Raw genomic sequence first — 140,768 nt, forward strand, 5'->3', positions numbered from 1 at the left:
CTGCTTGTGATCTCTGTCTGTCAAATAAAATCTTTAAATAATAAAGACATCAGAGGCATCTCATTTAAAAAAAAAGAATGAAACAAGCAAAAAAAAAAAAAAATCCTAATTATACTATAGTTAAAAAAAAAGAAAAACCAGTAACCCCCAAATCTCATTGACATCAAAGCCACAAAAGCTTCCCACCCTGTTACATGTCCACTACTGGTCGGTAGGGGGCACTGCTCACCCAGTTTCTAGGGCTCCACAGAGCCCAGCCGTCACAGCAAAGGGCTGGTAAGACTGCAGAGGGAGAGCTCAGGCAGCTTGGCCCAGTCTCTCCATGGGATGACGGAAATGTTCCATTAGACACACTGTCTGACATGGTGCCACAGCCACACGCAGGTGTCAGAGCCATGAAATGTGGCTATTGAGACTGAGGAACTCACTTTATTAAATGTAGGTAGTTAGATGTGGCTACCGGCTTGGACAGCTCAGCATCTGAAGGGTCTCGCATTAGCAGTTGTAGGCCCAAGGGCAGATGTGCCATCACTTCCCATAGTCACCGCCAGAACTTGGCACACTGCTCCACAAAATAAATCATAAGGGTCAGAAAAAGCTATTCTCCACTGTCCAGAAGGACAGCTAGAAATGTTAGCCATGAACATCAAAACTCTCACAACAGGGAAGGACTTTATAAGCCTAAAAGCAGTGGGAGAAATCCTAAAGATTATGCTTAAAATGTCTTCATGTCCAAAGAACTCACGCCCAAAATTTAAAGGCCAACAAACTGAGAAATTGCTCTCATTAGAGTTCCTTAAAATCAACTTTAAGAAAAGGCCCATGTACGGGGGGAAAAAAAAATGGGCAAAGGACATGAATGGCTAATCCACAGAAAGGAAACACTGTACAATTGCTAATTACTATACAATGAAAAGTTTATAGCAAAAAAAAAATTGCCAATAGAAATAGTGAAATATTTTCATCTGTCAAATCAGCAAGATATCTAATACTTGGTGCTGGTCAGGAGAGAAGTGTGATGGACTCGCCTGTGTGCTTGACCTCACCTTTCTTTACCAGTAGCCTTAAAAACATCCACATTGTTTGCCCCAGTAACCCTGTATCTGGGAATCTAGCCAGGAGAAACAAGTAATCAGAGTGCTAAGACTTCCATCAAAGTATTATTTATAAGACCAGAACACCTGGACACAGCCAAAATGTTGGCTTAATTATCTACGTTCATCCAGCACTTTCTGAAAGCTGACAGGGCCTCATTATGCACCCTTTTAAAATGGGCTTAAAGGGGGGCGCCTGGGTGGCTCAGTGGGTTAAGCCGCTGCCTTCGGCTCAGGTCATGATCTCAGGGTCCTGGGATCGAGTCCCACATCGGGCTCTCTGCTCAGCAAGAAGCCTGCTTCCTCCTCTCTCTCTCTCTCTGCCTGCCTCTCCGTCTACTTGTGATCTCTCTCTGTCAAATAAATAAATAAAATCTTTAAAAAAAAATAAAAAATAAAATGGGCTTAAAGGGAGACAGCTGAGCCTCCATCACTTGATTTTGGCTTCAGTCATGATCTTGGGGGTCCTGGGATCAAGCCTCTCCATGCTCAATGGAAACTCCACTTGGGAATTCTCTTTCTCTGCCCCTCCCCCTGCTCGTGCTCTCACTCTCTCTCTCACCCAATTAAATCTTTTTAAAAAATGGGTTTAAAGGGACGCCTGGGTGGCTCAGTGGCTTAAAGCTTCTGCCTTCAGCTCAGGTCATGATCCCAGGGTCCTGGGATGGAGCCCCACCTCGGGCTCCCTGCTCAGCGGGGAGCCTGCTTCTCCCTCAGCCTGCTGCTCCCTGTTTGTGCTCGCTCTCTCTGACCAAAAAAAAAAAAAAAATTAAATTTGAAGGAGAACTTCCAATAGACTCAAGAGTTTAAAAACCACGTATGAGGGCTGATCCCAAATTACATTTATATATGTATACATATATATTGATACATATAGTTTATACAAAGATGTCTAGAAAAGCAATGCTTCTTCTAAGGCGTGCTCTTACCTCCCCTGAACAGCAGGGGGCGCAGGAGAATCGGGTCTCTCTCCTGGGAGGCAGCCTGATCGAGTCCTGGGAGTCCTCTCGCTCCTTTGCTGTTTCGCTCCTTGGGCTGCTCCTGCTGAAGGCCAGGCTCCCTGCTGGAGCCCCCTTTAAACATGGCCTGGCTGGCTCAGTCGGTAGAGCATGTGACTCTTGATCTCAGTGTCGTGAGTATGAGCCCCACGTTGGGCATAGAGCTTACTTGAAAAAACCCACTGCACCTCAGTTGGTTCCCAAGAGGCCTCTGGAAGCCTCCACCCCAAGGTGACCTTCCTGTGCCTCTCGTGCAGTGTCACTGCCCGTGGGGTTCCCAGCAGGAAACCTGACCTGCCTCAGCCTTCGTGTCCCTAAGTCTCAGTGATCCTGGCTTGTCCAGTCCAGCTCCCAGCCCTCATTCCCCTCCCAGAGGTGTACTCCGCAAGATGGGGACACCTTAGATTTCTGTTTTCTTCGGTTTTCAAGCTTCTGGGGTAGGGGTGCTGGGTCCGTAGCCGGGGCTTTAGCCCAACGCCTGAGATTCTGCATCAGTCCCTCCAGGCTCACCTGCCCCAGCTCCTGCCCCAACACTTCCGTGTGGGAAGGAATGCCAATGGGGACCAAGAGGCCACCTAGGCCATGGTCCCATGTCTGTCACCAAGAAGCTTTGTGATCTTGGGCACTTACTTTTCCTCTTGAGACTTTGGGTTTCCCAAAAGTCAAGGAGTGAGTTTGCATCAAAGGGATTAGCAGGCAGGTGTCCCCCATCCTGACAGTCTCTGGCTCTCCAATCACCAGGCCTTTGGGATAACCAGGATCCCTCCTCCTGGGGCAGTCAGGCTGGGCCTAGTCACCCTTCAGTAACAAATGGTCCTATCTTACCCACATCTCATCTTTATTCCATGACGCAGGCTGACAAGCAGCGTCCATCTGGGACATCGCCAATCCCATGGCAGGGGACAAGAGGCATGGAGAACCATGGTTGGTCTCCTAAGCTTATCCGTAAGCAATACTTCCTCCACATTTCGCTAGCCAAAGCGCATCACACATGGCTATGTTTGAATTCCGTGAGGCAGAGTATATAATCCCCTGGGCTCCACGGGAGCGGGGGGAGGCTAAGAATCAGCACAGTGACACTGCCTGCCATTTACCCATTTATTGAGCCCTTGTTAATATCCCAGGCACCTTGTGGGGCACGTGGGTGGTGCAGTCAGTTGGGCACCTGACTCTTGGCTTCGGCTCAGGTCATGATCTCAGGGTCTTGGGATCGAGCCCCGTGTCCGGCTGAGCCCTCAGTGAGCAGTCTGTTTGGGACTCTCTCTCTGTCTCCCTCTGCCCCTCCCCCCTCAAATACATAAATCTTAAAAAAAAAAACAAAAAACATATTCCAGGCACCTTGGGACACGAGTCTCCACTCCAACATGATGATTAGCTAGAGAGCTGAACAACAGCACTGTGTGCACCAAACATTACTCTGTTTACACCAGTATTTTGTGACAATACTGAGGTGGGTAGGTACACACGCTCTTATTTTGTCTTTACAATTCTGTGAGGTAGACAGGATTATCCCCATTTTAGAGATAAGGGGGCACCTGAGTGGCTCAGTGGGTGAAGCCCATTTTAGAGATAAGAACACTGAGGTTAAGTCACTTGGCCAAGGTCACATGGCTTATAAGTGGCCAAGACAGGATGTAGACCCCAAGCCCTGAGTCTGAAACACCGTACCTTTTTTTTTTTTTTAAAGATTTTTTATTTATTTGAGAGAGAGAACATGAGGGGGTCTGGGGGAAGAGCAGAAGGAGAAGCAGACTCCCCACAGAGCAGGGTGCCTGTTGTAGGACTCAAACCCAGGACCCTGGGAGATGATCTGAGTCACCCAGTTGCCCCAGAAACCTGTACCCAGGGCCTTCCTGTCACATACCTCCCATGAAAAGCAGCAGGAGTCCAAGATGGGCCTGCCAGACTCCCAACAGTGTGGAGTATTTGCCCACATGCTGGGAGTAAGAGGATGTCAGCAGGTGGCATCCACGGGTGTCAGCACCCGTCACAGCACCAGGCTGTGATATCGGGCCTGGCAGTTCTGTGTGTTCTGAGACCTGCAGGACAAACAAAGGCCCTTGGGATACATTCGCTCTCGGTCTGACTCCCCAGCCAAAACACTTGGAGGCTCTGAGCACACCTTGTGGGGGTGGGGGGGGGGAGGGTTTCCGCTCGATGAAGACAGAGAGACTTGGGTGCTATCAGGGGGTAAAAGTAGAGGAGAGGAAGCAGGCCTCACTGCTTAGAGTCAAGCCCTGCTCCCACAGGTACCAGCTCTGTGACCTTGAGCAGTTTACCTCAACCCCACCCCCCAGCCCCCCCACCTCCCCAACCCCCCCCCTCATTTCCCTCACCTGAAGATAGAGTTAATAACAAAGCGCCCTCCGGGAGCCACTGGAGAAAGCAGAGCTGGTTCATAGAGAGCCCTCGGTTCTTGCCAGCGCCTGGCAGGAAGTAGGCCTCAGGAAGGGTTAGCTGGTGTTGCTTCAGAGGCCGGAGGAAGGGTCTTCCCAAAAGAAGAAAGGAGATCCAAAGGTACCCCCGTCTAGCGAGGTCACCAGGGCTGTGTACCTGTATTTTAACAGTACATACATGTAAGTGTGTGCCCACACACACACATCAGACACACGAGTGAATGTGCACACAATCACACCAGAGTCCGCGGATGAGGGTGTGGCCCTGACATTGGCGTCAGCTCTCCCTTCTTGGTCTTGGAATGATTCCTTTGTCCTTAATGTCCCGAAGAGCAGAGACGCGGAGGGCCTTGCGCCCTGGCCAGGGGAAGGTCAGCACATGGGCGGGGCTTCACGGAGCATCATGAAAACACTCCAGGGGAGACTGCATGGAGTTCTGTAACAACAGAAGGGTGAGGGCAGCTCACCCAGGGAAGACTTCTTGGAGGAGGTGGCCTCTGTGGGACGGCTGCGGAGAGAAGAGGAAGGACATTCCAGGCAGAGGGAACGGTATGCTTAAGACGAGCCAGGCATTTCATCGATCGACTCTGTGTTGCGTCAGTGTCTTGCAGTCGAGGCTCATGCTCCAGAAATGGACCGACAGTATGGTAGAGGGCCTTACTGCCCTCCAGAACAGAGGGCCCAGCTGGGGTCCAACGTTCAAGGAAGGGTGTTTGCGGATTCCCGCGGCGGTCCTGGGAGTTCTTCTCTCCTGCAGTAGGGGGCAGCAGAGAGCGCTGGAACCCGGGCAATGAGCTGATCCGCGGGGAGCGGACTTCCGGTAGGTGAGACCTGCTGCTGGAAGCCGCCTCCCGACCCCAGAGGAATTCGGACCTGATGCCCCCCGGCCGAAAGCCACTGTTAGGAGGCATTTCCGCCGCAGGTGACAGGATTTGGAACACACTTGGGAAGAATAAGTAAGGTTTGGGCGCTCTTCTTAGGATCTTGGAAGGAAGGTTAGCAATAGGTTGGGCCTGCTCCCTTGCGAGGGTCGGGGAAGGTTCTGCGTGGGCACCCCACAGTGAGGGAGAACACCAGCTTCCTGGGCACCCCTCCAGACAAGGGAGGACAAGTTCTGTAGATGCCCTGCTCTCCTGGGCGCCTCCCGCCCCTGCCCTTGGCACCCCCATCCAGTGCCGGCTGCTTCAGCAGGTTCTCTACTGACCAAGCATATTTTAGGCCAGGTGAAAAAAGCAAGTGAGTTCACACCACCTTCCTCCTTTCCAGAGCGCTAATTATTCATGGTTAAAAAACAAAAAAACAAAAAACAACAGCAGGTTGAGAGCAAGAAGAAACCGGATCCTGTCCTATTTCCACACTTCATGGATGAAGAAGTCAAGGCCCTTACCCGAAAATCAGAAATGCCTCCCCCTTTCTGACTGGTTCTAGACCTCTCCACAGTGGACCCCAAACAGCGGCCACGTGCGTTTTCTCATTACAAACCTGCAAGACCTCTGCGAGGTAGGAACTCCTGTCCCCACTCTACAGACAGGAACACCGAGGCTCCGCGAAGGGAAGTCATGCAGAATTAGGGGGCGAAGAGAGCAGAACTTGGATTTCAGCCCAGCTGTGTGGGATTCCCCCACTATGGTGACACACTGCCACACGCCAGGGGGCTTAAAACAACAGAAATGTATTCTGTGACTGTTCCCATGGCCAGAAAATCAAGGGCCGCATTCGCTCTGAAGGCTCTAGGGAAGATTCTTTGCCTTCCCTCTTCAGCTTCTGGTGGCTGCCAGATTCTTTGGCTTACGACTGCATCACTGATCTCTGGTCCATGTTATCACATTGCCTTCTCTCCTGTTTGTGTCACATCTCCCTCTGCCTCTTTTTTTTTTTTTTTTTTTTAAGATTTTTAAAATTTATTCACTTGAGAGAAAGAGCACACAACCTGAGCCAAAATCAAGAGTCACATGCCCAAGCAACTGAGCCATCCAGGTGCCCCGGCCTCTTTCTTATAGGAGGTGTGACTGTGTTTAGAACCCAGCTCGATAACCCAGGATAATCTCCCTATCTCCAGATCCTTAACTTAATCTTGTCTGCAAAGACTCTTTTTCCGGTAGGGGGACCATTTATAGGTCCTGGGGATGAGGACGTGACTACCTGCAGGGGGTATTTTCCAGCCTACCACACCGCAATTGCCCATTCCTTCCTTAGTTTATTCCTATGCAGACCTTAATTGTGTGTTAGGCATGGTGCTAGGAGCTAGAAAATGGAGAAATGACACAGTCCCCGCCTTCAGGGACCTTTCATAGCCATTCCCAAGTGCTCTCTTGATAAGTAGCGGGAGAAAGAGACACAAGGATAGTCACAATAGCTAGCACCTACTACCTGGAGACTGACATTTACATAGATTAACCCTTCCCACAGCCTTATTCCCATCTGTAGGGTGTCTCCTCGGTCTGTATCTGTACAGAATGCTCCAGGAGCAGAGGGGTGAGGTAGTCAAGGTGAGGGAAGGTGGTCAGGGAAGGCTTCCTGCAGGAGGTGCCATGCCACTTCCAGGGAATCTGGAAGGACGGGAGTGGGTCTGAGGAAGTGGTTGGGGGAGGAGGTAGGAGTGAGGAGTGCCCCAGGCAGAAGGAGGCAGGAGGGAACTGGGATGCTCTAGGGACAGGGATGAGGAGAGACAGGAGAAGCTGAAGCCTGTTGAGGCTTCTCCCTAGAGAATGGGCTGGAATCCCCACTGCTCCTTCCATGTGTATTTCCCAGATGGGCCTGCTGAGGCAGCTGTTGGAAATCACCTGGGGAGTCGGGTCACCTGGAGAAAGAGGAGGAGAGGAGAGAGGCCCTGGGTCTTCTTGCTCACTGCTCCCCCAAAGTGGCCTCTTGCTGCCCTGGGGCAAGGCCCTCCACCTAAGGTTCCAGCTCTGGCGTGCTACTCTTTCTGATGCCACAGGGGCCTGGCCTACTGAACAACAAGGCAGAGCGGGGAGAGGAGGCAGGCCAGATCCTGCTGGGCCCCCAGGTGGGGCTGGGGTCAGCAAGTCCTTCCCCAGCAGCGACCTGACTCCAGAAGCGCTGTTAGGGACAGCTGTGTGGTCCAAAGCCTGGAGAGGCAGCACACAGGTTAGGAGGATGGAGTAGTCGAGGTGCACCCTGGTCTGGTCTGGGTATCAGTCCTAGCCCTGCCTCTCACAAGCTGTGTGGCCTACGGTAAGTAGTTCAACCTCTCTGGGTTCATCCGCTTCCTCCCGGATGAATGTAACTAACAACTGGATGCTCACGTAGGAAACACCAAACACCTCCAGAGCGCTCAGGCCCGCTAGGCACCCACCCGGGGCGCGGGGATGGGAGGGTGGGGGCGCAGAGGCAGAGAAGAGAGACCGCGGGACCCGGGCCTCACCTCTGCATTCTTCCAGGAGGGCGGGGCCTTCGGGCAGCTGGGAGTTACCGGGCACCGGGCCGCGCGCCCCCCTCCGGTTTTGGGGGACAGAGGGAAACCGAGTCGGCGGGGCAGAGGTGGCCTGCCCCGGGAAAGCGCGGCTCCTTTTGTCTGCAGCCTCCGCGCCGCGCCGCCGCCGCCCCTCCCCGCCCGCCCGGAGCGCGGGGCTGTGGCGCCGCCGCCGCTGACACTGCTCGGCCGCCGGCGGGCGGAGGCTGCGCGTCGCAGAGGCGCGCGGGCGGGCGGGCGGGCGGCCCGGGGCGCGCGGCGGCGGCGATGGCGGCGGCGCGAGGCGGGCTGCGGCGGCCCGCGGCGGGCGGCGCGGCGCTTGGGCTAGCCGCGGGGTCGGCCGGATGGCGGGCGGCGCGGGCTGGGCGGGCGCCCCCGCGGCTCTGCTGCGCTCCGTGCGCCGCCTGCGCGAGGTGTTCGAGGTGTGCGGCCGCGACCCCGACGGCTTCCTGCGCGTGGAGCGCGTCGCGGCGCTGGGGCTGCGCTTCGGCCAAGGCGAAGAGGTAAGGGCGCCGCGCCGCGTCCCCGGGCCCCGCCAGCGTCCCTGCCCTCAGCCTGCCCAGGACGGGCCCCGCTGGCGGCAGCCCCTAACCCCGCCCGAGTGGGCGCCCCGTCCCCCCGGGACCCCCCGATCCCCGGCCCTGGTGGGACCCCCGCTCTCCCCCACAGCCCAGGGTGGCCTCCCTGCCCACCTTCCCTCCCCCGCAGTGCGGGTCCCTCTGATGGGTGTGAGAACCCACCCCATGTTTGGGGGGGCAGGAGCTGTCAGAACCCGGCCTCCGGGCCGCCCCGGGTCTGTGGGAACGGAATTCCAGGACGCGGGGTGGGGGCTGGTGCGTGCGCCCCGCTGGGCCTCAGCCAGTGGGTGGAGGGGCCAACTAGGGGCGCTCTGCTGCCTGACGGCACCAACCCCGCCCAGGGAAGGATGACGACCCCGGTGACCCTCGTTCGGGCTAGGATGGGCAGGCATGGTGGGCACCTGGCGGTGTTCGCTGCCGCAGGCCCGCTGGAGCCAAGCTTGCAGAGTGTCTCCGTGGTAGGTCGCGTCTATCTGGGAAAAGCAAGAGTTCTGTTGGTTGTTATCAGGGCAAGAATCAGAGGGTGGGTGTTGGCAGAGGGGGTGGGCAAAGGGATATGAATAAATGCCCCCATCGGCTAGTGTCTTCTTGTGCCATGGGCACCGGGACTGGTGGCTCTGTCTGGGAGGCAGGGCAGGGCACCCACCCTCCTGTCACTGCCCACTCCCACATACTCCGGTTTTCTCCTGGGAACAGAAGCCCTGCCTAGTGAGTTTCCAAGGCCACTTAAGGCCTCAGGCTCTGCATGGGGAGTATGGGGGCCCAGGGTCTCAGGCGGGCCACTGACTGGTATTCGTTCCTGGAGCACCTCGGGCCTAGTCCACAGGAGAAGCCAGGATGAGGTTAGATCGGACCCATGCCTCTCTGTCACCCAGTGGAGGGGAGATGAGAGATAATCATCTCTCCATAGCCCCCTTCTATGACCAGGGTTTGGGAGCAGTAGGTGAAAGACGATGAGGCAGGTATCAAGTTTGAGAACCAGGTACCCTGTCCCAGGAAGCTCAGTGCTGTGGTTCCTGTTGGAGCCCACATTTCCTGCAGCAGTCGTGATCCTTCCCCTTCCCCAAAGGCAAACCCTCACAGCGGCGCCCTCTGAGGCCACCTGAGTCCCCAGCAGGCACCACCACCTTATCCCCGAGCTGGACCACTACTGTTGTTGGAAATTTCTCCCTCCTGCATTCTTAGAGCCAAACCCACTTGTCACAGTCATTACCGTTCGGCACGGGGCCGCACATGGGTCTCTCTTCTATGGGGCAGCCTTTAAATATCTGAAAAGAGCTCTCCTGCCCCCTTCACTCCTTCCCATCCACTCCTTCCCATTTTTGCTCCTCCAGGTCGAATACCCCCGTTCCTGAAGCGCCAGCCATTTCCATATGACCAGCAGGGGCCAGATCTGTGGCTTATGGTCCTGGAGCTGCCATCTACTAATTGTGTGACTCAGTTTTCATAGTAATAGCACAGAGGGCCTGGGTCAGGAAAACTGCAGGACCGCTCTCATTCCAGCACCTAACACAACTGCAGGTGTTCAAGGTGAGGCTGCCTTTTTGCCTGGTGGACCACACTTTCCATTCATATTGTCTTTCTGGCACCCATAACCCCCAAGATCTTTTTTAGAAACTTCTGCCACACCAGGATTCCCCTCAATCCTGGAGAAGGGTCACAATTTCCTTCTTTTTATAGCATAATCTTATATTATTACAGAAGTGGTTTATATGCACAGTAGGAAATTAGAAATATGAGCAAGCAAACATAAAAGTATTATGTTCCCATCTCCCAGGCAGCTCTGCTGTGACACCTTGGTCACATCCTTCCAGCCCTGCTTCTATGCCTGTATGTAGATTTCCCTCATAAAATGAGATCATGCTGTGCATACTGTTTTGTAACCTGATTTTTTTTTTCCAGTAAATGATCAGCACTTTCTACTTCAGTAAATTTTCATCTCATTTAACATGCAGACCTTATTCACATTTCTCTGTTTGGCCCCAAAATGTCAATTTTTGCTGTTTTGTTTAAGCCAGTTTCCTTTCTCTTGAGCTGTGCGATGCCTCAGTTGTTGGGCCCCTTAGGCCTCTCCACTCTACTGCAATTCCTTTTCTAAAAAAGGAATTATCTTTTTTTTTTTTAAGATTTTATTTATTTGACAGAGAGAGATCACAAGTAGAGAAAGAGAGGAGGAGGCAGGCTCCCTGCCTAGCAGAGAGCCCAATGTGGGACTTGATCCCAGAACCCTGAGATCAGGACCTGAGCTGAAGGTAGAGGCTTAACCCACTGAGCCACCCAGGCAGCTCCAGGAATTATCTTTTTAATAATCCTGACTTGTAGAAGAGATCAGGCCTCTTGTCTGTGTCAGTGATTTCTTGAATTGAAACCTGTTACTTGGCCCTTATTCCTATTAAACTTCATCTTGTTCATTTCATCCCATTGAATTAGACAATAGAATTTAAATTCCTACCTCTGACACTCTCAAATGCTATGCTGCCTGCTGGTTGGAGAAGCAGGTGCTTTATGTCTGAGTCCGCAGGCTGATTGTAAACACAGGGCAGGACCACGGACAGGGCCTAGTAGGGGCCGTTCTCCTCACCCTGTATTGTTGATTGAGACCCACAGACAAACATTTTGCTGCCCTACTGATGACAGGGAGGAAAGTCATTTCTCCACAGGTAGGGATCCCTTCAAAATTCTATGTGCTTGAGCAGTTTCTATTTCATTTGTTCAAAAATTAGGTGGAGACCCTGATTCCCCAACCCACTGGTGTTCAACGGTGGAAAACTGTTGTTTGTTAGATATGGGGGTTCAGTGAACCTCTCAGAGTTGGTCACCCACATTTTACCAACTACCCCCCAGAACACCAGGGATGCCAGAATCCTTTGCACACATCAAAATATACTAGGTTGCGAAGTATTAAAAAACAACAACCGTGAGGCCATACTAATATAAGTAAATGGTTGAATGAATGAATAAATAAATACTAGGTGACTTTCCCATACAAAAGAAATCATTTATATAAATAATTCCCTATCAAGGAGGTAGCGTGTAAGTCCCCACCCTGTAAGTGAAGTGTCAGATGTGCAAGTGACCCCCTTCTAAAGAGCACAGTATGGAAAGGGGGGAGGAGTAACTTGCCAGCAGAGAAGCCTGAGAAGCACTACCTCAGCCACACAATCAAGGTCAACATCAACAGTGATAAGTTATGTAGACAGGGTGTACCCCTGATGTGATGTCATAAGTGGCTCTTTACCTCTGCGGTCTTCCTTCCAAAACCCATAACCCCCATCTAGTCCCGAGAAAGATGTCAGACAAACCCCAACTGAGGGATATTCTGCAAAACACCTGATCAGTATTCCTCAAATTTGTCAAGGTCATCAAAACCAAGGAAAGTCTGAGAAACTGTCACAGCCACACAGAGCCTAGGGAGACATAACTAAATGTAACGTAAGTGGGATCCTGGAATAAGGGTAGGATATTAGATAAAAACTAAGGAAGTCTGGAAAAAGTACACACTTGAATTAGTAATGGTATTATGTATATAGGAGGTTGGCCTCTGGCATCCCCCTGATTTATTGGCTTAGGAATCATAGTAGAAAAGAGAAGAAAAGAAAATTGGATAAAAACATGAGTACCTGAAATTGAGACACAAAGGTTGACCTTTTAAAGAATGCAAAGATGAGGGGAAACACCACTGTTCAAATCCTGAAAGTTCCTAATGTGTGGGAGCAGACAGATTATGACAAGTACGTAGAACTATGGTCTGAAACCATGTTGGCTTCTTTTTTTTTTTTTTTAAGATTTTATTTATTTATTTGACAGACAGTGATTACAAGTAGGCAGAGAGAGAGAGAGAGGAGGAAGCAGGCTCCCTGCTCAGCAGAGAGCCTAATGCGGGGCTCGACCCCAGGACCCTGGGACCATGACCTGAGCCGAAGGTAGAGGCTTTAACCCACTGAGCCACCCAGGCACTCCCATGTTGGCTTCTTATGTCTTGCTTTTTTATCTTCCCTAACCTTTCTCGGCCTCTGTTTACTCATCCGTAAAGTGGGGATGATAATAGTCCCCGTTCCACTGGGTTATGGTGGAACTTGGACCAGCGCCCGTGGATGTGCTTAGTCCAGGGTCTGTGGATAGGCACATGGTCAGGACTGCTGCTGCTCTTGTTTTGATTGTCTTCAAAACACCTGCAGGCGCCTTCGCGAGGCTGTTCTGGGCCCGGGGTTCTCTGCGATTGAGGTCAAGGTCTGGGACTAGTCTGTGGTGCTCTCAGCACACCCTCCTTGTTTGGCTCGGATTGGCCAGCTCCTCTTGCAAACCGTCCAGCATTCTGAGGACAGAGGACCTTGAAAGCAACCAGAGATGGACTCCACTCCCTGCCATACATTCTTGTCCTTTTTCCAGTTCGAAGACCCTCCTTCTTGCTAGAAAGATTGGAAGCGAAAGTAGTTGAGTGGTATCTCTGCCCTCTGTTAACACAGCACCAGCTCCTCTGAACCATGGGCTTGTCCTTCCTGCTAGGAATGGGGGCCAGTGTCCAAAAGGGTGCTGTTCATTGTCTCGGGGGGGTAAGTCAGCTTTAGCCAACCAGGACTACTCTATAATTTCCCCCTTCTTTGTTGCTGCCCTGGCTATGGCCAGAGGCCACTGGGACATGGGGCTCCTCGTTCATATTGGGCAGGAGATGAAATAAGGGTCCTGATGGGGCTCCCTCAGTCCCCAGGTAAACCCCACACTCACGACACCACGAGAGACATGCTGGTGCTGCCTGGATCTCTGAGCTGGCAGAGGAGTTGGAGGGCTGGGGTAGGACAAGACTCCTTGGGAGCCAGCCCTGGGTGGTGTTCAGGGGACCCACCCCAGATTTGTGGGCTGCCAGGGGCAGGGGATTCCTGAATTAAAACTGAGTTCTGCCCAGGAGAGGGGATTGGCTGCTGGGGAAGAAGCAGCCCTGTCTGCCGTATCTGTGGCTGGAGCTTGGGAGGTAGGGAAGGGATAGGAAGAGAGGAGCGAGGTCAGGAAAGGCTCAGCCATTCTCAGCGGACAGTGGGAGATGCCGGGCAGCATGATCAGTTGTGTGCCTGAGAACAGAGGCTGGCTCTAGCAGAAGACTGTGACATACGCTCAGAGAGGAAGAGGGTCTGGACTTGGGCAGGAGTGGCAGACAGAGTTGGCAGAGGTCCCCCAGTCACTCCTGTGGGGAATGATTCAAGGCTTTATTGGTGAATAGGCCCCCTTTATGTGCCTCGCCCTAATGGGGACATGCTTCAGATGGCAGAGCCGACAGACCAGAAGGAAGACCTAGGTCCTCTGAGCTTCAAAGAACAGGTGGGGCATCTGCGGCCCATGATGGGGGAGCAGAACAGGAGTGGGCCAGAGAGACCTTCTCTTTTCCTGTGCTTCTGCTCCTGCTGGGTGCTCCATCGAGAATGTGGTCCCTCAGGCATGAGGGGCGAGTGCAAGGGACCGAGCTCTAGGAATGGGGGAAGGAGGACAAGCCCTAGCTGGGGTGTGGCACCCTCAGGCCTCTGACCTGCCGGCACCATGGTCTGGCTTGCTGGGTGGAGGGGCGTGTGAAGACAGCCCACGGGGCTGGTCCATCTCGTCAGACATCCTTGAAGTGGCCGCGTCCATGGGGCGCACCTCTGTGGGTTCGAGCTTCCTTCCCCAGATACTGGGTTCCAGAGAAGAAGAAAGCTCCAGGTAGCGGAGGACTTGCTTGTGGGCAGATGTGGTCGGCTGCCCAACAGGGGCTAGACTCGGGCCTCCCGAACAGCAAGCTGTGCCATCAGTGTAGTTCCAGCAGCTGGAGAGTCCGAGCTCCCCGTGGGTGCTGGGCCTTCACCTTGGGAAGTGGGACTTACCCCTTTCCCACGTGGTTGCTGTAGGGCCCCGAATTACCAGCCTGGGCAGGCAGGATGACGGTCAGACCTGGCCCCAACTCTGAGGCCCAGGAATGTTTCTCGGCTCCAGGGAGAGAACCAAAGAAGCAAAGAAAGAGAAAGGAGGGCGGGGCGTGGAAACAGGGCCCTAGGGAGCAGTGCTTCACCTGTGGTCGAGGGTCCCCACATGCCTCCCCGGGATGGTGGGGTGAGAGGGGGACCCCGGGATCCTGGTGGGTAGGGGGGCGGATGGCTGAGAAATCCCTCCTCCTCCACTGCCACCTGCACGGGTCAGCAGCCCGGCCTTGAAGGACAGTGCAGATTTGGGGCTGGTGACCGACCCTGTGCAACTTGGTGCCAGCTGGAGCACCCGCGTTCCTGGGTCCATTTCACAGACTTGGCAGGCGAGGTTCCTGCCAGACCCCTCAGTAAGTGTACGAAGGAAGGGGGATCCTCTTCCTCCTGCTCCCATGGGCCCTGTGGGCCCACCCTGCCAGCAGTGAGCTCCACCCCAGGCCCCGAGCAGTCCCACTGGCACAGAACGGGAGGCTGACGGCCAGCCTGGAATGACAGCTAGAGCTGGGCCAGTGGGGCTAAGGAGGGATGGGGGAAGTGCCTGCTGACCTGGAAACAGAACGAGCGTCACGAGTGCGTTAACCGCTGTCTCCTCCACGCGCGCATGCAGTTTGGGTGAAAGCCTTGAAATTTTGATAGCGTTGTCTTAATGGAAATACCTTTTGGATGTGGAGGTTGTCTTAATATATGTTTCCAGGATTTAAAAAAAATTTTTTTCTCTCCATTAACATCTTGCGTGCCTACTATATGCCAAAACTCTTCCAGGCACTGGGAAACCAGGGTGGCCTGGAGCCAGAGAGACAGGCAAGGACGTAAAAATGGCCATCAGGTGGTGTGAGGTACAAGGAAGAAACAAAGTACAGAGACAAAACCAAAGGAGGATTTTTTTTAAAGATTTATTTGAGAGAGAGAGAAAGAGCAAGTGAGCAAGAGAGAAAGAGAGCACAGCATGAGGAGAGGCAGAGGGAGAGGGACAAGCAGGCTCCCCACTGAGCAGGGAGCCCGAGGTGGGACTTGACCTGAGCCAAAGGCAGCCGCTTAACTGACGGAGCCACCCAGGCGCCACCCCAAAGGAAGATTTTTACCCCTAGAATGACTGCGGGAATCCTCTTCTGTCACAGGGGGACATGGAGGTGGAACATGGCATGATGTGGGGGACCGGCTGCCCCCGCAGATGTCCGCAGGTGGCTGACCCAGGCAGAGGCAGGAGCAGACCTGGGGGTTAGAGATGCAGCAGGCAAAAGGAGCGAAGGGAGCCGGGCTGGGCAAGAGATGCTGGAGGCACAGAGCAGGGCAGCAGCAGCAGGAGAGAAGCAGCTGGATTTGGAGACAAGAGCCCGCGCGGGAAGTCGGGTGTGAGAGACGGAGAGAATTTTGAGAATGTGCTGGCTGGGGAAGAAGAAAGCGGGAGGCAGGCTGGGTGAGGAGTCAGGAGATGTGCCCGGCCGGCCAGTGCCGGGCAGATGAGTCCAAGAAATGCGCCTCAGGCTTGCTCCTGCTGGCCAGCCCCTGCCTCCCTCCCTCCCCCCCTCCCCTTCACCCCCCACACCTTCTGTCCCACTGCCCACAGCAGACAAGTTTTCTGAGGGAAGAACCTGCTTCAGCTGTGGTTCAGTCCCCCTTTAGAGGACAGACACAGGCTGGGGCCCCAGGGCCTCTGCTGGGCTAGCTTGGACATCTTATCTTCTCGTCTCACCATCTTCTGTCTGGGAGGCCGACTGCTCATCGGCCCGCTGATCCATCTGAGGGCTCCTCCCTGCCTCCTCCCTGCACAGGGTAGGAGCTGACCAGTGCCATAGCTCATTGCTTGAACGTGCTGTCGACATGACTGCCGGCCCCCTCCAGTGGACCCTGCCTGGAGCCATCCCCTAATGAGACTTGGGGCTCTATGCTGTTCCCCCACCCCCTGCATCTTCTGATCCTTAGGGGCCCACCCCAGAGACATACCTTAGGACCACCACTCCACCACCCCGGGGGTCACTCAAGGGAGATGCCCAGCTTCCTCCAGAAGCAGGCAGATTGATTGCCCATCAGCCTCTGGTGGCCGCTGTCCCCAGGAAGATCCCAATCTAAGTCCAGTACACACCTGGGCAAGGTAGACAAGTAAATCAGAGGACCGATTTATACCAAAACAAAAACCAAAAGCGGGGAGTTTGGGGCACATTCAGTGCCCACGTGGCTAGAACAGCTCCTCCAAGAGTGGGGGCCTCACTGCCTCCCTAGGCAAGCCCGTTCTGTCCTGACAAGGCTCTGGCTGAGTCCTCTCTCACACAGTGAGCTGAGGTTTGTCTCCCGGAGCTCCAGTCTTTTGCTCATCCCTCCCTCTCCCCATCCATTGAACACCCACCTGCACCTTTGACAGGGCACCCACGTCAACATGCAGGCTGGGGACCTGCTCATCCAACCATCCAAACATCTGCCTTGCCATCGACCCATCCACTCACCCATTTGTCACACGGCCTTCCGTTTGTCCGTCCATCTGTTCACCCACCTTTCCACCAGCCTCCCCTGCCTGTCCATTCACCGTCCAACCAGCATTTCCAAGTGTCCGCCACGCCAGGGCTGGGGACTGGCATTTTTAGGGAGTGACATGTGGCCGTATGGGGAAAAGGCTCGGCCAGGACAGGGAGGGTGAGGGCTGGGGCCAGCTGGTGACCTTACGGAGTTGTGGATGGGCAGCGACACCTTCCCCCTCCCGACCCGCTTTGGAGCTAGCTGGTTTTGATTTCTCACTTCCTGCATTGGGCACTGGGTCTGCAGAGGGCTGAGGCCTTACTGTAAGATGTGAAAACCTAGGTTATTGCAAAGGTGCTTATTATGATGGATAGACCTGTCTCCTTATCTGTGAAAGGGGGGTCATATTCTGAGAACTGGAGATAAGGAGGAAAGACCAGCATGGTGCCTCTTGGCATTCTTTCTCCAGGCCACCTACTCCATGACCCTTGTTGGCATCCCTCCTGCTCTCCATCCTAGCGCGCACCTCTGACCCCTTTCCTCTGCCTGGTACTTTTCCAGGCATGGGCCTCCCTGCCAGACGTTCTCCTGCAGCCACTAGTGACTTCTCTGTGGTTGGAAGGGAGGGAGAGATGATCTGTGCAGTCTGCCTTCATAGCTCTCGTTCTCTTTCATCCTGGAATACAGCCCTAAGAACCGGAGAGGCAAAGGGAGTTGCCCAGGGTCCCAGAGTAAGTGGAGGGGCTGGCACAGGAACCCAGGTCTGTCGGGCTCTCACATGGCCTCCTTAGCGCCTCCACGGTCTTCCACGGTCAGGGTCTGGGGAGAACGATCCGACTGGAGTTTCAGAAATTTGACATTGGAGAAACCTCAAATCCAAGGCTTTGTCTGGCTTTCTAAATTGGGGGTGGCCTCGGTTCAGGGGCTGGAGCAGCACCTGGCCGGAGCCATAATTAGAAGCAGGTCTATAATCTGCAGGGAGGCGAGGGCTGCTGTGGGGAGCCCCGAGTGGGCCCTGCAGGCCGGGCTGCCCTGGCTGTGATGGGAGGGCAGGTGGCAGCTGGAGCTGAGGTTTTAGGGCAGAGAGAGGGTGGCAAATCGCGCATCTCCACTCCTTCACGTGGGTTTCCTGCCAGGTGCCCCTCCGCCATCCTCTGCAGCCCCCCAGGGGCATAGGGCAGGGGCCCGGGCCGGGCTCCCAAACAGGACACCCACCTGTGCCCTGTGCCTGTTCTCCAGGCTCCTTCGTCTTCTCGGCCACCAAAGCCCTGTGGCCCCAGCCAGCCTTGACCTCCTTTTGCTCCCCGTGCATCCATGTCCCTCCAGCATCTCCATTCAGGCCAGGCCACTGTCACATTCAGTGAGGACGCAGACTTCGGGCGCTGGTCTACTTTCCAGCTTTGTGAATTAAAGTTACCCAACCTCCCGCTGGCTCAGCCTCACCCATAAGGCAGGGATGATATTAGCGAGCTCTTAACCCCATGACACAGAGTAGATGTCGTAAGTATTCGTTCATATCACTGTTACCACTAAGTCAGTTTTCGGGGTGGGCTGTCCATTTTCATTCTTTCAGGGATCGTTTTGGGCACCTGCTCTAGGCCGGTTGGGGGCTAGAGCGCATACCGGTGATTAGGATAGGGTTCCTTCCCTGAGGGACTCCGCCCTGGGTGTGGGTGTCAGGGGGGCATTCTCTGAGGGAAGTCGGGGCTCCCCTTACCACCCCAGGCAGAGCTGGAGACTCGTCCCGCAGGGCTTGCCTGTGAAGACAGGAGACTCACTCTGCCTGGGGACAGGAAAGCGTCCCGGGGGTGACAGTGGGGTGAATCCAGATGGGAAGGATGGCTGTGCCAGGAGAGACACCTGCCGGGTGGGATGGATGGCCTGAGGGAGAGGGACTGAGCTGCCAGGCAGTGGGGGCCAGATGGGGAGGGAGGCAGGGGAGGAAATATTGAAGAGGGGGGCACAGAGGGATAAGGTAGCTCTGCTGTGTTTCAGACAAACCCGTCTGTGGTAGCCTGAGCTGAACGAAAGGCGGCCAACGTGGAAGCTACTGCCTCCATGCAGGCGCGGGAAGGAAGGGGGTGAGGAGATGGAGAGAAGGGGAGGGTCCGAGGGTGGCTCCCGGGCTGTCCCCTGGACTTCACAGTGCTGTGCTCGATGAACGGGAGAGAGTGTCATCTCACGTGTGTCCTGTGCCCCCCTCTTAGGTGGCTGGGGGATGGGGTCTGAGCGCAGCTCGAGGATGTTCGCACACCTGCACGGCTCACGTGGCCTGTGAGGCCTGCCTTCACCCTCAGGGGTCCCTCCTAGGACAGCTGCTGTTTATCTCAAAAACAAAAAATCTCCAAATATTGTCAACTTTATAGGACAAGAAGGGTCACCAGCACCAAACTGTATTTTTTTTACCTTACTGTTCACGTTGTGCCCTTGGCAGTGACCCAGATGTGGCTGTGACCCGTGTGTAGGAGCTGTTTGGCCCCTTTCCCCCTAATGCTATTTCCTGGGCCAGAGTCCCCAAGGAAACCATGTCACCTGTCTGCTTAAGCCTGGCCCTAGGGTTGGTCCACCCACCAGCCACTCTCAGTGTTTCCACAGACTTGCATCCACTCTGCACAGCTCACTGAGCCTGGCCCCCCTGGAGAGGTACCTGGGCTGGCCGGCCATCCCCTGGCCCCCGAGCTGGTAGGGGGAGGGTGGAGCCCAAAGGGAGCTTTGCTCGCAGGTGATGCCCCAAGAGAGTGGACGGTGTGGGGGTGCCAGAGAGAAGAGTCCTGGGGCCTCCCCCTAAGCTTGGCACCTGCACCCCACACTGAGCTGGCCTCCCTCAGTAACACCAACTGTCCCCAGGGTCCCAGCCTGTCTGGACTCCGTTCCTAGCCTGGTGCCTGGCTGCCAGCCAGAGGACTGGCCTCTGCCGTGGGCTTCTCGAAACACGACTCTGAGTGGGTAAGGCCAGAAGACATCTGCTACCATGTCCCAGACACTGAGTGAGTGGGTGGAGTCAAGAGCCCATTTGCCCACTTGTCTGGGCAGAGGCCTTTGGGCTCATGGTCCCCCTTTCTGGGGCCGTCCAATGGTCTGGTCATCAGTTTCTCCCTGTCTGTCCCCTTCCCTGCCCTCCTCTGCCTCGGATATGATTTGCATGAGGGTGCCTACTTCTCCCTATCAACAACAACACTGAGTATTGTTTTAAATCCATTTCCACCGGTTTAATGGATATGTAATAGCATTTCAAACTCGTATATGTGTTCATTTTTTATCACTAAGGAGAGTTTGCCATTTGTCCATGTTGCTTTTGGTTCTTGGTCTTTCCTTCTGCATAAACTGTTGTGTCCATCTCAATGACAGTTTGATGTTGTTTAATCAAGAGGAACTTTTGTTTTGATCTTTTTTTTTTAAGATTTTATTTATTTGACAGAGAGAGAGAGAGATCACAAGTAGGCAGAGAGACAGGTGGGGGCAGGGGAAAGCAGGCTCCCCGCTGAGCAGAGAGCCCGATGCGGGATTCTATCCCAGGACCCTGAGATCGTGACTTGAGCTGAAGGCAGAGGCTTAACCCACTGAGCCACCCAGGTGCCCCGCCCCGATCTTTATATTTTTTAATTGTTTTTTTACATTTTTTCAGAACTGTTTGTCATTTTTTTTTCTTACCGTTGCTTTCCTTTTGTAATTTATTGACCACATTTTATTATTTGAAAATTTCCCTACATTTGAATATTTCTTTTTTTGATTATATCCTATCTGCTTTATTTCTAATGATACTTGTCATTTTCTTAGTAGTGTAGGGGCCAAGGGCAGGCTGCCCCAAGATGGGCCACTTTGGCATGAAGATTATTTAGAGTTAAAAGACAATCAGAGCCCAGCAGATTCAGGAAAAGCTCTTTACCTCCCCCTGATTGCCTAAAAAGAATTTGGATAGAGGATCTTGTCCCCCTATCACCACAGTTAACTACATTATGATACAAACTGAGTATGGTAGACAGGGAGGAACCTGACAAGGCCTTTTTGATCAAAGTCCTCACAGTCTCATTGTTTCTGAGTGGCCCAAACATTTGTTTACCAAACATTTACTCTTTTTCATCTTCTTATGAGATTCATTCCCTCCCTCTGAAGCCCCAGACCCTTACCCCCCTCTCCTCAGTTCAGGATGACTATACACCTCATTTTGCCTGACTGTGTGTGGAATTTCCATGTCTGTGTGGGTTCCCCATAAGTACAAAATGAAATTTGATTTTCTCCTGTTAATCTGTCTCATGTCAATTTGATTTTTAGTCCAGCCAGAAGGATCTTGAAGGGCAGAGGAAATTCTTCCTCCCCCACAGTGTTAGGAACTTACTTCCCATTGCTAGCAAGAATAAATAAGCTGCCTTCTTTCCAAACCTCCCAATTTGTACAACTATTTAACCCACTTGGGATTTTTATTTATTTATTTATTTATTTTTCTTAAGATTTTATTTATTTATCTGACAGGCAGAGATCACAAGTAGGCAGAGAGGCAGGCAGAGAGAGAGGGGAAGCAGGTTCCCTGCAGAGCAGCGAGCCCAATGCGGGGCTCGATCCCAGGACCCTGGGATCATGACCTGAGCCGAAGGCAGAGGCTCTAACCCACTGAGCCACTCAGGCGCCCTGGGATATTTTTCTTTTTAAGATTTTACTTATTTGGGAGAGCACGAGCAGGGGGAGGGGCAGAGGGAGAAGCAAACTCCCCGCTGAGCAGGGAGCCCAGTGTGGGGCTTGATCCCAGGACCCTAAGATTATGACCTGAGCTGAAGCAGATGTGTAACAGACTGAGCCACCCAGGCGCCCCCCACCCAACTTGGAATTTTTATGAAGTTCATCCAACATTCAGTTCTATTAATATGTTAAATTTATTTCTAAACTAGAACTGAATTCGATTTGTTTATCCTTTCCTGGTTTTTCTTCTCACCTTTTATGTTCAAAAGGAAGAGTTAAAGAATCTGATGAGCCCCCAGATAGACCCTTCCTAGATTCAGCAACTGGTCACATTTTGCCACATAGGCTTTTCCATTGACTCTGTCAGTGATTATCTGTTTATCTGTAACTTACTTCAGTGCTACTTAGTTTCACAGAAGCATTTTAAGTAAGCGATGACGTCTTGGACGTCTTGACCGTCTTGACCGTTCCCCCAGAAACACTCGAGTGTCAGAACAAGGACAGTCTCCTCCCTAAGCAAGTGTCACGGTCCTGCTTAAGATCTATTATCAGTTCAACAGCATCATCTAAGACTCAGTCTGCATTCAGATCTCCTCATTTGTTCTCAGACTGTCTCTGCTTTCTCTTTTGATCCAGGATCCAATCAGGGATCACATTTCCATCTGCTTTGTCATGCACCTCTTTCATCTCCTTGAAATTAGAGCTATCTCTGATTTGGGGGGCGGGGCTTTCATAGCCTCCCTGTATTCCTTGAAGTGCAAGCCAGTTGTCCTACAGGCTGTCCCATAATCTGATATGTCCGATTGTTTCCCTGCATTTTTGTCAAGGGGAGGTGACAGCGTGGACTTCTCAGAGCATCACATAAGACACATGAAACCAGTTTGTCTCCTTATTGAGCTTAATCACTTGGTTAAGGCCCTGCCTGCCCGATCCCTTCAGTATAATGTACCTTTTCCCCTTTATAATTAACGAGCAATCTGGGGGACGGTGCTTGGAGACAGTGTAAATATATGGTTCCCTGACAGCTTTTCACACAATGGCTTTAGCATCCTGCATAAATTACATTGCTAGTTACAAAATGGTGATTTTTCCCGATTTTGTCGTTTCTTCTAGACATGGAATATCATTCAGTAAAGATCTTTTCTGAGTACCACTAGGGACTCATGGATTCTCTTCTTTCCAGTGTATTATAATCCATTACCACCATTCTTATTTTTGATGCTCAGAGAGATCTTTGTTTTGTTTTTGAATGCAACATAAAATTTAGATCAGCAGTTGGCGTAAAATTTTTTTTGGCATAAAGTATTTTAAAATCGAGACACCAATCATTGTTACGTTTAAAAAATGCTCTCTGATATTCTTCACCATTTATGGATTTTTTAAGTGTATGACACATTTTCAAGGTCTTTATTTGGTATTGCTTTAAATTTATTAAATTGGCCATCTTTACTATATATTTAATTCTCCCAATTGGAGGAAAATATTAACATTAAAGATAAATGTCTTACAATTAAGCTAAATTAATGTTTAACATTGAATGTGTCTTGTTCCTACTGAGGATGAAATACTTTTTTCCCATTGATTTTTTTTTTCCCAGCTGCATGTCACTCGCACATAGAATGCAACTGATTTTTGTAAATTTATCTCATAACTCACCACTGGTATATACTCATTTATTACTTCTAATAATTTTCTGGTTGATTTCTTTGGATTTTCTAGGTAAGCAATCGTGTCATCTTCAGAAAGCAATTATTTTAGTATGTCTTCTTTTCTTGTATTTATGACTCCAATTACTTATGCTTCTTAGAGGGGAGTCACAAGCATTTCTAGAAACTGGTTGGGACGGGGGTGGGCATAGGACATTGCTCTAACTCAGGAGGGCTTCGGAGTGAGGCATGCTGGGCTGGTGACCACGTGGCCCAGCCGCAAGTTAAGAAAAACAGGCCACTGTTGCTGCGGGAGGCGATCTAACTTGGAGGAAAAGGGCTGGCAGGAGGTCAGGCATCTTGGCTGTGGATCGGTGGGGGACTCCAGCCTTCAGAGGCAGGCAAGCTGGGGGAGATGCAGCAGAGCCTGGGGCTGGACAGGTTGAAGCTAACCGACTGTCCGCAGAGCAGAGCAGAGCAGGCCAGGGGCCAGAGGTGGCCGGGAGTCCCGGCTGGGGCTGAGCTTGTTCCCTGTGTCCTCGCTCTGGTCTGGGACCAGTTGGTGGAGCCCGTGAGTATAAGGGTTGGTGGGGCTGGCAGAGGCAAGGGCCCACTATCCTTTTCTTACTACTCTTTTAAATGGACTGACTGTCCATCACTGCCATTAAGTAAGATGTTAGCACCTGGGTTTTAGGTGTATAATCCTTAGCATGTTAATAAAGACCACCCTCTCCCTGTCCTATTTTCCTTTCTCTGTTAAATGCGTTCGTGATGTTTGCTCTTTTTCCAATTGATGGAAGGGGGACCTGATGGGCCAGGCCTGATCAGGAGCCCATCCCCAGAGGCTGGCCCCAAGCTCCCTGGAGTGGGAGGGTGTAGTTCCCCAAAGGAAAGTCAAGGCATGCCTGTGGGGTGAGGGGCAAGTAACCCTGGGCAGTGAGAGATGACAGACTGCAGGGCAACCCAGGCTCTTAGTGCACCCGTACTCTCCATCCCTAGCCTGCCCAGCAGGAGCAGGACGGGCGTTTGGTTCTGTGTTTCCCCAGGGGAAACAGACCATAGGACAGCAGCTGGGTTCATGCACTGCTCTGCCCCCAGCACCCAGCCTGGCACATAGCAAGGGTGTAGCAAGTGTTACTTCAACATCTGAGTGAGTGAATAAATGTTAGTGCAAAGGGACCAGCCCAGACCCTGGGCACTAGCTCCTACTGAACTCCGCCCTGAAGTCTTCCCTTGGTAAGCAAATCCCTCTCTGCCTCTGGGGGCTGCCTGATGAAGGTTTGGGGGCCGAGGGCTTTGTGGTCAAGGACTCAGGCTCTGGGGGCTGGATGAGTCAGAAGTCAAGGCCCAGTGACTTGCTGGCTCTGTGACCTGGGCCGAGTCTCTGTACATCTTTGAGCCTCACCTGTGAAATGGGGACATGATAATGCCGATCTCCTTGACAGTGGACTGAGAGAATGAGGCAAAGCCCACAGTACGGTAAGCACTGGTGCACGCTAAGCCCTTTATGTGGGGGAGCTGTTTTTCTGAATCCTCTGTGGCTGAAGGGACATATACAAGAGGATGTAGGGCACTGGTTATAGCCTGACACCTGTGCATCTGCTGCCCCACCCCACCCACCCCTGTGTGTGGTGGGGGCACTGGGTTGTCAATGACCATGATAGTGGAGAAACATGTGAGCACAGCTCTGGGACGGGCACTGTGCTGGCCACGGCCACCAGGGATATGAGAGGGAACTGAAGAGGCGGTACCACCCAGCAGGAGGGAACACAGGCTCCCTCCCTTCCCAGCAAGTCCTTACTCTCTGTGCCTCAGTGGCCCCAACTATAAAATGGGGCCAGTAATAGAGAGACTCCTTTATCAGTTTGTGATGCATAGATAGCTTACTGCACGTACGCCTGGCTCACACTAACCACTCATGTCTCTGTCCCCTTGTCACATTATCTCGTTGTCACCATTGCTACTGGGTGTTATTCAGCAAGCTCTCAGCCTGGCCAGGGAGCCAGCCAGGACCCATCACAGCCCTGGAGAGGTTGTGACCACCGTGATCAGAGTCTGCCCTGGCTTTGCTACCACTCCCACTTCCACTGCTGCTGGACTACTACCCCCATGGCTCCCCAAGCCCCTCTTACCAGCCTCAGAGGGCATATGCCTCAAAGCTGAAAGCCTGCAGGCCTGCTGTCCCTGGCTGTGTGACGCTACTGCCCATTCAATCAGGATTTCCCTCCCAGGTGTCTTTATCAGACACTCCGGGGAGGCCTTTGAAAATGCAGGTGCAAGACGCTGGCCACCAGACTCAGCCCACCTGGGTTGGGAGTGTCCCCCATGCTTCTGCACGTGCGGGCTCCAGATCCAAATGCTGGCATCCTCTCCCTGTCCCCGTGCTCCGGAACCTTTTCCTGGTCTACTAAAGGAGCCAGGAACTCTCCCTTCAAGGGCCCATGTGAGGGGAAGTGAGGTGCCTCAGGGGCTCCCAGAATGGTGGTAGGACCCATCCAAAATCAGCTCTCCTCCTTCCAGCCCAGGGCTCCAATCCACTTAGTTTGGGGGAGAGGTATACATTATTATTTCTTTTTTAGATGTTATTTATTTGAGAGAGAGAGAGCATGCATGTGTGAGCAGGGGGAGGGGCAGAGGGAATCTTCTAAGCTGACTCCCCACTGAGCCAGAGCCCCATGCAGGGCTCGATCCCACAACCCATGAGATCATGACCTGAGCCAGAACCAGGAGTCGGACGCTTAACTGACCAATCCGCCCAGGCACCCTGAGAGGTGTATGTAATGAGCAAGGGTGCAAATCACGGGTGAGCCCTCCTGTCTCTGCTTTATTCTGCTGTGCTGCCCAGAAAAGAAATGTACCCCAGCAAAGAGCTCCGTCAGAACAATGGCTTCAGCCTGCTGGCCCCAAGGAACTTTCCTGGTGCTCTGCATGGGGCCAGCTCCTGGGAATGTAGGGCCTCCCCAGATGAGAAGAGATGGATGCAGCAGCGAGGACGTGGGGTCCAGAAAGCCCAGATGTGGGCAGCCCCTGTGCCCATGATGCCCCCAGTGCCCAGGTTCGGGGCCCCAGCACTTCTCCTCCCCCTGGGAAAAGCTGCTTGGTTCCCGCAGGCATCCCACCAGCTTGCCTCCCTCCCCAGGTTGGTGCAGGTGGCAGTGGGAGCTGAACCCCAAGAACCCCCTGGCCATGGGGATCAGGGCAAGTGGACTGAGGTCTCCTTCTCTGGCGGTGACGGCACGTGTCACCTGCCCTCCTCTCTCCCAGATTCCATTTTGCTGGGGAAACAGCCCATTGAACATTCTGTGCAAAAAACAAGAAGCCCGTGGCAGTGCCCAGAGCAGGGTTCCTACCCTGAGTGAGGAATCCTGGCCCTGCAAAGACAGGGTAGGAGGTCAAACAAGTTTGGAAAGGCGCCTACATTGCCCTCACCTTAGTCCAGCAGAGGCTCTAGTTAAAAGTTTAGACCTGGGGCCAGCGTGTCCCCAACTTCCTGACCTCAGAACCCCCTTCTCATGGGACACTTTGGTACTAAGAAGTATCTTCCTATGACCTTGTGCAAAGTCTCAGCCTCTCGAGGTCCGTTTGCTTCCTTTGTGAGCCTGGGACCCCAGCCCCCATCCTGCCCACCTCACAGGGACAAGGGACAGGAAGAGCCGGGCCACATTAGTCCCTGCTGTCCTCACTGGCACAGCAACCAGACCACTATTGGTCCTCTTGGGGAGAGATAGGGGGTCATGGGCTCACAGTCTCATAGCTCTGAGGTCACGGAGTCTGGCTATGGACCTGAGCTTGACCTGAGCTGTCTTAACCATCACCTCTGAGATCCTTGCGGGGTTTCTGCAAGGGGACCTCCTGGGAGGCAGGACATCACCCTTCCCCTGCACCCACCACAGGTGTCTGCCTGACCTCTTCCGGCAGCAGAAAGGGGGCCTGAGTCATACAGGAGAGTGGGACCGGCGGGATGTCATTGGAGAGGCCTGCTTGGCCTGGCATGCGTTCAAATCCATCATCTTTGGTCCTTAGAGGAAATGGTATGAGGTGGGTAGGTTGCCAGGCCCATTTCACAGATGGAAACACTGAGGCTCAGAGAGTGTGGGGTTTGCCCATGGTCTCATGGTACATTTACGGTGAGGCTTTCTTCTCTCCCTCATTTAGGAATTCCCTAATGAGGTTTCCAAAGCTAGTGCTCCCTCTCATGAGCCACCGTCTGTTGTGTTGACAGCAACAACACTGGAATTTCTGACTGGCACCGCTCTTTTTTGCTTTGTTTCCAGGAGCTAAACCTCAGCTCAGGGGAAGGCCCTGAGATAACTGAGTTAACTCCACTTTCCGGGTAATGGAGGCTGGTGGGAAGGCATTTCTGTTTGAGTTTATTTGAAGTGTCTGGGGGAGGGCAGACTGGGGCCGAGGCCTGGCGCAGGGGTGGGGTGGTTAGAACCAGGAGTTGGGGCAGTTGGGAAGGGCAAGTGCGGTGGGATGGAAGGGAGAGGCGGGACCACAGCCTGGGAGGGAGCACTGGTGAGGGGCAGTGTTCCCAACTCCAGCAGGCCCACACTCTCTTCAGTAAGCAAATACTCCCATTTGACATGAAATAATGGGCCCCACACTGACCAGAGCCCTCAAGGGAGCAGCACCTATCGGCCTACCCTGAGGATCAGAGATGCCAACAAAGGGCCTGACACGGTGAAGGTCAGGGCGGTGGTGGATGCAAGACACCCCCTCCCACAGTGCCTACTTTGAGCCCCATGCCTCCCTCCAGCCTCAAAGCAGGGCCCCCCAACAGATGCCCCTCCTCTTGCCTTCAGGGCCCAGAAACCTCCCCCAGGGGTGGTGACCACCAGGGCCTCAGCACCCACCTATGGTAGGGACAGCCCACCCACCCACCCTCCATTTCCCTTCCTACCCTTGTACCCTGGCGTTCCAAGGGTGTACACAAACTGAACTTCCCCTTCTAAATCTTAGACGGGTCCTTACAGGTTACCTAGAACATCAGAACTCCAGAGAGGGCCAGGGACCACGCAGGCCTGATGCATCAGAGTCTGCCCATCAGCAAGATGCCCCAGTGTTTCATAGGCTCACTGAGGTGGGGGTGCTCGGGTCCGGCCCAGGGACCGTCCATCCCACAGAGTAAATGGGGCTGTGTTTTTCCTTCATTTCTTCACAGTGCAGCTGGTACCTGGACCTGGCCAGGCAGGCGGGCACTGGGGCCCTGGGCTGGCTGGGCGACCCAGAGACGGTGCCCCTGGGGGACGTGGTCACGCCTGTGGCCTCCTCGAAGTCCTGGTCACTGAAGCCCTCAGGCCACCAGCTTCTCGCGCTCAGCCAGGTGGCTGCTCCTGTCCCTCGGGCCCAGAGGAGCTCCCTGCAGTGGCCACCACAGGGAGGAGGCAGAGCGGCCCCCGCCGTCCTTGGAGACAAGTTGGTGTCATGAGTTAGAACAAATGGAAGGGAAACTTTCTTGGCAGCCACCAGGCCTGGCCCAGGAGGCACCTGTGTCTGAGGGCCCTAGGGACCTGAACGGGTGGTCAGGAAAGACCCCGAATCTCATCCCCATCCAACCCGCATCCCCCCATGTCCCTCAGGCTCCTCGCCCAGAGCTCATCCCCTGACTCCCTCACCTTGCACTCCCCTCCTCCTGGGCGTCTGCCCAGGGACGACCCCCATTGCCCACCCCCTCAGCTTCACGTCCTTGCCTGCGCCTCACCCCCACCTCAAATCAAGGCCCCCGCCACAGGCCTTTAAGCTCTTCCCTGGCCCTGCTTTTCCTGTCCCCTCGAAGGCCCGGGTCCCCGCAGCCGTCTCCTCTGGACCGTCTCCCGTCTCCCTCTACCATGCACTGTGGGCTCAGACAATTCCCAGACCTCCTTCATGGGGCCCCTCCTAAAACCCCCATCCACCAGAGGGGAAGGTCCACTGGGTCTCCCCCACCCGTTGCTCCCCCACATTTAGCGTCCCTGCCCTCCAGCCGTACAGAGCAGCTGGTGGTTCCCAAGCCCTTTAGGCTTCCCCCCCGGACCCAGCCTTAGCGGGGCCTTGGCTACACCATCCCTCCCTCTGCCCCGTGCCCCCACTGCAGCATTCGTCCCATGAGCCTGTGGAGTCCCACACGGCCGCCGCCCCTCTAAAGGGCCCCGTGGCAGCCCCCACATCCCCTGGGCTCCCTCCCTCTGCAGGTTCGGGTAGCACCTTCTAGGAGGCTGTATTCTGGTAGAATCCTAACTACCCGATAAGATTCGCATCTTATCTACCCTCACAATCCTGGGAATAATTTTTTTAAAGAATACCAAGTTTTTTTGGTTCCCCCCCCCCCGCCTCCACTGATTTAAAAGTGATCCAACCCACTCTTTAAATCTACCCAATTAGAAAATGTAAAAAGCGGAGGTAAAAGGACCAGCCGGGCGGGCACGTGGAGGCTTCCAGGCTCCATTTGCCTACAAAAACGCTCACCTCTCTAGAGTTTGCTCCGGGGCCAGGTTCCAGCCTAAGTTTCCATGCTTTTCCCTTTAAATCCTTACCCTCCCCGAGACAGGGGCAACTGATCAGAGAAGGTGAGTACCCTTATCCTTAGTCACACAGCTGGTAAATGGAGGTAGTGGGATGCAAGCCCAGCTCCGTCCACTCACAGCACCTGGGAGGGACGTCAGACGGCTCCCTGGGCATGTGGCCGTGTTGACAGTCATCTCCACCCTTTTATGCACTTTCCTAAGCTATTTTTACTTCACTCAAAAATACACCAAGACATCTGTCCCCTCCCTACGAGCTTCCTGGGAACCTGCCCGTGTCCCCACAGGGCAGAGTCTGGCCACGGAGCTCAGGAGACGTTTCCTGCAGGAATGGACAGATGGAGAAATGGGTGGAGAGGCCAGCCTACCTCACAGACCACCCAGGCTTCTGTCCATTTCATTCCCATTCAGACATCACACAAAGGCCCTCTTGGGTGGCCTAAGGGATTCTGGTCAGCAGCGGTGCAGGCTGTGAATGAGGGGACTGCTGGGTGACACTGGGACATGCTGGGGGTCTCTCACTGAGGAAGCAGTGGCCTGGGTACAGTGTGACTGGACCTTCCTGATGCGTAGCCACCACGGCCAGAGATGGCCCGATGGGCACAGCCTCTCTCTGTTGCGCACTGAGCACCTTCTCTCCCAAGGCTATCCTCCCACTACCAGCCTTTCACCTGCAGCCCCTTGAGGAGGCTTTGAGATCAGGCACCGATGCAAAATGGCCTAAATGTATTCTTTCTCCTGACGCGCCAGCCCAAGGTAGGGCAGCTCCAAGGCTGTTTCCCACTGGGGCTCAGAGGCATCCTACAGGACCCAGCCTCCTTGCATTCAGCGCCCCCACGTCAACCCAAGACGGCATCTGCTTTCCGGGAGGGCGAGAAGTGCTGGGAGCAGGTCCGAGGACAGTGCCCCCATCCCCATCCTATCGCCTGGAAAACCTCTCCTGGAAGCCCCTTGCGGATGTTTCCTCATGTCTCCTTGGCCAGAGCTGTGTAACATGCTTTCGCCTAAGCCAATCACTGGCAAGGGAAATGTCACCTGACTGCTTGGTCCAATCAGGGCTCATGCTCTGGGGTTGCCCCGTCCCCGGGCACCTGCTCCAGCAGGAGGTGGGCATCTCAGCGACCTCAGAGTTGCCCCACACAGGAGGAGGAGAGGGCAGGGGCAGCAGGGCGGCAACCTCCGGGATCTGCTTTGGTCCTTGTCATTTTTCCTTGACTTTATAAAGAGAGCGAGTAAAAGGCTCAGAGAGGCCGAGTCGTTCACCAGGGCCACCATCCAGGGTCCCCAAGCCATGTATTTACTGGGTCCTTGGTGAAGCTGGGTTGGATGGCGACACTTGCCTCCCAGTCTCTACTCGCATCTATCGCTCTGTCTGGTTTTCTTCTCTCCTTCCTCCAATCCCAGGCTCACCCAGACATCCCTGGGGAAACCAGAGCTGGAAGGGACCTTCAATATGGTCATGTCACACCTTTGTTTTCCAGTTGTAGAAACTGAGAGGGGATGGTCTCTCCGGGACCCCTGAGGGAGGTCACTGATGGTGGAGCCGAGACTGGACTGAGCGCCAGGGAAGCAGAGCGTCCCTGAGACTCACAAAGGGGCTGGGAGCCCACCCCACTTTATCACCCCAGTCCCTGCTGTCTTCCCTGCCGGCTGCGAGGCTCGTCCTTACCTTTCTCTTTACGCACCTTCTGCACGGAACCCTTCAGAGCACCCTACAATTTACCGGGTCCTTTCCTCAGCCACGGCCTCATTTGATTGTCACAACAGTCCTGTGAGCTAGCCCCCGGAGTGCATTATGATGGGGAAACTGAGGCCCGGAGAAGTAGCATGACTGGGTCAGGGTCACACCGTGAGTGCCGCGGAAGTCACACAGCCTTAGATGCTCTGTGGTCACCGTCTTGAAATTGGGAATAATTTTTGAACAGGGGCTCCAGCATTTCCGTTTTGCCCTGGGCGCCCCAAATGTGGAGGCTGACCCGGAGTCCCCGGCTCCTGACTCTAGAACACGCCCCTTTCTGTGCACCTGTAGCTAGGCTCACAGATGCCATGGGACTGCTCTTCACAGGTCACAGGTGGACCGGGGTGCAGGGACTGGCAGGACCCACTCTGGAACCCTGCCTGAGTCACACTCATCTCCAGCTGGTTCTGCAGAAGCTCCTGCCTGGCTTCCCTCCCCTCTCCTCTCGACAATTAATGGAGAAGACCAGTGGCTGCCATCCCCTCCACCTCTGTGCCCTTTGTCCCTTGGGGCTGGGGGGCAGGGACTCCAGAATACAGGGCTGCATTGTGTGCCCTGACGTCAGGCAGCTGGGCTGCCTGGGAAAGTGGATAAACAAGCAGCTCCGGAGCCACCCGTTGCCCTGAGGCCCCAGGGGAGGGCAGGAGTCCCCTAGGGTGGCAGAGGAGCCAAGGGCAGATGGATTCTACCCTCACCTGCTGCGGGCCTCTGGATCTTCTGCTGGCAGATGGATGGGACTGCTCTTTCCCGGTGCCCCTGGGAAGATGGGGAGGAGTGGGACTGTGCCGCACCGGGCAGAGCACCTGACACCTAGTCAGTGCTCAGCTGTGAGTTCTACTTGCTGCTGGTACTGCCCCCTTTACTGCCCTCACACCTGCCATCCCAGCCTCAGGATCAAGTGCATGTTAAAACAATTTTCCATATGGTAAAATGAACCTTCTAAAGCATCTGCCCAACTCCTATAAGCACCGCCACATCAGGGGACAGAAGAGCACAGCCCCCAAATTCCCGCAGGACGCCTCTGTGTGCACGCTCTTCCCCCCTTCCCTCGGTAACGGCAGGTCTGTTCCCTGTGCCAGAGCTTTGCCTTTTCCACCTCCGTGGAATCATAGCTTGTGACCTTGGGATACCACCTTCTTTCACGCAGCATCATGTGTTCATGTGGGCATAGCAACAGTTCTTTTTGTTATAGAAGAGTTTGCTTATCCATCCACCTGCCGGGGGATATGTGGGATGTCCCCAGGTTTGGGCAATTCTGTACAAGGCTGTCCCAGACATTTGTGTACAGAGTCTTCGTGTGAATATGCTTCCATTTCCCTAGAATACGGAAGGATAAGGAAGTTCTCTTCTATTTTGATCTCCTGGGCATTTTTAATATGAATGGATGTTCAATTTTGTCAGTTGCTTTGTATCTATTGAAATGATTATGTGGGGAGGGGTTCTTTTTTTTTTTTTTCTTTCTTGAAATATCATTGATGAACCATGTAACATTCATTTCAGGTGCACAACACAGTGGTTCCACAACTCTACACATTGTGCTATGCTCCCGGGTGTGGCTCCCCTCCATCACCATACAACGCTATTACACCACCACTGACTATTCCGTGTGCTGTGCCTTTTGTCCCCGTGGGTGATTCATCCCATAACCAGCAGCCCGGACCTCCCACTCCCCTTCACCCATTTTGCCCACACCCTATCCCCATGCCCTCTGGAAACTATTAGTGTATTCTCTGAATTTATGGGTCTATTTCTGCTTTATGTTTGTTTGTTTTGTGTTTTAGATTCAACATACAAGCGAAATCATACAATCTCTGCCTTTCCCTGTCTGATTTCACTGAGCATAACACCCTCTGGGGCTCTCTGTGTTGCCACAAATGGCGAGATCTCGTTCTTTTTGATGACTGACATCCTGTCGTGTGTATATATATCCCATCTTCTTTGTCCATTCATCTATCGATGGACTTCCATTGCTTCCATACCTTGGAAGCACTTCCATTGCTTCCATACCTTGGCCACTGTAAATATCGCCTCAACAAACAGAGCATGCATATATCTTCTCAAATTAGTGTTTTTGTTTTCTTTGGGTAAATACGCAGTAGTGGAATTACTGGATAGTATGATAATCCTATTTTTTTTTTTTTTTGAGGAACCTCCATACTGTTTTCCACAGTGGCTGCACCAATTGACATTCCTGCAGTACACAAGGGTTCCTTTTTCTCCATGTCTTCACCAGCACTTGTTATTTCCTGTCTTTTTTATTTTAGCCAGAATGGCTCACACCTGTCAAGGTGTCACCACAATGAGGTGACATCTCATTGTGGTACTGATTTGCATTTTCCTGCTAATGAGAGATCTTGAGCGTCTCTTCAAGTGTCTGTTGGCCACCTGTCTTTTGGAGGATAATGTTCAGGTTCTTTGCCCATTTTAATCAGATTATATGGTTTTGGGGTGTTGCCTTGCATGCGTTCTTCAGATATTTTGGATAGTGACCCCTTATCAGATATATCACTTATGAATACCTTCTCCCAACCAGTAGGTTGCCTTATCATTTTGTTTATGGTTTCCTTTGCTGTACAGAAGCTTCTTATTTTGATGTGGCCCCAAGTTAATTTTTGCTTTTGTTTCCTTTGCCTCAGGAAATACATTTACAAAAACATTGCTAAGGCTGATGTCAGAGCAATTACTGCCTGTGTTTTCCCTTAGGAGTTTTGTGGTGTCAGGTCTCACATGTAGGTATTTAGTCCATTTGGAGTTTATTTTTGTGCATGGTGTAAGGAGGTGGTTCAGTTTCATTATTTTGTATATGGCTGTCCAGTTTTCCCAACATGTATTGAAGAAGCTCTCTTTTGTCATGGATTAATTATCCATATAAGCATGGGTTTATTTCTGGGCTCTCTATTCTTTTTCTGTTCTTTTTTTTTTTTTTAGATTATTTATTTATTTGACAGAGAAAGAGAGAGATAGCGAGAGAGGGAATATAAGCGGGGAGAGGGTGGGAGAGGGAGAAGCAGGCTTCCCACTGAGCAGGGAGCCTGATGCGGGGCTCCATCCCAGGACCCTGGGATCATGACCCTAGCCGAAGGCAGACACCTAACCGACTGAGCCACCCAGGCGCCCCTGGGCTCTTTATTCTGTTCCATTGATCTATGGGTCTTTTTGTGCCAGTACCATACTGTTTTGACGACTACAGTTTTGGGGGCACCTGGGTGGCTCAGTCGGTTGGGTGTCTGACTCTTGGTTTCAGCTCAGGTCATGATCCCAGGGTCCTGGGATGGAGCCCCTGGCAGCCTCCAGGCTCAGCAGGGAGTCTGTCTGAGATTCTCTCTCTCTCCTTCTCCCTCTGCCTCTCCCCCTGCTCACACGCACTCTCTCTCTCAAATAAATAAATAAATCTTTAAAAAGAGAGAGAGAAAAGGCAAAAAGTGAAAATCCTGTTCAGTTCGTGTTGCAGGGAACAGTTCCCAAGGCAGTGTGCACCCCGGGCTGCAAGAGTACCCCCCCAACCCCCTGCCGAGCTCCATTCCTAGGATTCATACTCAGCGTCTCAGCCCCAGCTGCCAGGCTTTGAACTGTGTCTTTGGGCACCTATTCTTTATCTTGATTTACTTGTGCATTTTTTAGCAAGATGCATCCCAAGGTATCAGGAAAGTCAAAGAGAGGGGTTTTTTTTAGGTCTGTGAATGCTCAAAAAATTTTCGGTATAAATTAACAGTAATTGCTGCTTCTTTACCGCATTTCAGCTTATCACAGGAATGCTCTACTTTCGGAAGGTGGGGAGAAACCTGTCCTGCTTTTGTCTGCCTTTAGGATCAGGGCGATGCTGCCCTCATTAAATGAGAAGTGCTCCCTCCTCTTCTGTTTTCTGGAAGAGACTGTGTAGAATTTATGACTATTGTTCTTAAACGTTTGGTGAAATTATTTTCTTTTCTGGAACTGTCTAGGAAATTAATTTATTTGGTCATGATGGCATTATTCAGATAATCTCATTTGTCTTATGTGAATTTTGATAGCTTATATCTTTCAAAGCATTGAGCCATTTCATCAGAGTTGTAGAAATTACATGTACAGTGATGTTTGTAGTGTTCCCTTAGTAACCTTTTATGAAGAACTTTTTTTTTAAGATTTATTTATTTATTTGTCCGAAAGAGAGAGCGTACACAAGCAGGAGGAACGTCAGGCAGAGGGATAAGCAGGCTTCCACGCTGAGCAGGGAGCCGGATGCAGGGCTCAATCCCAGGACCTTAAGATCATGACCTGAGCCAAAGGCTGATGCTTACCAGACTGAGCCACCCAGGCATCCCGAAAAGACCTCCTTTTATTTTTTTTTAAATATTTTATTTATTTGCTTGACAGACAGAGATCACAAGTAGGCAGAGAGGCAGGCAGAGAGTGGGGGAGGAAGCAGGCTCCCGACTGAGCAGAGAGCCAGATCCGGGGCTCGATCCAGGGCTTGATCTGGGGCTCGATCCGGGGCTTGATCCGAGGCTCGATCTGAGGACCCTGGGATCATGACCTGAGCTGAAGGCAGAGGCTTTAACCCACTGAACCACGCAGGCGCCCCAAAAGACCTCCTTTTAAAGCACCTTTAAGTTTAAAGCAGAACTGTGAAGGAAGTACAGGATTTCTGATACACTCCCTGCCCCCACATATGTGTAGCCTCCCCTGTCCCCAAGTTCACTCACTAGAATGGTGCTTGTTTTTTGTTTGTTTGTTTGTTTGTTTGTTTTTTAAACCAAGAATAAATCTACATTGATACATCCTAATCAGCCAGTGGCCATAGTTTTACCTTAGGCTTCACTCTTGGTGTCGGACGTTCTGTGGGCTTGCACGAATATATAGACATATGTCCTTCATTATAATACCATACACAGTATTTTCACTGCCCTAAAAATCCTCCATATATATTAACCTTTTAACGCTGGAGGACTAGCAATACCTGCTTTCATTTCTGATATTTGTGGTTTGTATCTTTTCTCCTTTTTAAAAAAATTTCTTTGGATCAGTTTGACTAGAGAGAGATCAATTTAATCTTTCCAAAGAACCAGATTTTGGTTTCACTGATTTTTCTCTGATGTTTTTCTGTTTTCAGTTTTTAAATTTCCGCTCTTCGTAATTGCTTTACTTCTTCTTGCTTTGCGTTTAAATTTCATGTTGTCTTTCTATTTCATTTGGTTTCAAATATTTTTAATTTCCTTTGAGACTTCCTCTTTGACTCGTGGATTATTCAACATGTCGTTGAATTTCCAAGCATTCGGGAAGTTTTCAGACTTCTTTCTGTTACTGATTTTTAGTTTAATTCCATTATGGCCAGAACACATACTTTGTATGATTCCAGTTCTTCTAAATTTGTTCAGTTTCGTTGAAGGGGTATAATCTGTCCTGGGATATAATCCATCTTGGTGAATGTTCTGTGCACACATGAAAGAATGTGTGTTCTTCTATTACTGAGTGTGAATTCTATAAATGTCAGTTTATAGGTTAAGTTGATTAACAGTGCTATCCAAGTCTTTCATACCCTTGTTGTTTTCCCATCTAACTAGTTCTATCAATCACTGAAGAAAAGTGTGAAGGTCTCCAGTGATAATTGTCAATTTGTCTGTTTCCCTTTTCTGTTCTATTAGCTTTTGCTTCATGTGTTTTTAAGTCTGCTGTTAGGTGTGCCCACCTTTAAGATTGTTATATCTTCTTTTTTTGTTGTTGTTTTTAAAGATTTTTATTTATTTGACAGGGAGAGACACAGCGAGAGAGGGAACACAAGCAGGGGGTGTGGGAGAGGGAGAAGCAGGCTTCCTGCCGAGCAGGGAGCCCGAAATGGGTCTCGATCCCAGGCGCCCCAGATTGCTGTGTCTTCTTAGTGAGTCGGATCTTTTGTGCAGTGTTTCTCTTAATCTTTGGTCACTTTCCTTGTTCAGATTAGATCATTTCATTTCTATCATTCCATCTTCAAGGTCACTAACCTTTTTTTTCCATCATCTCCATTCTGCGATCGATCCCATCCAGTGAATTTGTAATACTTCAGTCATCAAATTTCCACTGAGTTCTTTTTTATAGCTTCTACCCTTCTGCTGAGACTTTCTATATTTCCGTTTGTTCAAGAGTGCTCGCCTTTCCTTCATGGAACATGGTTAACTGCTTTAAAGTCTTTGTCTTCTGGGGCGCCTAGGTGGCTCAGGAGGTTGAGCCTCCAATTCTTTATTTCAGCTCAGGTCATGATCTCGGGGTTGGGGGATCGGGCCTGGATAGGGCTCTGCACTCAGAGTGGAGTTTGCTTGTGATCTGGGATTCCCTCGCTCCCTCTGCCCCTCCCCCCCTTGCACGAGTTCTCTCTCTCTCAAATCAATCAATCAATCAATATTTTTAAAGTAGTCTCTAAAATAAATAAATAAATAGTAGTCTTTGTCCTCTAATGATAGTATCTGGGTCGTCTCGGGGCTGATACTTATTGACCGCCTTTCCCCTTGTGCATTATCGGGCTTTTCCTGTTTTGTTTTGTTTTCGCATGTCAAGTAATTTTGCCTTGTGTCCTGGATGTTTTGAATAGCATGTGCTGAGACTCTGAGTCCTGTTAAAATCCTCCAAAGCATATCGATATGGGGGTTTTTTGTTTGTTTAAATCAGGAAACCAACCCAGTTCGGTTGAAATCTCTGATCCCAACCTGCCTTCTGTTCCAATGGCGGTTCAGTTTTCAAAGCTTTTGAGATGCTATTTGGATCCACTTCAAGTGTGTGTTCTCCTGGGGTCAGTCTGTTCACTGTCTGCACTGGAGCTCAGTTCTCAAAGCCTTTGGTATGCTCTTCGTCAGTATGACTTTATCGGATTCTATCCCTGAGCTCCTTCCTTTCTGTGACCGCACCCTCTCCAGCTCTTAGGGTCCCCTTTCTTGGCCCTTAGGTTAGAAATCTGAGGCTTAGGGCTCCCTCTACAGTTTCAGCCCTCCCATGCCTGGTCTACTTCCAGGATGAAATGGTGAGAAGAAAAAAAAGAGAAGTGACTAACAGGAATTTCCCACACACACTTTGACCCCTTTTCCTTGATTAGCATTCCATAGAGAAAGACTTTTCTACTCCTGGGGTTTTAGGTGTTTGCCCGGCTGCTGGTACTGCTGTGAGCACCACCTTTGAGACTGGGGCTTGCCTCGGGGTAGGGCTGGGAGAGGGATTTTTAAAAAAAGAAAAAAAAAAACCCACATCATTTCTTCTTCTCTCTCTGGCCCCAAAGGACCCCCTTCCTTGGCCTCTCATCAAAAAGGGAGAGTTTCTTCTGAAGCTTTTTCTGTTCACACCTGCTGTGCAATTCTGGGGGTTGGCCTCCCTGAGTCTAGGCTGGAAAACATGCAAGGGAAAAATAAACCAGGAAACTTACTACCATATTAATCTTCAAGCCGTTTGTTTGTTTGGTTGGTTTTTGCTGTTGTTTTTAATTCAAATTTTAATTTTCCTCCCAATTGCCTGCTAGAATTTACTCTTCAAAGTCCGCACATAGTTGCTTTATGTATTCTGTCCATCGTCTTTAGTTATAATCAGAGGAAGAGAGAGAGTGTAGGGGACTGACTCCATCTTAACGGAAACCAGAAGTCTTCCTTGGTTTCTAATCTTGGCATTGAATTTTAAAAATTCAAGTGTGTCTCCAAGCTGCATCTGGGATACTGGTTGGAGATGCACTTTCGCAACACATTTAAAAGAACGCTTTTCCCTTTAAATATTCAAATTCTTAAGTGAAGGTTGCCTGCACCCCTGCCAGTTTTTCTAGGTGAAAGGAGAGCAGAAGACAAGTTTATTCACTCTCTGGTCAGAGCAAGCCCCCAAACTTGTGATAATAATAATAATAATAATAGCAATTTGATTAGCAGAAATGATAATAACGATTGGTAAAGACCATGATCTTTGGAACCAAGTTGCCTATGTTCAGATCCCAACCCTGCCTCTCGCTAGCTGTGGGACCATTACCCTGAGTGACTTCAGTTTTCTCATCTGGACAATGGGAACAATAATAATATCTGCTTCTGAACTGGTCATGAGGATTCAATAAATTCATGTGAACAGAGGGCTCCGAAAGGGCCTGACACAAAGGAGAGTCACCAAGCATTTGCCGGATTGGGAACAGTAATTGTCCCCATCTATTAGGCACCCACCTGCCAACTGGGGCTCATTTCCCTTGTTCAGATGAGGCAGTTGAGGTCTCTGAGAGGCAAATGGCTCGCTTGAGCCTGTGTGGCTGGCAGATCTGGAAATGAGGGAGGCGTGGGTGTCTGGGCACCGGCTCAGGGAGCATCTGGCTGGTGATCCATCAGACAGCGGCGGTGGGGAGGCTCTTAACACTGCCTGGTCTGTGCTCGGAGAGATGGGATGCAGGGGGAACGAGCAGGGGCGGGGAAGAATCAGCCCAGAGAGAAAGGCAACAGAAATAGCAGGGGAAGCCTGGTCATTGAGTGGCCCCAAAATGGAAAGCTCAATATTTTACTGCTGGGGAAATGACCTGTTTCCCTGGCAGCCGGCCCCACAGCCCGGCCGTGGGTGTTTCAGTGACAGCACAGCTCCTGCAGGGTCCTGACAGGCCCCGGGATGCCCTTCTCCTCCCGAAGAGAGCCCAGCGGAGGCCCCCAGGCAGCCCAGCCACGGGTGATGGGTGCAGCACGTTGGGAGGCACGTTGGGTGGCCTGCGGCTTCACTGTGAAGACCACATGTGGGGGCCTATTTGTTGTACTTGCTGTGGGATCTTGAGCAAGTCCTTGCCCTGTCTGGGACCTGGCTTCCCTGTCTGGGACCTGGCTTCCCTGGATGTAGGATGAAGGCCGGGGGGCATTGGCAAAATGTCATCTGGTGTCCAGGAAGGTTGAGACGCTTGGCCATCAGGGTGAGGGGTCCCCAGCCACAGCAGGTAAAGATGCTCTAATACGTGGAGGGTGGGGGAATGAGACAACACCCCAGCAGGAAACCCTGGGAGAGCAGTAGACTAAGAAGCAGGTCCTCTGGGGCCAGTGGGACCTGGGCTCAAGGAAGAGTCAACTCCGCCGTGACTGTCTAAACGTCCAGCCTCTGTGAGCCTCAGTCTCCCCAGCTGTAGAATGGGAGACTGTGACTGTAGCTACCGATCCTGTTGGGAGGACTAGGTGCTGTAGATTCTGCCAAGCCCTCCATGAACCCAGCAGGAGTTAGGAAGCTCCATGGAAGCTCTGTTCTTATTTATTCAGGGACTTCTGGAACCTACAGCGACCGTGTTTATTCATATAATTGCTATTTTTGTTAGGGCAATATTACAGTGGTCCCCTGTGCCTTCTAAAGGACCGTGCGGCTGTTCACATGGCCTGTCCCGCACACTCTGAGTCCCGTGGCGGGGTCGGGGTTGGGGGTTGGTTCAGGGACTTTGCAGCGGCCCTCAGGACCTCCTCTATCTGCCTGTCACCAAACACCCCTGCACCTGTGCTCCAGGTCTTCCCTGGAGATGGGGGGGGGGGGTGCTGGACGGCCTGACCCCACCAGTGTCTTCCACCCCAAGGGGTGACAGACACCCAGCCTACCTGCCGCCCCTCCGGTGGACCTGAGGCTGGGGCGCCACATGGGCCACTCAACTGGGTGACGACACCACCCTTGACTGTCTCAGAGATAATCAAGGCATAGCCCCCGACCTTGGAGAGGACTGTAGGGGGGAGGGTGCCAGGAGGCTGGGAGGTACCGTGCACGTGTTCACGCAGTCCCCACGGTGCTGGTGGCAAGAGGACAGGGGTAGAGGGGGTGGGACTCCGGCTGGGCGTAGGGGAGAGGGCGGGCCTCAGGTGGCGCCTGCGCATTGCTCTTCGGAGAAGCCGCTTTCAGGCTGTGTTGACGGTAGGGGACGGGGGCAGCTGCAGTGCCCAGGAGGCTCTGGCCGAGGTGGGAGCTGGCAGAAAGCCACCCTCTTTCTTCCCTGGAATTCCAAGGTCCCAGTGGGTACCAGGTTCAGGGGGTCACAGAGAGCCGGGGTATAGGCTCTGCCCACCTGTCATCCCTAGACTCACACCCGCGTGGAAGGGGCAGGGTCAGTGGGAATAAAGGTCCAAGTGCAGGGCCACCAAGCTCAAGGAGGGGGTAGAGACGCTTGTGCAGAGTCCCTTCTTGCTCGCTGCTCACCTTCCAGAGCCAGCTGGGCACATGCCCATCATGCCAGGCCACTGGCGGTGACCAGGGCTTCAGACCCCGGCTGCAGCTGCCACCACTGGAAACATGTCCTGTGGGCATGCGGGAGACACGGTTCTTAACGAGTGGATGAGACCCCAGCATGGCCTGGGCTTTGGAGCCTGTGGTGGGTAGGGTGGGCGCGAGGGCATCTGCCAGGGCAGTGTTAACAATACGGACGGGAAGAGTAAACTGCAGACGGCACCCTAGTTTCCACGGTGCCCCAACATCCTCCATCTGCAACCCATCCCCAAAGGGGTCTGAGAAAGAGCTCGTCCTTGCCCTGCGATGCTTTACACATTGCTGGGGGTTCCTGGGAGGAGAGGGAAGGTGCCTGACGACAAGCGTACAACCGTGCGCGCACATGCGCACCTGTGTGCCTGTGTGACCACGGGTGCAGTCAGCCATCAGCCCCCAACAGAGTGCCCCGCATACAGGAGGCGTCCACTGAAGGAACGAATGCTTGTGTGTGTGCTATGAGGGGCGGGGGCGGCGAGGAAGATTGCCACTAAGTTACAGGGTAATTCTGGAAGAAAGATCGAGAAGCTGACTTTCAGGTGCTGGGCTGTGGGCGCAGGGAGCAGAAGGGGACCAGTTCCTTAGGAAAGATAGTTCTTAAGAAATTGGCCATTGCCAAAAATTAGGAAAACATACCCAGAGCTCCTGAGTTTGAAGTCAGTGGCTCTGGTTGAAGACTAAATTAAGACATCTTTACAGAGAACAATTTGGCAACTGTTATCAAAAGCCTTTAAAATTTAGAGGATTTGTAGAACCATTCATATTCAGTTTTTCAACAAATACTTGTAAAGCTTCTACTATGTGCCAGTCATGGTGGGTGCTACCATGTACACAGTGGTGATCAAAACAGACATCCTTGGGGGCCTGGGTGGCTCAGTCGGCTAAGTGGCTGCCTTCAACTCAGGTCATGATCCCAGGGTCCTGGGATGGAGCCCCGAGCGTCAGGGTCCCTGCTCAGTGGGGAGTCTGCTTCCTCTGCCTCTGCCCCTCCCCCAACTCCTGCTCTCCCTCACTTGCTCTCTCTCAAATAAAAAAAAAATCTTAAAAAGAAAAAAAAAACCCAGATATATAATCCTTGCCCTCAGGGAGCTTACTTTCTAGGGGGAAGATACAAATTAATATAATTATCACATCAAGTATAATTACAAATTGCAGCAAATGGTTTGAAGGAAAAGTATAGGGTGCTACAAGACAGGGTAAGAACAGGGTGCACCCTAATTAGATGGGAGTGGCAAGGACAGACTTGTCTCAGGGAGAAATATTTAATACAGGTACAAACAGTGACCTGAAGGATGAATCAAGGTCAGGTGATGAATGGGGATGGGGAGAGGACGAGTATTTGAGATCACATATAGTGTGTCCAAAGGCCCTAAGGCAGAACAGAGATTGTTTTGCTTGAGGAGTTGACTAAAGGCTGGTGTGGCTAGAATACAGTGAGGGACAGAAAGAGGAGATGGGGCTGGAGGGGCCAGATCATATAGGGTCTTGTAGGCCACATTACCGAGTTTTGATTTTACCCTAAGGGTAGTGGATAGTCATTGGAAGGTTCTAAACAGAGGAAGCGATGACATGATCCACTTGGAGCGGAGAATGAGTCGGAGGGGCTGAAAAGTGGAAGAGGGCAGATGAATCGGGAGACCTCAGCAGCCAGGAAGGGAGATGTTGATGTCGGTGACCAGCAGGATCCCAGGGACGATGTGGGAAAGAAGGTGACTCGAGGACGTGGTGTTTGAGTACGGATTGGATGTGCATGAGAGGGAATGGTCCAGGTGATGCCAAAGAACTACATGGCAGGCAGGAAAGGGAGGAGTGGGCCATTTCAGTGAGTGGTCATGGAAGAGGGGCGAGTCCTTGGGGTGGGTAGGGGAGAAAGTAATGAGAAAGTCAAGGATCTGAGAAGCCAGAGGGGCGACCGGTCATCCACACGGCTGTAGAAGCCCCCAAAATCAATTATAACGACAAGAGGGAAAACAAAAATTGCCCAACTATTCAGGGTGGTTAGGTAAATGAGGGTTTATCCACTGGGCAGCGGATCTGACAACCGCTAAAAATACGGGTGGTACCTTGGGGCAGTATGGAAAGGTGTCTGATAAATGTTGAGTGGGAGAGAACATTCCAGATATCAAGAATGGCTGACTCCTTTGGGCTAAAAAGCCTTACTACAAACTTTAATTTTTTTAACATTTAATTGAACAAAGAACAGAAAAGTGCACCAGCCACAAGCAGAAGGCTCTGTGGGTTTCAATGTGTGGCCAGCACCCAGATCGATCGATAGAAACACCCTTGGTATCCCCCCCACCGCCCTCTACAAACTTCCACCAATGTAGCCACAGTCTGGACCATAATTGGTTTTGCCTTCAATCTTATTTGATTTGTCATTTAAAATTTTTAAAGAATGTATACAAATGTGACATAATTATTTCCTCCTTGTAGATAGAGGGGAATTTGACCAAGGGTCTCTCAGAACTACCAAAAAAAAAAAAAAAGTGGTTAAATCTATGTGTTTTAAAGCAAAGGAAAGGGGGAAACAGCGGGGTTTGATTCATTCTCTTTTCTGGAGTTTCCACAGGAGCTTGTACTATTTTCGTAGGAAAGAAACCACTAAGTGGGAAACAGCAGGGTTTGATTCCTTTCTCCAGAGTCTCTTCGATGAGCGTGTACTATTTTTGTAGGACAGAAACCACTAGGTTAAAAAATATCAGAGCACTGACTTTCCATGAGCCCAGCTCTGTCGGGAGGCTCCCCGTGCTATCTGTGGACCTCAGCAGAATCAAGTGACCCCGCCGCTGTCTGGGGCTTGGTACTGACCCCAGCATGCAGGTGGGGGCCTAGAAGAGGACCTCTGGTGTCCCTCCCAACCAGCCTCCCCAGTCAGCCTCACCCCAGCTCCATGAGCATCTCAGGGTCGGGGGAACCTCACACTTGTCCCTCCTTCCCTCTCACAGGTGGAAAAACTTGTGAAATACCTGGATCCCAACGACCTGGGGAGAATCAACTTCAAGGACTTTTGCCGAGGGGTGTTCGCCATGAAAGGTGAGAGCTTCATGGGAGGGAGTCTCTCAGGCTCCTGTCCAGCTGCAGAGGCTGGCCTGACTGCGGTTTCAGCTGGGGCTCCTCCCAGCAGTGCTGAGGAGAAGGATCCGGGGCTCCTGCAGCTGCCGCAGCCATGCAGGGGCCGTGGGAGGGTCTCTGAACCAGTGGGACGGTCACTTCCACCCTTCCCGTCGTCTGTCCCACAGAGAAAGGCTCCCGATTGCTTTCCTTCCTCCTTGCACCCTCCTCCAGGTCACCTCCCTCCAGGATGACCAAACCGTGGGCAGAGCCAGACACCCATTTTCTCTTCTTTTTCCTTTGTTTCCTCCCCTCTCTTCCCCCCCCCCCGCCCCAGTCCCTTCCTACCTCCCAGCTCTCCCCCTTGAAGGGGCAATATACCATCCCTCTCTTTTCCCCAGTTCAGAGGCAGTTGTGAGAGAACCCCAGGCATCAGAGGCCACTCATGGCCACTCTTACCACTAAACTGCTTGTCTGGAGAAAGTGGCTGAGGTCGCCAGACAGGTGGGCTGTGTCCTCTTTGGAGCTTTCCTGCCACCTGGGAAGGAAGCCATGTTTTCCTGTCAGAATGATCCATTCTCTGTGGGGGAAGCTAGGGTTCTTGGAGGGTAGGAAGGAGGCAGGAATGACTTCCTTGAAAGTGGGGTGTGATGCGAAGGGAGCTGAGAGGTTGGGAGGGGCTGCACACGGCCCCCTTAAGGTCTTCTGAATAGAACTGGCTGGAGGACCACCACCAACCCCACCAGTGTGTGTATACACCAGTCGCTTTGCAGGTTTGACTGCCTTTATCTGAAAAGATACTGGGGCATTTGCTCAGAAACAGTGGAGGGACGCCACCTGTGTAACCGAGTCAGCAGGAGGTAGTGTCATCCTGAGGGTGACCCTCTCCTAGATGTCCTGGAGTTGGCAGGGCCGTTGAGGGCCCCAGGCTCAGGGGAATGTGTGCCTTTGGCATTTCTGTGAGCCAGGCAGGGAGTATTGCCTTATAGCCCTTCCTCCAGGAAGGCCTCCTTGATTCTCTTTGCACCTGACCTGCCTTCTGCATTTGGGACTCTCTCTTTCATGTGTTCTCTGTTGGGGTTAATCCCTGTGGGAGAATGCCTGGAGGGAGGGACCTGTCTCTGTCCCCCCCCCCCCCCCCCCGCCCCGTGGAGTCCTGGCCCAGCTCCTCCATGGCCCAGTGTTCCATCTCTGCCTTGGAAGGATCAGCCGGTCTCTTGGAGGCTTGGGCCCTGTGCCTCCCCGACAGCCCTTCTTTCCCAAGGCCCAGGAACCAGAAGCAGAGCTGCTGAGGCCCTGAGCCTGCGCTGTCTGTCTATCCACAGGGTGTGAGGAACTGCTGAAGGATGTGTTGTCGGTGGAGAGCGCGGGGTCGCTGCCCTGCACGCCGGAGATCTCAGACTGTGTGGAGCAGGTAAGGGGGCGGAGGCCCAGGGGAGGAAAGGGGAGGAGGAGCCTCCGGAGGGCCCGTCTTGCCCTTTCTGATCTTCCTGCCTTTGCTCTACTTTGTTGTGTCTCGAAGACTGTTTAAGTTCAAAGTCAAGAAGTAGCTTTCGGAACCTGAGAAATGAAGCCCCTTGGGAAGCCACAGCAAAGAGGGTAGGGACCAGGAGTCCTCCCAGAGCACCTTTATTCCCCACCCTTGGGTTCCAAGGGGAAACTGAGTCCCAAACAGGGAAAGTGACAGACTTGAGGTCAATGGCAGACGGGACAACAATTTTTCTCTTTTCCCCTGTGTCGCAACCCACAGAGACAACTGACCCCTGAGTGGTTTTCCCCCAGACAGACTGCCAGTTCTCAAGCACTAGCCAGGGGCCTAGCAGTTCCTTCCGCTGAGTACCAGAGTTAGGGCAGACCCCGGGCTGAAGGACGCAGCCCCACAGGATCGCCCCATGGAGGGGCAGCCACAGATGGGGGTCCCAGGCTCTCCGCACCTGCACTGGCTGAGCACAAATGTGGGGATTCCCACAAAGCCCCTCAGGTTCCGGAACTCACTGGAACAGCTCCCAGAACTCAGGAGCACACTGTGTTTGGGATAATTAGTTGATTATAAAGGACACGACCCAGGAACAGCCAACTGGGAAAGACACGAAGGGCAAAGCATGGGGGTGGGCGGTGCAGAGACCCCATGCCCTCCCCACCCCCGCCGCCTTCCCAGCACACCAGCACACTCAACAACCAGGAGCCTTCCAAACTTCAATAACCCCATAGGCGGCCCCTCTTGCCTCCCAAGGTGGGGTTGTGGGTGAGCTGGACGTTTCCACCTTCTAGTCTTTCTGGTGACCAGACCCATCTTGAAGCTCTCTAGGGGCCCCACTGGTTCACCTCTTTAGTATGAACTCAGGTGCGTTGGGGAAGGGCTCCTCATGCATGACAAAAGACACTCCCATCACTCAGGAAGTTTCGGGAGCTTTAGGAACTCTGTGCTAGGAAGTGGGACAAACACCACTGTCTCCGGGGCTCTTTTTCCTTTATCTTCACCTAATGGTTATTCTTTTTACTATAAAACTTTGAATTCTTTTTCCAAACACACGTGGCTACATCCTACAGATGGACACAGGTTAGGGTGATCGTGTTGACAGTCACCAAGGACCCTCTGGGCAGGACACCCTGGAGCTGGAGGAGGATTATCTTGGTTTCCCATCCGGGTCAGCTCAAAAAACCTTTTCTCTGCCTCCTGTTGGTGTCTTGTCTGGACCCTCCAAACATAAGTATTTTCTGCGGAGGAAGGAGGTCCAGGACCCCAGAGGTCACTTTGGCTGGGTGGTGGGGTCGGGGTTGGCACTGGATCAGTGGGAGTCCTCACAGAGGACCACAATGCTGGTGGGGGGGTTGGGCAGCAAAATGGTGTTGGAGAAGCCCAGGCTCAAAGGCAGCAGAGGCCAGAGCCAGGCCCCAAGTCCTGGGGACAGGACCTCCCACACAGAGACCAGGCGCCTGGCCCCCAGGGACGAGTGATGAGAGCTAGACTCCAGGCCTGCCTCACAGGCCAGTGGATGTGAGGTGAATATGCATTTGGGCCCAACTAATGGGACGGCGGCCAGGATCAGGGCAGAAGGCTCTCCACATGGGACAAACACTGAGCATCCCCAGTTTTTCAAGTGGGCCCTTGTGGACTGCTGAGCAGGAAGGCCGTGGGGTCACTCAGGGCTGGGTCCATACCCCACTGGGGCCCCTGACTAGGTATGCAAACCAGACACACTGCCTCTGGCACTCCTTTGGGCCTCAGTTTCCTTAGCTGTAAAATGGGGCTGGCCATGCCTCTCTAGGGGGCCTGTGGAAATCAGTGAGAAAATACTAATTTTCTAATCAGCTAATACATGAGGCCTCCCTTCCTCCCCGTGCTGTGTCGTAGTGGTTAGAATGAGAGTGCTGTGCTCATTCTACTTTACCCTTGGATACCGGCATTTCATAAGTCTGTCAAAAAAGAGGGCTGCCCACGAGGAGCTGGAGGGCAGAGTAGAGCGGGCCAGCCCCCGCCCCGTCCCCCGTGCCAGTGTTGCCCGAGCAGGTCCTGTTCCTGCAGCACGAGGCTGCTCTCTTGGCCCCCATGTGTGGCCGTCCATGCTTCTGCAAGAAACGGTAAAAATAGACCCAGAAGCCTTGGGCTCCAGGATGCTGCTTTGCTTTTGGCTCAATGCTGTTTTCCAAAATACAAAATCTGGAGGTTTGAGGAAGCAGGAAGAACATGCCAGTTGAACCTCAGCCCCCACCCCCCGGTGTCCCTTGTTTTCTCTCTTGGGACCTTCCTGCAGATGTGTCTTCATTTCCCTTTGTTGCAGCCCCTCTGGGGTGAGCGCATCATGCCATCCATGTAGGTTACTTTGAGGTGTCTCCGTTGGCTGGAGCCTGGGGAGGGGGCAACTGATCGCTGGATGCACTAGGCAGCCTTGTTCTGGGGCATTCCAACCAGGCAGCTCAGTGGACCTGGGCTCTGTTCCTTATGATGGGCTCCCTAGTGATGGGAGCTGGGAGGAGCAGGGGTTAGGGAGGAGGACAGGTCAAAAGCCAGCCGGCAGGGCCTGTGGGCTCCTGCAGGACCCCAGGCCTCCGTGATGGCAATGAATCCCCTTCCTGGCTCAGCCTTCTGGAATGTGCAGCTCTGGGCTCCATTGGGCTGACCACCCACAGCTCCTCAGGTTGGGGGAGATGAGGGGGCCAGCCTGGGCAGGTCTTAACCCTAAAGACTGGGTCCTCAGCACCCTGCGGTGTCCCATCTGTCCCCTAGGGGTCAGCTTGAGACCGACCAGAACCTGGATCACTCAGGCTTCCAAAGTGCTAACCAGAGACAAAAATAAATGCCGGGGTGGTTTGGGAACCCTATGGGGAGGACACAATGATGGGACAGCAGGAGCTCCCCCTCCTCTCCTCAGAGTGTAGGGGTCTGGATGGGGGAAAGGGTGTAGGCAGGTGGAGAGCACCTCCCACCCAACAGGGTGGTGAAATGAAAGCAGAGCCCACAGACGCTGTAAGAGCCTGGGCCCTTGGTCATTCTCCCTCGTGGGCTGATTAATAGGGAACCCCATAAAATGAATGGGACATCCAGCTGCCTGCTCCTCCTATGAAACTGCCGCGTCAGTGAATGATGTCACCAGCCAGTCCGTCCCCAAGCGAGGAAGTCATTCTTGACGCCCCCACAGCCAGCTAGCCTCGAATCCCCTGAGGCCCATTCACCCCCTTTTCCTTCTTCCACTGCTGCCTACAGCTCGCCTCGCTGCCCCCAGCCTTCTCCTCTCCAGACCCTTAGCCCGGTGCCTCAGCATCTTCCTAAGGAACTGCTCCGTCTCTCCCTTCTGTGACCCCTCATCACCAGTGGGATAAACTCAGTTTGCACCTGCTTCTCCAGCCTCATCTCTCAGCACCCCGAGATTGGTGACACCCAGCTGTTCCTTATTTTATGTAAAGGCCAAGTTCTCTCTTGCCTCCCAGACGTTGCACAAGTTTTGTCTTTCTCCTCGGATATCCTCCCACGCACTATCCCTGGGCTAACTTCTACTCATTGCTAAGACTCACACCTCCTCTAGGAGGCCTCCCCTGGTTCGCTCTGCCCCAGCCTGTCTCCCCTCTCCCCAGCCTGGAGGAGAACCTGCACTGAGCCTCCTTGAGGCCCTGGGCCTTAACCTCAGCCTCCACGATGGTTCCAAGTCCCCTCCCCAGGGACACCGTTTTCACCCTGTGGTGGCAGGGCTCGCTTGAACTGACCTTGTCTCTACATCGAACACATCCTTATTCATGGTGCATAGAGCGTTTCTCTAAGTATTTCCAGGATTAGAAATCTGAAAATGCTGATTCAAAGGGTATGCAGGCTTTTTTTTTTTTTAATAGATGTGTCCAAATTTTTCTTCTAAAAAGGTGATACCGATGTATCGCCCAACAGCATGTGGGCCTGCCCATCACCAAGCCTTAGCTTTCTCCTTTGGGGAGTTACCGGTTCATAGTCTCTGCTCATTTTCCTTTAGGTGGTTTGTCTTTTCCTTATTGATTTATAAGACATTTATATATATTCTGAATGTTAATCCTTATGTATTTTGCTTGTATTTTAGTCTTGTTTTTGGCGTCTTTTATGGTATAGAATTTTAAAATTCTTAAGTAATCATTACCCATCCTTTCATACCATTTTCATTTGATGCTTCTCTATCTCAAGGCTATAAACATATCCCCCTATATGGTTTATTTTTTTCCCCCAGTACTTTTAGACAAAAGATGTTATTCTTAGCTCTTTGGTCCCCTGTGGCATATTTTTGGTTTTGCTGAGGATGAGCATTTGATGAGGATCTGGTATTATTTTCCAAATGTTGCCAGGGGTTTAAGCCCCTCCTGTCAGATAATCCCACTTTCCCCACTCACTTGGGATTTCACCCCCTTCTCGTATGCTAAATTTCCTTATAAACATGGTTTCTTTCTGGACTGTGATCTGTTCCATCAGTCTATCTTTCTGTTTATTTCTGAGCCCAAACTAGTCTCAGCTACCATTCATTGCTTCATAGTTTGATATCTGCTAGAGACAATCTCCTTCAACCTTCTTCACTTAAAAACGATTTTTGTTTTTATGCTTACACATTTTCTCTTCCAGAATACCTTTTTTGTTTTATTTATTTATTTTAAAATTTTATTTATTCATTTACTTGACAGAGAGAGACACAATGAGAGAGGGAACACAAGCAGGGGGAGTGGGAGAAGGAGAAGCAGGCTTCCTGCAGGCCAGGGAGCTCGATGTGGGGCTCGATCGCAGGACCCTGGGATTGTGACCTGAGCCGAAGGCAGACGCTCAACAACTGAGCCACCCAGGTGCCCCCTTTTTTTGTTTTAAAAAAAGATTTTACTTATTTATTTGTCAGAGAGAGGGAGATCATAAGCAGGCAGAGAGGCAGGCATAGGGAGAGGGAGAAGGAGGCTTCCCGTCAAGGAGGGAGCCCAACACGGGACTCGATCCCAGGACCCCGGGATCATGACCTGAGCTGAAGGCAGACGCTTAACCAGCTGAGCCACCCAGGCATGCCCAGAACACTCTTTCTTGTCAAAATCTGTTAAAAACCCTGCTAGAGAATTTGTTTGAAATGTGGTCATCGACTGAAGAGAATTGGCTTCTTTATAATATGGAATTCTCTCTTCCAGGGACTTTAGTATATCTATGTTTAGTCTGGCTTTCTTTTGTGCCCTTCAGAAAAATATTACGATCTTCTCAAATAGGTTCTGCACCTTTCTGCGTAGGTGACTATATTTTAGAGTCTACTGCTGTTGTTACTGCTGTAGACTCTTTGTGCCCATGACAGTTCCCCATTGGCTATGGCTAGTGTGTAGGACACCTTTTGATTTTTGGTGTTGATCATGTCATAACAACCTTACTAAATCCCCTCATTAGTTCTAATAGCTCACTTACATACTCTTTCTCAACCTTACGCTATCTAATAAAATAGCTATAGTACTTTTCTGCGTAAGTTTAAATAGCTACGTAATATTTCATCACATGAAGACAACCAAATTTATCAGTTCCTTATTGTTGGGCATATATATATACACACCTATATTAACCTAACTGGGGGGATTAACAAAGGCAGTGTCATCTTCATTCTGGTAGCTAAACAGTTCCCCATAGGAGCAAACACTGCTTTAGAGTAAGTCTGAGGTTGGCAGACTACAGTTCCTGTGGGCCCAATCTAGCAGGCTGTTTTTGTAAATAAAGTTTTATTAGAACACATTCATCCCCATTTGCTCACCTCTTGTCTGGGGTTCTTTGACATTACAGTGGCAGAGTTTAGTGGCTGCCACAGAACTGTATGGCCCACAAAACCTAAAATATTTAGTATCTGCCCTCTACTGAAAAAGTCTGCCAGCCTTTGGGATAAAATCTGGTAAGTGAAACTATTTTTTTTTTAAGATTTATTTATTTATTTGAGAGAGAGAGAGGCACACACGTGAGCACACGAGCCAGGGGAGGCGCAGAGGGAGAAAGAGAGAGAATTGCCGGCAGACTTCCCGCTGCTGGAGCCCAGTGCAGGGCTTGATCCCATGACCCCAAGATCATGACCTGAGCCGAGATCAAGAGTTGGACACTTAAGAGACTGTGCCACCCAGGTGCCCCAGAGTGGAAACTATTTTATCAAAAGGGTGCTAATCTTAAAATTTCCAATACTTCGGCTGAATTCCTTTCCAGAAGAGTTGTTTCCTTTACCCTCCCATCAGGATTGTGGCAGAGTCCAACTACCCTCTTGAAACAGGATATTAACTGTTTTCTCAAATCTTTCTAATTTGAGAGGCTAAAAAGATTAGGATTGCTCTTTTGAATTAAAATACCCTTAAGGGGTGCCTGGGTGGCTCAGTGGGTTAAGCCTCTGCCTTCGACTGGGGGTCATGATCTCAGGGTCCTGGGATCAAGCCCCACATCGGGCTCTCTGCTCATTAGGGAGCCTGCTTCCTCCTCTCTCTCTCTGCCTGCCTCTCTGCCTTCTTGTGATCTCTCTCTGTCAAATAAATAAATAAAATCTTAATAAAATAAAATACACTTGAACTTGGGGCATCTGGCTGGCTCAGTTGGTATAGCATGTGACTTCTGATCTTGGGTTTGTGAGTACAAGCCCCACATTGGGTGTAGAGATTACTTAAAAATGATAGCTAAATAAACAAACAAACAAATAAAATGCAGTTGAACTTCTTCAGTTACATTTATTGGAGTTCTTTGTAAATTAATTTCTTGCCCACATTCTCCACCGTACTTTCTATATATGTACTCATTTTTTTTAAAGATTTTATTTATTTATTTGACAGACAGAAACTACAAGTAGGCAGAGAGGCAGGCAGAGGGAGAGGAGGAAGCAGGCTCCCTGCTGAGCAGGGAGCCCGATGTGGGACTCGATCCCAGGACTCCGGGATCATGACCTGAGCTGAAGGCAGAGGCTTTAACCCACTGAGCCATCCAGGCGCCCCTATATGTACTCATTTTCATTGATTTATAAAAACTAGAAATGTTACATTTTTGGATATACATTACAAATATTCTTTCAGCTTGTCGTTTGTTTTTAACTTTGTTTATGACAACGGATTTGCACTTCTTTTATAGCTAACTCATCCGTCTTTTCCATTATAGCTTTGGCTTCTTGTGTGATGCTTAGAAAGGCTTTCCTACCCAAGATCGTGGAACTATTCTATTTTAAATATTTTATTTATCTATTTATTTATTTATTTATTTATTAGAGAGAGGTGTGAGGTGGCAAGGGAGAGGGAGAGGGAGAGAGAAAATCTCTAGCGGACTCTCTGCTTAGCGTGGAGCCTGACTTGGGGCTCAATCTCATGACCCTGAGATCATGACCTGAGCTGAAATCAAGAGTTGGATGCCTTACCAACTGAGCCACCCAGGGGTCCCTATTCTATTTTATTTTTACTTCATGTGTTTGTTTTTTTGTTTTGTTTTGTTTTTGTTTTTGTTTTAGAGAGAGCTTTTTTTTTTTAAGATTTTATTTATTTATTTGTCAGAGAGGGAGAGAGAGCGAGCGAGCGAGCTCAGGCAGACAGAGTGGCCGGCAGAGGCAGAGGGAGAAGCAGGCTCCCTTGCCGAGCAAGGAGCCCGATGTCGGACTCGATCCCAGGCCGCTGGGATCATGACCTGAGCCGAAGGCAGCCGCTTAACCAACTGAGCCACCCAGGCGTCCCGAGTATTTGGTCTTTATATTTAAAATTTTGATCCATGGAATTAACTCTGATGCCTGGAGTGAGGTAGGGATCCTGCTCTCCTTGCTTCCCGTCAGCCCCTTACCCTCCCTCCCACGCCCACCTCACCTCACGGGAACCGGAAGCTCTTTGCAAGGTGATGCTGCATTGGTCCCCGGGTGGCAAAACAAAGGGGGTTTACTGGGCCCCCAGACTGTCAGCCCCGGCCCAAGCTGGCCCTTCTGCTCATCCTCGGAAGGAGCTTTGCCAAGCCTCCGTCTTGCCAGGACAACTGTTAGAAATCTGCCCTGGGCTTCTCTCTAGGCCCGGCCCCGGGGAGCTTAAGCCCTAAAGGTCCACGGGTATCCTTGCTTAACTTCATCCATCCTGAAGCAAATGTTTCTAAAACTCTTGTGACAATGGCACTCTTAAATTCTAAAAATATTTGTTCTGAGAAACAGCACTCTGATTCAGCTGTGCCGGTGCGGGTGTGGGTGGTGGCAGCGTGCTGGCACTGATGTGGTGAGGGGGGAAGGGGGTTCAATGGCTCAGTGTGGGGGGGGTGATGTGATTTTTTTTTTTTTTTTAAAGATTTTATTTATTTATTTGAGAGAGAATGAGAGAGAGAGCATGAGAGGGGAGAAGTCAGAGGGAGAAGCAGACTCCTTGCTAGGCAGGGAGCCTGATGCAGGACTCGATCTTGTGACTCCAGGATCATGACCAGAGCTGAAGGCAGCTGCTTAACCAACTGAACCACACAGAGGTCCCTCGATGCGATTGATCCTTTCTGCTTAATATGGCCACAGTGTTTTTCCTATGTTCCAATAGCCCCCTCCTCTTAAAGGAAAGACTAATTTGCTTATCCCAAGCCCACAGGTTCTGTAAAAATAAAAGATCCTTGAGTCATATCTCGGGGAAACATCTGAACTCTGGCTAGAACAGAAGTGGCTGGGACAGAAGCTGAGGAGATGCTGAAGGCCCTTTTGTTTGTCCCCTCACCCTGGTCTGTCCCCGGCCTTCTGCCGCCAGCCATCCCTGCCCTAGGAAGGTTGGCCTGAGCCAGCCCAGAGCACTGGCTTCCAGGACGCTCCTGGGTTCCTCCTCCTGCCTCACCCCGCCTCGCTGCTCAAGTTCCCACTTCCCTTTAGAACCTAGACTCACAGCACCTGAGCAAACACGGGAGAGAGGCCGCTTCCTTCCCCTCTCGAGAAGGCTTGGTTGGATTCTTACCCTGGAGGAGATAAACCAGTTTTGCATTGGACTTTGTGACTCAGTTTCAGCATTATTTCTGTCACTGGCAGCTGTGGATCTCTCCCATTCTCCTTTGAAGCAGCTGTCCCAGCCTTCTGCTCCCTCATTGATGAGTTAAGTGGGTTTTTGACACAGGTAACTGTGGGAAGACACACACACACACACACACACACACACACACACACGGACAGATGTTAGTACTCAGAAGCAGCTGAGTCTAAGCCGGTGGTTCTCAACCCTGGCTGCACCCTGGATTCGTGGAGGGGGCTTTCCAAAGATACTGATGCCGACCCCACCTGCCACAGGTCCTGATGTCATCAGCCCGGGGAGGGCTCCACTCGTCTATGCTTACAAGCTCCCCTAGTAATTCTAATGCACACCCAAATTTGAAGACCGAGTGTCCAAACTAGGAGATCTCAAACTTTTCTGCAAATTATAATTTCCTGGAAGTTTTTACGATTCTGGATGCCCAAGATGCCCCTCAGACCGGTCAACACAGAACCTCAAGGACGTTGCCTTTTCAAAAGCTCCTCATGCAATTCCGGGAACCCGGATCCTGTAACGTCCGGGCTCCAGGCCTGCTCACACCCGCACGTCCCTCCGCAAGGACAGAGTGCGGAGGTGGAGTTGGGGGGAAGAGTGTTTCGACTGTGACAGCGGACAGTGGGGCAGCACGTGGGCTCAACAAATGCCTGCCGCCCTTTCCCAGGCGGCCACCTCTGGGGAGACTGATTCGGGATTGCGGGGCCCTGCTCTGAGGCGTCTGTCTGTCCTCCCCAGAACCAGGCTGCCTGGGTGCTCAGGCATGGGGACGGAGCATTCTTGAAGTCCAGTGAGGCATGACTTTGCTTTTCCAGAGAGAGGCCCTGCCTGCAAGCGCCTGCAGGGGCCTCTGGGTCAGCGGGGCCTGGGGTGGGGGTGGGGGTGGTCTACCATGTGCCAGAGCCTAACTAGGAATCTCAGTAGAGATTTCCTCATCGGCCGCCCCGCAGAGAAAACTGAGAGCTCAGACTTCTGCCGCAGAAGGTACGAGAACAGAGACTAGATTACTTTAACAAAGACCTAGCAAATTTGCTTTTCCTCCAACTTTTTATCTCGAAAAGTTTTCAACTTCAGGAAAGACGTTAAGAGTCGTGCCACTGAATCCTGATCTCTCCTGCTCCTTAGATTTCGCCAGTTGTTACGATGTTGCGAACATTTGCACTCCCCGCTCCTGGTAACTGTATGTACTTTATTCATGTATTGCTGGGTCCTTTCAAAGTTAGCTATGAAAGTACCTGGGTGGTGCATTTGGTTAAGCTTCTGCCTTTAGCTCAGGTCACGATCTCAGAGTCCTGGGATCAAGTCCTGTGTCAGGCTCCCTGCTCAGTGGGGAGCCTGCTTCTCCTTTTGCCGCTCCCCCTGCTTGTGTTCCCTTTCTCTCTCTGCCAAATAAATAAAATCTTTAAAAAAAAAAAAAAAAAGAGTTAGCTGCAGACATTGTTAAATTTCATCCTTAAATACTTGACTGTTCCTAAGAGCAAGAATGACCTTGACATAACCACAGTGCTGGTTTCCTCCCCTGTGGGAAATTTCACAGGGATGTCATATGTTATCTAATATAAATTTCATATTCAAATTGTCCTGATATTTTTGTAGCTTTTCTTTTTTGATCTCGTGTGTAATCCAGGATCATGCGTTACATATGGCTGTCCTGTTTTTTCAGTCTCTGTTAATCTAGTATAGTTTACCAGCCTTTATTTTCTTCCCATCTAAGTACTCCCCGGACCTGACCCCGTGTAGCTTCCGAGATCAGATGAGATCAGGCACATTCAGGGTGGTATGGCCGTAAATAGCCCTCTTTTTTTTTTTTTTTTTGGATCTTTGACATTTGACATTTGACATTTTTGATGAAGTCAAGCCAGTTGTCCCAGAGAATGCACTCAATTTGCATTTGCCCATATTGGTTATTGAGCCCTGTGGGGCAGTGCGATTTAAATCTTAATTGAAACGGGATGAAGGGAGGGGAGTTCTACTGGGTGTCCGCTCTATATGCATTTAAAGTGTCTATCCTTGGTGCCCGCTCAACGGGCCTCAGTATTCCCAGTTGTAAAGCAGCCAGCCAGTGGGGTGTAGAGAAGATGGGGGGGGTACTATGGAGGCACAAGTGTTTGTCTGCGGGGCAGAGTGTCTGCCCCTTGGCACCTGTCCCCAGAATCGGGAGGCGGTAGCAGTCCTGGGTGCTGTGGGGGTGTGCCGTGGGCCTCATAGTCACCTCCACAGTACACCATGAACCTGGGCCCTGGGTGCAGCGTGAGGAGACAGGGGTCCCTGTAGTGCTGCCAGCCACATCTCCATCCTCTCTGGGCTGCTTTCCCCCATGGTGAGATGAGGCCCTCAGAGTGGGCATTGTTTTCTCCCAGAGAGCCAGGCTCAAGAGAAAATTGTAAAATGGGGCTGATGAGAGAAACTCCTGGGTCCTTCCGGGGATTCTCTGAGCCAACGTGGGAAAGAGGTGTGAGCCCCTAGGACACTGTGCATGGCATTTCCCAAGGCTCCCATGCCTGGGGGGTCTCAGCCATGCTCCAGACCCCGGGGGGCATCTTCGGGGAAAACCTTGTCAAACTCCCGAACAGGCTCTGTACATCATCACATACATTTCCAGGATAAGAAGGAAGACTTCTGAAATAGTGTTACTTTGCAGGTTGCTTGTTTGAGTCCTGCTCCTCTAACAGGCTCCTTCATGTCCACTTTCCTCTGCCATGTGGCCACTTTACATAGGATATTACTATGACTGTTGTTTTATTCTTTGTAAAGATTTTATTTACTTATTTGAGAGAGAGAGCAAATGAGAAAGTGGGGGAGGGGGGTAACAGGGGGCTGGAGGAGTAGGGGGAGGGAGAAGCAGGCTCCCTGCTGTCTTGGGGCTGGATCCCAGGATCCTGGGATAATGACCTGGGATGAAGGCAGATGCTTTAACGGACTGAGCCACCCAGGTGTCCCTTATTGCTACTTTACTATAATAAAATATAAGCAACGTCCATTTTAATAATAAACCTGGTCTTGGCTGAGGACAGAGAGAAGCAGGGAAATTTGAAGCCAGGGAGGGGCTTCGAGGGATAACGTGATTTTGCCTCTTCTCACGGCTGGCGTCAAGGAGGCTTGGTTCAAGCCCCCTTTGTCTGGGGGCTGCCCTAACTTGCAAGGACCCCTTTTGGCCAGATCCTCCAGGCACTGTTAATCGTCACTCAGGATTCTCTGAACCCCGGGACAAGCTTAGGTTTGAGTCAGTCGGGCTGAATGTGAACTCTACACGCCCACTTTGTCTTTGTGTCATTGGGCAAGTCACTTCACTTCTCTGAGCCTTCTTCACTTCCATCTTGTAACCTCGGGGAAGTGATGCCTCACTTCGGGGTATGGTGAGAATGACTTGAAATAATGTTTCTAAAGGGTCCTGAAGAGAACAGGGCCCCCAGTAAGTGGGAGGTTTTCTTTCTTTCTTCTTCTTTTTTTTTTTTTTTTTTTTTTTTTTTAAGATTTTACTTATCCATTTGAGAGAGGGAGAGAGAACAAGCACGAGTGGGGGGAGGAGCAGAAGGAGAGGGAGAAGCAGACACCCCACTGAGCAGGGAGCCTGACACGGGACTCCATCCTAGAACCCTGAGAGCATGCTCTGGGCCAAAGGCAGATGCTTAACTGACTGAGCCACCCAGGCACCCGTAGGTGGTAGTTTTCTCAGTATGGCTCTGCATTCTGAGGAGGGATCCTTGAAAACACAGGTGACACAGAGAATTTCCTTTCCTTCCCTTCTCTCTCCCAAAGCCACCACTTGCCTCCAGCTGCACCCACACACGGTGCCCTCTTGGGATGGCAGATGACGTGACCCTGCTCTGACAAAGGCCACATCTGTGCCTGAGCCCTGGGTCCCAGGACCTCTCGCCCGCTCCAGGACAAGCCCCCATGCCTGTAGCACGAGGGCTGCGCCCCCTCCCAGATTGTTTCCACTCGCATGTAGCTGATGTAATAAATAATGCCCTTGGAGGGCGGGGCGGGTGGGCAGAGCCCCACCTGACTCTATGTTCCTTCCCTCAAGGGCCCTCTCTGCACCCACTTTCTTGTCTCGCTTTTTCTCCTGTCCCTCCCAGCCGTCTTGGCCCTTCCTTTCAGGGTCACCAGGGACTTCTGTCTGGCCAAAACCAACAGTCAGGTCTCATGCTGATTTTACTGGAAGTCTCAGCCGGCCAACGTGGCACAGCTGACCTCCCCTTCTCAAGACCTATCCTTCCCTCCATTCCACTGGTTTCCCTCCTCCCCGTCAGGCTGTTCTGCCTCACTGACCCTGGCTGGCTTCATGTCCCCATGGCTCCGCAGAAGTGGGGGTGGGCCTCAGGTCTGAGTCCTCGGTCCTCTGCCCTAGCTTGTCTACATCCACACCAGGTCCTGGAGCTCTAAGTGCACTGTTACCCACGGGCTTCTGACAGTGTCTTCCCATTGAGTTGGCCTTTGGATCCAGACTCCTGGATGTGGACGTGTCTGACACTGAACGCTTTGTCTTCCCGGTCCTCTCCTGTCAGCTGTCAGAAAGGCTCCCCCAGCAGGAAATGGCACCACCGTCCACCTGGCTGCTCCGTCCAAGGACTGGTTAATTTCTCACCGCCTGTCATCTTAGCATAAAATCCCAAATCCTGACGTTCCCTGTGGCCTACCAGCTGTCACCGCTGCCCAGATCTTTCGCTTTGTCCCTCCCACACTTCCCTTGATCCTTGCTGTTCCGGCCACGCTGGCTGCTTTTGGTCCTCAAACACCCTAAGCCCGACTCTTTCTACCTTTGCCTTGCTGTTCCTTCTACCCAGGATCTTCGACCCTCAAGTCTTGGTACAGCTGCCCTCCCATCCTGTAAGTTGCAGCAAAAAATCACCTCCTCAGAGAAGCCTTCCCTGACTGGTCATCACAGGGAGGCCCCTCCATACCCCTGTCCCCATCACTGTCCTAACATCCCGTTCATTTCCTTCAGAGCGTGCACCACTGTTTGCCACAGCCTTCATTGTCTGTGTGTGTCTAGTCTGTGCTCCCCTCTGCCCCCGCCCCCACCCCAGGCTGTGTCTTCATTGGGGCTTAGACGGGAGTTGAAAGGGAGGTGACCAGTTGCTGTCTCTACTGTGAGTAGGAATCACTTGGGGGCTTCACAAAATGCAGCCTCTGACTCAGGAGGTCTGGGCTTGACCTGATTCTGCATTTCCTTCCAGCAACCAGGTTGTTGGTGACACTGCTGGTCGGGGATCACACCAGCGGTGCCTTTGGTAACTCGTGGGTCCTTCTCCCCTTACCCCCCAGCCTTCCCCTTAAATGCCCCAGAAATATGAGGAAAGAGTCCCTGCATTGCCTACCCTCCCTTCCCTGCACCCTCCACCAGCAGCCCTTCTTGCTAGCCAGCACTATCACTTGTCACCTCTGCAGGCGCTGAGGCCCCCTGGCTTTCTGTCTCCGCATTTCTGCTATGGTGACAGACAAGACAGGAGTCTCTGCCAGGAACTGTGCTGTCGTTGGTTTCTGTCATGGTTCTGTTTTCTCTCTGCATCTTCTCCTTAAGGTAGATGCCTTGGGAATGCTGAGTCTGCCAGAGGTCCCCAGCCCGGGACGGGACAGCTGACCTGGCTGGGAATTAAGGAGGCATTGCGGAGTGCTCTCTGAGCCCTGGTTTGGGGAACAGGCAGGTCGCGGCATATCTGACCAGCCCTGGAGGCCAACGTTAATTTAAACTTGGGGAGAACATGGGCTTTGGGGTCTGAGGTCCTGGATTTGAATCCTGACCCTGTCATTTCCACCTCCACCACTGGTAACTGGTGTCTTCTTCATAGGCTTATTGTTAAAATGAGAAATGAGAATCTTTGGAGAATAATAGTTCAGTGTCTAGAAAATGCTAGAATCTCTCAATTCACAGTGCATAGATTATGAGTCATGCATCATAGATTGAATACCTTTCACCCCAGGATTGCTGAGAGGTCGCAGACAAGCAATGTCAATGTCCCAGGCATCCTTCACACCTGCATCCCATAACCAGGCTTCTACACAACTAGCCAATTTAGCCCCTTGGGGCGTCGTCCCCAAGAATTGGGCCCACCCTGTGTCAGATCCTTGTGCCAAGGCAGGGTGGGCCTGCTGCCATTAAATGCATCCCTGCTGAGCCCAAGGGTAAATGCTCAAACACAGTATAGGAGAGAGAAATCGCCATTCCCATCCTTATCATTGCTACACTCCGTTTCCTGACCAGGACAAAGAAAATGAGTGAAATTAATATGACCCATCATCAAGTGTGATTCTTGAGATGGAAAGGCTCTGTGGGCTCTGTGGATGCATTGGGAATCTCAGGCTAGTTGACAGTTCTCCCCAAGCCTCTTGGATGATCAGCACAGGATGGATGGGTAGGAGGAGCACTGAACAAGCTCCTGCTTTGCACACACTTTCTGTATCTAGTTGGCCAGAGGGGGCTCCTTTGACTATAGGGCCTGGGAAGTTAAGCATCTTCTCAATTCTGTGACTTTACATCCAGAACCCATTTTAGAGCAGCTGCCTTTACCAAACCCAGCCTGGTCTTCTTCTGGGGCTGTGACAGAGTATTCTTGCTCTTCTCAAGGGAACTTATAATCCAGGCTGAAAGGATCCCTGGAGATGGGCAGGAGGGCTGACACCCAGGCGGGCGATGTAAGGACCTTTATCCGCGGCAGCAAACATCACCTGATGCTCAGCAGGTGACCGTCCCTCCCTCTGGGGACAGTGATCTCCGGGCTCAGCTAGGTGATACGGGAGAAAGGCATCCTGAGGACATACCAATCCCCATTCCTTTAGATGTTCCCTCTGTGGAGTGGAATTCCCCGTCAGAAAGCACTGTTGCATCTTACCTTCTTGGAAAAACCTCTTCACGGACATAGAGTTTGTTTTTACTCCCTTGGCTCAGTGTAAGTCCACCCTAAGCAGGAGATCGCTTCAACTTCGATCCAGTTGGGTTAGGAAGCTTCCCCGATTCGCCATCTCCTTGTACCTTTAATCCAAAGCGTTCTTTTTAGGATTTTGCACCAGAAAAAAGTCTGATGAAATTATTTTTTCTGGTTTCATCATATGATAAGAGTTGTAATATGATCCCTGGCTTTCCCTTTTTTGTCTTGGTTGTTAGAAAGTTTAGAGCTGATGGTGAATCAGTAACTTCCAGTTTAATGACTTACCTCCTTTTTCTGTATGATTTATTTTTATTTGATTAGTTTGATTGGAATGCCTCATAAATAATTTCATAGGCGTCAAAAAAAAATTCAGATTTAGTAAGAAGTGCCTTTTCTGTCCTGCCCCATTGCTCCTTCACAATGTATTCCATAAACTTCTATCCCTTTTTTAAAAAATATTTTTATTTATTTATTTGACAGACAGATCACAAGTAGGCAGAGGCAGGCAGAGAGAGAGAAAGGGAAGCAGGCTCCCTGCTGAGCAGAGAGCCCGATGTGGGGCTCGATCCCAGGACCCTGGGATTATGACCTGAGCCGAAGGCAGAGGCTTTAACCCACTGAGCCACTCAGGCACCCCTAAACTTCTATCTCTTAAAAGAAAAAAAAGGTGTCATGGTGGGGGGCACTTTGGCTCCGTTGATTAAATTTTCCAACCCCATTTCTAGTCAGGTCAGGACCACAGGGTCATGAGATCCAGCCCCACATGTGGCTTGCCCTGGGCATGAAGAAGACTGTTTAAGATTCTCTCTCTCCCTCTGTCCCTCACCCCTACCAGTACCCTCTCTTTCTCTTTAAAAAAAAAAAAAAAAAAAAAAAAAGTAAGGAGCAACTTACTCCTTAAAAAAAAAACAAAACAAAAACTAAGGAGCAATGATTGAAACAATTATTCTAAGGAGGGGGAAGGAACTATTGAAACAGAAGAAGCCCCCCCCCCCCCACTAGGGAGAAATCTGCAAACATCTTAAGGGTTGGGGAGAAGGGGTTTTCTTTACAGGAAGGGGAGTAAACCAAGCCAAAAAGAACCAGGTATGAGGCTGTGTGACCCTGAGGCTACTAGAGTAGATCCAGGAAGGATTCAGCCTGAGGCCAGCTATGCTAGGGAGGGCTGTTAAGAAGGGACTGCACAAGAGCTCAGGCAAGGATGGGCCAGAGTTTCACAGACCTGGGGGGAGGAAGAGAAACCTGATCTAGATTTAATGAACAAGTACTTTGCTCTGATGGATGGTAGAGACGAGCAGTTCACCACAATGAACCATGCTGGTTCCCAGGTTTTCCTAAGTCTAGACCATGCTGTCCCCAGGGGCAGGGACCGGCCACATTGATTGTTCTGTCCCGCCCAGTTCTGGGCCTGATTAAGTTACTTGATTGTGTTTGTTGACTGGCTGAATGAGGCCCTCCTGGAATCAGGAGCTCACGTCTTTGGGAAATGCAGGGCAAGTAGGCCATGCTCCCACTGCTACTGGAGGGTTCCCCAGCCCTGAGCCAGAACCCTCACCCCTTCCCTGAGGAGCTCCTAGCTCCCCCTTCTCCTGCCTGTCCTGCCCCCACCCCAGTCCCTTTGCCAGGTGGTAAGGTGGAGGAGGGACCATCCTGCAGTCCTCAGTGCCTACCGCAGACCCAGAAGGAACATGAAGGCAGCAGCCCTGGGGTGGGAGTTGGGCAGGGCAGGGCCCCTGTCTGCCTGTTCCAGAGCCTGGCCTCCCCACAGGGGACCACACTCCACCGGCTGCCTGGGCCCTCTTGCCTTGTCTTTTTCTATTTCTATGCCCGGACCCTCCCTGTTCCCTCTGTTTCTCTATATGTGTGTCTCTTTCGACTGTCCCTCTGTCTCCCTTTGTGTCTGTTTCTGACTCTATCTCTGCCCCTTTGTATCCAGTCTCCCTCTCCTTCTCTCCCCATCCCCCTGACTCTTGTCTCTCCATCCCCACTCTCCCGGCCTTCTGCTATCTCCAGTCCAGCCCAGGAGGCCGTCCAGTTGGACCCAGCTCCCAGCAGGAGCCCAGCGCAAGGGCTGGGTTGGGGAGGGACAGATGGAGTGTCACCCAAATACAGGCACTTGACCCCTCTCATCTCTAATCACCACCCCACCCTGATCTGCCCACTTAGACCACCCCGGCCAGGTAGGTACTCTTATACCCATTTTACTGATGAGGAAGCTGAGGCTCACGCAACAGTGAAGCTGCTTGTCCAGGGGCTCAGGCCACCAGTGTCCAGAGACAGGGTTTTAATCTGTACCTGGCAGATCTCAGAGAGCAAGCTCTTGGTCCACTTTTCCAGAGGCTTCTCAGTTCTTTCAGGTCTCTTCCCTCTGCCCCACCCCCAGGCTGGGGGAAAGGACCAGAAGGACTCATTTGCCCTGAGGGGTTTACATGGTTTCAGAGGCAACTTACTGGGAACACCTGCATGACTTTTATCCAAAAGAATAAAACTCAGTATTCTCAGAGCAGGAGTGAGGCCAGGTCCCAAGAGAGGAGGTGGGAGAATTACCCAGCCCATTCCTCCCAGCTTTTGGAGGCTGAGCATGGCCTCTGAACTGGGTATAGGGGGGTGGGTGCAGGAGGCAGGTGTCACAGAGTCTCCCATTGTGGGGCTGTGCCTGGGGGTGTTCCAAGGTGTTCCTCAGAAAGGGGCTGTGCTGCAAGGGAGTCTGGGAAATGCTTCCAGGAAGATGAACCAGCTTCTTGGCTGCAGGACTTCTGGAAGCCTTTAAAATGTTCCTGTGTGCCTCTATGAGCCCCAGCAGGGAGATACAGGCAGTTTGCCAAACTTCTTTGCTCTTGGAACCCTTCGTGCACCAACATCTCTGTTACAGAAATGTGGAACTGACTGGTTCTGTGGGTAGCCCAGGGTGTGGTGTGAAACATCATCGTGGAGTAGCTGCCACTTCTCCACCTCCCCCCCACCCGGAGGAACAAGAATGTGGCTATGTGATAACAGTGTCGGGTTTGGTTGGCAACTATTACACAGGGACCAAAAAGCTTGTGACCACATACGTAGGCATGTGTGAGTTTGGTCCCTCTATCTACTAGCTGGGGTCATTGTGCTACACAATCTTGAGGGGAACTATTCTCACCATAGTCCATTAGAATGGCAATCTGGGAGTTGTGCAGTGTACAACCTGTGAAGCTGAACATAACAGTCCTAATCCTATCTTCCAGCATGATTGTCTGACAGTTGCAACAGCCTCTTTGTTAACTTCCCGTTTCCTATCTGCCACCTCTGATATCTCCTGCATCCTTCCTCTGTGTCACTTCTCCAGTCCTACCCTCCTCCAGGTCCCTTTTCCTCTCAGCCACATACCAGCAGTAGTACCCTCCACCCGTGCAGGGGCCCTAGAAGTGGAACCCTACCTCTGAGAAGAATGAGCCTTATCATCCCAGGCAAATCACTTAACCTCTCTGGGCCAACATCCCCGATTGCAAAATGAGACTAAAATACTTCCCTGTGAGTTATTATTTTCTTTATCACTAGATTCCGAGCTTTAGGAGGCCAGGAGCTATGTCTCACTCACCTCTGACCCCAGTGTCTGGCATGTACTAGTCCTGGGAATGTTTGCTGACTAGTGAATGCAGATCACTTTGACCAAGACCTTTCTGCAGCTTCTCCTCTCATGTTTGATTGGGTCACCCAGGATTTCCTGAACACGGCCTGCCCTTCCTTGTTCTAGACCTCCGCCTCTACTGCTCCCTCCTCTTGAACCCCCGTCTGCTCTAGCTGTAACTAACCATTTCAGAGACAGCTCTGCTGCTACCTGGGCCCTGTCCCCCAACTGGAAACAGCCACCCTTCCACATCAGCCCCTCCCCCATGGCCCTTACAGTCACCTCTGCCTGACAGGGGGCTTTTTTATGTCACAGTAGGCCTCTTCCGTTGTCCTACGCAGAGGAGAGGTGGGCACTTCCCTGGACGCTCTTGGGGTTCCCAGAGCCCATGTGGCACCGGGTATAGGGCAGGGCCCAGGACAGAAGGGCACAGAATAGACTGGAAATTGGTGGTGGCCACGGTGCTCCGTCTTCCTTCCCAGCGTCTCCCAGCCCTCTCTGGTTCTCTTCGTGAACGGAAGAGCTCCCGAGCAGGCCGGTGGACCCTGCTGCCTCTCCAGACACAGGCAGGGCTGGGCTGGAACGGACCAGTTTGCTAATGACTGACTTGTGGGTGTGGGGGTAGGGCCCTTCAAGTTCAGGTTTGGGGTCTTTTGAAAAAAAAAATCAGCTTTTGGGTCTGGTGGAGAATCGAGCACATTGGAGACTTTGAAAATGCTTAACTCGGGACCCAGCCTGTGGTGAGCGGTCAGTGGCTGCTGTCCTTGGGAGGAAGCAGCCGAACTTCACACTGAGAGCCTGACACTGGGGTCAGAAAGACCTCAATCTGGATCATGGCTCCACCCTTTCCTAGTGAGACTTTGGGCAGGTCATACATCTCTCAGAGCCTCACTTTCCCTGTCTGTATGATGGGCATGATCCGGGTGCCATCCTCAGGCTCATTGTGAGGATTCAAGGAGATAAAGGTGAAGCTGTTGGCATTAGTTAGGAGTGTTGCAGCCTGACAGCGAGACAGAGCCCCAGAAACATTGGTGGCTATAAATATTACTACTTCACTTCTATTTTCTGGCAAAGAACCATTAATTTCTTGGAACCCTTCGTTTCCTCTTGCCTTCAATGATGGCACCGGCAGGTGGCTTTCTCCCTGGGACTGTTTTTTCACAGAAACAAGATCGCGTGTATGTTTCATGTCACTTTGCAGGAGCTATCACACACGACTAGTAAGGAACGGCACTGCTGTGAATGCTGGTGGGGTGTCATGCTAAGCCCCCAGCCCCCCACCCACCACCACTCATACACACAGCCCCCCAAACCCATGGTCCCCATACCCACACCCCTGTATAGACCCCCACTGCCCACAGACCCCTCTCTACCCATAGACCCCATCATCCATGGACCCCCACCTCCCGAGGACCCTACCAACTGCCTCCCATCCCATGCAGATCCCCACCAAGTTCACAGCCCCCACTACCCACAGCCCCACAGCCCCGCAATCCCCATCTGATAAATAACTTTAAGGCCATTTGCCACAGAGGAGTGGGTGCACAGGGGAAGCAGAAAAGCCCCTCCCTGCCACAGGCCTGGCCTTTGACTCAGATCATCCCTGTCCACACCTCCATCCTTCCCAGAGATCCCTCAGCCAGTCCCTAAAGCACGCCGAAAGATAAGGACTACCACCAGCGGGCCAAGCACAGCTTACACCAGATGGTCAAATATGGCATTTAATATGCTAACACCCCTCAGGACTGTCCAATAGGGTGATAGGACTTGGCCAGGGAACCCCTTTCTGTCCCTCGGGAGTGTCCTATGGAAACTACTGTTCCCAACATTCTAGATCCTTCCTATGTGAAGTGTAGTCCATGGCTATCACCTGGGAGCTTGTTAGACACAGGAATCAGGAGCTAAGCCAGGACCTGCATTACAACAAGATCCCAGGCGACCACCCACATGCTCGGGAGAGTCTGGGGCACACTCTCGAGGCTCACCGGCTCTTGGCCGAGGCTGCACATTGGAGACTCAGCTGGGAAATTTAAAAAACAAAACAAAACAAAACAAAACACACTGATGCCTGGACCCAGATTTCATTGGTCTGAAGTTTGACCTGGATGTGGGGAGCTTGAAAAGCTCCTCTTGTCATCTTAACGGCAGAGAGTTTCGGGAATCACGGCTCCTGTTCACTGTGCTGGGCCCGTAAGCTATTTTCTCGCTTGTTTGTGAGCAAGGCTTGGTGAGGGGAAGGGGTGGGGTTAGGGGGGCTGCTGGCAAGTGCCTGGAGGGATGAAAGTCAGAGAGGGTCTGCTTGGAATGTGGCAGGGAACCGTTTGAGCCTTGAAACTGCCCCAGCGAGGCACAGGGAGAACAAGGCACTGTCCCAAGGTCCAGGAGCCAGCTGGTTGCAAAGCCTGACCCAGGACTCCGCTTCCTGACACCGATGCCAGCCGAAGTCTGGGCTCTTAGACTCACCACCTGCACCCCATCTCCTTGAAAATTCCCCTTCCAAAACCTCCCCGTCAGCCTTGGTCTTCACACCAAAACCATGGCCGGGTTCCAATCAGGAGGCCGCTCCTCTCTGCTCGTCCTTTGCTGGCGCTGGCTGGGGACTCCAGCAAACTGTCCGCGGAGCCAGTAGAGCTCAGTCCATCAAAGCCAAGAGGCATTAACACGTTGTAAGCAGCGGAGCTGCAGTCCTCGCAGTAATCAGCACCAGGTGAGCGGCAGCTCTGCTGAGTGGAGAGCGAGGGAGGGATCCAGGGGGCAAGGCTGGGTGGGAGCCCCAGCCCTGCTACCTGTCGGCTGTGCTGTCTCACATGGATCCTTCAGCGTCTCTGGGCCTCGATTCCCTGATCTGTAAAGTGGGCACAACAGCGCTCCCCTGCTTGGGGCCAGTGAGCCGACTGAGTAGACGAAGAAGTTGACTGCACCCCAGGCACTGCCTGGCACGTGGTGGGCACCAGGTCAGAGGTCACTGGGGTTGCAGAGGACTCGCAGCCTCGTGCAAGAGGGACACCAGAGGACTGGGTTCCCAGCAGGCCCAGGCATGGGACACCCCCTGGGGCAGGAACACCTGGATCCCTCCAGCCCCGACGAGGCCAAAGGGGCCAGGGGCAGCAGAGGCCACCTTTCCCTTTGTCTGCCAGATGTACAGGCTCACTTGTTGTCCTGGCGTGTTTGTTGGCTGAGGGAAGACCTGAGGGGGATTCCCAGGCTCCCTGGGTCATTCCAGCGGCAGAACCTGGCTCCTCCGGCCACCTCACCATGGGTGGCTCCCTTCCCACCGTGTGGGCCCACTCCTGACAGAGAGCTGTTATGGTCACGGTTATCTTATTTTTACTTCTCCCTCTGGGAGCCCAGATTCCAAGGGAAACATCAGGGCTGCTGCCTGATGAGCAAAGAACAAAGAAATGGGGGGTGTGGGTGAGTCGGATCGTCTCATCTGGGCACCCCTTCCTCCCGGACTCAGAGTCACAGTGTGACAGAGGCCAGAGCCCATGGAGACTGTCTGGAGCAACACTTTGATCTTCTAGATCAGGACATCAGGCCAGAAAGGTCCAGGGCTTGCCCAAGGGCGAGTCAGGGCCAGGCTGGAAAGGGCTTCCCTGCCTGCCATGACTCCTGTCGCCAGGAAGGCGTTGGTGGGGGAGGGGGGCTTGCTGGGAGCCCCCTCCCCCGCTCAGCCAGTGTTTTTGAGCCCCAGGGACCAACTCTGTACCTGGGCCAGACCCAGGGATCTGCATCCTTAGCAAGCTTCTCTGACCAGAGTTCTGGAATCCCAGCTGTGGAGTCTCCACATGGGTCCCAAAGCTCTGGACCTGTGCTCGGTGGAGGGAGGCGGGTGGGGGGGGCTTGTCTCCTCCCCTGCATCAGAATCCTACCCCCCCCCACTGGAGAATCCCAGCCCCCAACAGGTCTACTTCCATTAAAAGCATGGCTCACCCCAACAGTGGGTCCCCAGTGAATGGGACTGGATGGTGTCCTGTCCTGGGTAAGCACAGGCAGCCTGGGTGCGGGAGCCGGGATCGAATCCCACATCTACCACTTCGGGTGTGTCCTCTCTGCCTAATACTTCCCCTGTGGGATGAGGGGGGTGACGTCTCTCTCCTGAGTGCTGCGAGGGTTAAGAAAGCACTTAGGTTAGTAGCTAACACACAGGAGGTCTATATAAATGTCCCCTATCATTATGTCTATCTTATAGGCAGAGAAAATTATGTTTAGAGAAGCTGAGAGGCTTTCTGGGAGTCATGCCACCATTAGGTAGCAAGGTTGACTGAGGCTTTACCCTTGTCGCAGGCAGTCCCTGCCTGGGGGACTGTGGCCTTCCCATGCCAGCGCTGCAACTCTGCTGGGGTATTAGGGATGAACAGGAAAGCCCCTCCCCACCCCCACCCCCAGTCATTCACAACGGGGTTGGGGGGCCCACCCATGTTCTCTGGGGTTAGGAGAAATTCCCAGTTCTACAGCCAAGAAGGTGGGAAACCCATGGGAGCGACAGCAGCCTAGCCTCCCTTTGCCTCACAAGTCCCTAATGGGGACAACGGCTGCTGGGGACGGCTGCCACCCTCAAACTAGAAAGTTCCATTTTTGTTATGCCCATGTCTCTTTATTTGAATGAAAATGGAATGAAAAGCTCATTTCCATTTTCTGGAAGAAATTACACTTACAATCTCTGCATTTTGGTCTAAGAGAATGTTTTCAGACATCAGCTTTCCCCATTCCTATGGCCACAAGGTCACTTCCTTGTCTGCAGTAAAGAGTTCAGGCCAGGTGTCCTTAAACTGGCTGTTGGATGCCAGGAAGCTGTGTTTCTTCCTGAATTCCTGAATTCCCCTTCCCCACCACCTTCCCTGGTGGAGTGGCTATGAAGGAGTTGGGAGGTCTTCCCAGCACGGGCTGATAGACATCCTCAGAATGGGCTCTGTGCTACCTCTCTTCGCTCCTCGCCCTGAGGACTCCAGAACTGAGAGCGGCCATAGAGCCAGGGAGGGCCTGGCAGGCCCCTGGTTCCCCTTTTCCTGCTGCTACGCACCCCTCTCCCTCTCCTTGGCCTGGGGAAAAGCGGCTGCATTACCGATCTTCTCTCTTCTTCCGTCCCTGCTGTGATAGGATCTGCCCTGAGCGGTCAGAGCTCGGCCAGCTCTCGGGGCCCATTCTAATGAAGGTAACTGAATGCCAGGCAGCTGAAACTGGCCCTTTGCAAAACAGCAAGGGGAGGGCTGCCCTTAGGGCAGAGTGTGCCAGCCCTTGTTTGCCCTAGCCTGGTATTAAAGACGGGATGGGCCCTGGCAGCCCCTGGATGGAGAGGCCCAGGAAGGGGAAGGGGACAGAGAGTAGGTTTATTTGGGGTGAGCTGGGCTGGCTCATTGTAGTTTGCACTTGGTGCTTTCAGGAGTTGGAAAGGCAAACAGTGTAGATTTGGGTCACGAGGGGGTGGGTGGAGGGAGATGGTCAGATTAACTGGGGTTTTGATGCCAAGTAGCTGGGGCTCAGGGCTCAGGGCTCAGGGCTCAGGGCTCTGGGCTCTGGGCTCTTCAGATGAGAGCTTCTCTTTCCCTTCTCCTCTCCTCCGTCCCCACTCTGCCCTGAACCCGCAGCTGCAAAGCTGACCTTGGGCAGACACTTGTCTCCACTGACCAGGGCTCCTTTCTCTAGACCTGGGATGCCTGTGGCTGAGTTGGAATGTAGGCCTGCATCCACATCCTGGTTCCGAATGTCTCTGGGCAAGTTTAGTCTTTTTGAGCCTCAGCTTTCTCGTCTGTGAAATGGGAAGAGTAGTACCTACTTATTGGCCCCAGATTCTATGGAGCCTGAAGCTTTTAGAGTATAAAGTCATCTTTGAGGTAAAAGAGTTCAACGTATCTTATTTTTGAAAATTGTATGGAACACGTGACCCTGTGAACACATTGCAGGGCTCTGGAGCACGTAAGGGTCCTAGAAGTTTAAGCTGCACAGAAAATGCAGATGGGTACATATCTACCTGATAGGTCTGTGCAAGATTCAATGAGCTGCGATTTGCGGTGGTCCCAGCACAGTGCCCGGCCCAGAGTAAACCCCTCAGAAGGTAACTTCCATGAGCATCAGGTGAAGGCAGGGCTCGGCTGGCACCACCAAGCGCGGTGTCAGCCCCTGACACCATCATCTGTTAGCTCGTTCAAGGGCAGGTGCTTGCGTGGGGCCAGGGGCTGTGCTGAGGTCTCGGATAGTCCCTCCTAGAGCTCTCAGTCTGGGAAGGGTAACCAGGCCATCGGTTCATCACACAAAGAGGCACTTCCAAAGGGACTAGGGATGACATGTGAGCTGGGAAATCATTTTGGCTTGAGATATAAGGACAGACCTCTCTTGAGGCACTGAAAAAAGGAAAGGATGCTTATTTTTCTACTTTCTGCATGTCCGTCTATAAAGCAGTCTGGCAGAGCAGCAGTGATGACCAGTCACCAGGTCCACCAAGACATTAAGTGTGCACTGTCTCATTTGGTCCTCTGGACGACTCAGAGAGAAGAGGCCATGGAGCCCGGGTCGGGGGGAGGTGCTTTTCCCGGAGGTGACCTGTGTACCAAGTGTTAGAGCTGGGATTCAAGCCTCCCTGGACTGCCTTCGAGCTCTTTCAACTACACGGTGTGGCTGATACAGGCAGAGGTGCCCTTGCAGGCTCCTGTGACCTGTGACCTCGGAGGGCACACCATCGCTACTGTCAAAATGGGTGTGACCTCCCTGGGGCATCAGAGTCCAAGAGCAGTCCGCCTCCCAGACCTGGAAAGTCCTCTTGGGGTCCTTATGCACGTGCATCATTGACTGCGGCCGCACACACCCAGCTCCCACGGCCACAGACACTAGCCCTGGCCTGGCTGTCCGGTCTACCCACTAGACTCACTTATTCCTTGAAGGGCAAAATGCTCTGTGGCTTGATACCTTGGGGGTCTGGAGGCGCTCCCAGTGAGAGGCACGAGATGCAGTCGAACCATTAAGACAAAGGTACAGAGCTCAAAAAACAGGTAGGGAAGCAGAAGGACCCATGTATGGGACCCAGAAAACCCGCAGTGGGGTTTAAAAGCTTATCCCATTCTCAGCAGAATGGTGATACATAACTCTTCCAATGGAGGGAAGGAATTATGTAGCAGGTAGGCTGAGGTGGGGTAGGATGGGGGCTTAACCTTCTTAAGACCCACTATATGTCACCCACTCTGCTTGGAACCTGTTATTGTGTGGTCCTCATAACATTCTTGTATGGTAGACAACTTTTATCTCCATTTCAGAGATGTGAACGTGGAGGCTCAGAGAAGCAAATGAACTTATGGGGACTCATCCCTGAACCTGATAGGAGTTTATGGGGAAGGTCGTTATAGAGGAGACAATGGACTCCAGGAGCTGGGGTTTTCTGTAGAAGTTTTATTTTTTCAAAATCAATTTGATTGCTTTTATAAAAAGATTTTATTTATTTTTGCAATAAAAAGAGAGAGAGCACATGAGCAAGCACAACAGGGTGCGGCATAGGGAGAAGCAAACACCCTGCTGAGCAGGGAGCCTGACATGGGACTCGATCCCAGGACCCCAGGTTCATGACCTGAGCGGAGGGCAGACGCTTAAAACAACTGAGCCACAGAAATTTTTCCTATTTCCATTAGCCCGTGTTAAAAGTTGAAGCAAATGTGTTGAAGGTATGTTTGTGGGAAAGGGGAGTTTTCGAAAAGTGTCCAGGATTTAATATTCTGCCAAGTATAATAGCGGGCACGTATGGAGGTCAAGGAGGAACCAGGGCCCCAACCAGAGAGACTCGTGAGAGAGATACTGTTACTATCCCCATTTTCCAGCTAATGGACCCGAGGCTCAGCTGTTCAACAGGCTGCCCAAGGTCACCCAGCTGATGAGTGGCAAAGCCCAGACTCCCAAGTCAGAGAGGAGGGCCACGGCCATACCCTTGGCCCCGGGGAAACTCTGACAGGAGCTGCTGAGCTGCTGAGCCGGGCTGGAGGTGCTGGGCGACAGTCTGGTGTTGACAGAAGCAGCTGGCTGAGGTCTCCGTGCCAGGTGTGACAATAAAAGTCACCACTGTTCCTGTCCAGCTGACGAGCCCCTCACCCAGTGCCAAAGTTGGCAGCAGGCCCAGCAGGAGGGATTGGGACTTGTGTCCAAAAGCAGGTAATCCTGCCAGGTGGTGAGGTGCCTGGCCTGGAGCCCTCAAAGGCCAAGTCACAAAGAGGGAAGCGTGTGTTTACCTGAGGTCAATTCCCCAGACCGTGACTTCTCACCACGCTGGGCCAGGGACAGGGTGAGCAGACACAGGACATGGTCTGTCCTAGAGGCACTCAGCCTTCGGAGGGAGGCAGAAACACAAAGAACCACCGTGCTGTGCCTGTGGTGCCAGCAGTGAATATTCCAGCACTCCTGGGCCAGGAACGTGGGGAGGGAGCTGCTGATGTCCTGGGGGTCGGGAAAGGGCAGGGAGCTCTCTGGGCTCAGGAGATGCTGGGAGCCCGCCTGTCCTGTCAGAAGGGAGGGATAGAGGCGTGTGAAGGTGGGCGTGGGGCTTGGCTGTGGAGGGGCTGGCAAGCCAAGCCAGTGCAGGGGGTAGGTGATGAGGAGCCATGTGAGGGAGGCTGGAGGGAGCATGTGGCCCAGGCGACTGAGAGCGCAGGGGAGAATTTTGGGGCTCATCCTGACCAGAGGCCAAGGGAAGGTTGTCGGCTGGGACATGACCAGACGTTGGCGGTTTGAAGAGCTCGCTGGGGTGAGTGTGTGTAAGGAGGCCCTAGAATTGGGGCGACCAGTTAGGAGGCTGTGCTCCCCCTCTCCCAAGCTCCCACGTCCAGGGAAGAGGTGGTGACAGCTTGGTTGAGAACGGCGACAGGCAGATGGTGAGCAGGTGGACCGGACTGGAGCTGCCTGCACTTGCTGATGTGGGGCAGAGGGGAGAGAATTATCAAGGACTAGCCTGAGGTTCTCCTCGTGGCCAGCAGAGCTCCCAGGTGACTGGTGGTGACGTTGGATTGCTGGGGTTGGGGGGTGGCAGGACAGGCGAAGGTAGGGGGAGCAGGGTACTGAGGGGGACAACCGTTCTGGAGAGAAATTCAGCAGTCCAGTTGCAGACTTGTCAGTTGAGAGGCTCCTGGAAGATTCTGTTGAAGACATTGAGGCGCATGCAGACCCCTTGTGGGTTGGCGGCCCTCGTTCTCCCATCTGTCCAGGTGCCGGCTGCCGCTGACCTTCCCTAGGGGCCAGGGGCTGCCCAGCCCAAGATTACACACCTTTCCTGGAGGCAGCCTGCATCCCACGACTGGGCCCTGTGGGGACACAAGGGTTTTGCCATCTTGCTTCTTTTCGGGGTCATCCTGGCTCCAGAGTGCCTGTGGGATTGGCTGAGGCCTCGTCACATGCATCCCAGGCCCTCTCTCCCTCTGTCCCCTCCTGCTTCCCTAATACCTTCGGGGGACTAGTCCCTAAGATACTCGCAACAACTCCCTCCGCAGGCAATTGGATACAGTGGTTTGGAGGTCAAGGGAGTGGGCCAGGCTGGACATGGACATTTGGGGGTCATTGGCACTTGGTGGGATTTCAAGCCACAAGTTAGGGAAACAAGAAGGAGAGAGGGCTGGAGCACGGAGGGTGTAACCTTAAGGGCCCAGGAAGGGCACGGGAGCCGGCAACAGCAACTCAGTCACGACTGGGGAGCCTAGAGGAAGCCAGGAGGGTGGGCGTGCTAGGAGCTGTGCTAGGAAACCGTTTCAAGGGGAGACCCGCTGCGTTCAGGGCTGCTCGAGAGTTCCGGTGAGGCCCTGTGGCTCTAGTGCATTCCTTTCCACCCTGTGGTGTTTAGGGAGGGATTTTCAAGGCCAGGGCGTCATCAGGAAAGGAGCTGAACTAGGAGAGAAGGAGCCATTGATGATGCAGAAAGTGGGATTGGGGGTGGGCGGGAGCAAAGAACCTGTAAGGAGAAGCGTCCCGGACTGAGTGGAAGGGTCTGTCTGTGAGCCAAGCATCCGGGTGGGAGGAAGGCCAGTGCACAGACCCGGTGAAGGGGACAGGATGCAGCTCTCTTCTGGTTACTTCTCTCGCACAGTCAGCAGCTGTGAGGGAGCAGGGGGAAGCCTGACTGGACGTGGGGGGTGGGGAGGAAGGAGCACCAGCTTGGCCTGAGGGCTCCCAGCTGGCAAATGCCAGCCCTGAGGTGAACAGAACCCTGGGGCTCCGGGCTTCACTGGATGGGAAGAGTGCAAGGAAAGTCATTCCCAGCAGAGGGAACAGCAAAGGTGTCAAGCCTTGGTAGGTCCCTCGGGTCACAGGAGCAGAAACTGTGCAAAGGTGTACTGAGCTACTCGGTGCTCATCTTCCTCATCCCGCTCGGCGCCCCCTCCATAACCCTCCAAGGCAGACACCGCTGACCCTCATTTGTGGCAAAGTTGCCTACTTGCTACAGACTGTTTGTAATCCCCCAATCAAGACGCAGGTGTCCCCATGACCATTTGCACGCATGCTCGGAGGGAGGAAACGTGGGTCGGTGGCTCAGGGTGGAGGAAGACATTCCTCTGTCTTCTCGTTTCTGCTCAGACTGAAACAAGCTTCCTTTTAGCAATCTTTTTAGTGCTGTGTTTGGTATTTGGGTTTTTTTTTGTTTTGTTTTTGGGGGGCGGATTGGGTTTTTTTTTTTTTTTTGGTTGATGATTTCGCCATGTAAAATGCCCCCCCCCCCAAATGTGGTGAAGTGTTGTCTAGGGTTCCTAGGGGCAGGAAAGCCGCGATGTGCCTTTTGGAGAAAATACATGTTAGATAAGCTTTGTTCAGGCACGAAGGACAATGCTGTCCTCCATACGCTGGTTGTTAAGTAACGTGCCTTTGGGGGCGCCTGGGTGGCTCAGTGGGTTAGGCGTCAGCCTTTGGCTCAGGTCATGATCCCAGAGTCTTGGGATGGAGACCCGAGTAGGTAGGGTGTGTTGGAAGGATGGGTCCCTGCTTGGTGGGGAGTCTCCTTCTCCCCTTTGCCCCTCCCCCGCTTTTGCTTGTGCGCTCTCAAATAAAATCTTAAAAAATAATAATAATAATAACGTGCCTTTAAATAAACCTGCATAAAACAAGCTTGTGCGTTGCTCAGTTGACGGAACTGTTCCAGTCAGAGGAGCCCTAGGAGCAATGGTCCGGCATTCACCCATTCGGGGTTCGCGTGGCTACCTGCTAACAGCAAGAACTCTGTCTGCGAGCTAGGGGACGCATAGAGCAGAGCTGGGGCTGGAACCTGGGCTGGCCAGGCACCAGAGCACTTTACTCCCATGAATGTGGCCTTGTGGTCTGGTGGGGACGGCAGGGGGCCTGGCCTGGAAGAAAGGTTTCTTTCTTAGGCCCCCCCCCCCCCCCCGGGAGCAGCCTCTCCCCCCCCTCCCCTGGCCTGGTCTGGGCTCAGGCTTCTCCTGTGTCTACCTGAACACAGTGACTCCTTCAGCCTGCCCCAGGCCGCAGCCGCAGAGCTCCACAGGGTTGTGGTTTTCCTCTAAGTGGGAAGAACACACTGGCTCAGTGTCCTGGGGCCAGGCGCCTTGGGTTTCCCTCTGCCAAGCCCAGCCCTGAAAGGGGAGCCACAAAGAAGGTATGTGTGCCTGAGACCAGCTCCTGTCGTCTGTCTGCCTGCCGCTGCGACTGCCTGTTTATTTAGGGATGGCGTGGCCCATCCTGGGCAGGTCCAAGCAAGCCACTGGCTCTGGGCCCTCCAGGAACCACCCCCGGGACTAGGCTGCCCACTCCCTTCCTTCTCATAGTGGAGAACCCACAGCCCGGCTTCTGTCATTTACGGGGCGGCTGGGTTTTTGTGGGTTTTGGGTGGTTTGCATTCCAGCATCACCAAGATAATTTAGGAGATGATTGGGGCCAGGGGTGGGGGCTGTTTGGTTTTAAAGTGGAATTACAAGCCTTTCAGTGTGTGCCTCAAAGAGGTGAAGCCGTCTTCACCCTCCACCATCCTTGTCTAAAAGTGACTCTGCTCCCAGGAGGGGGCTGATTTCCTGAGATGAATTCTTGCCATCCTGAAGGAGCCCTTGTGCTAGGCTCAACTGCAGTCTGGGAACAGGGAGGCGGGTCACCCACAGGACTGCAAGGAGGGGCAGTGACTGTGGCGAGGGGGCTCCGAGGGCCTCATGGGTCACACTCCACTGGAGAGCAGCTAAAGGCAGGCAGTGGGCAGGTGGGCAGGTGGGGTGACCTGGCAGGGGACGCCTTCTACAGCCAAGCTGCGGGGCCAAGGAGGGAGCCTGTGCTAGGCGTGAGAAGAGTTGGGTGTGGGACAGTGTGCTCCCTGACCCACCGTTTGTGGGCTGTCAGGGTAGCCGAGGCAGCCTCTGCTCCCCAGCATCTCGAGTGTAGGGCCTCTTTAGTGAGCTCACACGCCGGCCTGCATGTGGGTGTGCACATGCAGACAACCAGAAGGGCAGCAAGCTTAGTGCACAGCCCTACGTGTCTGTCTTGGTGGAGAACAGAGCAGCTCTCCGGGGTCAGAGAGGCCGGGACAGGCGGCCAGTAGTTCCAGGCAGGACTGCGCCTTGTTCTTCTCTCTCCAGGTGGCTAGCACCATGCCTGGGCCTGCAGTTTCTGCTCAGTAAATGTTGTTCCAATAAATGAACAAACTAGTGAATGAATGAATGAATGAATGAATGGTTTCAGTCCTACTGTTGTTACTTTGGGGAAGTTCGTTAGAGACCTGAGCCTCCCTTCCTTCATAGCCTCACAGTTAGGGGAACAGTCCCTGGAGTCAGCTGCCTGGTTTGGAATCCTGACTCTCCACTTCCTAGGTGTATGTCCTTGAGTAACCTCTCTGAGCCTCAGTTTTCCTGTCTGTGAAATGGGACAGTCCTTGCCTCATAGGGTTGCTGTGAGGATTGAATGAGTTAATATCATGTGAAGCCCATGGAACAGAGCCTGGTACATAGTAAGTGCTATGTAGGCGTTTGCTATTAATAAAATGAAGATAGTAACATTTAGTTGTTCTGTGCGGCTGTGTGCTGGGAGCCTGGTACACGGGTTTTCCCAAGGGTAGGCCTTACAATACTGAGTTCCCGGTGTTGGTAGACGTTAGATGACAAGGGGTCCTGTCCAAAGCTGGGACGCCCGAAGAAACCCCAAATTACAATGGAGCGAGGCAGGTTTCTCTCCTGCCAACATGTTCTGTGGCCATCTTCGGGGAGGAGTAAAGAATTTCGCTGGTTGATTTGACCACAGAGCCCTTTCTTGCTGTCAGAGTGAAGTAGGGACTCCATGAAACACACTTCTGGAAGCAACAAATCCTTCCCTCCATCTCCCCAGGAGCCCTGGCCTATCCATCCTGCCCCTGCCTGCAGGTGGCCCCCAGGGACAGGCCAGGGTACCTCTCCCTGGGTTTGGAACTGGGAAAGCAGGCAGTGGCCAAGTCCACAGCAGAGGGGTGTGTAACCCTCCACCCTAACACACTCAGTGCGGTGGGCCGCATCCCACCCTCAACGGCAGTACTTGGCGGGGGCACCACAGAGGCCTGGCTGGGACTGCAGCTGATTAAAATAATGAGCTGGACCACGATAGAGCACGATGGAGGGAGGGGTGAGGCCCTTCCTTGCTCACAGACTTTCATCAGCCTTATTAATTAGTTTCTGCTGCCTTCCAGATGAGTCTAGTTGCTGTCAGGAAGCTGGTTATGCAGAAAGAGATGGCAAGGAGGCCTGGACATGGGCCAGCAGACCCGGGTGCACATCTTGGCTCTGACACCCTGGACACATCACTTAACCCTCCTGAGCCTCGAGCTTCCTCATCTGTAATATGGGTGCAGTGACTGCTATCCACAGAGGGTTGGACTAGAATAAGGGAGAAGAAATGAAGTGACTGGTACACCGTGGATCTTCAGTATTTGATCCCGGTTGGAGTCACAGGCTGCAGGGAAATGATCTCTCTTTGGTTTCAGTGTTTGCGTTAGGCAGAGGGGTGTCTCCTCACAGCTCAAATCTTGTACGATCCGGGAAGAGGGCAACTGGATCTTGAGAAAGACCTTTCTTACTTCCTTGTTTCTCTCCTTGTAAATGCCCAACTCAGGAACTTCCAGAAAATGTTCCCACGAAGTCATGACTAATCAGGCCCTCGGCCCTATATCATTTATGTGCGAGGGATCCTCAGTTCCATTCAGGGCCTCAGACATCCCTCAAGTGCCTGCTACGGGCCAGACTTGTTAGCAGCCGGAGTCCAAAGACTGGGGACAGGGACCCTGTTCTCAGGAATTAAGGTGCTAAAGGGGGCCTGAGAGGAGGCCAATCCCAACAACATGGTGTGTCCCCATAGTAGCAGAGCTTGCCTTTGAGGTATGGAGATCATGAAGCCAGGGAGTAATTTATTCTCACTGGAAGAAAAAGAGAAGGCTTCATTTGGCAGGTCACACCTGAGTGGGATTTTGAAGGATGAATAGGAGTTTGTCAAGGGAAGATACTGAAACATCATCCCCAGTCTCCTCCCAATTACTATCCCCCCACTTTCTGGGGTCAGTGTGGATCTTCTGCCATTAAGAAGCTTTGTGACTGTGGCAAGTCATTTTGTCTCTCCCGGCCTGTTTCCCAGGTCCCTTCCAGCTTTAACTCATCATGATTTCATGTCTATACCTAGATGATGAGAATTTCTAAAAAAGTACTCATATTTGCAAAACACTTTCCAAAAGTCTTTGACATTTTCTTTTCTTTCCAAGTTTTTCCATCCATTTTTAATGAACTTTTTATATATTAGAGAAGCCATGATCATGTCATAATTTCTCAATATTTATATGAATAATTTTTATGTTGTGTGATACTTCTTTTCTTGTTTGTTTGACCTTTTAAAAAAATTTTTATTTATTTACCTGACAGCATAAGCAGAGGGTATGGACAGGCAGAGGGAGAAGGAGAAGCAGGCTCCCCACTGAGCAGGGACCCTGATGTGGGGCTTCACCGCAGGACCCTGGGATCATGTCCTGAGCCGAAGGCAGATACTTAACTGACTGAGCTACCCAGGTGCCCTTGACCTTTTTTTTTTTTTTAATTTTACTGGTTTGAGGGGGAGAGAGAGACATAAGCAGGGAGGAGGGGCAGAGGGAAAAGGAGAAGCAGACTCCCTGCTGAGCACAGAGCCTGATACAGGGCTTGAACCCAGGACTCTGAGATCAAGACCGGAGCCGAAGCCAGATGCTTAACTGACTGAGCCACCCAGGCGCCCCAGCCCTTAACCTTTCTTAACGCAGATCCCAGGCTTACAAAGTTGGCCACACTTACCCCTTTTGACCAAAGAGGAAACCAAAGCTTGGCAAGGAGAAATGACTTGCCCTTTGCCAGGAAGTGGCATAGCTAGGCCTCCGATCCGGGTCTTCTGATCCTGAGTTTAGGGTTCTCTCCACTGTTCCACGGGACCTGCCACACACCCCACAAGCCTAAAATCCCTCTGTCGGTTGTTCGTAAACAATGCCTCATGGACCCCTTGCCTTGTGCAGCCCCAGGTCATGTGTTGCTGCTGGCACAGAGTTGGACGAGTCAGGAGCCCTGGGTGCGGAGGATGCCAGGCCCCGCCCTAAAGATACTGCTTCAGGGAAAGAGCTAGGCCAGAGGTCCTGAGGGGCAGGAGGCAGGACCTCGAGGATTGTCAATCGAGAGCTCTTTTAGCCAGAGAGCAGGAGGAAGTCCCAGATGGGGAGCAGGACGGCAGGAACACTTTCCTGAAACAAAATCCAGTCCCTAAATCCAGGACGAAAATGCACCTTGTCCCTAACGTCTGTCTGATCTCTTACCCTCCTTTGGTTTTCTTCAGAGCCTATGTCATAGGTATCGCTGATTCATTTATTTGTTTGTGGTCTGATGGCCCCCGGAGAGAGTGAGCTCCACGAGAACCAAGACCTGATGAGTCATAACTGTGTCTCCAAGACCTGGAACAGGGCCCGCTCAGAAAGATCTTCACTGAATATTTGTAGATGGATGGATGGATGGATGGATGAATGATGGACAAGCGATGCCTTCACCGGTGGTCGCCACGCCGTTAGCAAAGTGCTTCCCAAACTTGCTTGCATTGGAAACACCTGGGATCTTGAAAAACTGCTCACAACTGAGACATTTGAATTCAGCTGTGACCCAGGCACTGAGCTTTTTTTTAAGTTCCCCAAGTCAGTCTAGTGTAGTTTTTGGGAACCCCTGCTTTATCACCAACTTGTAGAAGTCATAGCCACAGAGGCCTGGGCTGAGGAGGTGGGGAGGAGGGGGGAGGCATTTGGAGGAGAGGAGAGTGGTTTCTTGAATTTGCTTTCTTGAATTTGCGGCCACCTGACGCTACCGAGGGTAAAGGAAGGGGAAGTTCTTCTTCCTTGCCCTCACCCAATCCAAGTCACAGAGGACCTGGTCTGATTTCCTCCTCCTCTGCCATCTCCTCCTCTTAGATGGTCAAATGAGTCAGAGGAAACTCGGGTTTTCTCACCATTTTCCCCTCCTATTAGGTTTGCATGAGTAAGAAAACCTATTGTTCACATGTGCCCAGGTTGACAAAAATAGAGCTTGGCCTCTCTAAGCACTGAGCTGGGGCGAGTCAATAAGGACCAGTCCCACCCAGTCTGCCAGCCAGACATTATAAGGAAAAACAGGTCTGGGGCAGAGTGCTACAGGAGTCCTGGCCAAGGGACAGTCACCAACACCGAGCTGTTTGCCAGTGGAAAGGGGCTCCCGTGTCCAAGGCATGCGCCTGGGTCCAAGATCTGCTCCTGGGCTAGCCCAGGGTTGTAGGATGGGAAGGGACCTTAGCGACATGCCATCTGAACCCCATCTTCCCAGAGGAAGGAAGGGTCCCGGATGCCCTTCTCTTCCAGGCACAGTACAGGCCCCCTGGCCAGGCTCCTGCAGGAGTGAAAGGGCTCTGGGATTCAGGGGTTGCTCCTGTTGTTTCTAGATGGCAGGTGGGGACCATCTTCCTTGGGGGTCAAGAAGCCTCTGCAATTGCAGGGTTCTGCCAGCTTCCTTAGTACCAACTTCTCTTTCCAAAGCTACTACTTACAGACCTAAGTGGAAGTCCGTATGTAAAGCGGCAGGAAGTGGAGCTATTCTGGCTCACCTGAGCATCCCCTCCTTTTGCAGGGTCTCCAGAGAAACCTGCAGGTTCCCAGGAACCAACTTGGAGAACCACTGGACCTGGGGCTCGAATGCTTTTTTTCAGCCCTGGTATTATTTGTGTAGCTGTTTTCTTGTTTGTCCATTTGGCTCATGTTGGTTGGCCTCTGTTGCTTGGCTAACATCAACACTGGGTAATGTTCGGAGAGTTCTTTTCCTAATTATGCTCTTTTCCATAATTATGTCATGTATGTTCAGCCGGTCCTTCCATATGGCCCCAAACATGTATAAAATGTTGCCTCTTTACACCATCTGATGGTGAGCTAACTCCTGCCTGGTGACAGCAGAAGTTGACAAAGGTGGAAGGATAGCTGTGGCACAGAGAGAACTTCCTAGATTCTCTGCCCTCACCTGGCTCACCCAGGTGAACACGTGTTTTCCACCCCCATCAGTATGTGGAGGCTAGTAACTTCTGCTTGTCAACATTCTGTCTGCTTCTCTCTGGCTTTGGCACTCAGACAGGAGTATTCCCAACAACTATGGCAAAAGAAGTTGCAGGACATAAAAAGAATTAATGAGAGTGACTTGTCCTCTGCACATTATTCTCGGATAGATTCCCGAGGAGAGGGTTTCTGTTTTTAATGAGATCCTTCGGAAATAGCAAGTTGAAGCCCTTAGGAGACTCACAGCACCGGGTGAGCACTGGAAAGGTATCAACTGCCCATCACTCCCCATCCTCTGCCGGTCATTCGCCCCTCAGTAAAGCATCCCAGCCAGAGCGGGAGTGGAAGTGGGGGAGGCAGCCAGGAGCCCGAGTTTCAGTCCCTGCTCATCTGATACCTTAGGGTGCGGTATGGACAAATGCCTAGCCTTCTCTGAGCCTCCATCTTTCCATCCATAAAATGGGGGAAGAGCACATTAGCTCTTTCTCCAGAGAGCCTTCCTAGCTTAAAATGGTTTGATTCTATAACATCTAAAACACAGCTATGGGAAGGAACCAGGTTAGCTAATGGGAGACCCTCATGGCCCCCAACCCCATAGGTAGGACTGTGCTCAGGAGAGGGGACTATATTTCCCTAGTAATTCTCTCACAGGCCAGCCCCCATGTGAATGAAAAACACTGAGTCCTCTGGGAGCCCTAGCTTGGGCTGGAGCCCTCAGTTTCCACGTCCCATTTCAGAAGACAGCCTTCCTCCCCAACCCCAAATTATCATTGATCCCCTAAAACCCCTGGAAGATGTCAGGGCCTCTCCCAAAAGTCAGGATTCTTGGGGCACCTGGATGGCCTTGTCGGTTGGGTGTCTGACTTTTGATTTTGGCTCAGGTCATGATCTCAGGGTCGTGAGATCAAGTCCCGCGTCAGGCTCCGCACTGGGCATGCAGCCTGCTTGGGATTCTCTCTCTCCCTTTCCTTCTGTCCCTCCCCAACCCTCTAAAATGTCAGGGTTCTAAATCATCCTGCAAGCTGTTTCAGGTTCTAATCCTCACCTCCGTTCTCCCCAGCCTCTTATCACATGGTCATTGGAAATGGCTGTTGTTTATTGAGCACCTGCTATGTGCCAGGCCTGTTCTGAGTACTATATGCATGGGTCCTATTTTGATCCTCACAATAATCCTGAAATACATACTATTATTATCTCCAATTTGCAGGTGAGGAGATGGAGACACCAGAAATTAAACTTGCCTTGGCTCATCCAGATGACCTTTTACAAGGTGGTAAAGCCAAGATAGAACCCTTGGCTCCAGCCCTGGAGCTCATATCCTGAATCACTGAATCAGACCAGGGCTCATTTATGCTCTGGTCATGAGAAGCTACTATTTATTGAGTGCCTGTAGCACAGGAAGCATTGAACTAGACACTTATTTTATCATTTCATTCAAACCTCCCAACTGGAAGAGGAAAGGTCTGGTTTCCATTCTATAGAGGTGACAGCCCATGTTCAGAAACAGCGAATGACTTGGCTGTGGTAAACTGTAGAATGAGGCAGGCTTCAGACTCAGAAGTGCTCAGTGCCAGCATCTTGTGACCCTCCTCTCAGGCACACTGCTTTTCAGGACAGAAACCTGGAGATGCCACTCCCTCCACCACACTTTTGGGAAGAATAAAGAGGGACGCTAGAAACCACTCTCTCCACAGAGCCCTCGAAAATGGCGATCTGGGGGCACCTGGGTGGCTTAGTGGGTTAAAGCCTCTGCCTTCGGCTCAGGTCATGATCCCGGGGTCCTGGGATCGAGCCCCACATCAGGCTCTCTGCTCATCAGGGAGCCTGCTTCCCTCTCTCTCTCTGCCTGCCTCTCTGCCTACTTGTGATCTCTGTCAAATAAATAAAATCTTAAAAAAAAAAAAAAGAAAATGGCGATCTGACTACCCCTAATGAGGGCGGGGTGGAGGGTGCTTGACACATTCTGCTCTTCTTCACTGACTTTTGCCCTAAGAAAGCTAGGATCTAGAACAGCGCCGATCACCTGAGGTTTCTGCTTCCCTCCCCCAGTTCTGGGTGGTCCTCTCACGTGACCTGCTTTCTGGTTCTCCACAGCCCTTAGGGGCACCATGAGACTCAGAAGGGAAGAGGGGAGACTGAGACAGAACACCCTGGATGCAGCTACACCCTGAAACCTCACAGGAAGCCGCTGAGCAGAGGTCTCAGGGTGGAGCTGGAAAGGCAGAGGAGGCCCAGGGCGCATGGGCTCATTCATGCACCACACCTGTGGTGAGTGACTAAAGTTAAGTGTACCCTCCAGCCTGGCACACAACAATTCATGAGGTAGGTTGACCCGGCCCCATTTTACAGATAAGGACACTGAGTCTCAGAAGGGTTACATAACTTGTCCTAGGCCTCATAGCTGGCAAATAGGATTGAAACCCAAGTCTATGTGATCCCAAAGCCAGTGTTCCTTATGATACAACACAGCACTTTTGCGTGTTAGGGACTGCGGAAGTGGACCCAGCAAGGGTGAGAAATAGTCCATGGTGCCGGCACAGGGATCTCTGACCTGCAAGGCCATCAGCAGGGAGGAGAGGGTCAGTGGTGGTAGGGTCTCCGCCTCCTCTGGCACAAAGCCTCTACCAGGAGGCCTTCCTCTAGCCAATGCTGTCCTTTTTGGAGAGTTCCCTGTAGGGCTCAGAGCCTCAGTGGGATGCTTTGCCTCAGAGTAGGGCTCCTGGTAAACAGAGAGGCAGCTGGCAACTTATTTGCAGGAGAGATATGGGGGAAAAGGAAGTTGAGAGCAAAGAGCCAGAGAGAAGGAGGCAGAAAAGCTGAAAAGCTCTGTGTGTGTGTGTGTGTGTGTGTGTGTGTGTGTGTATGTTGGTGGTGGTGGTGGTGGAATTGAACCAAAGCACCCAGATGCCGACAGGCCCTGCCATGTCCATGCGCCACCCTGTTGGTCAGTGAGGACGCAGGGAAGGCAAAGGGGCCTTCATCTTGGCCTGAGACAATTAGGAAGATAAATCCCCTAACACTTACCCCCAGTTGGGCAATGGAACACCGACTCAAAGGGAAACATCTGTATTATTTGCTGCTTTATATTTTTGCCTTCTTTAATCCAGAGCATAGTGAAGAGTTATGGGGGGTGGGGAAGGAGGCACATTTTTTACTTAAATTATGTTTACTAGGATTCAACACAAAGTACTTTTTTATATTTTTAGTTTTTTTTTTTTTTTAAGATTTTATTTATTTGAGAGAGAGAGTGAGAGAGAGCATGAGAGGGGAGAAGGTCAGAGTCGGGAGAAACAGACTCCCATGGATGCGGGACACCATCCCGGAACTTCAGGATCACGACCCGAGCGGAAGGCAGTCTCCCAACCAACAACGGAGCCACCCAGGCGCCCCTTGTTTTTAGTTCTTATTGCCCCTTGGTTCTTTGTATTCCTGGGCTGCTTCTAAATACAACTCCTGACTTTACGACGAAAGGACGAAGACTCAGACTGGTGGCGGTGGTAGGCGAGGGGGCTGGGGGTTTGGCAGGTCTTCCTTCGGTCCGCAAATGTGAGCGCGGAAGCGCTGGTCGGAGTCTCGCCGTACAGTGACCGCAACAGTGAGCGTAGTCGGGACCCGGCAGCGACAGCGACAGAGCCCGCCGGGCATGCTTGCGAGCTCACAGACTCGGTCTCCTGGAATCTGAGGGCCAGGGCAGTGCGAACCCGGCGACCTTAACCTCGAGGTGCGGGCTCGGGCGGGCCCAGGCGAGCCCCACCTCCCAAGGAGCCCCTCCGGGCCTGCCTCAGGGCTGCGACGCCATTGGTCCGCGCCGCCCCAGCCACCTGCCCCTACCTTGGGGGCGGGGTTACCTGGGCCCCGCCCCCCAAGGCTCGGGTTCCCAGACCCGGTTTCCTCCTCCGGCCCCGCCCCCGGCGCGAGCCCCGCCCCCTTCGATCCCTGAGCCCGGGCTCCTCGTGATGTCACGGCAGCTTTGATACAAAGAGCCCTTCGGCCCACGCGGGTCTCCCGGCAACGGGCGCGGGTGGGGGCGGGGCCGGCGCCTTCAACTGTTGCCGAAAGTGAGCTACCCGCCGCGGCGCGGCGGGGCTCTTCTCTGCGCTCCCCGCGTTGCCCGCTGCTTCCCTGCCCGCCCGGCCAGCCCGCTCCCGCTCGCTCCTCGCCCCTCCGCAGCGCACCGACTCGCAGCCAGACGGGGGATGCGCACCTCGCCCGCCCCCGGGGGCCAGGTAAGCAGCGGCCGAGGAGCTGGTGCTCACGGGGCTCCGGCGACGCGCACCTGGCCGGGCCCACGGCCCCGGGGCCGGGGAAGTTACCGAAGCGCGGAACTTTGCCCGCAGCTCGGGCGCCCGCTACCGCCCCGGGAGTGTCCGCCCTCTCGGCCCTGGCCGGGGAGGTCGGGTTACCTGCGTCCTCGCGCGCGGGGCCTCAGAAGAGAAACCTCTGTCCCCGCTGCCCTTTCCGGGCCCTGTGCCGGCTCCCAGGTGCGGGGGGTGAGCAGGGCTAGCCCCGGGGCGCGGGGAGAAGGGGCCGCTTCTCCGGCGCAGTTTCCGAAAAGTGTTTTTGGAGAGATCTAGTGGACTGGGCAGGGGGCTGGTTTGCCAGGACGCCTTCCTCGGAACCCCCGGCCTCCGAGTCCCACCTCCGTTCCCAGCGCGCCTGCCCCACCGGTACCGGTGTTGTCCCAGCTCCCTGCCCTTGGGTCCGCCGAGTCCCCGGGGGAGCTGTGCCTGGGCGAAGTTTTTTCGTATCTCTTGGCGGCTGCACCGAGCCTGTTCCCGGGTTCCCTCGCTTCTCCGAGGGGCTCTGCTGGACAAGGAGGAGAGCCAGCCTAGTTCCGGGCTTGGGGACAGAGCCCTAGCCCTTTCCAGCCAAGACGTCCCCGAGGCCAGAGGTATATGCGGAGTCCCAGCTCTTTGCTCTCCGGCCCCCGAGAGCCTGCCGGTAGTAGTTGCTGTTGTCACAGCCGCTTCTCTGTGGGCGACTAGCGTCTCTGAGGTCTTGGGGGAGCAGCCTCTGGAGAACCAATTGCGACTGTGCTATGGGAACCTGGTCTGGACTTCGCTGGTGTTCCTTCTCCCCCGTTCACACCCTCCAGTGTACCTCTCTCTCCATTTATCTTTCTCCCCAGCCCTGCTCTCCCACAGATGGCTGGTAGGTGACACGTCACTCGCCCTGAGAGACAAGCCTGTGTTCCTTGTTTTATTATTTACAGGCCGCCTCCTCAAAGGATTGTGAGCGGGCCAGATTCCTGCGCTCAGCCTACACTTTTTGCCTTGGCAAAACCCCCCGGGGTTGGTTTCTGATGGTCCCCCAAACCCCTCTCTTCCCTTGGTGGAGGCAGGTGCTAATTGTCTGGGTTCCAGGGAAAGGGGTGGGGTATCCCCAGTTCCTTCCCCTGGAGATATGTGGCAGCCAAGTTAGGGAAAAGGGAATCTCAAAGGGGAGAAGGTGACCAATTATGTGTATATCAGACCTATGCTGTAGGGATCTCTGTCTTTCTGTTTGCAACCAGTCAGCTCAGCCTTGGTGGAATCCTTGGGTCACTGCCACTGACTGGGGTCTTGCCTTAAGCCAGGCACCAGCTTGCCCAGATAGACTGGCCCAAACCAGACCCTGCTGAGCTCGCATTCATGAAATCCTTCTTCTGTGACCAGGTGCTGGCATACAGGGACACTTTCCTGCTGGTAAGGCATTTGCAGGCTGTAGGGAGACTGAAAACCTGGGCCAAATTCCCTGTCCACTGCCCTGAGCCCTCAGGCACAGTGATCTAGGTTGTCTCCAAGATCCCTGTGACTTCACTGGGGGCGGGGGTGGCCTGGAGGAATGGGGGAAGCCAGGGAAGAACCTGGGACTTGTAGCAGGCATCACGGCTTGGGGGATGCCTTCTGGGGAACAGCCTTTTTACTGGGGGGACCCCAGGCTTTGGTGGAGGGGGTGGGGTGCATGACTAAGGCTAGCAGAGAGATAAGACTGTGCTAGGGAGGGACCAGACTAGCCAAGCCAGGTGAGCCACAGGAGGTGTGACCTTTGCCCCAAGGAAGACCAGCGGGAGAGGCTACCTTAAAAAGGACCTCTCAGCAAGTAAGGGAAGAAAAGAAATCTGCCCAGCAGCTTGCCTTGAGGAGGCTCTGGGCTGCAGTGGGAGAATATCCTAGTGGATATTCCGCTGGCCCCCACACACCCATCCTTCCCTCTCTTCCGAGCACTCTGCTCCTCCCTCCCTCAGCAAACTGGCCCCTTTGTGGCCTGCTAGCCCCCTTCCCTATGGGTGGGACTAGCTGCCCCCACATCTAGGGCTTTCTCTGGAGCCCTCCTGGAGACCTCCTGGCTCTCCCCTTCCCGCATTCCCTCCCTCCCCCTCTAGGTGGCTAGAAACTTCTTTCCCTAGGGCTGGCAGTCCGTCTTCTGGGCTGACCTTTTATGCCAAGGGATGTTTCACAACTGATCTTGCTTACAGTTTTGCTTCAGTTTATATATTTTAGCTGTGGGTATGGAGGAGGTGGAGGGGATGAGGAAGACTCCCGGTAAAGTACCAGGAGAGTGATCCCTGGAAGGCAGACCTCTCAGGACCTTGTCTGGGGGAGGGACAGCCTGGGCACAGGGTACCCACTCTCTGGCTCTGCTCTCTGTCTTCTGGCACAGGGCTCAGTGCATTTTGAAAGGGAAGCCTCTTTATCTGGTCTGCCCGCTGCCTGGGGTTGGCATTTGGGGCACAGTGCCTTGGCTTTGACGGCCAGGTAGAACCCCTGGGCATGGGCTCTGTTTTCCTCTGGGTCTGCTCCGTTGGCTCTTGACTCAGGAAGGGGGTGTTGATGGTATCAAATCACTGGCCTTTCCAAGGACGTGGACCCCTTGGGTCTTCCCCCTGCTGGTCTCCCAGCTCCATTAATGGGTAATCCTGCCTGGTGACCGGCTGGGTATGATGAGACAGCCGCGTTGACTTGGCAGACCCACCGTGTGTCTTACTAGACATTGTGGGACCACCTGTCCTGGATGTGGTAGGGCCAGCCCCTCTGTCGGATGGCATTCCAAAGCATCTCCCCATTTCTGTTGGCCCCGCCCTCACCCAACACATCACCCAGCACAGGCAGCTCCTCCGCAGACACTGGAGCGTCTCGTCTGTGCCAGACCCCATGCTGGGTGCTTGAGGTATGGCAGCACAGGGCAGCAGCAGTGCCTGTGTCCGTGGAGCTCATGTGATGGCCGGCAGGCAGGGAACAGGTGCAGCGCACGGGGTGGCCGGACGGCAAACAGGCCAACGGGCCTTGTGGACTTAAACAGAGTGGGCAGGGAAGTCCTCGCTGAGAAGGCAGTGTCCTGACAAAAGAGGTTCAGGTCCAGGGAGAGTCACTGCAAGGGCAAGGGCCCTCAGAGGGGGCCACGGCTGACAAGGCCAAGCTGCGATTGGAGAAGGAACCAGGTCGGGGCAAGGGGCACAGGCTCACAGAGATTGGGGACCTCGCATGCTGCCATGCGAGCGCCCAGACTCCCGGAGAACAGGGGATGAACAGCACACAGCGGAGACTAGACCTCCACTGGCACAAAGCGCTTTTCCTTGCTCTGTCCTCTGCAAACCCTCGCTGTTGAGGGGTCTGGGCACTGAGGCATTTCTTTTCTTTTTAAAGATTTTATTTGTTTTTATTTATTGTTACTTATTTGCTACAGAGAGAGCATAAGCAAGGGGAGCAGGCAGAGGGAGAAGCAGGCTCCCTGCTGAGCAGGGAGCCCGATGCAGGGCTGGATCCCAGGACCCGGGGATCACGACCTGAGCAGAAGGCAGACGCTTAATGATTGAGCCATCCAGGTGCCCCGCATTGAGGCATTTTTTGAGGAGAAGTGTCTGCATGTGGCTGTTGCTGCTGTGGACTTTCCGGCTGTTGGCCTGGGTCAGGTCAGAGAAGCCTGTCCCCGTGCAGGTAGAGACCATTCTGGCCAGATGTTATTTCCACCACACAGATCAGTACCAGCAGAACCTTCAGGGCGCCGCTGTTCCCACAGGTCTCTGCTAGCAGGGGTGCAAGGCCAGCCCCCCATCCTCTCCTTCTTGGGCTCCTGGCCTCCCTGAGCCTTAAGGTGTTCAAGCCTTCCTTTTGCGTCCATGGGCAGCACAATTCTGGGCCCTGCTCTCCTGAGAAACCTAGCAAAGGCGTTCCCCCACCTGGGCAGCAGCTTTGGGTCTAATCTCTGTCTAGCCTAGGCCCCCAGAGAGAGAAAGAGTGTGTGCGTACACAGGGAGAAAGAGTGCAATCAGAAATGTGTTCATCCTTGGAGGTGTGTGTGGAGGTCTAGAGCTGTGGGGTATGCGTGACCCCTGGCCCATCTGGCAGGCTGGGACTAGTAACACCCAACGGTTCCAACCCCACTCCTCAACTTCCTTCAAGAAATGGGAAGTTTTCCGACTGTTGGCCATATTCGTAATTGATTCAACCTGTTTCATCTTCCCAGACAAGTGGGTTTTTTCCCAGCAATGTAAACATGATTCAAATGAAAACAGAGCTCTGTGGCAGTTATTACTAATAGCTGTGGCCCTGCTTCTGGGAGCCTTTCTCTCTTAAGGGACCAGAAAGAGGAAGGCCCGAACAGAACCCCAGTGTGGGAGAGTGGGTGGGAACATTCGCTGTCTTGAGTCCTCTGCTGTCACCCCCACCGTCCTCTGCACTCTGCAAGCAAGCCTCGTGGCCTGAAGAGGGAACTTGTGCTGCAGGAACCAGTGTGGTCTGCAGCGGACTTGGGGAAAGGGGGGGGCAGGGTCTGCTCTTGGCTCCCGCCTTCAGACCCCTTTTCAGATAGGAGAGACAGGAACAGCACCTGTCTCCTTCCCGCCCACTGGTTTTCCTGGGAGAAACAATCCACCTCAAAACACGAGTGCCTCCCTTTCACCCAATTGGGTGCTCAGCCACTCAATGCCTGTTTTCTTCAAGTAAAAAAAAAAAAAAAAATGTTTTCGAGCCCAAGAGTACACGTGTCTAGTCCCCGGCTCTGCGGCCTGCTTGCTGTGGGGCGTCCGGCAAGCCGCCTCCCCTTCCCGGGCTTCCGCGGGCTGATGGTGAAGGTAAAATGAGCCCCTGTGACCTGACAAGCACAGATGGGTTCTGACCGGGGCTCGGTTGGTGCCTGGTGGGTGCTTAGACAGCCAGAGAGGCAGGGTGGTGTGGCGCCCCGGGGGCTGGGCTCTGGAGTCCAGCGGCCTACGTTCGAGTCCTGCCTCGGCCAGGCCAGCGGCTGCTTGTGCAGTCGCAGACTGTTTACCCTTTCCGTGCCTCACAGCCTTCCTAGGTAAAAGGAGGACGATGCTAGTCCCTCCCTTGGAAGGCGGGTCTGTGAATCACTGTGTGAATGTATGAACAGCACTTCAAACCCTGCCTGGCGTATGAGGGAGTTGTTATTTTTAGTTCCTGTAAGCTTCTAGTGGTTTGATCCTCGCGACTGATAACCTTAGCGCCTAACCGAATTTCTCGCCAGGAGGATGTCCAAGCAGAGGCAGGAAAGTGGTGGAGGAGAAGCTCCACTACCTGGGGGGCTTTACAGGAGGAGCGAAACTCCCCTTTCTCAGCTTCTGTGCTGTTTCAGTAAACCTACCCGGCCTCTTGTGGATGTGGGCTCTGGGGCTGGAGCGCAGTGACCAGTGCCCGGCATGGCAGTCTGGGCATGGGACGCCAAGCACGTCCCGAGGTGCCAGGTAGCTCCCTGGGGCTTGGTGTGGGGCTGTGCACCTGGTCCTTCCTGCCCACCCCGCCAAGGGGAAGAGGCCACGCCTCTGCTCACCCTCCCTTCGCCGGCCCCCAGCGTCTTACTAAAGCGTTGCAACTCTGGTGGCCCGCAGGGTCGCCGAGATCGGGAGAGGAGCAGGACAGAACGATGCAGACTGTCAGCCTCCCCACCGTGTTGTGTGACTGCCCTTGGCCCTGTTCCAAGGAGCCAGCCTACCTGTTCAACGAGCTTGGCTGCTCTGAGGTCTGCAGCTCCATGGGGAACTGGGGGAATGGCGAAGCCGACGGGCAGGGCCAGGCTGGCAGGTGGGTGGGGGTCGGGCCGGGCTCTGCTGCTAATATGAAGTAACCTTGAATCGGAAGACTCCTGGTGAAACGAGGGCTCTTGTTGACAGGCAGGTCTGGCCAGCACATTTTTGTGTGATTATCTACAAGATTGCGTCGGTTATTAGCAAAGAAGGACCTTGCGGCAGCCAGGCGTGCATGTGTGTGGTCACGTGCATGTGAGGAGTTGTCCTCTGCCCCCCAAGTCCCACACACAGTCTGAGGAACTGTGCCTGAGTCCCCATTCCCCACTTACGCTGTATTTTACAGACGCTAAGACACTTTTCCCCCCAACGTTTTAGCATCTCCAGTTGTATGTGTGGTACATTTGCTGGTGTGCTTTCATTTCTCGGTGTACTTGGAATAACAGTGCACCTTAAAATCCAAGGCGTCTCGGATTTAATGAAACACAGAAACTAGGTGACCTCTGGAGAGCTTACATAACCTGCCCAGTTTCTTCAAGGAAGGGAGTAGAGCTACCTTGTAGTGGTGGGAGGGTTATGTGAGGGGACACTCACTACGATGTGGTTCAGGGGAACAAGGTTGGACTCCAGGCTGACCTGGGCTCCGATTCCCATCTTGCCCGCACACAAGCTGTGTGATCTTGGGCAAGGGGAGCAACCTCTCTGAGCCTCATGTTCTTCCTCTGTCAGATGCCGGTCCTGGCTCCATAGTTGTCGTGATTGTGCACAAGGCGTCTTTTCCTGTCTACTGGGTCTCATCTCAGGTCTCACTGCCCCATTCCAACTGGACTAGGAGGGAAAGTGAGGGCAGAGAGCAGGTTACCGGCCTTCGCAAGGTAGCAGAGGGAGAGGGGGTATTATTTATTGGGGCTTCTTGACTCGGTTTCTAATCCTTGAACATCATCTTTTCCTTCCTTCCTTTCCCTCCTCCTCCCACTTTGCCTGAGTTTTCATTTTCACATGTGTTTCCTTTTAGCAATTCTCCTTCCAGTCTCTCTTCTTCCTTTCTGTAAAAGCTCCCCACATGCAGCCTCTCTGAAGCTCCCCATGGAGGGGAAGGGCGGGGAGCCCTGCCTCATGGCCAGGTGGCACAGGCCCCAGAAGCCTCTGCCGGCCGTGGTCCATGGCGTGATGTGCTGTGTTCCCGGCAGCCTTCAGCTCAAGCCCACGTTCTGGTGCCGCCCACCTTGCTGCCTCCAGTGCCCGCGTGGCCCGACCCAAGAGGCTGTTCCAGTGCTGCATACCGGACACTGCCGTCACCGAGAGTAGTCTGTCTTTTCTGTACCCTTTTTGCTGCATTAAAGTCAGACCTGTTCGCATCCCAGCCCTGCTGGCTCTGTGACCTTTTGCAGATTACTTAGCCTCTCTGAGCCTGGGTTTTCCCGTCTGCATGGTGGTTGATGCACAAAAGTACCTGGTACGTGCTAGACGCTTAATAGGTGTATTCTTTCCTGGTCCTCCTCAAACAGTTAAGACCACTCGATGTTTCTTTAGGGGCTCTGGGAGACAGATGGAGGAGCTCAGGGCAGGGAGCTGCAGGGGTGCAGGCACAGGGACCTGGGCGAGCAGGATGTGTCAGGCAGCAAGCAAGCTTCGGGGACGGAATGGGGTGAGCGGTCAGGACCTCCACACCTTTGGGGAGTGAGGTTGATCAGGTAGGCTGCTTGCTAAGAGTGCGGTGAGGTGCTGGACCACAGCACGTGGGGACATCCAGCTAACCGTGGGCCACCCCAAGCAGAGCCTCAGCGAGAGCTGCTGGCTGGAGGGGGACCTCATTCTCGTCAGAAGGACCCTCTGTTTCTCCCCGACTTGAGATCCTGGTGAAAGCCAGTAGCCCAGCTCCCTCAATTTTGTGTGTGGTGCCTGGGTTCCCAGCCCCCTCTAGGTGCTGTCTGGACTCTGGCAGAAGCGTCGACCCCCATCCTTGGTGTGTGGCAGAGGCTATGATGAGTTCCCCAGCCCTGAGAGATACAAGGCTGAGGTTGGGGCACAACTTGGCTTACAGAACACCTGTGTCAGCGGGTCTGGTGGCCCCTTTGGGGACCCCCCTGGCAGGAAGCAAGCATGCATACCACACGGCTCCTTACTAGGAACAGGGGAATGGGTGGGTCAGTTGTGCCAATGCTGGGATGGGAAAATCACTCCCCTCACCCGCCCACCCCAGATAATCTCTCTCTCCTTAAAGTGGTGTACACGGGCTGAGGAGGTGAGGGTAAGGCCACCTCACCCACCTCACCCAGTCCTAGGGAGAGAGTCATGGGAGCAGAGAAGGGGCTCATGGGACTTGTGCCTAGATGTGGCTATAGGGCTCTCCGCATGGAGGGGAAGAATTAGTCCCTTGGATATAGTGACGTTCTCACTGGGGCTTGTTTAGGAACAGGCCTTTGTGGCGTAGGGAGGAACTGTGTTTCAGGCATAAGGAGCCAGAGCGTGAGGGTGGTGATCATGTCCGACAAGAGCTTGGGGTACAAGGGGAGGGGGTGGCAGGATCATGTCCGGAGGCTGAGACCAGCTGGACGGGGCTATGTGTGCTGGGCTGAGACAGGGGCCTGGTTTTGTGGCCATTGGCAAGCTCATGGGGTCTTTGACAGGGACCTTCTTGGACATTCTGTAGCCTTGTACTCCCCCTGGGCACCTCCTGCCCTCTGAGCCCCAAGCTGTGGCTTGTGTTCAGACCCAGAGCTCTCACCTGTTCTTACCGCGGGACAGCCTGGGAAGGGACCGGAGCTGGCTTTGCCTCCCTGGCTTGTGGCCCCCAAGCTGCGCTCTGGCCAGCAACACTCTGATGAGTCTGGCTGTGCAACAGCAGCCCTGGGGACACCCGCCCAAGGCACTGGACCTGGCAGAGGCAGAAGGATAGGAGGGAGCACCTGACCGGAGCCTGCTGGGAGCACTGCTGGGACTCTGGGATGATGGGAGATGCCTAAAGGTTATAACAGTAGAGGCAGGGGGGCTGGAGAGTGGTGGCAGAGGAGTTCCCGGGTCCGTGGCCTGCCTGATCCCAGTCTGTCTGCCCTGGAAGCTCTGGCTGTTAGCTCTGGGTAAACACTGGAGCACTCTGCTTAGCCTTCCCAGCCTGAGGGCTCCTATGCAAAGAAGGGGATGAGGTGGGGCACCTGGGTGGCTCAGTCGTTAAGCGTCTGCCTTCGGCTCAGGTCATGATCCCAGGATTCTGGGATCGAGCCCCGCATCAGGCTCCCGGCTTGGTGGGAAGCCTGCTTCTCCCTCTCTCACTCCCCCTGCTTGTGTTCCCTCTCTTGCTGTGTCTCTCTGTCAAATAAATAAATACAATTAAAAAAAAAAAAAAAAAAGAAGGGGATGAGGTAGGTACTGGCCCCAGCTCTAGACGGTGGGTCAGCCCTGCTCGGGTGTACTCTCCTTGAGGCAGATGGTGGCCTCTCCCTGGGAAGTTCACATCCCCTCGTGGGAGGGTGCCCCTTGAAGGAACACTGCTCTGCCTGTCCGGCGGAGCTGGCCTGGGCCACTGTCGGCCCATCCCAGGCTCCTTTCTGCCCCTTCCTTAGCATCATGGTAAAACATGGAGCCCCCAAAGCAAGCCCCACAAACTCTTGACTGTGAGTAATTAAGCCCTCACTTCAAACAGCCACATCTTTAAAAGCTATAATTTGTAGCCTAAAATAGCCGCCTGTTCAAAGAGCCAGGAGAGCCCTTGATGTGTGCCCCTTTCAACTTGCAGCCCGTGAATTCGCCTTTGACATTTGGGTTGTCCGACACCCCTGGCTGTGGTTTTTCGGAGCCACAGATCCAGTGGCCAGGTGGGAACGCCGCTTCCCAGCATATACTTGGGAAATCTTATTTTGAGCATTTAGATCTGGTGATTGATGTCCAGGGGTTCCTGCCTCGGGTTCACGTGACTCTAACTTTTTTTTTTTTTTTGTGACTCTACCTTTTTGTGTGACCACCCACGCTGGGTGAGGTGGCCTTACCCTTTTGTGTGACTCCAGTTCTTCTGGAGAAGAATCACAGCATAACTTCAGGGGAAGGTGGACTGAACTCTGGACACTGGGTTCTTACCTGCAAGGAGGAGAGGGTGTTTACGTGCAGGGATTTCGGGGGCAGAAAACGAGACCCTCTCAGTAAAGCACAGAGCAGACACTGGCCATGTGGGGGGTGCTCCCGTGTGTCCCCTTCCCCCAGCTGGCCTCTTGTTGTAGACCGGCCTTGTGGATTCGGGTAGGTACTTGCGGGGAGGGGGGTACCTGGCTCACAGGAAACACCTCCCTTGACCTGCAGCTTCTCCATCAGCTGACGTGCCTGGAATTCTTGGGGCTGGTTGCTGGGCTTGGTTTCCAGATGTGGAAGCAATTTGAGTTCTGTTTTCCTAATCCCCAGCAGTTTGCTTCTCGAGTCCATGTTCTCACTTGAATATCAAGACCGTTGGCTCTCTTTCAGGGCAGGGGTTAGGCTAGATGGCCTCTTTGGATCCCTTTTTGCTCAGGAGGTAAGTTCCCTGAGGCACTCTGATCACTCTGACCTAGGGCTTTGTTAGGACAGTCACACCCCTGTCAAGGGCTTGGTCCCTTTGGGAACAGAAGTTCACCGTGGGCCACCTCCCCTCCATGGTTTTTCCCTGGAAATGGATCACTTAGCCAGAGGCAGCTGCTGTGTCTGCCTGACCCTGGACAGCCAGCCGTGAAGGGGGATGTGGGCTCCAGTTCTGGCTGGGGGTGGGGGTGGGCTGGTGTCCCAGCTGAGCAAGGTGCCCACGTGTCCCAGGAATGATGAGGGCCCTTCTCTCCAAACTGACCACAGCGGAGGGAAGAAATTTCAAAGAACCAGAAATACCGTCTGGCATGGATAAACTGGTAATATCTTGCTCAATTACGGAGAGCTCCTCACCACAGAGGTGGCCTGCCCCGGCTCAGACTGTAGTTCCAGGCCTAACTGCTGGTCTCTCCTCTTGTAAACCATTCACTTTTTAGGTAAGATAACTTTTAAATTTGTATTATAACTACACTAAATACAGTTCTAGGCAAGCAGAAATTGCCTTTGCCATTTTAAATGTCTCTGGCTGAACTCCATGTACACGTTCCTTTAAAATTAAAACATAATACATATACTATTGAGGGAACACAAGAAATGGAAATAATTGACTTAGATTTATATATATGGTGTTTAGGAAACATCTTTCTGATAATTACAGATCCGCCAAGCTTCAGCTTCAGCAAAAGAGTCTCTTTAGAAATCACAGTACCTCCAAATGATCACGAGAGAGAAGACCGCATTTCTTTTGAGGAGAGAGGAAAACGAACAAACCCCCGGTCCCTTGATTCTGGAGACCCAGCAGGTCTCTTTGGAGGCTAAATTGAATTGACCTAGAAGGAATTTGCCTTTATTATCAGGGTGGGAAGGTGGGGGACAAATCCAGGTGGGGCCAAGGGGCACCACACAGGCTTCCGAGTGGGGGAAGGAAAGCGTCAGCGAACAGCTAAGTACCACACACTGGCTGCCTTGAGCCACTGAGCTGAATTCTGTCGCAAGTCTGGAGGCTAACCTTCAAGATCGAGGCATCTGCGGGGTTGGTTTCTTCTGAGGCCCCTCTCCTTGGCTGGTGGATGGCTGTCTTCTCCCTGTATCTTCACATGGTCTGTGTGTGTGTGTGTCTGTGTGTGTCCTAATCTCCTACTCCTCTTTACGATACTAGGCCATTGAATTAAGGCCCACCACGATGCCCTCATTTTAATATGATTGCCTTTTTAAAGACCCTATCTCCCCAGATAGTCACACTCTAAGGTACTGGGGTTGGGACTTTAACATATGAATTTGGCAGGTGACCGGACACAGTTCAGCCCATAAAAGGAAGTTCCTTCAAGCCATCTTCCAAGGGGAGGAGGAAGAGGAGTGTGAGCAGAGCCCGGCATCTAGGGAAAGAGCCCTGAGTGGAGGGGATGGGAGGCAGCTCTGCCTGCAGGCAAAGGCCCACTCTTGATGATGGGCCCTTTGGGGAGGCTCTTGGCCAAGTGCTGTCTTCGGATGAGGTTCCAACGTTCTGATTCCTGGTTCGCCTTCTAGAACCTGAGCCACCCTTGCTGCCTGATCTGACCATTTGGAACCTAGACTGCTCCTCATTCATCTCGTGGGGTTCTGACCCTTGGGGTTGTGTTGGTCCACCAGGCTCCCTGTTTCTGCTGACTCTGTCTCCGGGGTGTAGCAATCTTTAAGGGAGGCTTCACTTTTGCATATTCCGTTTAAATGGAGCTAAACTTGTCAGAGATTTTCCACTTTTCCTTAACCCATTCAGCAAGTTTGGGGCAACTATCTTTCATGTTTTATGTATGTATCTTTCTGCTAATATACTGAAAAAAAAAAAAAAAAAAAAGAAAGACCTGTAAGAACTGGTTATGGGAAGCCACTGAAGGTGGGGCCAGGAAGCCTGTGTAACTCCCCAAGGTTTTGCCTGAAGCACCCCCTCCCAGGCCCGGTGGTTCCAGAGCCCACCATCCAGCTCCTGCAGTGGCCAGACTCCCATCAGCCACACAAGAGGACCCCCCACAGTGTTTCATTTGGAGCCCAAGCCAGCCCCTGCAACCAGGACAGACCATCATGGCGCTGGTTGGTGGGGGAGACCGCTCCAGCAAGGATTTGCACGCCCCAGCTGCCCTCCAGGGCTGCAGCCATATTGGCTTTATCTCTCATGTAACTTTTTTTCCCCCTAAACCATTTGAAAGAAAATTAAGCAAGACCTTATCAAAACTAAGGGTACTTTTCCTTCATAACTATTAGCAAGCATAATTCCCTAATATCACCCAATATCTAGTCCATATTCCAGCTTCGATTTCGACTCCAGTAGGACTTGCTAGCTAGGTGGTGGTTTGCTTATTTGTTTGAACTAGGACCCAATCAAGGTTAACATTTAGCTTTTCTGTCTCTTGATGAATCTAAAACAGTGGTTCTTAACAGTGTGGTCCTGGGACCATCAGCATCACCCAAGAACTTGGTAGAAATGCACTTGGAGATATTTTATTTATTAGAGAGCCAGAGAGCAAGCACGAGTGGAGGGGGGAGGTAGAGGCTGAAGCGGACTCCCCACTAAGGGAACCCAAGGATGTGGGGCTTGATCCCAGGACCCTGGGATCATGACCTGAGCTGAGGGCAGACCTCTAACTGATTGAGCCACCCAGACACCCCTAGTAGAAGTTAGATCTTAAGGCTTGATTAGAATTGAGGCTTGTCCTTCATCTTGTCCTCCGGTCAGGAGGCCAGTGTCTGAGTGTTCCCAATTAGTGATGCTAGGTTCGATCACTGTATTAAAGTGACAGTAGCCTGTTTTTACCACGGTCAAAATATTGGGGGGGTAGAGGGTGTTCGGAGGGTGTCAGGTGGTTCTTTGGTACCCTGCCAGTGTCTAGTCTAGCTCCTCGTCAATCTCCAACCCAACGGTTTTATTCTACAGTGGGGGACAGCGTGCGATTTGGGCCAGGTCTCGTTTGCGTGGCTCACACCTTCTGTCTCTCTTCTAATTCTGTTGTTTGCCTGCCCCATCAGTTACCAAGAGAGATGAATTAAAATCTCCACCGCTATTCATTCGTTTATTTGAAGGTAAGCTCTGCACCCACCATGGGGCTTGAACTCCTGGCCCTGAGATCAAGAGTCACATGCTCTACCCGCTGAGCCAGCCTGGCGCCCCGCCCTCCATTTACTTTTATTTTTGGCCTGTGTCCTGGTGTTTATGTTGTGTCACTTATAAACACCACGTAGTTATTGTCTTTATCTAGTCTGATGGTGTTTGTTTATTAATAATGTGGTTTTATTCCATTTTCATTTACTGCATTGCTACTATGGTTGAGTTCTGATCTTTGGTCTTCTTTTCCTCTTTTTTTTCTGTATCCTTTCAGATGTCTTAAGCATTTTTTATTCCATTTTTTTTTCTCCATTAGCGCTTTAGTAATACATTTTTTAATTTTGAAGAGTGGACTTTTGAAATGCTTCGACATGCTCTTGGAATGCAAGCGGCATGGTGGGGGAAGGGGGCTTGGAGGGTCTCCCAGTGGAGCGTGTGACCCCCTGTGACGGGCGCTTCCAGTGGGGTCCGAGGTCTGGACCTAACAGCTTGAAAACCAGACCGTGGTGGCCCTTCCCTCACCCCTTTGGGACTCGAGTGCCACCCATGGCCACAGCTTGTCTCTAGATAGCCCTGCAGAGCCAGAGCGCTGGCTGACTGACTTACAGTGAGCAGCATGCCCTGGCTGTGAGCTTGGGCAGCCCAGCTTTCCCCATCGGCCACAGGCTGGGTGGGTGAGGGGGTGGGTGAACTTGGACATGCGGGAGCTGGTTAGCAGGGCTGCATGGACATTGAGTGATCCCAGGCTCTGGTGCCAGCTATGTCAGACCCCACAGCCTTTGGGGCAGGCTGGCCATGTGGGGCAGGCAGACCAGACCCCTCTGGCCAGTGCCTGTGTGGGCGCTGCCAGGTCTGCTATAGACTCTCCCTATTAGATCCCTTACGACACAGTCCCTCTGCTCTGCCACTGTGCAGGAAATTTGCCTACCCTTGCTCTTAGGTTAGCTGTGGGGGGAGGGGCGGGCTGTCGGACACCCTCATTTCTGAGTTTTTCTGGGAGCTACATGTCTTCTCTTTCTCTTGCACTCCTGTGACACTACCTTAGCAGCGTCTGTTGGGAGAGGGGAAGCGTGAGACTGGGGAGAGAGTGCAGGAGTGTGATTAAGAACGTGGAAAAGAAGGCCCTTTGGGCTTCCACACCCCTTCCACTGTGGGGGCGTGTACCATAGTGGGGCCTCCATATTGGAGTGCCTTTGCTCTATGCAAATAGCCTGGGAGCTCTCAAGAATCGTGAGCCTTACTTTCTCTTTCTCTTCTCTCCGGTATCAGCCTGAGGTTCCACAGCTGGTGGGGGCCAGATCCAGGACCGAACCATGTTTGCCTGAGAGCCTCAGTTCTCCCACCTATAAAACTGGGTGACTTAGGACTTCCATCCAGGCGCCAGGGAAGGAAGTACACACTGGAGGGCCACTCTCTGATCTGGACCCTGGGGACGGGAACAGGGCAGTCTGTCCTATCTTCTGAATGTTGGCCTCCCCCACCAGAATGGGATGCTTGGGTTTTCTTCATCTGACCGCGTGCAGTCGGTCCCCAGGATTGGCCAAGACAGGTGATAAATGAACTCTAGTGGCTTGGTGACCTTGTGGTCCCCTCTTTGCCCTTGACCTTTTTGGTGACAAGCCGGGACCTCATATCTGAACCAAGGTTACTTCTGTTCCAAAGTTGAGGCTTTAGACACCAGCCTCCCTGTATAGAAGCTTACCTCCCCCTTTAGTCCCACCCTCGCCCTTTGACTGGCGGCCCAGCCACACTTTGTTGAGCCAGAACCTTATCAGCCACTGCTGTGCACCGACCCCCACCCACAGAGCAAGGCTTGGCTTCAGGGCAGGGGTCGGCGGCCACAAGCAGGTGGCAGGTACAACCCAGATTGCTTGCTGAGCTCTGCTGTTGCCAACCCGGATTGCTTGCTAATCTCTGCTGTGGCTGAGTGGTGGCAGCTAGGGGATCCCAGCCCAGGTAAGCCAGTTCCCTCTCTCTGGACCTGGGGGCGTTGGCATCCACAAGTTAGCTCCCTAGTCTTTAGCTACCTGTGGTGAAGACCTAGAGAGACCCCGAGCAGGCCTGTCACTCTTCCCAGGCAGTGGGTTGGCTGGGATTGTGATGAGGGATTTCATCCCCAGCCCCCTGCACCCCCGACCCGCTTAGCGTCACCCAGACAGCACCCTGACTTCTCCCCTGAACCAGGCTTGGTTTGTGTCCCCCACCTCGCTGCTCTCCGCCCGGTACCTTCCCTGCGGTGGGGTCCCACGTGTGCCCGCCGGTGTCTGGCTGCGAGGAAAGCTGGGATGTGCCGAATCGAGCTATTTTTACCCAGTCCTGTCCCTGCAGAGCTGCTCTTTGGCTCTGAGTTACCGCCTGGGAAGTGGAACTACGGCCAGGGCTGGGGATGGATGAGCCGGAGCCTCGGAGCCTCCTGGCCTCCCCTGCCCAGCCTGTATCTCAGCCTGACACTAAACTGTGTGATTAGCGTGCAGACGGAGTAAGTGGAAGATGGCCCCAGTGGGGAGAAAGGAAGCACCTGCACCTCTGTAACTTGCAAACTTCGGGCTTCCAGAAGCTTGAACCCAGCCAGCATCCACCTGGTGTGTCACTGGGGGTCAGCGGGATAGGGTCCCAGGGGGCTGGATAGAGGCCATCAGGCCTGGAGACACCCTGGTTTTCTTCTCTCAACACAGTGAAGACCATAATAGCTCAGATTTATTGATCCTTCTCTGTGTGCTTAGCACGTGTACTAACTCGTTTCCTGATGACCAGTAACTCCCTTCTGCAGATGGGGAAACTGAGGCACGGAGCAGTTCAGTAAACCTAAGGTTGCAGAGCTGAGGGGTGGAGCTGGGGTTTAAACCCAGTCAGTCCACCTCCAGAGCTCGCTGCCAACACCGTTCTGCCCCCCTCTCTTCTCTGCCATGTTCCCAGTACCCGCGAGGTACGGGGCAGCGCTCTACGTAGGTTCTCTGTGGCTGTCTTGCCAGCTGGCTGTTTCCAGCCCTGTTTTTAGATGAGGCTCAGAGACTGAACAGCTTGCCCAGGGTTGCACAGTGGCCAGTGAATGAGCCAGGCAGGCACCGAGGCCTCGGGGTTACTGCAGCTGGGCTCTTCCCAGTGCCCCGTTCTGCCACGCAGTTTGCGGCCACAGGTACCCACCACTCACCTGCCATGTGCCCCCTGTGATGCCGACTGCTGGGGGTTCGGACGCAGACGTCCCCGTGGTGACCTCCTTGAGGGCCCGCCTTCTCACAGGGAATGTGGAAGCGGGGTCCCTTGGAGTCCATGCCCTAGCTGCCTCGAAAATGGAGTAGTGGTGTGCGTGACTTGAAGATGGATTGCCACTGGGGCGGTTGGGGGATGGGGAGGACCAGATGAAGTCCTCAGGTCTGGGCCCTGCCGTAGCCCCCTCTGGCAGTGTGGACGGCAGGGCATTGTTGGCCCTTCTGAGGCCGGGATGACCTCTCCCACCATGGGTATTTTTTTTTTAACCAGCTGTTGAATTCAGCCCATGCCAACTTCCTACAGAGGAAGGGGTGACTTTGGAGCCTTCTGGCAGGCAAATACTGCCCTCCCTGGAGAGGGGCCTCCATGGCCAGCCTATGTGCCTCTGGGTTCCCACCTCTAGCCTGGCCCAGCTGCGTCCAGTCCCAGCCAGAGACGGGCTGGGGATATGGAGGGGGACGCTGGAGATGCAGACCTGCCCTTCCAGAGCAGTTGGTTAGGGCCTGTTTTCCCAGCTGCAGGCCTCCGATCTCTCTAGAAACCCTTGGTTTCTGATAATTCCCCAGACCTAGCCTCTTGAGGAAGGCGTACTTCCTAGTCTCCAAGCTGATGAGTAGTTAGTGGCCTGTCTAGCACCTTCCAGCTACCACCCATGCTTTGCCTCCTTTCCTGAGGTGTTTGGGATCAGAGCAGGCTGTGCCCACTTCCAGCAGCACCCCTCCCAGGCCCGGTGCTACACCAGGCCCTTCTCCAGAGGGCCCAAAGGGATGGGAGCAGGCGCAGGACATTCCCGAGGGAGGAGCAGGGGTGACGGGACCACTTTTGTCCAGGACAAATGCCAAACCAGTACTGACTGTCTCGACCAACCAGGGTATCTAGTTACTTTTCTTATAGCTGTCTTTATATTATTTGAATTTAGGAGGAAACTACTAGAAAGGGTTTTGGAGTCCTAAAATTTTTAACTCACCTTGGGCTAACCACAGTGGGATGAATGAAAAGGTGTTAATATGGGGAGGTAATTGATTTTAAGAGAAAAGGCTGGAGGTTGAGAGTCTGCATGCATGTGTACATGTGTGTGCACACGTGCGTGCATGCGTGCGTGTGTGCGTGCGTGTGTAGCGAGGGGATGCTGAGGGGCCAGGACTCCACATGTCAAGAGCCTGGCTTCTGTGGCAGGAAGTCCTAGGGCAGTGCCGGCCCACTCTGAGCCTCATCTTCCCAGGTGTCCCATGAAGACTACGAATCCTGTTCGCATCCTGGATCTCCTCTGGGGCTATAGTCAGGGCCAGCTGGGGCTGTGTGTGTGGGAGACAGACCACCTGCTTTGTCGACTGTGAAGGGCCAGGCACATGTGGACTCTGCTCAGTCAGAGGATAAAATTATGCCTGAGAAGAGGGTGGTCTTTTTGTGTGGGAGTGACCCCTGTGGGGGCATCTGACCCCTCCCACCCGCCTGTGGCTGAGGACAGGCCATTCTTTCCTCTTGGCCCAGCTGTTGGGAGTGGGTATGTTGCTCTAGGACATCCGGTGAGAGAGGGCCGTGGTCCCCACCTGCCTGTCGTGAGCTGGGTGTCTCTGGGCAGAGTGCCTGGCAAAAAACGGGGCCTCTACATCTACGTGTCCAAGGGAACAAACATGAATTAGCCACCGGCAGGCCGGGCCGAACACCTGCAGAGCGTGGCTGCTGGTCCCCATTCAGGGCCCTGCCTGCCTCCGGGGAGTGTGCTGGGCAGCAGACCCCCAGGACCCCTGACGACCGAACTTTGGTGAGAGCAGTATAGGCACCGGTACCCCACAGTCCAGTCCTGCCCTGCCACCAACTCCCATGGGGCCCCAGGCAAGTCCCCCCGACTCATGGGGAAAAGGAGACCCAACTCTTGGGGCTGTAAAGACCAGAAGTGGCCATGGACTCCTGGAAGCCCTGAGGCAGGCCTTCCTCGCAAGCGCTAAGCTCCCGCTGCCGCCATGGCTGAGAAGGCAGAGAGCTCGCAGGTGAAGGAACAGAGCTGGGCACTGCCCCTCTGGGGGCCCCCCCGCTCTCCCCGCTGGGCTGCCTGGCCCCCGCCTGGCCCGCGGTGGGAAGCAGGTGGCGCGGGCGGGAATGCCAGGCTCCACACTTACCAACACACTCCTCTGATGCGCACTCTTCTCGTTATCACCCCAAGATGCAAAATGCGTGACGTGTGGGTTGCAGTGGAGCCAAGCCGGTGGTGGCCAGAGAGGTAGGGGGCCCTCGGCCTGCTGGCCGGAAGAGCTCTGGAGTTCTGGCAGGCTACCTTCTGAGCTTGTGAATACCCTCGTTCGTGAACTGGGGTTAAGAAGCCCCGTTCTGAAGCGTTGTCATGAGCCCACAGACTCTGTGCTAATGTTCAGCTCTGTCTCTGGACCTTGGGGACTGCTTAGTACATGGTGGTTTCTCCTGGGACGCAGCTTCAGGCTTGCCGGTGAGGGGACCTTGTTTAGGGCCCCAGATCCAATGAGGCTGGGAGCCGTGTGGGATTGGATGAATGACCTCGAGGTGGAAAGGGCCATGTGAACACTAGGGGTGGTTTTAATTACCCAGCCCCTCGGCCTCCACAGTCAGGGGACCCTGGCGGCCTGATGCCAACTTTATTAGTCCATCTGATGCTTGGCCCGAGTCAGGGCACAGGCAGGAGCCAAGCTCATTAATTGTCATCTCTCCTTAGGCCAGGAAGTCTTGGCTAGGAGAGACCGCCAGGAGGGCTGCCTGCCTCTCTTCTAGGGGGGCCCAGCCAAGCCTGTCACTGACCACCTCCCTCACATGTGCCTGATCCTGTTCTCATCCCAGGCACCTGGAGGCCCTGCCCAGGCTCTGTTCGGTCACGCCTCTCATAGTCCTGGGGCTGCAGGGAGCACCTGTCACAGAGGGCTCTGCCAGCCATCACCGGGGAACACACCTGAGAACCTCGGGAGTAGCTTGACATCTCAGAGGGGAGCAGGGGGAGGCAGGGCCCCCTTGGAGGTGGCAGCTCCAAGAAATTGTTTGTAGAGAGCTGCCTCTCAGACCAGGTGCGCTCTGAATAAAGCCAGAGCGCTTAACCTGGAAGGTGAGGTTCCAGCAAGTATGTCTCGTGCTGACATTGGGCTGGGCCGTGCTGGGCACCGGGGACCACCCCCAAGCTCAGAATCGAAGGGCCCAGTGTTCTTACTCCCCAGCATGGCTGGGGTGGGCCCCAGCAGACTGCCCCTCCCAGGCTGAAGCCCCGTCCTTTGGCCAGGATTCATTCGCTGAGGTCCTCCTGTGTGACACCGTTATCCTCTGAGATCCCATTGTCTTTCCCAATTTCGGGGGAGAACTGCGCTTCACAGAGGTCACCTGACACACCTGGAATCATGGCAGGCAGATTCCATGCTGTTCCAGCTCTGTTAGGTCGGGGTTGTCACTCTTGAGGGCCATTCTTTACAGCTCTGCCCTTAACTCCATCACAAAGCATTTGGCTGCTTATGCAGACCGTGATGGGGACCCTGACGAGGCTGTCCAGGTGCCCTCAGCAATGTAGCCGGCCCCCTCTCCATAGATGGTTGTCCCCAGGGCTTCTGGCAGCTACTGTGAGAGGTCCCAGACAGATCACCTGCCAGGCATTCCTGTTCTCAAGGTCCTGGGGTCTGGGCCTCCCTGTCCCCCACCCTCTGCTGTTCCTGGCCCTGCTGACATCCTTGCGGTCTGATGAGGTGTGCTGGGCCCCAGGGAGCCAATCTCACTCATTCTGTCCCTCTCTGTCTTTCCCAGGGCAGCGAGGTGCCAGGCCTGACCTTTGCTGATGGCGAGCTCCTCCCCAGGGACCCCGGCTTCTTTCCCGAGGACGAGGAGGAGGCTATGACACTGGCTCCACTCGAGGGCCCCCCCGAGTCAGACATGGACAGCCCCATGGAGAGCACCCAGAGCCTGGAGGGGTCAGTCGCTGAGGAGAAGGACGGAGGTCTCGGGGGCCTGTTCCTGCCAGAGGACAAGTGAGTCTGTCTGGAGCTCCAATTACTGGAAGGTGGTAGTCGAGGCCAGCCCAGAGACTTGGGCAGGGAGGGGGTGTCAGTATCAGTTGAGCATATGAAATCATCAATTCTTCATCAGTTTTGACCTTAAAAAAAAAAAAAAAGACAATTTCACATGCATTTTCTCAGTGCAGGGCCTGTCTGGGAGTCAGGCTGTTCTCGGGGGTCTTTGGAGTTGTTCGTCCATTTTGGGTCCTGGGAATAGTCTGTCAGCGGTACTGTGACCAGCCACCGAGGACAACTGGTCAGGGACCACAGACCTGTTGACCATCTGGCTAGCCATTTGCTACTTGGTCATTCACCTAGTTTTTTGGGACCAGTCACCAGGAGGCAGCCGGCTGGCCCGGTGGGGGCGGGCGGCCAAGAGTTTTAGTAAAATGTCTGGGAGAAAGACCAGGATCGCTCAAGGGCATGGTGGGAGCATTACTGCTTCTGACCCCACTTGGTTGTCTGGTTTGGAGTGTGGAAGCCTAGTAGGTCGGAGAGACCATCTCTTAGGAGTGATGATACACAGACACGACCTCACAACAACTGAAGGGAATATCTGTTCCTTCTCAGGCTGCAGACAGGGCTCAGCCCGCCCCTGACACGGTCACAGGCCATGAGGGGGTGACCCCGAGAGCCCTAGGGTCTCTGACCCATGTTCTTTGCAGCGAGGCTTCTTTGGACTAGAAGCCGCCTCCATAGACCAGGAGGAGCGCCTCCCCTGGTAGCTCGCGGTTATTTCTTTTAAAACTTCATTTCTTTAAAAAAAAAAAAAAAAAAAAAAAAAAAAAAAAAACAACTTCATTTCTTATTAGAGTCCAGGTCAATTAAACAGAACCTGAAAAAGGTTGGAACGGGAGAATGGAGGGGAATAACTGAGCTAGTTCTCATCCCACCACCCAGCCCCCAGCCCCATGACCACGGAAACAGTTCCATGCCCTACTTTTCCTTATTCTGTAAATACCTTTTACTTTCTCCAGCTTGAGTTTTTACATGGAACTTTTAATTCATGCTTATTTTTCCATATTATTGCTAGTATTATTTATAGACTTTCAACAGTTAGATAACCTATAATTTGATAGTTTAATTTCCTAATCCATATTCTAATTTTGCAACGGCAATTTACTCATTTAATGCGCTAATATTAGTAGTATAGAGTGTATCATTTTATACTGTATATGTTATGATAATTTATTGTGACTCACTGTAGAGAACCCATTAGGTGGTAAGCAGTGTTCTGCTGTTCTGGTTTGGACGTCTCTTGTGCAGAAACCGTTTCTGTGGTGAGGTGTTTCCCTTAGGATGAGGTCCCCCAAGTGTATTACCAGGTTGAAAAGCAAAAACTTGATCAGGCTTCCGATCTCTGGGGCGCCGACTGACCTCCCAGAAGGCTGGTGGGTTTCTCCAGCTTGGGCTGTGAATAGGGTTGTATTACCAGCCAGCCTTCTCTGACACCCAGGTCCCTGGGCCATACTCCGTCCATGACCACGTCAGACCTCTCCACACACTCCACCACCTCGCTCATCAGCAATGAGGAGCAGTTTGAAGACTATGGTGAGGGGGACGACGTGGACTGTGCCCCCAGCAGCCCCTGCCCCGATGATGAGACCAGGACCAACGTCTACTCGGACCTGGGATCTTCAGTGTCTTCCAGGTGGCCCTGGGGTCTGGAATGGCATTTGGGGTACAAGGAGAAGTGGCAGAACCAACCCAACCTCATCCCAGGGGTGTTCAGAGGGCAGAGTCCTAAGCTGCATGGGTTCTGCTCCCAGGGTTTGGGGGTGCTGCCTCTGCACACTGGTTGGGGATCTACAGTTCCTTCTCCCTCCTCCTATCTTGAGGAGGAAACAAAATAAACCCACCTGGGAGGCTGCAGACTCGGGGGTCTTCTTTGTCTTGCTTCCTAGGAGAACCTTGGGGTTGAAGGATCCTTCTCGGTGACACATATACCTAGTCATTGCTTACTCTGCCTGTAGCTCTCAGTTGCCATATCTGTGAAATGGGCTTCTCATTCATTGGCTTGTCAGAGTATTAAGGGAAGGAAGATCTATTGCTGTATTTCTACTTCCTCTGCCCCTAAATGCACACACACTAGGGTCACCAGTAGCGAAATCCGGTGAAGCAAGCTCAGGAGGATGGGCTGAGGCTGCAGACTGGAGAGCAGGGCATGATTTCCTTCTCTCTCCTGATTCAGCGCGGGGCAGACTCCTAGGAAAATGCGCCACACCTACAACAGCGAATTGCTGGATGTTTACTGCTCTCAGTGTTGCAAGAAAATCAACCTGCTGAATGACCTGGAAGCCCGACTGAAAAACCTGAAGGCCAACAGGTGGGGCCCCAGGAGCCAGCCGAGGGATAGGAGGCCAGGACTAGGTGGGGCGGGGTGGGGGGGTACCCAGCAGGGGAAGCCGCAGGCGAGGTGGCCCCCCTATGTCTGGGCAATGAGAGCACTGTCAGAGGAGGATTGACCCTGGGGAGCTTGCATTTTTCTGTGACAGGAAGATCGGGGTGCTTCTAGTTGGGACCAAAGCTGATGGGTGAATTCCCTGCTGGGGGTGGGACAGAGCCCTGTACTGCACTTCGGTGGTCTTGCAGGCAAGGTATAGTAAGCGATGGGCTGGAGCCCCTTCTGTTCAATGACTGTCCTCTCTTTATATATATATTCTCTCTTTCTCTGTAGCCCTAACAGGAAGATCTCTAGCACAGCCTTCGGACGGTAAGGCCCCCCTTGGGAGGAGGGGTTGAATGCTGTCTCCCTTAACTATGTTCCTATTGCCGGGGCCGCCAGCTGAGCGCCCAGAGGGGAATGAAGAATCCCAGAAGTGCAAGCCAAGTGGCCGGAAGAGGTCTACTTCTGAAAAAGAAGGGCCCCACTCCTCCCGCCCCCACACTTTGCGCCTTCTGGCGCTGGGCCAGTTGGCCTCTCCCCAGCCCCTGGCTGTTTCAGCTTTAGGCGGGCACATCGGGGATGCCCCGAGAGACCCAACCCATTTCCCAGCCCTTGGTGGCCCTCTCCACACTTGGGGGCCAGCAGCTGGGCCAGCACCTCCTGGGGCTCCCGCTCACAGAGATTGGACAGCAGGTGCCCCATTGGAACTGGTCACGTGGCTCCAGGTTACAGCCTGCGCAGCTGACCTCCGGGCACTTCCAGGATCCCATTCTGGATCTCAGGATCCATGTTGTCCTACAGACTGGGCTGGGTCCATGCCTGGGGCTCTGGGAGCTGCTGGCGGTAAGCACCCAGGCTCTGGCTCGGGAGCAGGGCTGGGACAGGAGAGCCTGCTGGTAGAGACGCTGGCTGCTGCCTGGCAGGGAGCGGGAAGTGGGAGCCCCTGGAGAATGGGAGCTGGGTTTTGCTTCCAGCAGGAGTTCCCCAGGCACATGTTTCCTGTTTGCAGACCCACCTGGCCCACTGCCCTGCCCAGTCTGGGTGGGCCTCCTTCCCTCTGCCCTCAACCAGGGTCCCCAGGGATGCAGCAGAGCCAATTTGACGGAGGGGATTGAGTCTTGGGGGGAGGCCCCCTACTCCTCCCTCACCCCTGCAGTCCCCAGAGGGCTGGCCTCTGTAGCCCACCTCCCTCCTTCCCACAGGCAGCTCATGCATAGCAGCAACTTCAGTAGCAGTGACGGCAGCACTGAGGACCTGTTCCGCGACAGCATTGACTCCTGTGACAATGACATCACGGAGAAGGTGGGTCCTGGGAGGCCGGAAGACGGGCTTCATGTGTGCGTGCTCTCTGGGGGTCGTGGGAGGGTGCCCACAGCTCTCTGGGGGTCTGGGAGGTGGAGACCCTGTCCTCGCTGCAGGAGGTGGGGAAAGGCAGCCCTGATAATGTGGGCACATATGCCCACACCCTCCCCACCCTCCGTATGCAGTCCCCTGGGGGCCTGACCATCCACGCCACGGTTTCTGCTGCTCCGTCCTGTGGGCTCAGGGGTCTCCTCCTCCCCCACCACTGCCTTCCTTTTGCAGGTGAGCTTCCTGGAAAAGAAGGTGACCGAACTGGAGAATGACAGCCTAACCAACGGGGACCTGAAAAGCAAGCTGAAGCAGGAGAACACGCAGCTGGTGCACAGGTCGGGTCAGGGGGCTTGCTCAGGGGGCTCTGGCTGTGACTCGGGAGCAGTTGTTGGTCTCTGTTGTGAGGGCCCCTGAGAAAAGCTGGGGAGGTCACCAGCATGTCTTGTCCCTCCCCTCTAGATTTGTGATGCATCAGCCCCTTGCTATTTGGCCCTGCCCCTGCAGGTACCCCAGAACTGGTCTCTGGGGACTCAGAAATGGGTTGGAGCTTGACCTTGACACCCAGGTGTGCAGCCCCGGGGTGGGCAGGAGTTGGGATCCACTCTATTTCTCTGACCGACAATGAGGAGTGTCTGATCCCCACCCCCCAACCGTCGGGGGCTTGCACCTGCTGCTGGTGGAAGGGCCCGGGCTTCACTGCCCCCTACCCACCCCCCCCAGGGAGGCCCACTCACCGTGACTGCAGCGAGGTAGCACATATAGAGTGTAGTAGTCCTCACAGGATGGCATGACACTTGGTAAAATGATCCCCAGCGGGGCTCTGGTCCTCAACCTTGTAGGGTCCAAGGATGGGTTCTCCTGGACACCCCAGAAGGTCAGCCTCCTAGAGGAACTATTACCAGTGAAATGTATGCTAGACTGCTCCATCAGCTAGGCTGCCGGTGGGGCCCAGCCCTCTCCTGGGTCTGGCACACTCAGGGCCACTATCAAAAGACTTGCCTGTTTTTGGAATCAAGGCAGCCAGTCGCTGACTTCTTGTCAGAGGGCAGTGGCCAGGAAGGAGGCGAGCAGAAAGAGGAGCAGGGTCCCGGGGGCTGCTTCATGCAGCCAGGGCGAGGCCTGCCATACTTCCCCATGCCTGGCCTGGGAACGCCGCCTTCCCCGTGCAGCCTTGCTCCCCTCTGGACCAACCGCCAGCTCCTCCTCTGGGTGGTGAACTTGGCCTGTCCACCTCCCCTTCTGTGATGTGGTGTCCCAAAGTCATGTCAGCGAAGCTGCCAACCCCCAGGCCTGGAAAATAGGCCACCACTTCCCACAGTGGGGCTGTTACTGAGCCGGGGTCTTGGGGCCAGGGGCTCCCAGAGTCACAGCCAAGGTTGGGGTGGGAAGACAGCAGCCATGAGAGCTGGCGCTGGACCAGAGTGTGCCCTCCCCTCCACAGGGTGCACGAGCTGGAGGAGATGGTGAAGGATCAGGAGACCATGGCCGAGCAGGCCCTGGAGGAGGAGGCGCGGCGGCACCGAGAGGCCTACAGCAAGCTGGAGAGGGAGAAGAGCACGGAGATCGAGCTGCTCAACACCAGGTGGCCCTCTCCCCAGAGCCCTCTGCCCTCCGACGCGCCCTCCAGTCCTTGTGCAGGCCTGGGGCAGGCACTATCCCCATCATGGAGATAGGAACACAGAGCCTGAAAGACACAGAGCCTGAAAGGAGGCTCCCTGTTCTGACAGTTCTCCTCTTGATAGCTGAGCACCTGGACGTGTTTCCCCGGAAGTACATAACAGAACCTTTGTAGTCCCACTTTCACACCAGGTACAACTGGAAACAGCACAAGCTGTCAAGACAACAGGTGGAAAAACGTCTTCCCCTTGTCCTGGGCTGGGTCTGATGTCCAGGCTCGGAGCTCCCCCTGCTGTCAGATTCTCCCTGACCCTGAACACGGGTGCATTGACCCGGGGCCCCAGGGGCCAAGGTGAATGGAAAAGCAGGGCCTGGTTTCCTCAGGGCTTCTGAGCTGCAGGGATAGCTGCTGGAAGCTGAGGCTGGTAGAGAGAGGAGTAATGACCTGGGAATCTGGGTTGGTCACTCTTTAGCTCCATGACTTTGGACTACCATGTCCTTTCCTGGGCCTCTGTTTCCCCATCTCTCATCCCTCCCTCCCGGCCCACCAGAGTGACCTGAAGGCAGGTGAGTCAGGTCCCCGTGGCCCTCACTAATGAGTCAGGCCGGTGAGGCCCCCTGGAGGCCACCTGGATCCCTGGCAGGGAGGACACCTGCCCCTGTGCTCCTAGGGAGCCCTGGGGAGCCCAGAGGGCAGTGGAGGCCTGGAAGCCATTGCTCCAGGAAAGAAGGAACAAGTGCAAAGGAGAGGAAATGTTCTGTAGGGATCAGTGGCAGAAATGACCCCTCCCTGTTCCGTTGCCATTGACATAACAACCTCGGGCCCCCTTCTCAGGTCATTACGATGACCTGGGTACCTGGGCTATGTCTCCCCGTGGAATCCCATTAGCATGGCCCCCCATGAACACTGACACAGAGGATTACGACCGTCAGAATCTATGTCTGTGGGTATGCAGAGGCAGCTGCTGGCAGGCCAAGCAAAGAGTCTAGGAGGCAATGCCAGGGGGAGAAAGACAAGCAAATACTGTTCCTCTCTGAGTGTGAGTTCTAACAGGAAGGCCCAGCCGCAGCCACCCACAGGAGGACTTTCTCTCTGTTTAGCAGAAAAACATCCCCTGTGTTGTTTCAGGCTCTGAGGACACATGCAGAAAGAATCCTGCGCTCTTACTCACAGATGAGTGTTTTCTTTTATCAGAAACATAAGGATGGTCATTCAGTGTCTTTACCATTTGCCTTGGGTGACAGGAAGCTCTTATTTGCTCTCTGTTGCTTCCTGGTACCTTCCCTTGTCCAGGCAGCAGGGAATCGCCACAAATTGTCGATCTATTCTAAGCCCCTCTCCTTTCCCCAGGGTGCAGCAGCTAGAGGAGGAAAATGCTGAGCTCAGAACAACAGTGACCCGGCTCAAGGCACAGACGGAGAAGCTGGACGAGGTGAGCGGCAGGTCTGGGTGTCTCAGACTTGGGTCTTTTATTGTTCTTTTTAAGATTTTATTTATTTTATATGACAGAGAGACACAGCGAGAGAGGGAACACAAGCAGGGGCAGAGGGAGAGGGAGAAGCAGGCTTCCCGCTGAGCAGGGAGCCTGACGAGGGGCTCGGTCCCAGGACCCTGGGACCTGAGCTGAAGGCAGATGCTTAACACTTAACAACTGAGCCACCCAGGTGCCTGCGCCTTCTTGAGCTGAATCCCCAGAGAAGCAATGTTGGCCACAAAGGCCTTCAGTTGCTAGTTTCTGGAATTCTAGCAGAATTGCCCTAACAGCAGCAACAACAGGCAATAAAATATGAATAGTAATTTGCCTTTCTATATTTTTGATTTTCCAAGTTTTTTTTTTTTTTAAGATTGATTGATTGATTGATTGATTTGACAGACAGAGATCACAAGTAGGCAGAGAGGCAGGCAGAGAGCCGGCGGGGCGGGCAGGCTCGCTGCTGAACAGAGAGCCCGATGCGGGGCTCGATCCCAGGACCCTGAGGTCATGACCTGAGCCCAAGGCAGAGGCTTAACCCACTGAGCCACCCAGGCGCCCTCCAAGTTTATTTTTTAGAGTGAATGTAATAAATAATAAAAAAGAGAGAAGGAGGTTAGCTTCTGTTTGGCCACCCTGATTCAGGTTTCTTCTGCCACCACTGAAGGACGTCAGAGGCCTGGCATTTTTTCAGCTGTGTTTCTAGAATCCTAAGGGACCTGGCTGTTTCTTTCTTTCTTTCTTTCTTTTTTTTAAGATTCTATTTATTTATTTGACAGAGATCACAAATAGGCAGAGAGGCAGGCAGACAGAGGCAGAGAGAGAAGCAGGCTCCCTGCCGAGCAGAGAGCCGGATGTGGGGCTCGATTCCAGGACCCTGAGATCATGACCTGAACTGAAGGCAGAGGCTTAACCCACTGAGCCACCCAGGCACCCCCTGGCTATTTCTTTAAGCCGTGACTCCAAGGGCTCTGTGCCTGAGGCTGACGCAGATCCCCACTGAGTCCCCAGGGCATAGGGAACCTCTCTGGGACTGCTCTGCCCTGACCCGGTCACCCTCCCCACACACACACCCGGCCCCCCACTCCAGGAGCGGCAGCGCATGTCCGACCGGCTGGAGGACACGAGCCTGCGGCTCAAGGATGAGACTGACCTGTACAAGCGCATGATGGACAAGCTGCGGCAGAACCGCCTAGAGTTTCAAAAGGAACGGGAGGCGACACAGGAGGTGGGTCCCGGGACGGGGTTGGGGGGTGGCGGTGGGGAACGCCAGGGCTCGCTCCCGCCGGCCCCACCACCGCCAACCTGCCTGTCTCCCACACAGCTCATCGAGGACTTGCGGAAGGAGCTGGAGCACCTGCAGATGTACAAGCTGGACTGCGAGCGACCGGGCAGGGGTCGCAGCTCGTCCTCCAGCCTGGGCGAGTTCAGCGCCAGGGCCCGCGAGGTGGAGCTGGAGCATGAGGTCAAGCGGCTCAAGCAGGTGGGCGCCGGGCAGCCTTCCATCCCTGAGGGCTGGGTCTCCCCAGAGGGGCTGAGAGCTGCGGCACCACCTTCCCCCGGCTGGCGGGGCTGCTCAGGCCCAACTTGCTGCTCAGCAAGGTGGCTTCCCTCCCGGCTGCGTCTCATGCAAACCCCAGGGCCTTTGCTTGGACACCACTCTGCTCTCCTTGGTGATGGGGGGAGAGTGAGACTTTACCCAGTTACAGATTGGTGTCTTGCTGTGTTGGCTCCTCCCAGAAGCAGACCCCGAGCCCAGGGTTCCATTTCAAATAACTCCTGGGAGCAGTCCTGTGATCGGAGACCAGCTGGGGGAAGTGGGATCAGTGGGGGGCAGAGACCAAGCAAGGGCGTGCTGGTGAGTGAAGCCCCCACTCCGCAGCCTGACCCTGGGGGTAGGGAACTGCTCTAAGTTACACCCCTGAATCGGCCTTTCCTGCATCCCACAGCAATCCTAAAACCCCAGCCCTTCCTCGTTCATGACAGGATGTCCAAAGTCCCAGGTGTGAGCACTTAGGAGACTTTGGGCAAACGCTAGCATGTGGTGTCGGCCCATGGGGTCTGGGCAGGGCACGGTGGGGCCACCTGCACTCAGGAGGAAAGGTGCCCCTGGAAAGAGTTCTCCCGGAGCAGGATTCCTGAACCTAGCTACGTACGGAAGGAGCCTAGATCCGGCCTGCCGGCCCAGAGACCCCAGAGCCTCACTCTTTACAGAGGGCCGCTGTTGGAAAAGGAGCCACCCGGTGGGCCATGTCCCCATGTGGGGCATCAGGAGCTCCTCTTCTGGCTCATCCTCCCCCAGGGAGGAAGCGTAGACAGGAGCCCTGCCCCTGTCTGGAAATGTAGTTCCCCCGAGCAAGCCTGTAACTCCTCCTCAGGACCCTATGACCTCCCAAGATCCAGACCTCCACCCTAAGCCTGGCAGAGGCCGCATCATGTATAGGCTTCTTGAGCTGGCCATGACACACACAAGGGGAGGGTACTGGTAGCAGTCTGGAGACAGTGAGTGCCAAGAAATGGGTTCTGGTGGGTTCTGGATGCTTTTGGGAGTTGATGTTGCCTTTGTCCTCCTGCACAGGAGAATCATAAGCTGCGGGATCAGAATGATGACTTGAATGGACAGATCTTGAGCCTCAGCCTCTATGAAGCAAAGAACCTCTTTGCCACCCAGACCAAAGCCCAGTCTCTGGCTGCAGAAATAGACACAGCCTCTCGTGATGAGGTAATGTGCCCATTCCTTCTTCCTTTGGCGCCTCCGCCCCTCCTCTATGAGTCCTGTCCCATCCCTGTGTGCTGTGATGATAAGCCCCAGGCCACCCCGAGCAGGAAAAGCAGCCCAGAGCCTGTAGGTGGAGCTGCGTCAGTTCTGATGTCCTGCACGTGCTGGGAGAAGCCGGGGTTTGGGAACAGAGTGGAGTTTGAGTCTTTGCTCCACCAGAAGCATGCCGTGGATCAGCAGACTTGCTTCCATCAGCAGGTAGTGCGGAGAGGCTAGAATTCCTCTCCCTCAAGCCAAGAGGGGAAGGACCCTAGCCTTTCCTGAGCAGCTGCCTGTCTGTATCTTCTGACAACTGGAAGGCTTTCTGGACGCTTCCATGTTGCAGATTGGGGAACCAGGACACAAGATCACCCAGCCTGGGAGTGAAGGACCCAGGTCTCCAGAACAGAAGTCCATCCTTTCTGCCCTACTAGGGTGTGGTTACGAAGGCCCAGGCCTCCAGAATGCCCTGGTTACATTTTAACATCAATTGGAAGAAGTCCCTAAACCACCTAACCCCGTGCTTAGGACACAGAGCTAAAAGCCCATCCCTAGTCTCGGGGGGCTCCCGCCTGGAGGCAGAACCAACATTTTCTCCTAAAGGACACATCAGGAATGGACCCACACAGGCGGGGCTGGGGTGGTGACAGGGCCATTCCAGGTAGAGGAAACAGCCAGAAGCCGTAGGAGTCTTAGGGCCCTGGGACTTGGGATTTCGTTCTTGATCATAGATGTCTTTGGCCAGTGTCCTCAGCCTGTCCCACTTGGGTCCCTCCACAGACCACCCGGGGTTGGGGCCTGGGCAGGTGCACAGCTCACACTCCTCAGGTGTGAGCGGCTGCTGCTTTAGCTGGTTCCAGCGGCTGAGTGCCAAGGTTGGTCCTGGGGCCTGCCTTGCCCAGGGTCTCCTGAGCCCCTTGGTCGTCGGGCACTGGCTCGCATGTGAGCTGACAATCAGCTACCTCTGCACCAGAGCCCGGGCCTGGCCTCTGACCTACATCTCCCATTCCCTCCAGCTCATGGAAGCCCTGAAGGAGCAGGAGGAGATCAACTTCCGGCTGAGGCAGTACATGGACAAGATAATCCTCGCCATCCTGGACCACAACCCCTCCATCCTTGAGATCAAACACTGAGACAAGGGCTGGCTGCAGAGCAGCCTTGGGGACTCAGACCCCCGGACCCTGGGACCAAGGGGCAGACCCTGCTTGGGGATGCAGCCCAAGCCGGGCCACACACGCACTCGCGTGTGCGCATGTGTGTGCGTGAGTGCACACACACACACACACACACACACACGCACACTGTAAATGTATCTCCGGCCACCACGTCATGTGTACTGGTGTGTATGTGGGGGAAGCCGTGCACACAGCAAGGGGTGAGCGTGGGGCCGTGGGTGTGACATCTGTGCCCTTCCTGTCCCCTCATTCTGTGGCCTGTCTGCAGGGGCAGATGGTCCAGGATGTGGGAGGGGCAAGGTCTGCGATCGGGAGTTACTGTAATAACAAGAACTGGAAGATGGCGTCTCAGATACTGGACAAAAATGATTCTACCTCTGGGGAGGAGGATTAAAACATGCTCTAGTGAGACAAGCTCTTTCACACCAGTCCCCGTTCCCTCTGGGAGTGGGAGCCGATGTCTGATCTTTTTCAGGAACTCGAATGCCCGACGACTACATCCTCCCCAACCTTTGACCACCTTTGAAGCCTAGGTGCTCAGGCCCTCCCAGAGCCCCCTCCCCAGCTGGCAGCCCCCACGATCCTTGGGCACTGTGTGTCCAAAGGACTCAGGCCTGCAGAGGCCCAGGTAGCGTGGGGCGACCTTCATTCCAAGAGTTCTTGGTATTTTTAGAGTTCCCTGTACACCTCCCCATCCCCGCTTACCTACCTCTTTCTGTTTTATTTTTAAGACCGTGAAAAATAAGCAGCATTTAACTTGGGTGTACAATGAAGGGATTCAAAGGAAGGAGCCGGGGGACACTGTACGTGTTGGCATGGGCCATCCAGAGACCTGCTTTTCAGAGAGGAGCACGCTCACACCCCTGTTCGTTTCCTTCCCGCTGCTGCGTCCTAGGAACAGCGAAGCACGGGAGGGACTGTTTCCATGGCATCGGTGGGCGGGGAGTGGACCTTCCTTGCTGCCCAGCTCTCTGGTCTCCGCAAGGCCTGGGGATTCTGAGCTCTGGGCTTGGCTCAGCTGGGTGTCCCCCACCCCCACCCCCGACCCCGGATCCCAGCTTTTAGAAACACTCTTGCATTCTGTTCTCAGCCCTGCGAGGTGTGCTGGTGAGAGACACAGTTGGACGTTGCATGGAAACCTTAACCTTCCATCCTCAGTGGCACGTGGGGGAAAGGCACCCTCTGGATTTTTAATGCGATCTTTGGTCTTGGGCAGCTGGGAGTACATAGGGTACTTTGAGTTTTCCCATTTGTCTCAGTGGTACATGGCTTGTGATTCGTTTCCTTAATCCGAGTATGTATAAATATGTATGGTCTTATTTTTTCCCCTGCAGTTTCTTGTTGTCTTCAGCAATTCTGGTGGAAAAAGGAAGGTCTGGGCATGTTGGGGAGAGGCCTTGAGGGGTGTTTTCAGAGAAGAGAGGACAGTAGAGGGTGGAGAGGGGCTTGGGGACTGGGGGATGAATGTTTCCTGTTCACAAAGGCAGGACCGGTCTTCACTCCCTGCCGGTCAGCTTCTGCTGCTGTTGGATCGCGTGGTTTCTCTCTAAGCCTATGTGTGGGCTTTCACGCCACAGATAATGGGGCTGCGTTGGTCTGATTCAGGACTTTGGGGTCACCCACCCCAAGAAGACTAGGGCATTCAGTGTTCTGAGAGTGTCTCAAGCCCGTAGGACACTGGTGTCCTTGGGCACCTCCTCGGTTCCGAGTAGCAGCAGCAGCAGTAGAAAGCAGGAGTAGGTCTCTTGAGAATTTGCTAAGAGGCGGGAATGGCCCCCAACTAAAGGAAAGGAAAGAAGACGTATCATGACTTGGCTTTAGTCTGGATTTTCCACTGGAAGGAGTCCTAGGGAGGCCAGCCGCATCATGGTCCTTGTGCATGCAGGATTCGCCCCGGGGGTGAGCATTTTATATGTAAAACTTTCTGTGCCCTTTAGCTGCACTGATAGGGAATTCCAGAGAAGGCCCCAGAGGCCTGGATTATACAGTCACTATGGGGATGGGAATTTCTGCTTTTGGAAAAGGGGGTGGAAAGCCATCGACTTGCAATGTTTTGCTGCCCCCTTCCTGAAGGGGGCGCTTCGGCAGTGGCCTTCCTAAGGAAGCCTGAGTCTGAAAGGCCCCTAGGGACCGTCCTGGTGCTGGCCTTGAGGTCTCTGGAAGAGGGCCGACTTTAAAGTGAGGCGAAACTCCACATCTTCACCCAGGCGTCACCCATCCAACCTTCTTCAGCCGAAGTTGTCTTATGAAACCTAGGCTGTCGTTCCAGTTGGTGTTTGTAAGTGTTCTTCCACGAGTGAGAGCTAGTCCACGGGAGGCCCATGCCCCGGTGTCCCAAACCACGGCCCCCAGCGAGAGTACCCAGAGGTACTAACTCTGGGAGCAGGTGCGGCAGACCCCGCCCCCTTCCTGGGCTGCCCCCCTCCTTTGTCTGTTGTCTAGTTGGGAGGTCTGCCGCAGCTGCCAGGTAGTACCCACAATGCCCCACTTGGTGTGCATTACAGGCGAACAGAACAGACCTCCCAGGAGTTGTTCTGTTCCACGCAGTACTTGGGACACGTCTGAAATGGAGAGATTTTTAAAATTCTGATAACCTGGGCCGAACTCCCAGAGGTTCAGCGTCATTGGTGTGGAGTGTGGCCTGGCTGTTGGAATGTTTAAAGAACTCCCCAGATGATTATAACTTAACTGAGTGCCCGAGGTGTGATTTGTTTTGATTTGTTTTTGTTTGTTTGTTTTTGCTAAACCAGGCAACTCTACCAAGTAGGGATTAGTAGTAACTCTTCCAAAGTTGTGAGGTGTTTCGGGGGCACCCGGAGGGGGTCCTGCAACAGACCCACATTTTACACGGCACTTGACTATCCTTAATTCAACGGGAAGCCAAACAATTTGCAGAATCAGTGAGTGAGCTTTATAAAGTTCTAGTAAAAAAAAAAAAAAAGTACATATTTTTAAAATTTGAATTGGCCAAGTTAGACATATTATTTTAAGCTTGTAGATTCTTTGAGAATTGTCAGAGGGAAATTCCTTTATTTTGACTTTATTTTTCACTTATTACAAAAACAGAGCCCAAGAACCTCCCAAAGCACTTGGACCGGAAACAGTGGTTTTCAGCTTGGGCTGCGCAGTGGGATAACCTGGGAAGATTTTCGAAATTCTGCTGACTGGCCTGAACCGGCCGCCGCCCCACCCCAAGATTCCAATTTAATTGGCGTGGGTGTGGCCCAGGCATCCAGATATTTAAAGAGCTCCCCAGGCCATGCTGATGTGTAGCCCAAGGTGGAGACTAGAATGTTCCGGTCAGGGGTGGAGAAAAGGGGTGGAACTGGCTGCAGGGTTTGTTAATCCAGGTGCTACCTTAATGGTGGGGGTGTCGGTGGTGGCTTTGATGGGTGGTGAGAAGTGAGCAGATCCCTCACCCCACCCTGGCCTGGGAGGCCAGATGCCTTCAGGAACTGGCGTATCCAGCTGTTTTCCGCAGCCTGGGGGTAAGCAAACCTGAGTGGGCAGGTCTCTCCCTGGTGCCTATGGAATCGCGCATGGGCCCATTCTGGAGTCAGGGGTCAGGAAGGGCTGTACCCCTGACGACAGCCCCAGAAACAGTCCTCTACTTGCACAGCCGAGCAGGAGGGGATGCTTGCTGGCTTTGTGGGGTTTATCTCTGATCCGTTTTCAGGCTGGGTGGACGAGCGTCCCCCCAGCTCTTCCACTGTTAGTAGCCAAACCAGCATCCCGGCCTATGTTCTGGAGGCTCTGGGGCCCTCATCTGCTGGCAAGTCTCGTTCCTGACCCCATCAGGTCTGGCGGTCAGGGGGTGTAGATGCTTCCGTTCCAATAAGGGGCTTCATAACCAGCAGAAACCTGCAGGGGCCAGTGGGGCCTGGTGGCTCAGTGAGGAATTAAGCCACTTTTTGTGCTCTGTGGCTCTGTGTGTTCAAAGCAGTAGCAAATTTAAACCCAAAAGCCAGGGAAGTTTGGGGATGGTCACCATGCCAAGGAAATGACTATTTGCCTGGCAGGTCCACAGTGACTCTGAAAACACTGGGGAGGGTTTTAGGTTGAGGACTTCAGTGCTGGCATCCCCCCTGGGCCGTGCCTGCTGAGGGGGCTGTAAGCCAGAGGGGCCACATACCCCCCATGTGACTTCAGGTTCCTTCCCTTGACGCGCTGACCTTAGGGACCTTCTGGGCCTGCCCTAGCCTCGTGGCAGAACAGCTCTAAGGCCCTTCTGCCACACTCTGCTGCCTACCCAAGAAAATCGGCCGCCTTCTGGAAAGGCTTCTAAAAGCATAGACCCTGGTGAAGTGTGATGTCATAGGTCACTCCGATCTTTTAGGCTCCTCCTCTCTCCCCGGGACTGTAGGGGGAGGGCTATCTGCCGTGAGCCAAGGGTGGCTGAGAATGGCAGGGCCATGGCCGCCTGCTACCTGGGGGAGACTGCGCCTCCTGCCGGGCCCCTGGGGAGGGGGAACCTCACCTCCTGCCAGGCCCCACTGCTTTGCTGTGCTGCACAGGCCTTGTTTTGTCTGCATGGTTTGGGGTCGTCGTCCTTGTGCCTTTTTTCTTCTCTGTCGCCACTGTACAGGAGTTTCCATGTCCCCACTGCCCCTTTTCTACATCCTCTCTTTTCCTCTGGTCCTTCCCAAGCTCTGTAAATGTGTACATAGTGCCTCCACGGCGCCCGGAGTGCTCCTGGGCCAGCCCCCGCCCCGCCCCCCGCACACTGATCCACTCCGAGAGGCTCAGCCTTCCCCTCTGCTCGCTCCACCTTGCAGACTCGGTAACTTTGTACAGAACTCTTTTCATTATGGTCTTAGCTTCCAGGGCTTGGACCCACTTAACGCCTCCACCCCTGGCACCCCCGTGTGGCCCACCGCTAGTTTAGAAGCCTTGCACACCAGAAAAGGGTAACTTTGTGTAACACACCTTCTCCCCCAAACCTCTTCCTGTATTGGTGTCAATATTTCTAGAAAGCAGGGCGCCCCTTCCTCTCTGCGGGTCTGCGGGTCTGCAGCAGCGTCCCTGGCCCCGGGGCTGGGAAACTCCCACAGGGGGACTCCCAGTGCTTGGCATTCAGCCGCCTTCAGGATCACGGCTGCCTGGTGTCTCGAACAGCCTTGGACTCCAAGTGGGCAGAAAGAAGAGGTGTCTGGCTGCTGCTCTGGCCGGTCACTAACAACAGCCGAGCTCTTCCTCCTCTGCCCAAGGTGCTCAGACCCGAGTGCCATTAATCCCCCCACTGCCGGGCTACGGGCTGCGCTGCGGGGGCGGGGGGGGGGGACCTTGTTGAGGTCTCGCTCTCGGCCTGCCAGCTCCCTCCATCCCAGCTCTTCCTGCTCTCTTGGCTAGGTTCCTGGGGCCCAGACTGGATAAGGTGCACATGTGGCCTCGTGCCCAAGGGTTGGTTAGACAAGCTTTGACTCTGTGGGATTCTCCCTGAGTCTCACCCCAGGAGCCTCCATCTGGAAGCAGGCTTAGCTCTGGCTCTGGGACAAGATATCCACTCCCAGGGGAAGGGGGAGGGGGAAGGCCCAAAGCTCCCCTCCCCCCGGGGGCCTCGAGCTCTCTGCCCACTACCTGCTTCTAGCCAAAAAGGAGCAGGCTCTCAGAGGCAGTCTCCTTCAGGAACTCTAATGTACAGACCAAGGTGTAAATAAACAGTTTGCTTTTCCTGCCTGACTTGATGGTGTGTTTCTGTGGTTGGGGGAGGGAGGGCAGAAGAGGGGAGACCTGGTTCTAGGGCTCCTGGGCACACACCAGCTTCTTAGGAAGAACAGGCCCTATCCAGCATCCCAGGGTGGCTAGTGCTGTCCTCCAGGAGCAGGGGGTCACCCCGCAGACCCTCATTTTGGCCCACTATCCCTAGGAGAGGAGATGGGGATCCCAGAGGCCCTGGTAACACCAGCATGTCCATCCCCAGAGCTTGTCTTCACCGCAACCACGTCCCCTTTCCCAGCAAGGGCCTGCTGGGGGGCCTCACCTTGCTCCAGTCACTCTAATGAGTCTCCAGGGCCATCTTCCTCCATGTCCGCCACTGTGACTCCCCTGGGTCACGGGCCCAAGTCCTTCCCTCAAACCTGGTTTCAGACCGACCTGACAGCACTAGTCCTACTAAGCCCAGGAGCATCGATGTAGAGAGGTAGAGAGGCCCAGACCCCCAGCTTTCTGCCTTTAGTCTGCCCCTTACTCTTAATATGGGATTCCAGGGGTGAGGAGGGGATTCACAGGTGGTCCAGGCCCAGCACCTGGAGAGGAGTCTGCTCTCCCTGTCGGCCCAGACCCCCAGGACAAGCATGACCAGGTCCCTCCATGTCCCCACACAGGCCCTTGGGTGGTGGGTCAGCTGAGAGGCAGGCAGCTCCCCCCTCGGTGGATTTCCATGGCCTCCTGAGCTCATGGGCAAGTCCCTTCCCAACACTGGGAATTCGTTGTCCTGGATCTCTGGTCCCTCCATCTTCCTAATGTGTCTTTCCCCTCCTTAGTGGCCAGATCCTGCGAATAAAAATACAGGATGTCCAATTAAATGTGAATCGCAGATAATTTTTCAGTTTAAATATGTCCCATGCAATACTTAAAAATTACCCATTGCATATCGGGAATTCACATGTAACCGGGCATCTTGTGTTTTATGTGGTGACCCTATTCTCAAACCTTTCCAGGACCTTTCTCTGCCAGGCAGGTGTCTCCAATTCCTGAGCATTTGTTTGCCTTGTGCTCACTTTCAGAAATCGATTCCTTCTTTTTTTTTTTTAAGATTTTATTTATTTATTTATTTATTTTTACACAGAGACAGAGAGAGCCAGAGAGGGAATACAAGTAAGGGGAGTGGGAGAGGAAGAAGCAGTCTCGGGGCGCCTGGGTGGCTCAGTTGGTTAAGCGACTGCCTTTGGCTCAGGTCATGATCCTGGAGTCCCGGGATCGAGTCCCACATCAGGCTCCCAGCTCCATGGGGAGTCTGCTTCTCCCTCTGACCTTCTCCTTGCCATGCTCTCTCTCACTGTCTCTCTCTTCTCTCAAATAAATAAATAAAATGTTTAAAAAAAAAAAAAGAAGCAGTCTCTCTGCTGAGCAGGGAGCCCGATGCGGGGCTCGATCCCAGGACCCTGGGATCACGACCTGAGCTGAAGGCAGATGCTTAACCACTGAGCCATTCAGGCACCCCAAGAAATTGATTCCTTCTTAGTTTGCCACTCCTTTTTTTGAGACGGCTTCTGCCTTCCCCATCCTACCCAGCTATCCAGAAGCAACCTCTGGCCTTTCCAGAAGCTGTTAGCCTCCTTGAGCATCTGTCTTCACACAACCATCTTCCCTCTGCGTATCTGTGTTGTTACAAAGATCCCAGACGTTGGATTAGGCTCCACCCTAACCCCGGATGCACTTGTATCTGCAAACACCCAATTTCCTAATAAGGCTACATTCACAGGTACCAGGGCTTAGGACTTCCACATCTTTTAGGCGGACACAATTCAACTCCATTTACTATCCTGGAGAGAGGCGGGAGCAGGCCCTGCTGTGGGTACAAGTGCATTTTCTGCTTGCCTGTCCTGGAGAACCATTCTTAAGTCTTGGCTACTTCACACCACATCATCCCTACGCCCCCTGGAGGTCACACAGTTCCTGCAAAGGGCACATTGTCGGATCCCAAACTCACTAGGCCCTCACATTTAGAGCCTTTAAAAAAAATTTTTTTAAAGGTTTTATTTATTTATTTGAGAGAGAGAGAGAGAGAGCAGAGCAAGGGGGAGGTGCAAAGGGAGAGGGAGAAGCAGACTCCCCGCTGAGCAGGGAGCTCCAGGACATGGGGCTCAATCCCAGGACCCCAGGATCATGACCTGAGCCAAAGGCAGATGCCCAACCATCTGAGTCTCCCAGGTACCCCCTTTAGAACTGTTGAGACTGGTCTGGGCCCAGGCCAAAGTCTCCTGAAGAGATAAAAAATATCTGGGTCTGAAATCACTCAGCCAACCAATTTAGGCACTAGGGGTAGGTACAGAAAAGACAGCAGGGACTTACATCATCCTGGGAGAAGGGGAATCACAGCTGACTCCCAGGTGATGAGCTGCAGGTGGGAAAGGTCTGGGGGTGGGGCTGCAGGAGCAGGGCAAGGGCACTGAGGTCAGCTGGGGATCAGGGACAGCTTCCCAGAGGAAGGGGTATTACAGAGGAGCCCTGGAAGACTGTAGGAGCCAGGAACCACATGTGGGAGAGGCAAGTAGAAAGCACAGTCCTTTGAGCTGGGAGGTGGGACTGGTGAGGCAGTACAGAGCCTGGCCTGCCAAGAGTGAATCTCGTTCACCCATGAAACAATTGTTTCATCAGCACCTAACAGATACACGGCATAGGGCTAGGTGTGGAGCTCTGACCCTGAGCAAAACAGCTCTGCCCTCATCCCCATACGCAGGGTGCCTCCAGCGTGTGAGAAGGGGAGGCTCTCAACCCTGCCTGCATATTTGAATAACCTGGGGGGGGGGGGAACCCCACGGATATAGGCCCCAGCCCAGCGGGTTGGATTCAGGTGGTAAGTGGTGGGCTGGACACTAAGGTTTTTCCATAGCCCCCTGGGTGATTCTAGCTTGTGGGCAGGTGTGAGCGTCCCTGGTGTGTAATCCCCCAGAGATCATTTGAGGGGTCAATTGAGGCCAGGAGGAGGAGACCAGGTGAGGGAAACTGGGGAGGAGAAGGGGAGGGAACCCATCAGGTAAAGAGGCCTAGCCGGTGGGGAAAGCGGAAGAGCCAAAGGATCTTAAGCCAGTGAGTGGCCGGCTCAGAGCCCAGTTTCAGAGGGTGGCGGCGGGACTAGGCAGCAGCCTTAGGGCGGAAGAACTAGGTGAAGGCGGCCTGGACACTGGTAAGAAGACCTCGGTTATTGTTTGTTTGCTGAGCGGTTGGAATTGCCACATGTCAGTGGTCGTTTGGGCAAGGGAGCCGGGCTTCTCACAGCCTTGCCGGAAGGGCCTCCTCCAGCCAACCCGTCTCCGGAAAATGACTAAGCTACGTGCAAAGGTGGGCAAAGCTACTCCCGCAGCGCCTCGCTTTCACACCCGCCCGGGGTCCCCGGGGCCGCAGGAGCGACGGCAGCCCAAGACCTGTGGCCAGCAGGGGGCGCTCGCTGCAGGAGGAGGAGGGTTCTCCTTGGGTCCGGCCCGCTCGCAGGCGGCGGCGCTCTGATTTTCCAGCCCTGGGGAAGTCGGATTTGGCGTCATCCCTCCCCTGTGCTTGACGCCGTGCGCGGCCCGCAGGAGGCAACAGCGAAGTAGTTCTTGTTGGCTTCCTTGTACTTACGGCTTGCTGAGTGACCGGACTGGTGCGCACTGGGTCCTGTAATCCTCCCAGCCACCGCGAGGTGAGCGGTAGTGTTATCCCCATTTTACAGATGAGGAAATTGAGCCATCACAGGTGACCTAAGTTGCCACAGGTGGTCACCCAGGGTTCACACCCAGGCAGCTGGTAAGGGGAAGAGTCATCCCAAAGCGGGACTCCACTGATTAGCCTGAGGAGTGGGTTGCTCAGAACAGGGAGGCGTCACTTCAGGCTGGAAAGGCTTCAGGGAGAAAGGAGGACCCGTGCCAAGCCCTGGAGCCGGGGGCGGCTCTCAGTGCGCTGAGGGGCTGTGAAAGGCACCGTGGGAACAGGTGCACGGAGGTGGGAGCTTGTGTACGGAAGGATGCTGGCAGGGCCCTACCTTACAGTGGGCTGAGGGTCACTGATGTTGCAAGCCCCCTAGGGCAAGGTTATGGTCTCTGGGGCTCAGAAGTCCAGAGCCGGCTTCAAACCGGTCCTTCCAGTAACTAACCCAATGGCTGGGCTGGGGCTACAGGAAGTTCCCCTCACTCCCCCGCCATCCCTGGTGTGGCCCTTGGCTTTCACTCCAAGCTCTTAGCACTGGGTTCTGATTTGGGCTCTGTGACATTGATGTGGTCTCTGGGTTAAAAAAAGAAAAAAAGAAAAAAAAATGCTAGACCTCCTACTAGGCCCAAACCCAGGGGGCAAAGCACTGAAGTCTGAGCCCACTTTCTCCAGCGTATTGGATGGCGCTAAGCCCAGGGGAGCCAGTGAGACACTCATCCCCTGCATTTTAGCCCCTTGGACCCCTCTGCCCCCACTCGGCTTTCCCAGCTTATCCAGTCCAGCAGGCTACTCCCAGGCATCTGCTGGTCCCTGGCTGAGTCTGGGCCAGACCTCCATACTCTGACCTGCAGTTGTGGGTAGGAGTGTGTTTGGCAGAGTGAAGGGGGAGGAATGTTGTGAATGTCAACTCCGAAGGCAGGCAGAGCTGGAAGGAGATGGGGAGACCATCTAGTCCAACCTGTCCCATCAGAGACCCCTCAAGATGAGTCTGATTTTTGAGGTTGGGGTAGAGACAGAGGACATCCATCCACCTCCTATCTCTCTGCATTGTCTGTTGATCCAGTCCCAGGGCTGAGCGCCAATCAGTGCTTATACTCAAAGTCATGGTCAGTGAATGATTTAGATGGTAAAGGCTCCAAAGATCGCCAGCTTTGGGATGGCCCTGTGCCTGCTTTGATCAATAGAGGGAAACGTGCATCATTGGTGGCAGAAGTGGTCTCCTGGGACTTCTCAGCTCTAGCACTATGAAGCGACAAGGAAACGTGGGGCACCCTCTTGGAGACCCCGCTAGGAGGAAGCCCAAGCAGCCACATGGTAGACAGAGGTCCCAACCCAGGAGCTCCAGCTAAGTGCCAGTCATGGGAGGGAGGCCATGGGGGGCACCTTCCAGCCATCCCAGCACCTAAGCCAACAGGGGAAGGACAATGGCCTGGCTGACCGCCAGGACCTGAAAAGGGTCTTGTTTTAAGCCTCTGTGGGTTGGGGTAGTTGGCTACACGGCAATGATGCACAAAACAGCAGTCCTCAAGAGTCTGCTGTCGGGCCCCCTCTCACAAGATCCATCTGCCCCAAAAGGAATCCACCCAAGCATCTCGGGGAATGACTGGGTCTGTCAGTTCTCAGACCTTCCCCAGGCAGATCTCTAACCATGTAGGAGCCCCATAGAGAAGGCAGAGTGTCCATGAGTGCTGGCTCACCTTCAGTGAAAGAACGAGTGCCCTGGTGGCTGGGGGAGCTGCCCAGCGGCGATGCTCACTAAGGCTCCTGCCTCATTTTGGGGGCCTTCTGAGGTGGCCTGATTTTATTCAGCCTGTGACCCACCCTGTGAGCCCTCCTGGCTCCTTTAAAGTCCACAGCCGCCTTGAACCATCTTGTTAAGCGTGAATATTCCACCAACAAGTGGAGGGGTCAGGGAAAGGGAACTGAACTAACCACCGAGAAGGTGGCGGGGGGAGACCAAACCGCATTAATCCTAAATATGAAAAGCAGCCTTCATTTAAATGTCTACAAGTGTGGCCAGATCTTCTAAAAAGGCTTCAGGTCAGTTGACTTTTTCTCCTATTAACAGCAGCCTTCAATTCAGAGCTTTCGTGCTGGCAAAGGGACCACCACACCTGACCGAGGGGGAAAGTGTCAGGCTGCACGGAAGGAAAGAAGGTCAAGTGGCATCTCACCGCCCTGCTAACTTTAGCAGTGAATAATGAAGAAGGTGTTCAAATTTTAATTAACGCGGGGCTGTGGCTAAGAGCTAACCAGACTCTCCTACTTTGTAGCTAAGGAAACGGAGGCTAAGTCACCGCTGGGGGGACACAGGGCACGGCCCCTCCCGCATTCATCCAGCATTGCGCAAGATTGAACGCCTCCGTGCAAATAACCACCAGCCCACAAACCTAGTGGTACGTAACCTGCTGTGTCAATGAACTATTATTGCTAGGTAACAAAGCACCCTCGAAACGTGGTGGTGCTGGCTTTCAGCTGGGAGACTTGTCATAGGCTCTCATTCCCCAGTAGCTAGACTGCCTTCCTTACACGGTGGGCTCGGGACCTGCTGGAAGGGATCGAGCGATCAGAGCAGGAAGCTGCAGGTCTCTCAAGACCCAAGCTTGGGTATTTACTCAACATCCCTTTGCCACATTCTACTACTAGTCAAGGAAGCCAGATGGCCCGCCCATGTCCCAAGGGGGCGGGACGTAGACTCTGCCTCAGGAAAAGGAAAGCAGAAAAGCATGGGAGATTTCATTTAATCTACTGTGCCTGTCTCTTTTAAAATTACAACTCTCCCCCCCACTTCCAGAATGTCCTATCCTTCCCTTTTGGATTTTTCTCCCTAGTACTTATCATTATCTGATATAGTATATGGTTTGCTCATTTAAGAATGGAAACCCAATGAGGGCAGGGGGCTGTGTCCCTTAGTTCCTGCTATAGCTCCCGCACCAAGAATAGGGTCTAGCACATAGTAGGTGCTCACTGAGGATTTGTTAAAAGAATGAATGACGGGATGCTATTACTATTGTGCTATATGGAGGTGGGGATGGCCTGATCTTTGCTGCTTAAGAGCTCTCTGTTCTGGAACCAGCTCTCAACCTTTTGGTTAAGTTTCATAGCAACTTTGCCAATGCAAAAGCTCAGTATTAAAAATGGTACATGAGTTTAAAAAAGAGAAGTTAGATCATGTTCTTACAGCTGCTCACTCCTGGAAGGAGACAAAACCAGGCTCCTAGATCTACCACCTAAGAAGTGGACCTGGATAGACCCACAGCAACCCCACCAAGGAACAACCCCAGGGCAGCCCAGGGTTGGCTGGGAGTCAGAGCAAAGAGTGGAAGTTATCTACTTTTTTCCTTTTAGGGCTTTTTTTTTTTTTTTTTTAAGGTCCTTTTATAAAGCAGACTTTACTTCTTAGAGCAGTTTTAGGTCCTCGTCAAAAGGGAGAGTTCCCATATTACCCCCTCTCTCGTGCACAGCTTCTCTCATTATTAGCATCCCGTACCAGAGTGGTACAGATTATAGTCGATGAAATGATCTACTTCTAAGGACGTGGGAAATGCTCTTCCTACAATTGTAAGTGAGAAAAATCAGGACACCGTGAAACATACAAGTGTGAAAATAGGAGTCTGACTCTTCTGTGTTATATATACTCGATTTCACCAAATTCCCCAATTAAAAAGCTATTTTATGGGCCATTAAAAAGGGAAAAAATACTACCAATTAATTATAAGTCTCCATCAACTAATCAGTTATCATCATAATTTCTAATTTGTTAAAATGTGAGAAAAAAACCTGCATCTGAGAATAAGTAAATTACGGTGTGTTCTATACATACAAGAAAGGGGGCCCTGTGCTTCTCTCTGGTGGTGACTACTGATCCTTTGTGTTCTCCTCATCGCACTTTTCAACCCTTTCCTGCTTCTTCAACAAATGGTATGGGGAAAGCTGGATATCCAAAAGCAAAACAATGAAGCTGAATGTTTACCTTATACCACATACAAAAATTAACTCAAAATGGATTAAAGATGTAAACATATGATCTAAATTGATATAGCTCTAGGAAAAAAGAGGGGGGGCTTCATGACATCGGAGTTGGCAATGACTTCTCAGATATGATACCAAAATCGCAGACAAGGAAAACAAAAACGGCCAAATGAGAATGGCTACGCCAAACTCAACTTCTGCACCATAAAGGAAACCATCAACAGAGTGAAAAATCAACCTACAGGGGCGCCTGGGTGGCTCAGTGGGTTAAGCCGCTGCCTTCGGCTCAGGTCATGATCTCAGGGTCCTGGGATCAAGCCCCGCATCGGGCTCTCTGCTTAGCAGGGAGCCTGCTTCCTCCTCTCTCTCTACCTGCCTCTCTGCCTGCTTGTGATCTCTCTCTGTCAAATAAATAAATAAATCTTAAAAAAAAAAAAATCAACCTACAGAATGGGAGAAAATATTAGTCAACCATATATCTGATAGGTTAATATCTAGGATCTACAAAGAACTCCAACCCATCAATTAAAGAAAAACTCAAATAACCAGGATAAAAAATTGGCAAAGGACTTAAATAGGCATTTCTTCAAGGAAGATATGCAAATGGGCAACAAGCATATGAAAATACGCTCAACATCACAATCAGGAAAATGCAAACCCAACCACAATGAGACACTACCTCATACCCACTAGGATGACCAGTATTAAAAAAAAAAAAAAAAAAAAAAAAAGTACTGGCACAGATGTGAAGAAATTTGAACCCTTGCACACCATCGGTGGGAACGTAACCCAGTGCAGCCACTATGGAAAAGAGTATGGAGGTTTCTTGGAAAAATTAAAAAGAGAATTACCATAGGATCCAGCAATCCCACTTCTGGATTATATAGCCAAAAGAACTGAAGACCTATTTGCATACTCCTGTTCACTGCAGCCCAATTCACACGACAGCAAAGAGGTCAAAGTAAACTACATGTTCATTGAGGGATGAATGTTATTTAAAAAATACAATGAAATAGCAATTTAAAAAAAAAAAAAAAAAAAAAGGAAATCATGTCATGTGACAACATGGGTGAACCCTAAGCACATTATGCTAAGTGAAATAAGCCAGGAACAAAAAGACTAGTATGGTAGGACTCCACCTGCTACCCAACTCTGAAACACAGTTAAGTAGAAGGGTGGCTGCCAGGGGCGGGGCAGAGACTGCAGAAGGGAGTAGGCAGAGTTTCCATAAACCTTCCATTTGTTGCACAACGATGTCCAGAAAGCAGACACTACATTTTTAAATGGTCAAGATGGTAAACTGTATGTTTTTTAGCCCACACAAAAACCGTTTTCCTGGGTTTCCCCAAATCTCCACAATCTATACTTTTTAAAAAGTTCTATAAATAAGCAAGAATGACTTTGGCAGTGACGGTGGCCAGGTGAGCAATGGTGCCATTGGTCTGATTTGTGTCCTGCCCCCCCACCCCACTTGGGGTGCTGGCCTGGAGCAGGGCTGGAGGCAGGCAGTTCGTCAAGTCCTGCCCTGGGAAAAGGGCTCTTCGCCCACCCACCTCTCCTGGAACAGACGCTATGGCCACAGGTCAGACGAGGACAGAGGGATCTAATTTCCTTTAAAAAAAAAAAAAAAAAAAGAGCAAAACGCAAGATCTACAAAAAAGTATACAGTATCATAATCACCCATATTCCCACCATTTCAGCTTTTTGCCTTTCACAGAAAAGAAACCAAACATCACCAGTAAAGTTCCTTTTGTCCCCTATCCCCAGTCAGTCTCCTTTATATTTTACTCTTACCTACTTTGTACGTCTTTTTCTTTAATCAATGGTTAGTATTGTCCTATATCCTGCTTTTTAAAATCACACGTGCTTCTGCGTACTACCTCCGCTGACCATCATTCCTTTGAATCTAGATCAGTCCTTTTAATAAGTAACCCACTGTTCCCCGGCAGGACAGACTACTGGCTTCCTCCACCCAGGTGGCCTCCCGTTGTCCATTCCCATTATTAGCACTGTGTCCGCGAACATGCCTGGGGGCATCTCCGCAGGTCCCTCCTGGGCAAGGCCATCCTGTCTAAACAGAGATTTAGGCGGAGTCTCCCGTCCCAGGGCTGGGAGAGCAGGAGCGGACGGGAACAGGCCAGGGAAGGCTTTCCTGACGCAGGCCGCCGCTTCTGCGGGGTCAGCGAGGAAAGGTCCCCTCCCCTCGCCCCAGGAGCGTGGCCCTCACCCCTTCCGCTCCCTTGCAAGTTTCTCCACCGCAGGTCCCGTCCTTGCCTGCACCGCCTTTCTTGCCCCGCCTCGGCTCCTGGGGGCGCTCGGCGCTGCCCGCGTAACCTGCAGACCGCACGGAAAAGACCCGGCCAAGGTCGCACGGCGGCACGCGGTCGCCCGGCCCTGGCTCGCTGGCGGCCGCGGTCCCCGCCTCCGCTCGCGTCGTACCAGGCGCGGGTAGTGGTTTTTCTCCCTTTGGGCTGCCTAGCGAATCCCCGGCGGGCCTCTGCCCCGGCTCACCTGGGGACGCGGGAGGAGGGCGGGTCCGGGCCGGCGAGACGCGAGTTCGGGTCCCGCCTCCGGCAGGAAGCGGCCGCCTGGCCTCCGCCCTGAGCCGGCCCTGAGCGGGTCCAGCGTCCGGCAGAGCCAGGTCTCGGCAGGCGGGTCTAGAGGGGCGGGCGGGGCCGGAGGCGGGGCGCCGCCCTTCCCGCGCCTGCGCCGCCTACCCTCCACTGAGAGCTTCCACCGCTCGCTCGGCTGTCAGGCGCGGTGGCCAAGTGGTAAGGCGTCGGTCTCGTAAACCGAAGATCGCGGGTTCGAACCCCGTCCGTGCCTGGGGCGTGAGGTTTGGGTTTGGCGGTGGGGTCTCCGATGTCCCCACGTGCGCCGTCCCTTAACTGCGTGGCGTTTTTTACTTTTCGGCTTCTGAGGGCGTCCTCGGTCTCTCCCCTCCCCCAGGCTGCGCAGTCACCGGTGCAGGCCGGGCCAGAGCGCCGGGGCTCACCAGACTGCTGGTGGACCTGCGAGGTCCCTGCCACTCTGCGCTTCCCTGACAGGACCGGCACCTTGTACCCGTCCCTCCCCTCGTCCCCACCCCGCTCCCCTGCAGCAGCCCCACTCACCCTTCCGTGCAACGCTGCCTCTTCTGGGATCCCTGTGATACCAATGGGGACACCGAGGCCCCAGGGCAAGGGCCCAAGCTAGGCACTGCTGTGGCCGGCGGGGGAGGGGCGGTCCTGTGTCGCTGGGTTTGCGTGTGTTAAGGGTGGGAGAACCTTCCAGAAAGGACGTTGGAATTTCTGGAGCGGCGTTTTCTGGTTTCTGTATGTTGCTTGTGAGGTGAGTTATCCACCTGTGCTCGCTGCTTGTGTTCTTGTTTAGAAAGCCAACGCATCGCTCAGCTAATGGGCGCTTAGTCCTTTCCCAGGCCCTGTGAACTGACAGTTTGAGTCTGGTGCCTACCTGTGTGATCCTTTAGATCTGGCCCCTAGCCGGTTATGACACTCCCAGGTCATCGCTAGGATAAACAACCCCATGTAATATGACATGATGTCGAGAGCCTCTCATTCCTGAATTGCTCTGGTCGTTCCATCCCCTTCTTCAATTGTGATCCTCAGCACTGAAAATACTACTCCAGACATAGTTTCATGAGTGGAACTTTGCCTCCTTCATTCTGCATCCCATACTTCTATTAATGTGACCCCGAATCACATTACCTTCAGAGGCCCCACTGCACAGTTGACCATGAGGAGCTTCCGGTGGATTGAATGTCAACAGAGTCTCTGAGGTGGTGTCTAGAGTTACCAGAAGACAGGATGTGGGGCTCAGGGAGCAAGGAAATATATTGATCTTTTCCCTAAGATGCCAATAAATGGAAGAAATGGCTTTTGAAGAGAATGCTGAGCTAGGGACTCAGTGTTATCATGAAATCGTTAGTAAATACAAACTGAGACAGACTGCAGATATTCAGAAATAGGAAGAAGAAAGGTCCCAAACTATTGGATAGTGCCTTGAGTCTTATCCCTTAAATTGGATTCCTGATGAAAAGAAACTCCAAGGTTAGACATTGGGTTTCCTATAGTAGCTGGAGCGGAGAATTTCACCCTGCAAGGGCAGGCGATGAACAAGGGCAAAATTAATACAAGGTCAAGGTACATAGGTCAACAGACAGATATGGGAAGAAACATGAGTCCCCAAAGATAAAGGGCCAAAGACAAGGGTCAAATACAGATTCCACATTAAGGGAAGATGGAAGTGAAGGAGGGGCAGATCCACGTACCAAGATGAGCATGGGAACAGAGGTCTCGCGGTTACCTTTGAAGGCCCACAGATATCTACACTCATCTCGGCGGGCTGCGGGTAGGTCATTGGCTTACAGAGTGAGGGCACAGGCAGAAAGAGGTACCTATGTTGAGTTTATGGCATGACCTCCAGTAAATCACTGGCATACCCTGGACTTCAACTTTCTTAGCTGCAAACTTGGAAAGTTGAAAGGGTTGTTTCCTAACTACTTTGTGGCCTGAAATTTGGTTTCTGCCTCAGAGTCCAGATCTTGGAGAGAAGCAACGGGACCTGGAGCTGTCCCACCCATTTTTCTCGTGGCTGCCGAGGTGGTGGAAAATAGGAGTCTCTTTCACAGTGGGGCCTGGTGATCTTGACCTCATGAGGAGATTTATCTGACTCTGGGTCAGAGTTACAGTCAGTCTCCACCATGGGCAAGATGAGAGCTGCAAAGGTGCCCATTCCTGATACCCTATAGTCTGTCTGTCCCCTTCTTTAATTGTGATAAGCTACTCCAGAGATAGTTTCATTGACTGCTAGTTTCCCCTTGCTCAGACCTCCTCCTGTATGCTCCCCCCAGGTTCTAGAACAGAACACAGGGCCTCTGGCTCTCCACTTTGAGAGCCACGTAGGCAGACAGCCATTTGTGGGCAGCTAAAACCTCCAGGATATTTTTTAAAAATACACACTACTTTAGGTCAGGCCTCTTCCTTCCCGAACATGAATATTATTTAACTTAAAAGCAGAATTTGGCAAGCAGAATTTGTTTTGCCTCCTGCTGTCAGTTTGAATCCAATATTCCAGCCTAGAAAGAGATATTTTTAAATCTTTTATTGTACAATAAAACAGATTCAAAAGCCACACACATAGGTCAATGTCTTAATGAATTATGTAAGAAGAATACCACTCAGGTCAGAGAACTTTGCCAGGCACCTCAGAAACCTCTTTTATGTGCCCCTCCCAATCACAGCCCCCACAGCCTGAAGTCACCATACTCCATCCTTGTATAGTAATCACTTCCTTGCATTTTTACATATCACCTTGTTATGCTTCTTTATACCCTATAGTTTGAATTTGTTCATCTTTCAAATTGATTATCTCTTAAGCTCTTTTTTCTTTTCAATCATTGGGATTATCTTCCTTCCCTTTCATTTCCTTGCAATGTATCAGTGAAGGAAGCTGCCCGTTTGACCTGTAGGGTTTCCCATAGCCTGGACTTTGCCAGCTGCAAACTTTTGGTGCCGTTAACCAAGTTCCTCTGTCATTGTATGTCCTGCAAAATAGCAGCGATGTCCGGACACTGGATCAGAGTCAGGTTCAGCTCTTTGGCAAGACTCAGGTATCACCTCCTTCGAGAAACCTCTAATTCCCCCAGGTAAAGAGTGACTCAGCTTCTTGTCTAGGACCTCTCTGTATATCTCACACCATGACTGGGAGACCCCTTAGGGCTGGGACAGTGTCTCACTCATATCTGGGTTTTTAGCACCTGGTGCAGAGATGGAGCCCCAGCATAAGAGAGGTCCCTATTTGGAGGTGTGGGGAAGTCTTCCCTGAAGAGGTGACATCATGGCTGGGCTCTGGAGGATAAATAGGAGTTCGCTAGAGCACTGCGAGATCTTGGGTATTTCTGCCCTCATTCAATCATCTTTGACACTCAAATACCATGATTTAGAATTTAGACTGAAGCTAACTAGGCAGTGGTAGGTACTTTTCTTTCCCCCCCAGCCCCTCTAACTTTGCACATAAAATGAAATCGCAAATTAAGAAACAAAACTGGAGTATTTATAAGCAAACATGAAGGGTCCAAACCCATTCTTGGGGACAGAGGTTACCAGTTTGGAATCGCAGGCTGATAGGAATGAAAATGACCACCAGTCCTCTTATTTCACAGCCACAGAAGCAGGTAGAGAGAGGGAAGTGATTTCTTCAAGGTCATCTAGAAAGCTCTACCTTTATATATAATACATTCTAGGCTCTTCCACAGAACGAGCACAAATCTGTTTGAGAATGTCATCTCCATTATTACTGGACCCGTACCCAGGAGCTGGCCCATCTCTTTGCCAGCCTGTGACCCAAGCAGGTACAGTACCTGTCTAATATTCACCCTCATCCACAGGAAAAGCACATAGGGACAAAATCAGAGGCTTGACCAGACCACTCAGGCTGTAGAGGCGGGAGAGGGACACAGACCCACACTGCCAACATTTGGAATCCCCAGGATACTGACTACTAGCTCCGCTGGACCAAGGGCTCTAACACTGTCCAGGCACTTAGCACTGAAAGTTTGGCAGAGTGCCCCGGTTGGGCTGGCTGGGACTCTGGGCCAGTAGGGCTCCTGATATAAGCTTACTTTGCACCCTCTCTACCTCACTCCTTAAGTCACGTTCAGAGGATATAACCCAAGCAGAGTGTCAGACCACCTGCCTCTGTCCTACCCCCCATCATGCAGGAAAACCGAATCCAGCTCAAGGCACTCACTGCCGTGACATTGCCGAACTATTATCACACCTGAAAGAATGGACTCCTTTATCCAACCTTTTGCTTCTGTTTGTGGGCAAGCATTGCGTTTTCTCAAGTGACCCAGATAGATAAAGGGGTTCTTTCTATGTTGGCTGAATGAATGAATGTCTATAACAATTAAAAAAAAAAAAAAAGTCAGCAACTTCTTTTCCTATAGTTAAGGAATAGGCAAAGCTGGGAGAAACCACAGAGAAAATCCCATTCCAGTTCTGTCAGTGATGACACAGAGGCCCAGGGGCAGAGAATAACTGATGGAAGGTGGCACAGGCTCCAGATGTGGACAACAGGACCAGCGATCCCGGGGGTGGATTCTCGGCAGCAAAGACGTTACGCGCAGCCTGTCTTTCTCCTGAGCTCTGGGACTCTCCCCTCTGGCCAAGCCATCTGGGCTGGGAAAGAGAATGCATGTAGATTGCCATCTGAACGGAATATACTGTGTCTTGTCACAGAGCTCTTTCTGACTGATGGCAGGAAGCTGGAAAGAAGCCAGCACAGTCTGGGACTGTGGACGTTGCCTCTAATAGAGGCTGGGTGGTCCAGAGGCAGAAGTTGAGCCGAAAGAATGCAGCATAGAGTGACCTTGGGTAAATCATTGCATCTCTGTCAGCCCAGTTTCTGGGTAAGCTGGTGTTCCCCCACCCTCTCCCCCCACCAAGGCTCTGCCACTTCATAACGCTTTGTGGGTTGCTATTCAAGTTCTCAGCTGAGAATCAATACCGCAGCACAAGGTGGATATTAACCACCTTGCACGGTTTGGGCATTGGAGGCCATGGTCAATGTTGGCTCTTCTGTCCTGGGGGGGTATGGTCGCCCACTGAGAGGAAACTGGGGAAATCAGTAAGTGTTGGAGGGAGTGCCTCCATGTGGCTCAGCCCCAGGGGGCCCCTGGGGAGGGTTTGGGGCAGTCAAGCCCATCCAATAATAGCAAAGCTGGGTTCTCAGGGCAGTGTAGGCAGGACTGAAAGGCATTTGGCAAATATTTACTGAGTGTGCATTATGTGTGAGGCACTGGGACACAGTAATGTATGAGAGAGACAGAAATTCCTACCCCTGTGGAGCTTATATTCTGGAGTTGGAGGCAAAGATCAGCAGGGAGACAGAATAGATACTCAAATGAGCAAAATATGTGGCACTTTAGAGGGGAAGGGGCTATGGGAAGGGAAAAAAGGGAGGTTGGGGATAAGATGTGATGGGGAAGGGGGCTGCAGTTTAAAATAGGGAACCGAGGAAGACCTAGGGAAGAATCTAGAATGGGGGAGGGAGGAGAGAACAAGGTCAGTGTCTCCAACTCTGTAAGATTTTGTCCCCGAGGCAGTTTGGTCCCTCCCAGCCACAGAGATGGATGTGGGCAGGAGTCTGTCAGAGTGTCTGGGACCTTAAAAATGTCGGTGTCACATCACACCTTCCCCTCCCCCCACCCCTTAAGGGCTCTGAGGCTAGCTTGCTAAAGAGCCTGACTCCGAGGGGTCATCTGTGGGGGAGGGGGTGCAAAAAGGGCAGAAGCACGGAGAGGTCTTGGAGAGACAGACTACGGTTGGAGGGTGGGAGAAGAGCAAAGGTAGCATGAATGACCCTGGCTGCTGGGCTTTTCTGAGCTGCTTCCCCAAAGCAGCTGATGGAAGGTGCACCAGACCAGGGAGGAACTGGGCAGAGAGGGGCTGCTCTCAGGCCTGTACTTTACTGCGGCGACCCTGGCACATAATGCCATCTACAAAATGTGGACAATAATAATACCCATCTGAGGGTCAGTGTGAGAACCTAAGGAGAAGCACAGGGTCTTGGCACCTAGAAATTTCTCACTGAGAGCTAGCTCATCTGGGCACATTCTTGAAGGCGGTAGTTTTCAAATTGCCAGAGGTACATGAGTGGATCGTGAAAGACATTTTTTTTTTTGAAAGATTTTATTTATTTATTTGACCGACAGAGATCACAAGTAGGCAGAGGCAGGCAGAGAGAGAGAAGGGAAAGCAGGCTCCCCGCTGAGCAGAGAGCCCTATGTGGGGCTCAATCCCAGGACCCCAGGATCATGACCTGAGCCGAAG

The 140,768-nt window shown here is 53.1% G+C and overlaps 1 protein-coding gene and 1 non-coding gene across 3 annotated transcripts; both read left to right on the plus strand.

The window, feature by feature from the left end:
* The first annotated feature begins 8,265 nt into the window (after positions 1–8,265).
* On the plus strand, positions 8,266–119,511 carry LOC111151534 (RAB11 family interacting protein 4). Of its 2 annotated transcripts, XM_022509591.1 has the most exons (15): positions 8,266–8,424; positions 44,572–44,659; positions 46,003–46,091; positions 107,606–107,826; positions 109,310–109,504; positions 110,045–110,179; positions 110,531–110,566; positions 111,442–111,541; positions 111,824–111,927; positions 113,034–113,174; positions 114,561–114,642; positions 115,772–115,909; positions 116,006–116,164; positions 117,260–117,403; positions 118,456–119,511. In XM_022509591.1, exons 1-15 carry the CDS (start codon positions 8,266–8,268, stop codon positions 118,570–118,572), a joined length of 1,908 nt encoding a protein of 635 aa, XP_022365299.1. In that variant the 3' UTR covers positions 118,573–119,511. The 2 variants fall into 2 exon arrangements, with proteins under 2 accessions (XP_022365299.1, XP_022365300.1); XM_022509592.1 differs by lacking the exons at positions 8,266–8,424; positions 44,572–44,659; positions 46,003–46,091; positions 109,310–109,504.
* A 15,177-nt stretch (positions 119,512–134,688) lies between these two features.
* On the plus strand, positions 134,689–134,760 carry TRNAT-CGU. Its single transcript has one exon. It is a non-coding gene; the product is annotated as a tRNA-Thr (tRNA).
* Positions 134,761–140,768: the final 6,008 nt, after the last annotated feature.

The sequence above is a fragment of the Enhydra lutris genome, unplaced genomic scaffold, assembly GCF_002288905.1.
Source record: "Enhydra lutris kenyoni isolate GAN:26980312 unplaced genomic scaffold, ASM228890v2 scaffoldscaffold26, whole genome shotgun sequence".
Taxonomy (NCBI): Eukaryota; Metazoa; Chordata; class Mammalia; order Carnivora; family Mustelidae; genus Enhydra; species Enhydra lutris.

What these genes read in the sequence shown, in the direction of transcription:
- LOC111151534 (XM_022509591.1), top strand. Translation starts at nt 8,266, where the DNA reads ATGGCGGGCGGCGCGGGCTGGGCGGGCGCCCCCGCGGCTCTGCTGCGC. An exon ending in AACACGCAGCTGGTGCACAG is followed by an intron (nt 111,928 to 113,033) that starts GTCGGGTCAGGG and finishes TCCCCTCCACAG; the next exon opens with GGTGCACGAGCTGGAGGAGA. An exon ending in ACACAGCCTCTCGTGATGAG is followed by an intron (nt 117,404 to 118,455) that starts GTAATGTGCCCA and finishes CATTCCCTCCAG; the next exon opens with CTCATGGAAGCCCTGAAGGA.